The sequence below is a fragment of the Brachyistius frenatus genome, unplaced genomic scaffold, assembly GCF_029030835.1.
Source record: "Brachyistius frenatus isolate BFR_SWC_R1_liver_20210118 unplaced genomic scaffold, ASM2903083v1 Contig_176, whole genome shotgun sequence".
Taxonomy (NCBI): Eukaryota; Metazoa; Chordata; class Actinopteri; family Embiotocidae; genus Brachyistius; species Brachyistius frenatus.
Window position 1 is genome coordinate 214769 of NW_027210775.1, and position 112732 is coordinate 327500.

Sequence of the window (112732 nt, forward strand, 5' to 3'; positions counted from 1 at the left end):
ATTAATTTGGCCGGACTGATTCTGGATTTTTGAGACCGATAGTGACACAATGGTAAATAAATCGTTGTGCGAATTTGTTCACGTGAACACATTATTATTGAAAAATGAAGTTTGAAAAGTTGAGAAATTGAAAATGTTTTTTTTTTTAAAGTGAAAATTTAGATGTTCTAATGTACGATTAGCTAAAGTTGAAACCGAGTGACTTTTATGTACGTTAGCGGACCGCCCAAGTACAGGCTACGTATCGCAAATGCTGTTAAATTTCGTCGTTAACCACAAAAGTATTAAAGTTCAGTCCCCATCCTAGAAACCTGAAGACGACGACAGTTTTTTTGAGTTGAAGTAATGACAGTTTTGAGAAAGACTGTTTTTAACACGTTAAATGTAAGAAATAGACGAGGGAGTCGTCTGCGTAGAAACTGATGTGGAGCTTTTGAAGGATTTATCCGGGACATGGGAGAAAAAACGGAGAAAAATAATCAGCTGAGACATAACATAGTTAGTATGTGCCTCAAAAATCCAGTATCAGTCTGCCTCCGAATCGAGATCTCAAACAGAATATCATGAATCTGGATAAAGCTTGTTGATGTTGGGTTTAGTTGTAAAAACGTGCTTCCGGCTTCAACACATTTCTCGTCGCGGTTGTTCGGCGTCTCTGCGTTCAGCTCGTTACCTCAGTTTGCTCCTGAGCGAAGCCACCTCTCTGTTCAGGGCATCGTTGGCCTCCGTGGCCTCGTCCAGCTCCCTCTGCACCTTCCTGCGGCCCGCCACCACGCGTTGCGCCTCCTCCTCCGCCTCCTCCAGCTGATGCTTCAGCTGCTTCACCCGCACGTTGCCCTTCTCCGCCTGCAGGGAGCGGCCAATCACACAAGCGTTTTTTTTTTTTTCATTTCCGGGTTATGTGGCTGAAAGCGTGATGATAAATGATAAACGATGGTTACCTGGTCTTTGTACTGCTGCGCCTGCTTCCTCTCGTCCTCCATCTGGATGCTTAAATCCTTCAGTTTCTTCTCTTTCTGACGCAGATTCTTGCCGTTGGCCTGGCGCTCCCTGCACAACGGAAACCGCACAAAATGTCATGTCTTTCAGCGTCTGGATTTCTTTCTGGATTTTGACTCCATTTCCCACCATGCACCAGTACCTGCTCTCGATCTCCAGCTGCTCCTCGACCTCTCTCAGTTTGGCCTCCAGGGCGGCGATGGAGGACTTGAGCTTGGAGCGGCCCTGGCCCTCCATCTCCTGCAGCTTGGCCTTCAGCTCTCGGTTCTGCTTCTCCAGCTGCTGCTTGGATCCCTCTTTGCTCTGGGACGAAGATCTCTCCGCCGCCAGCTCTGATCCCAGCTGATCCACCTACACAACCGGAGACAGGACGACGAAGATGAAAACTCATATCATAATTTTGTCAAATAACTTTTTTTCTATCTGTAGAGGACCACAAACAATATAAAGTTACCTACGGCGCACCACAGGGATCTATTCTAGGACCTTTACTTTCTTATTTGTGCATGAAATCTGTGTCTGAGCTTTTGTTGTTTCATTCTGTGTTATGTTTTTTTCAGTTTTTTAGGTTGTACTAAATCAAAAACTGTAAATAAGACGCTTGAAATAGGCCCCGCCCCTTCTCTCGTCCACACCAAACCTACCAGCTGCTGGCTCTTCCTCAGCCGGTCGTTGAGGCTCTCCACGTTGGTCTGCTCCTCCTCCAGCTCCTCCTCCAGCTGGCAGATCTTCGCGTCCAGACGGCGCTTTTCGTCGGACGTAATGGACCTGAGCAGGAGGACGAGGAAGTTACGGCGCCACACTCGGTCCAGTTGTACAGACGATTTGCACCGTAAATCTTTACACTTTAATTTGCACATCAATGTATATTTTTGAAACTGCTGTTTTTGTCATCGCGTGATGTTGAGTCCATTTTTCTGAAGCTGACGCCGATCTATTCCAACCTTTTTATGAACAACTGTCGGAAATTCACATCGCTGCTGGTTGGAAGATTAAATATGCAAAAAAATGCAAAATATTCTGCGTGTCGTTATTCGTCCTGCACACGCTGTCTAAAGGCCGTAAGATTAAACATTTAGATAATGCACTTCTTTATCTATAAATCCCCAAATTCCAGTTCGCTTGCTGGACTTGCTGATTCCTGCCAGCACCACAAAACCTTTACGATCATTAACCTTCGGCAGATATTCACGGTCTCCAGAGGATATTTCTTACAAAGTTATTGACCCACCTGACTTTTACTCCATCAGGCTAAATCTTCCTTTAAACCCTCTGTAATGTATGACGATGTATCTCGATGTAATGATGAGCCAGGAAATGTTTGGTGAATATTCATTGTCCCCAGTAGAATAAAGGCCCGTATCATCACAGTGAAGGTGACGCGCAGCGAGACGTGCTCGTTACCTTCAAATGTATATTAATAAGACAAAGAAACCTACTTTCCAGAGTTGCTGGCCAGTTCCTCAGACAGCTCGTCTCTCTCCGTCTCCGCCTGCTTACGAGCTCGCTCAGCTGCTGCCAACATCTGGACAGAAAGAGGAAGAAGAGAAGTGATAAATTCATTCAAAAAAATAAATTGATGATTTACTGACTAAATCTGCACATGCAGTTAAAATATTAAGATCTGATGTCACAAAATGATCCCAAACGATGGCTCGCCTCATGCAGCTGGACGATGTCGGCCTCCATGGCCTTGGATCTGCGCTCGGACTCCCTGGCCGTGGTGATGACCTCCTTCTGGGCTGCACGAGAGTCCTCCAGCTCCCTCTGGAGATCCTTCACCTGGCCCTGTGAGGGGAGCGAAGAGCGGCACGTACCAAAGCGTTAACCGGTTCAAATCGGATCCTATAGCGAGGTCATGCCGAGGAACTGTCTGAACAGGAGTTAAAGAATACAGGAAGCTCTTGGTCATGATTATAAGAAACATTTATGTTTATTCATTCAGCAGATTATTTTAATAAATGCTGATTCCTTCCAAAAGAGGATGTTTATCATTTGTTTAAAAAAAAAAAAAACTTTAGTTGTTATGGAGCTTTGAATTCTTATTAAATGAAAAACATATAAATAATAATAATAATAATAATGATAATAGAAATTATTCACTGAAAAGTAAAAGTGTGTGTGCTGACTGATCGAGTTCGGATTTTGGCCGTCGCCATCTTGATATTTTGGAGCCAGAAGTGACCATATTTGGACGAGCTGGGGAGGAGCGAGGGGGGAATCTGACTTAGAGAACACTAAGCCCCGCCCACCTCTACCAGAAACCTGACTGCACCCCAGGCCTGTCAATCAAACAGACACACCCCTAAACATACTGATTTTTAAGGACTAATATCAAACTAATGATGGAATTATTTTCCGATAAAACACCAGAAAACTAGGCAGCCTTTTTGGAGGCAGCCCCTACTGGCCCTCGGTGGTATTACACTTGTACACATTTTTCCGCCCCACGAAGCTACGTCCACTTTCATTTACAGCCGGTGGTGCTGACCTGGAGTTTGCGGAGCTGCTTGATGGACTCGTCGCGCCCCCTGCTGGTGGCCTCCAGCTGGTCCTCCATGTCCTTCAGCTCCCCCTCCAGCTTCTTCTTCCCGGCGGACGCCTGACCTCGCTGCTTCCTCTCCTCCTCCAGCTCCGACTCCAGCTCACGCACCTGACGGAGACGTGGAGAGACGTGACGACGTGATGAAGCGCTCAGTAAATTCTCTATTCTCAGGTATTTCAGGAAGTTGCTGCACCTGTTTGACGAGCTGCTTCCTCTTCTCCTCGCCCATCTCCTCGCGGGCCTGCAGCTCCCTCTCGTGCTGAGCTTTCATCGCCTGACTGTTGACCTCCAGACGCAGCTTGGCGTCCTCGGCCACCTGCAGCTCGTCCTCCAGCTCCTCCATCTGCATCCTCATCTCCTCCACGATGGCCTCCAGGCCTCGCTTCGCCTTCTCCAGGTCATGCACCTGACAAATAATCACAAACGTTGTCCATCTTTTTTTCTGATGAACCCACCTGAGTGAAGCTTTTGTCTCTTTTTTTTTTTTTTTCCAGCCTCTTACGCTCTTCCCCACGTCGTCCTTGGAGCTGATGAGATCCTCCATCTCAGCTCGGAGCGTCTTCATGGTCTTCTCCGCCTCCTCCAGGGAGTCCTGGTTCTCCTCCAGCGCTCGGCCCAGAGCCAGCACCTTCGTCTCCTTCTCCCTCGCCTCCGCCTCCGCTCGATCGCGCTCCTCGGCGAACTTGCAGGACACGGCTCGCTCCTCGGCCAGCATCTGACCAACCCGAGGAGAAAGGAGGTAAACGGGAAGCACAAGCATTTAAACACCTGTTTCTAAAGGTTTCGCAGCATTTTTACCTGCAAAATGTGACCTTTTTAAAAACCCAAACAGATGAAGTTTAGCTTTTTAAAGAGCATGACATTGTTTCTGACAGCTGTTCATCCACATCTGGCTCTTAAGCCATCAAAAATACCGTTTTTGCGCTGGCACGGTTAAGTTGTAGCTCGTTTCTCAGGTCGTGTAACTGCTCTTCCTACGGTGGCAAGTTTACGTACAATAATATCCTGGAAATGTTTCACAATAAAAGCCTTGTTAAGAAAATGAAATATTTCTGTCTCCTGAAAACCTAGAGGGCTTTTAATTTGATATGGAAACAGGAAGTGTGGAGTTTGTATTTAAGGCGTAATGCAGGAACTTTAATGGCAAACGGGGGCGGATAAAAAAACAAAACAGCGAACATTTTATTTTCTAACTCGGAGAAAGAACGTTTCGGAGCGAAACCATGAATGATGTCGTCATTGAACAGTAGCAACTTGGTATTTAAAAAACATACTGGGGCCCTCAAATGAAATATCAAGTCTTCTCTCCTCCTGTTTTGCTTCACTTCAGGTGGTAATTTTCTCCTAATTGTCGCCCGTATGTCTGCAAAAGCCTCCAGAACATTATTTCCTCGCCAACCGGACCTGATCGAACTTCTTCTGCTTCTTCTCCAGGTTGGAGACGAGCTGCCGCTGGCCGTCCAGGTCCATGAGGACGTCCTCCAGCTCCTGTTGCATCCGGCCGCGGCTCTTGTCCAGCTTGTCGTAGGCCGAGGCCTTCTCCTCGTACTCGTTGTTGGCCGCCTCCAGGTCACGCTGCAGTCGCTTCTTCCCCTCCTCCAGCAGCTCCACTGTCCCCGACATCTCGTCCAGCTTCTTCTTGTAGTCCGACACCTGACGAAAGGTAGAGAGCAGATACGTGAAGACGTATTTTGTCCGTCGGAACCCCTCTTTCTTTTCCTGGCTCTCTTTCAGGTGTCCTCACCTGCACATTGAGGCCGGAGACCTGCCTCTCCACGGCCCGTTTGGCCTCCGTCTCCTCCTCCAGCTGCTCCATCAGGCTGTTCCTGTCCTCCTCCATCTGACGGAGACGCCCGGACACGTTCAGCTTCTGACGCGTCTCCTCCGACAGCAGCTCCTGGAGGAGAAGAACGTGGACAAAGCTCTCACTTTGGGTGTAACTGGTACATCAGGGAACGTGAACAGGTGTGTTTGTCCTCACCTGTGCGTCCTGGAGCTGAGAGGACAGACCGGACACGTCTTTGCTCAGCTTGATGTTCTTTCCCTCGGCATCGTTCAGCAGAGCCGTCGTGCTGTCCAGCTCCATCTGGAACACAAAGACAGTTCCAGTTGGTCCTGAGCTGCTTTCGTCTCTTAAACGCTGAACGTCACCAACTCTCCTGAAATTTACCTCCAAACTTCTTTCTTTGACTCTAAACTGCTGAGTAATTTAGTTCAAGTGATTCACGTTTTATTGCGTTTCCTAATTGTATTGTTTTTATTTATTCACTTGTTTTTAAGGTCTGTCAAATATTTAGCAAGATTTGCAGAAATGCAGAAATATTTCAAGTTGCTACCAGAGTTTAGTGGCGCACTATTACAATAACTCATACTTATTCTTCTCCTGGTTTTTTTTACTGCGTAACTCGTCCTGCAGCTTTAAAAAAAAAAAAAAAAAAAAAAAAATTGCGACAAAAACATACATCAAAACATCGATCTGGAATAATGTAAAAAAAAATGGCCAAAAACTCTCCAGTGAAATGAACGTATCCGCAAGTGTACGTAAAAGCTTACCGACCCTTGGAGCGGCGGGAATCGTCATAGCAACCAGTGACTCATTGGATATAGTATTCTGGTGACTCACCGTCATCTTGGAGACCTTCTCGCCCAGCTCGGTCCTCTGCCGCTCGCTCTCGTTGAAGCGGGAGTGCAGTTCGTTCAGCTGACCCTCCACCTTCTTCTTCTTGTGCTCCACGTCCTGCTTGGCGCCGGCGAGGGATCGCAGGTCGGCGCTCAGATCTGCCGACTCCTTCTCCAGAGCCTGCTTGGATTTCTCCAGACCGGCCCGCACCTGGACGAAGAGAAGCGGCGCCGAATGAAATTTAATGTTTAGGACAATTCTCCACGAGACGTTGGTCACTTTTCTGATTTTTGGGTCGACCGACCCGTTTGGCCTGCTCCAGCTGCTCCGACAGCTCCTCCACCGCTTGGCCGTGTTTCTGCCTCAGGTCCTGGATTTGGGCCTCGTGGCCCCGCCCCTCCTCGTCCATGGTTTTCTTCAACATGGCCACCTCTTGCTCACGCTTCGCCCTGCCAACCGCAAACAACGTTCGCGTCACAACAACTCGTCCCACAGGAGGAGAAACCCGATTACAGCTGCTTGAAACCAGCTGAGCTCCGCTTTTATGCAGATGAACCTGCTGTTTCCTGCATCGGCTTTGTGCCGTTTATAATCTGTGTTTAGCACCAAGAAATGTACTCAGGATGGGTTCTGAAGGCTGAAAACTAAAGGAATGTTGTTTATGAATAAAACATTTAAAAAAAGAAAGATTATTAAGCTATAAATGTGGCTGATTTAGAGGATGGTGCAGACCGGAGCTCCTGCTGGGCGGCCGTCGTGTCCAGACTGTCCTCCAGCTCGGTGCGCAGAGCGTTGAGTTCGTCCCCGAGGTCCCGCCGAGACGCCTCGGCCTTCCCCCTCGCCGACCTCTCGGCCTCCAGGTCCTCCTGCAGCTCCGAGAGCATTGTCTCCAACTCCCGAACCCGCTTCACAGCCGCCCCCCGCTGGCCGCTCTCCTCCTCCAGGCTGTGGACACAAGAAAAGGATGATTTTGTGCGTGGAAAGGCTTACGTTTTGATAGATATTTTCTGTGAATATTCCTGGTCCCCAGAGTCTGAACCTTCAACCCATATTTTATAGGAGCGTTATCTTTGGTCCGGTCCGTCTCACCGGGCCTGTGTGGCCTGCAGCTCGTCCTCCTTGCCGGCCAGCTGGCCGCGGACGTCGTCCAGATGACCCTGTAGGTCGGCGTGCTGCTCCTGCAGGTCGGCAAGCTCCGCCTCCACCTTCCTCTTGGCCTTCTCCATGTCCAGACGGCCCTTCTCTTCCTTCTTCATACGCACTGGACACACCGGACAAAAGATTCAGATTGTGCAGAGGTGTGACGGGAAAACAAATCAATAATCATATTCAGAACTCGAACTTCTGGAAAGTTTGTTAATACTGATTTTGTCAATAATTATTTTCTAATGAATGAGGGATTATTTTCAGATGGACCTCCAGAAAACTAATAAGAAGGAGTGACTTTAGCTAACAACACCGAGATAACTGATGGACACATTTTATTCACTTTGGATTTGATGAGAGAAGTTGAATGGGAGTCTATGGAGTCAGCCCCTAGTGGCCATTGGTGATATTGCATTTTAAGGCACTTTTGTCAGACCTGGAAGCTACGTCCACTTTTATATACAGTTTATGGACTTGATGGTTTTCCATTATTGTAAAAGACTGAAAAAAGTTTGAATTTTTTTTCAGCTTTTTAAGTATTTCTATTAAAAACAATATATACTAAAGCTTTATGTTCTACAGACAGATTTTCGAGTAAATTATTTTCATTCTCCGACAGAAGTCATCAGAAGTGAGTAAAACCAGATAGATCGGATGCCAGTAGAAATACGACTGACACTCCAGGTCCGAGATCATGGACTCGTGTTTGCTCTTCAGTTTGGTCAGATTCTTGGACTTCTCCTCTTCCTCGGTCAGATTAGAGGTCACGTCGGCCATCCTCTCCTCCAGCAGCTTTCTCTCCTACAACAACGAGAGCGCATTACTGTAACAGGTATGAAACACTCTGCATACATCTGAAGCTGCACCGTGTTTTTTTTACCTTCTGCAGTTTGTTGTTCTGGTCCTCCATGATCAGAACGTCCTCCTCCAGCTTCTTCACTTTTCCCTCCACGGTCACTTTCTCCAGCTGCAGCTTCTGACGAGCGTCCTCCTCCTCGACGATGTGGGTCTCCATGAGCTGCAGCAAAAAAACACTGGACAAAATTAAAGCAGCTCAAAATATAACAATATATAGAGAACAAGCTTTTATCTGGAACCTGTTTTACTTCTGCTTCATCTTATTTGACTACAGTTTTTAAGATAGTGATGGTGAATGTGGTTTTAGTTATAATAAATGCAGATGATTCTGGGTTTTTAACGTTTTGTTATTTTGCTTTATATATTTGTCTTTTTAACAAATATCAATATTTGAATTGTTGTTTTACTTGTTGAATCTTTTATAAATCATTTTGAGCCACATTTTGTGTATGAAATCTCAAATTATTTTTTTTATCAAAATTATCATTTTAAGTTGATAATATCCAGTATATAAAATTTTCTGATTAAAACTTCTTAATTGTACATTAACATTTTTTGATTTTCTTAATATTTATATTATATATTCACTTTTTGGCTCAACTGGAGAGATAAAATAGTATAATAAAATAAAATAAAACCATTACGGATGAGACCATCAGTCAAATAATCATAATCAATAGAGATAATCGACATAAATTTAAATTGGCAAAAGTTTTGTCAGTCAGATAGTTGTTGAAAGCATTTTTTTTAAACAGAGGTGACAAAAATTTGCTGAAGATTTACTGAGTTCTCACATTTTATAAACAATTTTTTTTATTTATAATAATAATAATTAAAGGCCAAAAAACATGTAGGTCAGTGGAAAAAGAATATGAATAATACCCCTAACAACAATAATAGTGTGTCAGACCTGTAGTTGCTGCTCCATGTCCTTCCTCTCCTGCTGCAGGGAGTTGCTGCGCTCCTCCTCCTCCTCCAGCCGGGACTCCATGTCATGCAGCACCTCCTCCAGCTCCTGCTTCTTGGCCTCCAGTCGCACCCTCATCTCCTCGGCCTCGGCGTACATCTCCGTCTCCGCCTGCAGCTTCGTCTCCAGCTGCACTCGCTCCTCCATCAGCTGCCGACAGACTCACTTCCTGACTTCCTGCTCTTTTTAAGGTTAATAAAGTTCAAACACCTGCGCATCTCACCTGCGTGTGTTTCTGGGTGATGGTCTTCAGCTCGGTCTCGCTCTTCGCCGCCACCTCTATGGCTGCTTTTAGCTCCTCATCCTTCTGACCCATTTCCTCCTCTTGTCTGGTCACCTGCAGCAGCGGCTTCACCTGATGATAAACCAAAGAAAAAAAAGACCCTATTAGTTCTTAAATAAAAAAACTTTTTTTTAATCCACTTTAAGTGTCAGGTTCCGAAATAATCTGTGTAAAATTACACACACAGCTCTCCTGTCGAAAAACTGTTAATTGGAGCACTATCTTCTGCTTCCGGTAAAACTTTGTATTAAATTGTTGTGATAATTAGATGTCTCTGATTATAAACACAAAGATTTAGGTTTAACCTTCGTAAACAGCCTCCACCACTGCCAGTTCTTGAGTTTGAGGTAACAGGCGCAGTTCCTCTGGATGACCTTCATGGCGCTCAGCTGCTGCTGACGTTTGCTGAAAGCTCTGAAAGCACAAACAGAGAAGAAGAAGAATCAGCGGTTGGAGCCCCGACGGGCAGCGACAGGACGACACCGGCTATCACTACTTGCTTGCGGGCCAGGAAGCCTCTCGCTTGTGCCTGGAAGGCGATGATGACGACGGTCAGTTTTAAGTCTCTTTCTTCCTCCAGCTGGGCCAAAACGCCCGTCCTGAAGAACATCTTACTCTGACCGATACGGTACAGGTTGGTGTCCAGATCCAGGTGCTTCACCTGGCGACAAAGAGAAGGGTGTGTTTAAAAAAGAGGGAAGGTAGAAAGAAACCTCTGCTTCTCTGGTTTCAGAATCCAGTTAAATTCACATTCAAATGACGTCCAACTAAAGTAACTACCTAACCTAATGTTTCAAAACAAAACATCTTCAGTAATCTTGTGACTGTGTTTGTTTCCGTCCGGCTCACCATCAGACTGCACGCCTGCTTCCCGTCCATGAAGCCTTTCGGGATGGCGTTGGCAGCCAGGATCTCGTACCTGCCAACAACACAACAGCTGTCACCTTCCTGTGACGTCACAGGTACGAGGTTTATAATCAGCCTGTTTATGGGAAATAAATACATCCTGCAGAGTTTTGTTGTTTTGTTTAATAGTTAAGCTGCTTTTTAAAGGTGTCCACGGTTACGCAGTTCTCGAGCCATCCATGGACAACGGAAAAAAACACAAAAAAGAAACTAGTAAAGTCGAGCCGAGCCGCTAAATTCAGTGGAGAAGAGGCTTGAGCAACATTTTGGACCACTTGTTTGCAGACGAGGGAAACCTTGTAAAGGCAGGCGGAAAGGGAATTAAGCTAATGAGCTAATCGTCTCAATATATGCTGGTTTCAGGACCAAACCAAATCATTTACGTCAAAGCCGGGAAAATAGAGATGCCAATATCTCAGAGGATCGAGGATCCGTCGAACGATTTCTATAAAACGGAGGTAATTGTATAGTTGAATATCATCTGTGTAGAAAATCTCAATTTCCTTCCGAGAGGAAGCCTCAACAATGCAAACAGAGAACTTCAAAATGAAATCTACATTTCTAGTATAAACACCGTTAGAATTATTACTGACGCCTATAAAGAAATAATAATTAGCTCATCACCTCTGCCTGAACTCCTGGAACACGATGCGGTTCGGGAATCCCTGCCTGCAGATCCGAATGCCCTCCAGCACGCCGTTGCACCTCAGCTGCTCCAGCACCAGGTTGGCGTCCATCTTGCCGGCCTGCAGCCAAACCAACAAGCAAATGAATGTACAAATCAGAGTCGGGAGAGATGCACGCGGACCACGACGACCTCTCACCCTCTTCTCGTGGTTGGGGATGATGCACCGGATGAAGTTGGGCTGCGTCTTGTGCAGCGTCGTCATCAGTTTGCCCAGAGACTCCTTGTACAGCTGACCCACGGTGCGGAACATGCCCTTCTTGGATTTGGTGGAGGTGGGTGCCGAACTTTCGGACATCTTGGCCATCGTCTCGAGACCCACCACTCGATCCGCTGAACGCGAACGACAACACAGGAAGGATTTACACTACGTTTGATTACTGCGGCTACACAATGTGATGTTTGGCCTCTTGCGGAGGACCGACCGTCTTTCCACAGGTCTTGGATGAAGTTGCTGGACGAGTTCTGGAGCAGAGCCGTCACGTTGTCGTTCAGAGGGTCCATGTTCTTTGTCAACCAATTGGCTGCATTATAGTCGACCTGGAAATACGTAGATGCTTGGTTATTAAAAACACTTCACAATTTCCTAAAACAAAGCTGTTGGCAAACATGCTGTTTTGATTGTTTACTTAAATGTACAGTTATAAAGATCATTGTTCCCTCTCACCTTCCCAGCATAGTGCAGCACCGAGAACATCAATTTGTCTTTGTGCTGTTTGGGTTTGGAGAATTTAACGTGACCCGTGTGGGTGTTCAGCAGCTTGTCCACGAACGAAACGTCGGTGGCTTTGGGGAACCAGCACTCCTCGTCCAGCAGGGCCAGGATGCCCGGAGGGTTGTTCTGCACGACATCCAAGGACACACAGATAAGTCCTTTCTTAAAGCCTTCAGGAAGTCCACCTTTAGACGGATCTTTAGGTGGAACAATTTCTCTTAGATGTTCTTCTTACGCTTTGCTTATAAGTAAGAATGATTCAATACTTTAAGCGTAAATCCATGAAACTGTTGAGGTGGATCATGTGTGTTTGTGTGTGTGTGTTGTGCTGACCGGCCTCTCGATGAGCTCGATGCACGGCTGCAGGTCGAGACCGAAGTCGATGAAGCTCCACTGGATGCCCTCCCGCTTGTACTCCTCCTGCTCCAGGATGAACATGGTGTGATTGAAGAGCTGCTGCAGGCGCTCGTTGGTGTAGTTGATGCACAGCTGCTCGAAGGAGTTGTCCTGCAAGAGACGAGAGGTCTGAATGGACGTGCCTAGAAAACCTCCAACGTCCAAGGATCCATCCTTATAACTGGCTTCTTTTGACGTGAAGGAGCAGCAACTCTACTCCGAGCTTCCTCCGGATGTCTGAGCCCGTCTGAACCCTGAGGAGGAAATTCATTTCTTGTATCTGCGATCTCATTATTCTGGGCACTACCCAAAGATCGTGACCAAAGGTGAAGGTTGGAGCGTAGATCGACTGGGACATCGAAAGCTTTGCCTTGCGGCTCAGCTCCTCTTCCTCAAAACAGTCCAGTATAATGCCTGATTTACCTGCTGGACACCATTAATCTCCCGCTCCATCCTTCCCTCAATGTGAACAAGACCCAGAGATCCTTAAACTCCTTACATTGGAGCAGGAGCTCGACCTAAAGGGAGCAATTTGCCAGAGAAACACGACCTTCTGACGCTCGACTGAAAACCGCCTCAGTTCGTGCTAAAACATATTTAGATGCTTGTTTTCTATGAGAATTTACCTCAAAAATCTCAAAGCCAGCGATGTCCAGGATGCCGAGGAAGGAGGACGACTGTCTCTTACTCTTGTCCAGCGTCTTGTTGACTCTGGCCAGGATCCAGCGGAACAGACGCTCGTACATGGCCTTAGCCAGAGCCTCGATCGCAAAATCAGCCTGAAGGTGGAGGAAGATGGAGGTGAAGGGAAACTCTGTATAATAATTGTTTTCTGTGTTCAGTTCAATGTTTGCTTTTTGTGTTACCTGTTGCTTAGTCTGCGCCTTCTGCACCACCTCCCGGCCCACTTTAATCCTGGGTGTGAGGATGGCGCGGGTGAAGTCGGTCACGTTGATGCCCTGCAAGTGGCACACCTTCTGGGCAGCTGGGGTTGATGGGTAAAGTGAGGAAGAGGAGAAGGAGGTCAGAGTTGGACGATGAGAGGGTCAGTTACAGAACCGCTTGTGGTATTTTCTAAAGTGTTACCCGTGTTGTCGGGCAACGTCGCCTGCTCATTGTTCCTCTCCTTCTCAAACTTGATGTTGCCCAAGTGGAGCACAGTGGACACCACCTTCATCATCCCTGTAGGGAGGAGGAGGAAGAAGAAGACGAAGATTAGAAATGTCCTAAGAGTGGTTTTCATGAGCAACTGCTGCTGCAGTACCTAGTCTCTCGTCCTCAGTGAAGCCCATGATCTCCATGGCCTCCAGCGTCTCAATGAACATCTCGTCGTCCTCCTGACCGGAGATCTCCACGTGACCCGCGACCAGGAACCGATAGCTGCTGAAGTCCTCCAGCAGCAGCTCCTCTGTGCACAATACAAGTTGGAAGACATCAGTTTGATCTGTGCAGCCGGTTTAGAATCAGCCATCTTCAAAAAGGCACAAACAGTTTGTTTATTAGACTTATATATAACGGAGAAGAGGGAGAAAGAAGCAAATATTATGGCATTAAAGGAGGAATGGGAAGAAATCAATGAACAACCATGGAAAACATCCTGCTCTACAATGTGGAAAAACTGGATTAAATAGATATCACCAAAATGACCAGATTTCACAAGATAGAATTTGGAAAACTGGACAACGTCATGTTGTTCCTTTTAAAGAACAGGAAGTGCTGACATCGTTCGGATGTTTCAGTTGCTCACCCCTTATCTTGTCTTTGGCTCCTGCCACCATGTAGTAGAAGATGTGGAAGGCTCTCTCGGTCATGGACTGCCGAATACAGCGAGACTTCTCCAGCAGGTCTGATCAGATCAGGAAAACGTCTTTAATTTAAAACTTGTATAATTCAACAAAGAAAAAAAAGGGGAAACTCTGAGATCAGATAAAGGATACAGGTGTCGATATTTGCCCCGACGATATATCCGGTCACATCGAAGTTGAGTTTGATGAACTTTCCCTGAGGACAGAGAAGACGGACAACGTCTGAGACGTACAGCTCATTGTTGACATTTATTTTTGTGTCTGTTGATTAACAGGCTGATTACAACTCTTACAAATCGTGATGAGTTGTCGTTCTTGATGGTCTTGGCGTTGCCGAAGGCCTCCAGGATGGGATTCGCCTGCAGAAGCTGCTTCTCCAGCTCGCCCTGCGGCACCAAAACCACGTTACACATCTCTGTCTTCTGCACGGCATTTCACCGCTGACGTTTACCCAGACGATACTCACACGAAGACGTTGATACTTACGTAGGCCAGCTGCTGCTGTTGCTGCAAGAAGAGGTAGGAAAACAAAACCATCAGCGGAGATATGACAGAAGAGAAGATTTATTTTAAAAAGGTGCTCCATTTAGGTTTTCTCCATAATTGGCTGTGTACAGGAGAGCTTTAAATGCAGCAGGGGTCAGAGGTCAAGCGTCAATAAATCCAGACTAAAAAACACAGACAGAGCAGCTGTAATGTAGAAATGCAGCACGTCTCTATTAAAAGCATCCTGTTAACGTGGTTTTATTCAAGGTTCCCACTCAAAGTCAGAAGTTCCACGTCTGTCACTTACTAAAAATTAACTACATGACCTAAAATGAAGGAAAAACTGTCACCTTTGTGCCGATCAGACAAAATCCAGCCACATTATTTTGTTACCAGCAGTTTGTGAGCTTAATTTACTGGTTCACAGGCGTTTTCAAGCCTTGAGGTCGTGCAGTCGTTAAATGAAATCAGAGCGAGTCGGGCTCAAAGTCAGACAGAAATATAACCGTCATGCCCGGGATCGAACCTGCGCAGGCCTGGGTCATCTCAAACTGGCATATTAAAATGGATAAATCCCTGAAAGGTTGTTTCACATCCGCTGAGTCTGACTATTTAAACCTAAACCTTTCAAAATGTTGTGTTTTTATCTTGTTTGGCTGCTACAAACAAAAAGAATCCTCACAAACTTCTTCTGAACATCTCGCCTCGACTCACCGGGCTGGCGTCCTTCTTGCCTTTGTGCGAGGAGGCGACGACGGCCAGGTACTGGATCACCTTCTTGGTATTCTCCGTCTTGCCTGCTCCGGACTCACCTCTGGGAGGAGGGACAGATGAGTCCCGTTAGCTCATCTGGATGGCCCGAAGGTCCTTTTTTTTTTTTTTTAACTTAAGATCATATTCTGTGACAATATTTGCTGTTTTTTTTTTTTTTGTTTTTTTTGTAAAAGTTGAGTAGTCAAGAAAATAATCAGGAAATAAAAGATTGGTGGGATTCTTTGCTGATGCTCTCTGTGAGTGATGGAAAAAGGTCAAGTGTTGCATGTTTTGACTCACGTGCAGAGAATAGACTGATCCTCTCGGTCTGTGGAGGGGAGAGGGAAGAGAGGATAATGTGAGCTGAACCCAAGCTGAACAGACCAAACATGAACTCGGGCCGCTTCACCCGGACACGAAGCGGCTCTGAGATCCCGTTTGGAGGGGAGGGGGGGGGGGGATTAGCTTCCGTAGCGCACATCATCTAAAAATAGCAGGTGGATGCAGGGCTCCCCGCCACCGCTGTGATCTTGTCTCCTCTGCTCCATGTATGGCCATCCCCGGGCCCGAATGGAAACTACAGAGTTGATGTGAGGGTCGCCGGCGGACCGTCCGGAGACACGGCGGCTGCTGTGAGGCTTCGGTTCAGGGCTGCTCACCTCTCATCCGGTACATTTCCTTTGGTAATGTGTGTGTTTGCTGCTTTATAAAGTAGAAAAAAAACCTACGTGACTGCATCTCCCTCCCTCCCTGATTTGTAGTTGTACCAGGAGTACTGGCAAGTAACCTCAAAGGAAATACAAGGTAGAGGTTCAGAGGCTGGTCCTGTTGCACAGAAACACAGGAAGAATTCAGAGTTTTGTCTCTTGATCAACGTCAGCACCCGAGTTCACACGTTAACGTGACGACTGGTACGTGAACATTTGTGACGTCACCGTGGACCCTGAAACTGGAAGCAGAGAAACTCAAAGAAGTCCAGCTGCCTTCACAAAGATTTACGCTCATTTGTGCATCATTTGTAAAAGAAATAGTCAAAAAATTCTCAAAATATGGGAATTACCAGAAATCTCCAGATCTTAAAAAGCCCTGAAATTCCTAAATTGTAAATCCCTAGTGGCCGTCAGCGGTATTGCACGCGAAGACTACGAACATTTTCACGTAGTTATTAGAGCGAATCCGTTACCCTGCATCATGTTCCTGTAGGCGTTGTCTGTGATGGAGTAGATGTGCGGCGGCACCTCGTGGCGTTTCTTGCCCTTGTACATCTCGATGATCTTCTCGGAGTAGATGGGCAGCATCTTGTAGGGGTTCACCACCACGCAGAACAGACCCGAGTACGTCTGGGGGGGAACAAACCGGCAAACCATTTATCCTCTCTTATCTTCCTGCGAGCATCGGACTCTTTTTTTTACCAACATCGGTTTAAGTTAAATTCTGCATCATCCTCTGCAGGTTTCAGCTCAAACTCGAGTTCAGGCTCGGAGACTTTATTTATTTATTTATTTTTTGTGGCCGCCTGCTCTTATAAGGCCACGCAGTGATTCTTCACAGCAGTCCGAATCAGATGCAGAAGCTTGGATTTTTTAAAAATGTTTTTTTACATCCAGTTCCCTTTTAAGACTTTATGGAACTGACTGAAAAAATAAAAGTTTAAGCTGTTGATCCTCCCGGTACATCCTGAGTCTACGTCTGATCTTCAGGCCTGAATGTGGAGGCCGTGTGAAGTCTTATTTCTTTTTCTTTTTTATAAGGAGCCCTCTGACTTCGGCTTCACCGCCTAGTTTTCTTTATATTAAGTCGCGCGGCGCTCGCAGACCAGGAGAGTGAAGCCGGTCTTTGTTTTTCCTCGGTCGGTCGGTTTAAACTGATCCCAGTTAAGCACCTCGTTCTTTTTTGTGGTTTCTGTCAAAAGAAGTCTGGATTTATCCTCCGCTGTCAGTCCGATGTTCGTACCAACCTCGTTATGTTACTTCAGTCGAACATTAGCTTTCATATCGACGTGATTTGTCTGTATTTTCCTTTTTGCTGATGTTGAATTAATGCTTAATTTATTTGTTTTTAGCACAATAAGTCGTTCAATTTACTGATTTTATTTTGGTTTCTTGTTGCTTTTTGGTTTTATTATGACGTTTTCACACCTGGTTTTGTTTATTTCGGACCAAAATATCAGGTTTGAAATGGACCTCGAAAATTTGGTTGAACTAAAAAGAGGCGGTCTCACATAGATCAGGCTGGAGAAGTATCTCTCGCGCAGGTTGTTCAGGACGGACGCCTCGTTGAGGAAGGTGAGGGCGGCCATGTCCTCCACTTTGCTGAACTTGGGCGGGTTCATCTTCTGGATGTCGTCTTTGTTCACCGTCGTCTTCTGACCGTTGGCGAGCTCCACCAGCACCTGCGGCACAGAGTCGGAGATCAAGCGGCTTCCCTGCGCTGCGTTCAAAGACGATAACTCTTGTTGTCGTCGGTACCTGGTCGCCCTTCTCCTCCTTGATGCTGGCCTGCTCGAAGCCCTGCGTCTCCGACGGCACCCACACCATCTTCTTGGCCGCCCAGTCGGCCTGGGCCACGCCGCTGTTGCGGAAATCATTTTCCAGGAAGAGGTACGATTTGTCTTCGGCGGCCGGGTCAGCCATGTTGGAAGTGTCACCGTCGGCAACTGGCGGGAGGAAGTCGGCGGCGGCGATGTCAGCGGAGGAGGAGGAGGAGGAGTCTAACGCTGGGGGTTCAGAGGCGGTCGAGTTGACGTCGGGTTCGTTGTCGGGGTCGGCCTCTGGTGCGCTGACGGGAGCTGAGTTGACCTCTGACCTTGGATTGACCTCTGGCCTGTTGACATCACAAACAACAAAAGTACTGAAAATGTGAACGGCAAAACACAGCAAGTCCTTCAGCTCAAGTTCCTGCAGATTTATGAGCATATTTGATGTTCTTCTTTTCATCATTCAGTGTCGTCCCGTATTATATCAGGGTAGTATGGACAACTGGAAAATTCACTGGTTACTATGGTTGCACCTGCTGAGTCGGTGGTTGCTATGGCGATTCCCGCTCCTCCAGTGGACAGTGAGCCTTCGCGCGTGGACACAAGACAGTCGGAGAAATACAGAGCCTGACTCGGAAAAGAGGTTTCGAGAAATACCTCACAAAACGAAAACTACAAGTCCTACTGAAAGAATTCTTTCACCGTGTGCGACAGAAACTTGTTGTTAATAACCGTATTGATTTTCACGTACTTGCTGTGTGTTACACAGCCGTGGTCGCAGGTTACAGACACCCTACGTTTCTGTTTTCAAGCATCAGTTTCAGAGCTGAGATATAATGGGAGTCTATTGGAGAGTTGGTGGGAGCACTCAGCGCTCAGAGGCGATTTCAGCAAAAACCGTAACTCCTACCGTGATGAGAGTCGCACTGGGTGAAAGCCAACAACAATCCCTACAGTTTGATGTCTAAATTGTGGATGTAGAGTGAACACTGTGGGCAGAAAACAGGATTAACACCACATTTTTTTGAACGATTTCAGGGGGTCAAAAGAGTGCGTGACATCACGCGTGATGTCATCACTCTAGATTCCGTCCAACACACACCCATTGTAAACTAAGAAATAGTCTAAAAAAGTTCATAAAACTTAAACTGAGATTTCATAAAAACGGTAACAGATATCAAAGCATCACTTGAGTCAGTAAAAGTTCAAGGTCTCATGACTAGTACAAACTTTGAATGACGTTTCTAGTGTGAAGCATGCTAGAGATGTGGGGCTCTAAATTTGGCTGTGTTTGAGACTAATCTCGCGTTTCCAATTTCATCTTTATGGGAGCCAGAAGTGACCATATTTGGACGAGATAGGGAGGAGCAAATCAGAAAGACACGCCCCCAAACATACCACTTTTTGAGGCCTAGTATCTCATTTATAATGGGATTATTTCCAGAAGGACCAGAACACTTATCAGAAGGAGGGAATTTAGCTAATGACACCATAACGACTTGTGGAAAACATTTACTGACTTTGTATTTCAGGAGAGATCCTAGTGGCCCTCAGTGGTATTGCAGCTTAAGGCACTTCCGCACGAAAGCTACGTCAACTTTTAAATACAGTCTATGCGTTCAAGCTGTGCAGAGAGCAGCTGAACTCACACCCTTGGAATCAGGTTACAGTCAACACTTTGTCACGAAAAACTTTCAGGGTGACATCACTGTGACATCATCGTCAGGATCATTTCATCAGGCTTTAGAAAGCTTACAGGCAGAGCCAAAGAAGACAGACGAGTACTCGTCATGACAGGAGAAAGGAGCTTTCTATATTCAATCGGTTAAAGTCGCATATAAAGAGTCCAAAGGGAAAAAAGACAACGTTGTAAAAGCAGAAGTTTACATTTATAAAGTAACACAAACGTCTGGAATCAAAATACTAAATATCAGAAAGAAAAACTCATCAACAGAGCAAAATTTACCCACGAAGCACAGATACAGCAGGTCGAAATCAAGGTAGTTTGCTCCTCCTGTGAACTCTCTAAAGTGCGTCAGCCCGAGGACGAATATCTACCACCTGTCAGATCTGTGAAACCTTCTGAAGGAACTGCAGATATTCAAATGATCACACGGCTCTTTATTCACACAGCAGTGATGAGAGCCGACGAGCATCAATAAAACCCATCAGCTCACCTCCTTCTCGCTGCCTCTGCATCACACACATCCTCCACAGTTAGTTTCAGCAAACTTGCCCCACTCATTTCTGCTGGTGCCGGCCTTCGGCACATTTTCCCACCTGAAGTTTCCCCATTGAGCTACTTACTCACTTATCCTTGTTTGCGCCTCCTCGTGTGGGTCACGAGGCTGCTTTGACCTCCCATCAAACAGCAGGCAATAAAACAGGAAAAGCAGCACACAGATCACCCCTGGAATCAAACAAGTGAGCTGCCATGCTAGAATGCCCATGTTTGGCTAACCCTTTTGCTCCCTGGTAGCTTGGTAGCCCAAAGAGAGGGGATGCTCGAGTCTTAGCCGGCATACTACCTTATAAGGTGCAGCAGCACCGTGTGTCCAGCCAAGCTTACCGTTTACACCAAAATGGTGACTTGTCACAGGGTGCATCGGTGTGTGGCCGCCACAGTGTGGGCACAAATCAAAAACATGTAGCATCTCTGCAAAGACCATTAACGTGTCAGAGAGGCAGGTTTAATGCAGCAGGCTTTTACACTTTAAAAAAAAGGAACATTTCTCCTCAATTCAAAGGGAAACATGAACACAACATGTTTCTCTCGATGTGTTATAGTCAAAAATTTTACTTTTAGATGCCAAAACTTGCGTTTAGTTTCTCTTCCACCTGCAAAGTCATTCTTGGAGACTTTGTGATGAACTAAGCAGGTGAATCCTCTGCATGGAACCAGTAACATCCACCTGTCCTGTGTGTTAAAAGCTTGCAGCTTCATACTCACTGCTCAGAGCTCCGGTCCTCGGTGCAGGATGCAGGCTGAACTCCGGGGAAATGATGATATCATGGCAGGTAAATGAAGGGGATGGTTGGTGGTGACGATGATGATGGTGATGATGTCCTCCTTCCTCCGCCTCCTCATCCTCCTCCTCCTTCTCACTATTTAAACTGCCCTGACACCTGGGGGTCGAGCTGTACTGAGACCCACCTCCTCTCCAAAGTTTGCAGCACATCTGTATCCAGCCAATCACATGAGGTTTAGTCAGTCTGCCTTGAAATGAAGAGCCTGGAGTGTGATTATGTTTGGCTGCTGAACAGAGAAGTAAACAGTGTATTATAGTGAAACCTGTTTTAGGTTTATTTTTGCTACTTTGTACGCAATTTTAGAGGGACATTTTTTTTTTTTTTAGTTTTTATTCCATTATGTTAATTTGACAGCTATAATTACATTGCAGATTAACATTTTACTTAGTTTTGCTGAGGCGTAATTGCTTTACAGCTAAAAGTCATTATGAAATAGCCTATAACTTAATTACTAAAAAGATGACATTTTAGTTGGTGTAAAAAAGATAAAATGCATCTGATGAGACTGTTTTCATTTGGTAAATTTAAAAAAAAAAGTCTTTGTTGGCCTACCTAAAATCCCTCTCACTTATTTGGTTTATTGTTTTGGATTAGAATAAATATCTAAAAGACAAAGCCTGCCACCAAAAACTGGGGTAAGTACTCTAAAATATATACAGTTTTCTAAATTCACCCCAATTACCCCTCGTGTGTCATGTACTTCGCTGCTTTTATTCTGAAAGGTTTACGCGAATAGTCTGACTCTTGACTCTGCCTTGCCGTAGTCTCGTTTCCATGGTGACCATAGTAAACAGCAGCCCACCTGTAGGGGAACATAATTTGTACAATTCACAGCTTTGCGTCCTGAAGGTAGAAATGTCCGTCCAGCCGGAACCTCCGGAGCAGGACGACGTTGATAAGTTCTTCACCGTGTTTGAGGGCTCCTCTCCGGAGGACGTGTCCAACGCCAGGCAGCTGTGGAGCTCCGTGTCCCTGCAGCCCCCGCTGGAGTCCCGGCTGGTGTCGGCAGACATCCGTCAGAGGCTGCCGGTGTCCCGGCTGCCGGCGGTGTCCCGGTCGTCGGCGGTGTCCCGGCCGCCGCGCAGCAGCACCGCCGGTCCCGGTACCAAACCGTCTGACCCGGAGCCGCCGAACGTCCCCGCTCTGCGGCTGCAGCAGCAGGAGGAGAGACAGCGGTACGAGGCCATGGCCGAGCAGAGGAAGGAGATCCTGGCTCTGCAGAGGAGGCAGAGGGAGCAGAGGATCCAGAAGGAGCTGCTGCGTGCCGGCTTCAAACCGAAGCTGAAGGTCGGCAGACACGAAGTGTTGAAGCCAGAAGAAGCTCCGGAGACTGAGGCGGACAAGGAGCTGGTGAGAAGACTGCAGTAGGACAGGACTGGGAACTGGTAGAGGAACAAATATGAACAAATTAAACATCAGGTTATGACTCCTACATGCTATATTTATTCAATAAAGAAGAACTATTTCAAAAATACCAAACTGAACACGGATGTGACTGTGATGTGGCGTGAATGAATGAATGGAAGTATTATTTTTAAATGTTATTATTACTGATTAATTCCACAATGAAATAAACAGTTAGTCAATCAATCATCAAGAAATGGTGAAAAACCTCCAAGGTGACGTCTCCAAGTGTCTTATGTTGTCCAACCAGTGTCCAAACACCAACGCATGTAATACACCCTTCAGTCCACTAGAGACACAAGAGGTCCAGTTCAACGTGGCATGACTCCATCTGATTGGGGAACCCGAGGACACTAAGCCCCGCCCACGGACATTCATCACGAAGTCAACGAGACAGCAGTCGATTGTAAGTAAATCATGTACATAACATCACATATTTCACAAAATTATTAGTTTCCTAAACCGTCAACTTAGTTTTCACGCGTCTGCAAGTAAACAGGTGACATCGTCGTGACATCGTCGTGACATCGCGTGGATCATTTTTGGTCTCCAAAACCAGTCGTTGTCGATTCGTTTGGTGGTTCTAGATTGAAAACATCTGCTGGTTGATAAAAAATAAAATACAAATCTGGTCAGACCAAACATGACATCTTGTATGAGTCAGCAGTCCATCACAAGGACATGAAAAGACTCTGAATATAACATCATATTTAAATCACAATCACAGGTTTTGACTGGTGTCCAGTCGAGCAGCAGCAGTTAGCTTCAAACAGCGTTACATAAGGTGAAGTGAAGCCTGTGTGGATATTCAAATTCCAAATGTCCAGTGGAGAAGGCACCATAATAGGATAAGAAGAGGCCTGCTGACTGTTGACTTTAACTAATTTGGTTATAGTTTTCGGAGCGGACAGATCGTGCAGGAGCTCGTCAGTCTGTAAACGCCTTGTGAAACGATGACACCCGGACGAACGGCAGGAAAGCAGATTATCGCTCGTTAGGTCTTGAAAATATCCACTAAAAACATCACATGATGCGTCTTTAGTTTTCATTGTTTTAAAAAGGTAAGTTGGTATCTCTTTATAAGGAGGAATTTTGTAAAGGGTTATTAAACTGCAATTAATATCTTCATTAATGGTTGATAAATGATTTTTATGGATACGTTTACAGCCATTAGTACAACCAATGAAGCTCTTTTCATTTTAATGCATCTTTACGTTAAACTACATAAAACTGGGTCAGATAAGAGGCCGATGTAAAAAGCGCCTTCAGCTGCAGTACCACCGAGTGCCACTAGAGGGTTGGCTCCAAAAAAACCTCTCCAGAGACTCCCGTTCAACTTCTCACATGAAATAGCATATACATTTTTGTTTTTGTTTTTTAAGATTTTAAATCTTCAGTAGGAGCCTTGAAGTCTTGAAGCAGAGAGCTACAGACAAAGAAGGGAAGTCGTGAAACTTTGATTTGGTGTTTTAATGGAATATGTATTGAATAGCATCATCCTCGTCCTTTTACATGAATACTTTCTATACCTACCTACCTACCTACCTTCCACTGTCCAGATTACAGTCGGTCATGTAATGATGAAATTTGGCCATTAGATGTCAGTAAAAGCCAATTTATAGTGTCTTCATTACACACAGCAACCTGTTATAATGTGTACACTATGTCATGTGTGAGTAGCAGAAAGCAAACATGGTAGAAATCAGTTCGTTTCCTCTTTCACTCCAATCTGTCTGAGCGCTCCTGATTTTGAACCCTCGACCGTCCTCCCCTCAAAAATAATTCCCCGTCAGCGGCAGCAGCTCCGGTGTCTCATCTCCGCCCGGCAGTGTCGTCTCTCGGTATTTTCTTGAAATATATTTACAGACGATTAAAATTTAAACGTAAATATCGTCAGATGTTTTGGATGTTTTTCGAATGTTTGCGTTCAAATTTATGACCACTTCATTTAATATATATCCTCAATTATAGATATTTATCATTTAATATTATAATTAGTATACTAATTAGCTCCTCCTCCAACTCGTCCAAATATGGTCACTTCTGGCTCCGAAGTAGCAAGATGGCGACGGCCAATGTCCGGGCGGAGACGTCGACGTAGTGATGTGATGTACGAGCGGGAGTCTGCACAGGGTGTTTTATTTTGTTTCCTCCGTCTGACTTCCTGCTCTGAAAACTCGAAGAGTTCATGAGTTGTGACGTGTTTGCTGACATTTTCTGGAAGTGGCGGACGATGTGGACGTTCATTCATCGTCGGATGGATTTCATCAGGTTTTTTTAGTTGTTTTTTTTAATAACGCCCCGAGGAAAATGTTGACGTTCCCAGCAGCATCGTCTTCATTATACCGTCGGCATTTCCTGTGTACGTTACCCGCAACGTTAATATCAGCTCATGTTGTTCTCACAGCTCGAACCCCTTAAATACGCCACGAGCTCTCGAGGTCCAAAAAATGTCTCTGGTTAAATAATGGAAGACTAAAAGCATCAAAGGGGCCACTTCCTGATGCAACCTCTCAGTAAGAGTCCGGTCAAACAGCCGACCTGCCTCTCAGAGCTCTGCAGAGTCCGGCCTTCGAGGTGGTGGAGGTGGTGGTGGTGGTGGTGGTGGGGTCACAGGACTAATCTCTGTGCAGAATATCTAACCAGCAGATATGAACACTGAAGTGCTTTATGAGCTCAGGTGGAAGGAGGATATTTACGGCTCCGACAACCTGTTGTGTAACACAAGAACAAAGATGCTCATAAACCGCACAAGGGGACACAAATCACAGCGACACGTGAGCTTTTCCAACGGCACACACGTCCCTGAGTTGGAGTTTAAAGTGAGGTGATATATAACCGTGTCCCCGCCAATAAAAGTTATGCACCCAGAGGAGATGTTTTACGGTTGATAAGTACCGGCAGCAATCTTGTAAAAAAAAAAAAAAAAAAAAAGCTCTGACTTTCAGACGTCTTTTGGGATTCACCGGCATCGCCTCGGAACATTTCATCTTTAATGATGTTTCTCTTACTCTTGTTTCTCGGCTGGAGAGCTACTAAAACCCCAAAACAAAAGATCATCTGCTCAGCTGAATGTTGAACGTTTATATCTCAGCCCCACTTACATTTTTATCATCGTACTGGACTCTCAACTAACTGCCTCAACGTAAACTTACGGTGGCTGTAATTTATATTTAACACAAACAATTTGAAAACGGCCGCTCGCTGCAATGAACCTGTAAAGAATTATTAGCTGATGAACACGGCGCAGCGTTCAGCAGCTAAAGAGCTGTCGTTCCCTGGTGGAGACCAAAACCAGATAAAAGGCCACTAGAGGTCGGCTCCAAAAAGCCTCCGGCTCCATAGACTCCCATTCAACTTCTCATCAAATCCAAAGTGAATAAAATGTGTCCATCAGTTATCTCGGTGTTGTTAGCTAAAGTCACTCCTTCTTATTAGTTTTCTGGAGGTCCATCTGAAAATAAAGATGAATAATATGAAATAAACTAACCTAAACAACAGTGCAATGAATTAGAATAAAACAACATCCAAAACAGCAGTGGAAGGGAGTTATTGTTGTGTGATGGATTTTGCCAGAGGTGATTTATTGTACAGTTACCTCCAAAAGTATGTTAACAGCAAGTGAAATTTGATGTTTTTGACGCTTTACACCTTTTAAAATGAAGCTTTAGCTTTTATTTCACACTGTCTACATGCACATACATTTTGTCATTTTATCCAAAGAGCCATTTTAATGTCGAGTGCTGTTCTTCACATGTACACGTTAAAATATAAGTTATAAAGTCTAATATTTGGTTGCACAGTCCTTTAATGCAATGACGGCTTCAAGCCTGTGACCATCTGACCCGGTTAAATATTCAGTGTCTTCTTTGAAAAACTATTTTTTTCAGGCCTTTAACACCTGTCAGTCATTTGTTAGCTTACTTTTGCACATCTGGAAAAAAGAGGACTCAGTATTTATAATAGCTGTTTAAAATGACAAAATGTGTGCGACCTTGGTTTCTTACCTTTTACGTCACAGAGAGGGAGCAGAAATTGAGCTGAACTTTGACATCCAAGTAGACGCAGGCGAGATCATCACTTTTCTGTGAAAGTTGAGTCTTGAGCCAACAAAAAAGAAAACTCGCATCCATAGTCCTCACGTGTAAAATGTCACTGTTAATGAGAGCAGCTATGCATTGATCGGTTCCAGGAAAAAGGTCCAGGCCGAGGATGGGTGGTTCAGTTCATGGAAATAAAGGGCATTGATCGCTGGGGTATGTCTTATTGGAAGTGAATAGCATCAGGATTAATTTCCCCTCTTGTTTCTGATGGAAACAGATAACCTACTTCCCTCCCATCAAGACCTTGAGGCCAATTTATTTGTATTACAACCTGCAAACACCGAGCCACTGATGTATGTCCAGCTCAGTGCAGTGTATAAAAGCTCTTGTTTAATATGGCGTGGTCATTAAAAGAGAAGGTCATACAGGCAGCTTTGTTTACACTGACTGAAAAATGCAGGTCCACCTTGAAGATGAAGCACCGCTATCATGAAGCCCCATTAACGCGGAGCAGCACAGAAAATCTGCATCTGCTGTCTTCTCCAAGGACCCCGTTTAGTACCAAACAAGAGGTTTATATCGTCATCTGGAGGCTGAACGAGCGCGTCATGTTTCAGCTGTCGAGGTGACGGGAAGTGAAGTGTTTTTTACCCACATCTCCGCAAATATGCGTCTTTTTTTTAAATTTATTTATTTTTTTAACCGCACAGATTCAATATTTTATGCAGCATATTTAGCTGCTAAAACCTTTTTGCCAACAGCAACTTTTTAAAGTCATAATATTTGTTGTGTTTGCAGCTTTTTGCATTAGCTGCCCCCATGTGGCCATAAAAATATACTTTTTTTAAATTTTTTGTAACTTCATTTTTTAACAAAAACATTTTAAACTGGAAAATTTACAGTCAAACTGCCAGTCTGCTCTATAAATTAATTAATTAGCTTCGGAGACCAATTAAACTAGCTTTGTGTTTCGCTAATTTTTCAAATGCTAATATGCTAAAATAGGATGTTAAACTTGATGAATAAACCTGTTAAACATCAGCATGTGCGTGTAGTTGAATGTAGAATGGCTAAAATGTAAGTTCATTTTTTGACCTCAGAAACACCCGTTACAGAGAAAACAATCTTTCAATCCATTCATCACGCGTGTCCGTGCAGATATTATGGATCAAAGCGCGTGTCGTCGAGCTGTGTGGGAGGGAAAGGAATCCATAACTGCAGGTCAGCATGGAGCTGGATTCATCTTCAAAGGTCTCAGCAAATCAAAAAAATAAAAAGTTCAGGTGATGGCAGTAATGAGCTCGTTTCTATAATTCATGCCTTGAAATCATAATTTCATGCATACAAATGAGCAATTTTACGCCTCGTAATGCTTCATTTGTTCACTTGAATTAATCATTTTTGCACACAAATTACCAGATGAGGAAAAATGTGTTGTTTAATAAAAGCAAAATCCAGATTATGTGAATATGGCAGTCACGTCTGTGAGGCTGCGGGTCGATAATCTGTTGAGTATTTTATTATTATTTATTTATTTGGTCGATTAGAATATGGGTCGGATTTCATGAATTCATGTGATAACTATGCATCTTTTTAATGTAAAATTTGTTTCACGTGTGATTTTGCGCCGGAGTAAATGTGAACAAAAGACACAGGAAACAGGAAGTGTAATACATAGATAAATATAATGTAAGCAAATACATTCAGACAGAATCAGTGTCGTCACCAGCGCGTTTACATCAGCGTACAGAGGACTCGTGACCGTTCACAGCACGAGGTTTTAAAGTTGCGTTTGGATTAAATCGACCCCGAAAACCTTCCCGTTACCACCGTGACTCCCGGCCCGTTTAATCCCACCATGCGTTACGTAACGGAGCAGCAGCAGCAGCAGCTTTGACAAATTTAGATCAACAGACGTGTCTCCATCGGTGGATGGTCGCTGATTTGACTTTGTTTTGGTCGGTTTATTTCCCTTGACGAACTCACACGAAGCTGTTAGTTATGTTCACATGGTCTCGGTCACGATGCTTCAGTTCCTCTCAGTTCTACAGAACTCTTCATCGAGTCTCAGCTCGTTGTTTTGGTTTCACAATACCCAACTTTACTGCCGTTGTACTGGTACCGGTTCAACTTTGGTACCAGCTTCTTTTATTGATTTTGTTTTCCATTTCAGATAGTCCGGTACGACCTACAACTTGTGCCCAGTGGAAAAACCACAAAAAGCCAGTAGAGTAGAGCCAGTAGCCCAGATAGCACTGGTTTGGTGATTTTAAAGGACAATTTTAGTTCATTTCAGGATGCTGTTTTTACCCTCAACGTGTCTTTTGTGTCTCTATGGGTCGGGCTAACTTTGCCCTTCCAACCTCCATTGTACACGAATATAGAGCACATATCGGGGATAAAAATCAAGGTCCCTGCAGCTTTCCAAAAAAACCCAGCTTCATTTTAATAGTTTGTTTTCAGTCTGACTGAAGAGAAACACAAAGATTAGCCGCCTAGAACGGACATTTTACTGACCTCCATCCTGAAATACTCGCTGTCTGACCTGATTCCTGGTTTGTTTACATGTGTGAGGCTGATTTTACTGGAAGCTCGGCAGCTAAATGTGATGGCAGATCACCATGCGGGTTATTATGAGGACGGTTGCGGGTCATTTCAGTTGGATGGTATTTATTGGAACTGCTACAACCACAAACAAGGAGTTTAAATCAAATGGAGCACAGATTTGGAGGACGGAGGGTGAGAACTAGAAGCTGGACTGAACGCTCAGCTCTCCAGACGTTGGTTCAAAGCTCTTACAAAGTGTAAAAAGTAATTGTATGTGCTGGATTTTTTTTTTTTTTGCTTGCTATGACCTCTGCAGCACCAAAGCCTACTTAATATAAAGCTATCCAAAGCGTTACAAATGTAAACAAATCAGAATGCTCGGGTGAACATGAAGGTGATTAGGTCACCCAGAAAGTTGCCAAAGAAAGAGATTGGTAACGTGGTTTCAGTGAGACTGTGAAAAAAAAAATCAGGTTTTTTTGGGAAGCAGAACTGAACAAACTAGTTGGCGATTCAAAGGTTAATCTCTCCAGATTGAACTTCTTTAGTCAAGAATCAGATAAACAATCACAGAAGTCGGTTTCACATCAGGCCAGTGATTCGCTTCCCTCCGCGCCTTCCTTTTCTGTACGAACTCCATCATTTACCGTGAGGATTTACATCCTCCACACGTCCCCATGAGACACGCAATACGGTACATTTCTGCAGCTAATTTCCAGACGGGTCAAAGGTGAACGGTTCCCCTGCAGCAGCAGCTCGAGGCCCAGCGACTCTCCAAGGACACCAGTGACTCGGAGCACATTCTGTTTCTGAGAGGACTGACCTCTGACCTCTGACCTCTGGGTGATGGGGCTGTCCGTCATGTGGCTCCACACACTCAGTGGAAGATATATGACCTGCAGTCCTGTCACAACATTGAAACCTTCTGTTATTTGTTTGCTGCCTACAAAGTTTGGTTCAAGACAGAAAGCGAGCTGCACGAGGTCGATATGAATTCCTCCGCTTCTTACACAAATCTACAGAGCAAAAAAAAAAAAGAATGGCAACCAGCTGCAAAGCTTTTTTGAGTTTACTCAACTAACGAGTGGTGAAGTTGAAATAACAAAACATTTCAAGATAAAAGGAAAGGTTGTCTCAACAAAAAATATACAATGCTGTCAGGGCACAAAGTCTCTAATGTATAATATTTATTAGTTTAAAAGTTAATCGTAATCTTAAATTGGACAAATTTAAGAAAGCACTTTGGTTAAACTTCTCAACCCAACACATGAACTGTTAGTTGAGTAAACTCCAAAAAGGCTTTGCAGCAGGTTGCTCTATTATTAAAAAAAAAAGGTTTTCTCAACTTTTCTGTTTTACAGTGCATAAGATCAACTCGGATTCAACAAACACGGCAAAACTTGCAGTAAATAGCTCGTTTTTTTAAAAAGTTGTTGAATGGTTACGGGCCGTCAGTATTCACACCTGCACTGGAAACTGCAAACAGCAGCAATCTTTGTTTTGCTTTCAGGAAGCCAACAGGCTTTTTGCTCTTGTACCAAACTCTCTCTGAGGCTGAAGGTAAAACCATCAGAAAGCTGCTGAGGAAACACAGTTGGCATTATTCTCCACCAATTTCACCGATAGCGTCAACAGGAAAATAAACTCTTAACACTAGTTTGAACAATAACCGTCATAACAGGACATGACCCTGTTTAAAACTGTAGTATTTTATGTTCAAACAGACTCAAACCAAAAAACAATCTGTGTTGCTTCCTGTCCTGAGGCAAACCTGTCTCTGATATCAGACCGTGTGACGTCTCCGTCTAACATCTACGTTCTCTGAAAAAACACGTTTGTCAAAAAGAAGCCCGATCCGCAGCATGTCTGTTTGACTGGCAGTCGGGTCTCCTGGGAGGCTCTCCGGGGGCCGGGCTGACCTGCAAGTCGAGGGTCACCAGAGTTTTTATCAAGAAATAGAAGTTGTAATTGTTTGGAACTGAACTCGGATTTTGTTCTGCTTTATCAAAGAGAAATATAGATGAAAGATTTTAGAAAGCCTGATTAAAAGTCCTTCCCCTTTGCTGCAGAGAGTTGTACGAATGTTTTACTGCTGTTGTGCGATGCTAGCCTGGCTCAGCCCCGCTGCTGCTCACGGCCTCAACATTTGATGTGATTACAGTGTGGAAACCCTGTTAGCATTAAGGCTTGCCCAGCTGCTCTGCAGGGCGGACAGATCAGCGACCGGAGGTCAACGCTGACCGGATAAAGGCGGCTTCTCTGCCTGTTAGAATAACCGCTGGAAACAAGCGATTGGCCACCGACACCTTAAACGACCTTCAGCCTGCAGGTCCCGATCCAATCAGCCTTTTTAACAGAGATTGTAGCAGTATTTCCGTGAAGAAGAGCCGTCATTATGCCAGCTTATCCTCTTCGCACTGAGCCAAACGAAGCCGGTATGATGGGTGATGTTAGCTTCATCCTGTAGTTTCCACTTCTGGCCAGCAGTGGCCGCTGTTCAGCAAAAGTTACGCAGGCTCATGTTATAGTATATAAGTGTGATGTTAAATTACTACACATAACGCCTCAAAATACGCTGGAGCACAACTACTTTCCATCCACAAGGTCACAGATCTTAACAGAGTTAAAGATCTCAGTCCGCTTTTCACATTTTCTATTGATTTTCACGAGAACATATTGCCAGTTTTTATTTGTTTGTTTCCTCTGCGTCTCTTCAAATGGATTATGAGGGCTGCTGTACTTTCAGATTTGGTGGATAACCTAGTGGCCGGATCCAGACTTAAAGGTGCAGTCCGCCTTATCGTCTCATCCCGCCTCCTGTGGCCACACCTCCTTCCTAAATACACTTCCCATTTTCATCGTCGGGGGCTCAGCACTGCTCCTCCCCCAGCGAGTCTGTGTTCTTCCCCAGGTCTATGGAGGCTGAGGCGGCTCGCACATTCCCACGTCCTGGACCGGGACCCGGACCAGGTCCAGGACCGGGAGCCGGCCCTCCGACGACGAGCCCGGCTCTGGCGCCGCTGTGGCCGGGGTAGACCTCCACGGTGCTGGAGATGGACTGGAGGGAGCGGTCCCGGAAGTAGTGGAAAGCCTCCTGGTCCAGGTAGTTCTGCTCCTCGCGCAGGCCCTGCTCGAACAGCTTGCGCTTGTGTCTGAACTCGATCACCGTCTTGGTGTAGGAGTTGAGGGTGGTGACGGAGGCGGCCATGCAGCAGGTGAAGGAACCCCACGCCATGCTGGTTAGAGACAAAGACAAGGAGAACAACAACTTCAAACACGGTTGTCATCTGTGCAGTAAGTGTGATTGTTTTCTCGTGAAAAGGAGCGTGGTGATAAGAGCCTGTTCTGGATGACGAGCTGCCAGTCAACAAACGTCCACAAGTATGAAAATATCCAGTAAAAAATATTAATGATCTAGCACCCTTTTGAACATGGACATAATCCTACTAACTCTTCTGAGTTACAGTAAAAACAAGGTGACTTTTTTTCTGCTGGTTCAAAATTATTGGGACTGTCTTTGTACTTTTTGGAGCCCGTGTGTGGTGGTTTATTTCTGGAGTTGTCTTCACTCCCAACAGTCACTTCCAGACCTTCAAAGAAAACAAAAAACTGACGTGGTAATCGGTCCAGAATTTGTCAACCCGAAGTGTTGGACAAGTGGAGGAAAAACAGAAGAACATCATTGTCCTGGTAGAAACACCGGGAGGAACTGGGCTAGAGACTGAGGAGTGGTTGGTGAGACGGAGAGAGAGTTTCCTCTGGGAATGAAATCACTCCGAGAAACATCTGTGATGAATTCTCTGAGCTCTCCATCCTCAACCTGTGCTCCAGTTAATGTTCGCGGCCTCATTACTGATGGGCTGCTAATTGAGGGAGTGTGGAGGCCCTGGGGGGGAATAAGCCTTGATATTAGGTAGCTAATTGGGAAGCAAACAGCACGTGTGTGCAGAGCTTAAATACTGACGAAAATATCAAGCACCGGTCTTTAAAAGCTGCTGAGCTGGAAAACCACAAAACCATCAAAACTCAGAGGTCGATGCAATCCATCACTCTTTATCAGGAAAAACAGGGATTCAAACCGGGGTAGGCTTTAAGTTCATAATGAACCCTCCATATTTGCAATTATTGTCTCACTAAGGAAACCTAGAACGTTTTTAAAGTAAAACCCCCAAAATATTCTAAAATTACAATAATAAATCAAAAAGTAGAACGACAGTGAAAAACTAAACAAATCACCAGCGCTTGTATCACGGAAATAAAAAGCCAGACACTTGACCAAAAAACTATTCTTTCAAAAAGTATTTCTTCTCCGAGGTGGTGAATATGAGTGATGACTTGTTCATTAGAGACCTGATTACTGTCTGTGGTTGTTTCAGGCTATAAATCTGACTTATAGACTGTTGAGAACAAAACTCTGTTGAAGTGTAACTTTTATTTGTGTTGCATGAAACTGAATGTTTGTGATGAACTCTTCAGAGGCAGCGAGTTTAACGAGATCAAACACACGAGGACAGAGTTGGTCTGCAATGAAATAGCTCTTTTCTACCTTCATGGCTGTTATGACCCCCGTGGTGCTTATGTGTTATCGGCTGCAGGTGAGCTCATCTGATTGGCTGCAGGTGAGCTCATCTGATTGGCTGCAGGTGAGCTCATCTGTAGGCGATTTTATTGGCTAACTGTTTTAATTGGCTGCAGGTGAGATCTTCTGCAGGTGAACTCGTCTGATTGGCTGCTGGTGTGCTTGTGTGATTGGCTGCAGGGGAGCACATCTGATTGATTGGTTCTTAGTGAGCGTGCTCCAGGGAGCTGATTGGTTGCAGGTTAAAGGTCAGCTCTCTGCAGACATGTTACTGTTTGGAAAGTTGTAAATATATATTGGAGTTGGGGTTAGTACCTTGTGTTTACATTTAGTTTATGTTCTTTTTTTTTTGAGTAGGTCACTTATCACTTATTTTTCTTAAATATATATGAATCAATATTCATATTAAAGGGAGGCTGACTCCATTTAAGTCATGTGGACCCTCGTTGATGTGGATTTTAAGGAATTCCAACATTCATACGAGGAAGAGTATCCGTGGGTTTGGTTCCATCTTAGACTGAAGGTTTCATCAAATGTGTTCACTGACTGTTATAACGTCTGGAGGAAAGTTTAGGTTTCAGTGGAGCTTCAAACAGAATACGTGACCGCATCTCGGAGCTGAACACATTCACACTTCTCATCTGTCCTGAAGGAGCTTTTTTGGGCTCCTGCTCCAGCCAAGGTTAATCCTTCCTGCTGAATGTATTCCACTTTAACGATCCTGAACGAGTCTCTCGTGGCGTTAAATGAGAGGACTTCACTCGACTGACTGACAGAGAAAGTCTTGATATTACCAGCAGCAGGTGTTCTCGTTCCGGGTGTTTCTCTCCTTCTGTCAACGGTTTATTCTTATTTCCTGAAAATTACTTTTTTATCAGTTTACTTTTCATCAAGCTGTTGGTAATGCTGGTTTGGGTAAATACTGCATAAAAATAAATAAATAAAAAAAAAAAAAAAAAATATATATATATATATATATATATATAGAGGTCCAAAGTTCATTCTTGAGTTGAGACAACAATATCAGGAGCTTTCGATAATTGCACATAACTCACCTTTTAAGCCAATTTATTATTTATTTATTTATTGACTTTTGAGATTATCGGATCTCCAAGCATTTAAAAAAAGTAAATAACTGAGAACGTTTTGTTTCCACGAACAACATAAACTACGCTCTTCTTCTCTGAGATTCTCCGTCCACAAATGATCCGATCTGAGACAGCAGCTGCAGCTCGGCTCTACCTCCTGAGCCGAGAGCAGGAAGGTCGGATAATTATCTGACAGGTCTGAAAACCACCTGACGGGCTGACGGGCCGCCGCGCACCTCCGGAGACGGTCACTTTGAAGACACGTCAGATAAATGGAGCAGCGATGGATCTGTCTGCGTGTCCATAACGATCTCTGTCTGTCCTTCTGTCGTGCAAAATATTTGTTCTTCAGCAGCGATGCAGGAGAATTTAACATTACTGGATATTGGTGTGTTTGTGTGTTTGTATTGGTCACGTCGTGGGGACATTAATGTGTTTGCAGGCTCAGGTGAAGGTTGTGTAGAGTTTATTAGTGTTCGGACAAATCTTCAGGAATGTGTCCATCTGATGGAAACGTGTGTGTGTGTGTGTGTGTGTGTGTGTGTGTGTGTGTGTGTGTGTGTGTGTGTGTGTGTGTGTGTGTGTGTGTGTGTGTGTGTGTGTGTGTGTGTGTGTGTGTGTGTGGACTGACCAGAAGGACCAGCCATAGTCCCAGCTGTGAGGCCTCCAGTCTTCGGGACCCAGACTGACTGTGATCTGGAACACCTGAGTGTACATCATGTGGGCCACCATACCCAGAAGACCTGCAGCACCAACACACACAGGTACACACACACACACACACACACACACACACACACACACACACACACACACACACACACACACACACACACACACACACACACACACACACACACATTTATTTATTGCACAACATTAAAGACCTTCTAACGATCTGAATGTGACAGTGCTGAGAAAAACTTCCTCTGTTTTCTTACAATTATTAGAAATAAATATAAAACATATACATTATAAAATCCCCTCTTTTCCTGTAGCGGCAACACGAGCATCAAACTGGTCCAAGAAAAAAAAAAAATACACAAAATAACCATGGTTGGATTTCCATAAAATCACCTGTGGATATTCATGGTCCCCTGAGGTTTCACCAAATAACATTTTATACATTTTAAGACCTTTGAGAGCACTAAATTATTAATTATTTACACGTATTTCTTGGTCATATGGGTTGGATAATGATGGAAAACCAAGAGAATTAATTTACTTTAAGTTATTCTGCTTTTTCTGTATATCACAAAACTCCAAATATAGATGATTAATTAACTGACCTGGACCCAGATAGCAGCAAAAAAAAAGAAAAGAAAAGATAAACACGATTTAACTGCTTCATACTGCACAAATCACCGTAAAACAATCCCACTTTTACTATAAATATATACAATAACTCGGGTGTATATAGATAAATATAACAAGGCCAAAATCAGATACCAAATCATTTTATAACTTACTTTTAACACTAAATGCAGGCAAGAAAAACAAAATTTAAGGCCTTTATAAAAGTTATTTGAGACTTTGTAATTAATTGAGTAAGTTTTTTAACTGAACTCAAAGCTTTTTATGACTTAAAAGTAATTTCACACAAATTAAGATGTAAAAAATCAGCTGTTTACCAATAATTTAGTGATCACATTCCTGCTCCCCAGAGGGTGAACCCTTTCCTGTCATGCCAGGTGAACCGTTAACGTATGTTCTTGTTCTACCTATAGTAACTCTCAGCATTAGATCATCTGCCCTGATGATCACCGTGAAGAAAAACAGCAGTAAATCTCTTGTGGTGTGAGATGCAGCTCGCCGTATCATCCGTAATAAATCAGAACACGTGTAATTATCATAATTAGTCATTATGCAGAATCAATTGATTTAACGTGCTGGTTGGGAGGCGTCCAATCAATTAGAGATGGAGACGTAATCACTCATAAGTTTACAATAAATCAAAGAGCTGCGATGTGACGTTAATGCTCCAGCTGTGTGTGTGTGTGTGTGTGTGTGTGTGTGTGTGTGTGTGTGTGTGTGACGTTAATGCTCCAGGTTGTGTGTGTGTTTGTTTGTGTGCTTGTTTGTGTGTGTGTTTGTTTGTGTGTGTTTGTTTGTGTGTGTGTGTGTGTTTGTTTGTGTGTGTGTCTGTTTGTGTGTTTGTTTATGTGTGTGTGTGTTTGTTTGTGTGTGTTTGTTTATGTGTGTTTGTTTGTGTGTTTGTTTGTGTGTGTTTGTTTGTGTGTGTTTGTGTGTGTTTGTTTGTGTGTGTGTTTGTTTGTGTGTGTTTGTGTGTGTTTGTGTGTGTGTGTGTTTGTTTGTGTGTGTGTTTGTTTGTGTGTGTTTGTGTGTGTTTGTGTGTGTGTGTGTGTGTTTGTGTGTGTTTTGTGTGTGTGTGTGTGTGTGTGTGTTTGTGTGTGTGTTTGTGTGTGTGTGTGTGTGTGTTTGTGTGTGTGTGTGTGTGTGTGTGTTTGTGTGTGTGTGTGTGTGTGTGTGTGTGTGTGTGTGTGTGTGTGTGTGTGTGTGTGTGTGTGTGTGTGTGTGTGTGTGTGTGTGTGTGTGTGTGTGTGTGTGCACGAGGTCATTCATCGTCTCTACTGTATCATCAGCTGTATCGATGCCAAACTTTAATGTCACTGTCACTTCCTGCTCCAAACCGCTCCGAACTAGCAAAGATGGTGACGGACAGAATCTGAACTGGAGGATTCATAACGTTCACAAACCAACGATGACATCACTGATGGCTGATGACATCACTGATGGTTGCCTTTAGTTATCAATTCTTAGAAAATGATTTTTAAAAAGTCATTGTTGTCGTGACCTGCATGTACTTTCTTGTCTTTTTAAAATTCCAGCCTGGATCCTGTTTCTCTAGTCGAAGCCGGATTCCCTGAGCTGCCGTATATTGATTTTCAAAAAGCAGATTAACATTTTTCCCAGGCGAGGGAATATTCATCAGTTTTCCGTGTCGTTTCTGAATTTGATTGAGATCAGATCCATCGGTCGTGGTGTGACGGGAGAGGAGCAGGAGTTACAGCTCCAGAGGTTTAAAAAAACCAAACGTCCTCGGAGAGACCCGAGACGAGCGGCGTGCAGCTCGGCCGAGGAACAGCCAACTTCTTCTGTAAGAGGTTTAACGTGAGTTGGGAGAAAAACGCCTGGCAGCGACACAGCGAAGGCTTCTCGGGGATAACCTCCGACCCCGGACGGCCGCTCACAAATCTCCCGCCGCTCGCCTCGTAATTCTCAGAGCGCTTCTCCATGTGAGAGTTGGTCAGAGGAATGTGCTGCCTTTCAATCAGAGGTTGTCATAATCCACCAGTGTTGAACAGAAAACACGCGTGTTCACTTCGCCTACTTCCAAAGAAAAGGGGAGGGGGACGGAGAGGGGGGGGGCTTACCGGACAGCACGGTGAAGACGGCGGCGAAGGCATTAAGTTTGAGTCCGTCGATGACGTTGCTGGAGTGGAAAAGCTCCAGACACATGAGGCTGAATCCGACCACCAGCAGCAGGATGTAGAGCACCTCGGACACCACCGACAGCCACAGGACGCCTGCAGCGCCAAACACAACAGCTGTCAGCTGAGACTAACGTAGCACACATATACACACATATTCATACGAGGTGCGATCCAACGTGAACATTTGTGATTTCAGGTCAGAGTTTGAGTCAAACTCTGGAAACAGAACTTTTGAAAAGCTTCAGGAAGTCGATGAAGCGACGACCAACATCGAAAAGACTGAATTTTACGCCTAAAATTACAATATATTAATTTACGCAGCGGTTTTGTGAGATAAATGTATTTTTTTCTGCCCATAAAATTCGAGTTGACTTTCACAGAAACGCACAATAAATATTTGATTTATTTGGAGTGTTTTCCTCCCGGGGACGAAGCTTGGATGGATCTCTGCAGGATGACGGCCGGCTCCCCTCCGCCGGCGGGACGCTCGCAGCTCAAAGACAAGCTGAGATATTAGTTTGCGATCGGCCCCACGGGAGGAGGGGAGGGTGCGTTTGATTTCCCCACCTGCTTGTTTCACACATTGATTGGTGCTCTGGTCTTACAGACAGAATAAAAAATGAAAAGCCGTCAGAGCAGAGAGATATTATGCAGCGCGATGAAGAAGTGTTTCAACCCGACCGAACGTCTTCATGCCCCGACAACGTGCACATTTTACTTTTAAAGCCGAGGAGGGTCGTCGTCCCGCTCGCAACCAGAACTCAACACATTTTCCTTCGCATGCTTTATTTAAAGTTTTTCTAAAAGGCAAGAAGCTGCTCTTTGAATGGTTGACGGGTTGAACGGGATTATCTGCTCCGCTCCGTTCTGACGGGTTTCAGTCCGACGACGACCTCCCGGCTGAGTTTTTCAATTTAACTTCTGAGGAGCTTCACGATCCCCGAACTGCAAATACCGATTGCTAAATTCCTGTCACACCTCTCTCCGGGCAAGGTGAGGCACATGTCCACACTCAATGTGTTTTTACATTCAAGTTAATAGTTGAATATGATGTCAGTAAATCAAAAAGGCAGAAAAGCACCAGTACAGAGCAGATTTTAATGAGAGGAAAAGGAACTCGAGGCGAGTCTCAGATTCGTGGGAAGTTTTAGCTGCAGGTTTTTGATGCTTAAAAATAAAAACCCGTCTTCCAGCAGTTATGAACACACAACCATTGTTAACATCCAACTATTGTGTCCCACTAAAGACATCGTCCTTCCTCCAGCTCCAAACTTTGTCCTAGTTTTCAACCGTTGCTTCCCGCTGACAAAGTTTAATAACTTCTTTTGTGCTTCACATTCGTAGTTGTGTGTCGCACGTCAGCTAGAAACCATTTTACTCTACATGTATTATGTATTATTAACGGGATACAGCCTGTAAAGATGGCACCCAAGTAGGTTGCCATAAATGTGCCATGTTCCCTCCATCTGGTCAGTGTTTCCTTCTGAAAATAACTCCAGGGTTCATTAGATATTAGGGCTCAAACGAAGCTATGTTCGAAGGGTGTGTCTAGTTTGATTGACAGGCCTGTGGTGTAGTCAGGTTTCCGGTATAGGTGGGCGGGGCATAGAGTCTTTGGGTTCCCCAATCACTGGTATTACACTTTGGGCTCACTTTTCCGACCTAAAGACTACAAACATTTTCGATACTGTCTACGCTTCTAAACAGCCATCGAAATTTTGCTGTTACGAGTGATTCTGTATTAAATCATTTTCCCGCAAATGAAACAAATTTAAATTTAAAGTTGATAGAAAAGATGCGACGGCGGTTCGGTTCCAGATTTCATGTTTCATCTTCACTTTCTCGTTAGCTGCGACTTTAATTTACAGCCGGTCGATAGAAATAAACTCCAGGAGGTACAACAAGCCTGTAAGGGGAAATTCACAATGCAATATTATTGATCCAAAATAATTTTGTCCCGTTTCTGCCTTGTTGAATATGTATCAGCAGACTTCATTAAACCGCAGGCGGTAAATAAAAGATGTTGCGAAGGACTGAAGTGATAACAGGAAGGAGGCGGCTCATCAGACCGAGTCTCATCACGTCTTTAATTACTGTACTGTGTGTGTGTGTGTGTGTGTGTGTGTGTGTGTGTGTGTGTGTGTGTGTGTGTGTGTGTGTGTGTGTGTGTGTGTGTGTGTGTGTGTGTTTTCAAAAGTGTCAGTGGTGCAGGGAAGGTCTGAGTGTGACACGTTTTCAAACCCCATTTTTTCAGGGTTTCTCAAAACATGTCCACATCGAGAATTCAGATTTAATTAGATTTTGATCCACAGAGAAGCTCATTAAGCAGATCATTTATCAATTAATTTAGTGCTGGATTTTTAAGATAAAAAATGTAATTATTTTCATACGCTAGGGTAATAATTTCAAGTTAATAACTGGAGCTGCAACACAGGATTTATGTCAATACTTAATATTTCAATTGTTTCTGAGATGAGTCAAATAAGCCAATTTTATAAAAGAAAAGGAAAATGAACAATAAAAGTTACAGTTCAAACTCCTCAAATTGGTTGATTAAAAAAAAAAAAAAAACTTACTCAATTGTTAAAACTTTAAAAGATGAATTGTCTCTGTTAACAGATCAGCTAATCACGTTAGCCGTAAAGTTAGTTACAAACAATGGAGATTTTTATTTTGTCGGTGAGAACGACGCTATCAGCGCGAAGGATTAACGAGAGGACGATCTGGGTGGAGCTCAGCCATGTGAATAAATGTTGTTAAACATGAGGAGCTCTCAGAGGAGAAAAAAAAAAAAAAAAAGGTTGAAGATGTAATTAAACAACTTCTACAGCGAAAACACCTCGACAGTTGAACAGTTTTGGTTTTAAATGTAAAGAAAAGGATGGCGACCCATCATGCATTTCTTCTGGTCGATCTGGAACTTTGCATCCCTGTATTTTTATTTTTTTGTAAAACCCTGGCTGCCATCCGGTCTCCGAGTGTTTCCTTGTAATCAAATTAAGATGTTTTTTGTTTGAGTTTTCATTAAGAGCAGACTCGGATCTGACTGAGGAGCAGCTGTGCGTTTCAAAGCCGGAGGCGGCGGCGGGAACGTCGGCCCGAAGGAAACGCAGATTAACATATTGTATCCTTGTGTGCGAGGCAAGGTCGGCCCGCTCCATACATCACATCAGCCGCCGTGCAACGCTGCCGCTCTTCTTCCAGATGGCATTAACAGATGAAACCATCAGAGAACTTTCATTATTAACTACCTGCTCTGCATGAAACAGCGAATTAGCGGCTACGCCCACACGCACCAACGTATTCTCTTTCTTCTGGACGCTCAAATATTCCTTTCATGCCGCACGCAGGATATAAACACCATGTGCCGCTAGGAATAATCTGATCTTGTTTTGAAGTTAGGACAAGATTCCCTCGTCTCTCCGCATCCCTACACAGAAATATATGATGCTTAATGCATTCAGGCTCCAAAAAAGGGAAATATTATACAGGAGGATATGCTGATAAATTCAGTTTATACTGGACAGAAATATTCGTCGATTTTCTTTGTGACAACTTTGTAAAAACTATCTTAAAATCTGCTTAAAACCTGGATGAGAAGATGAAGCATCATTCTCATCTTCATCAGACTACAAGCTCCAATAGATTCCATAAATCAAAGCTGACAAGATGCCGGAGTAGACTGAGCTTGTTTCAGATCAATTAATACGTGTCACTTTCCATCGACTCCCTCCTTCATCAACATAACAACGGTGAAGTCCTCAGGATGCTTCGAATGAGGCGTCATCTCAAACATCTGACACCGGCTTTACGCTGATAGAATTCAGACCTTTCTTTTTTTTAGACACTTCACTCAGTTTTGTGGAGGTTAAAAATCGTCACTTCAACTATTTCTGTCACTTTTTTTTTTTTGTGATTTTAACTGAAGTGCATCTGGATTTAACTTGTCTCTGTGTGAGTCGTGAGCTTTGTAGGCCCACCATCCACCCCGACCACCTCCTGCCGACATTCATCAATAAAAAAAAATTTAAAAAAGTTGTGCCTAAACATAACTGGAAAAACAGTTTTGTACATGTTTTCTTGATCCTTTATCCTAGAAATTAGATTAGATTAATCATTGAACCCCCTAATGTTGCCTGACTTCGTACGAATAATCTCAAAGTGTTTTTATATCGCAGAATACTTCTAGAACTTCTGTTTTAGTTCATTTAGCGTAATTTTTACCTTTTTATTCCAGCGGTTATTTATTGTTGAGGTTTTTTTGTTTGCTATTTTTAGTCTTGAGTAATAAAGTCTTTGAGCACTTTCTGTCACGCCTTATTGTGCTTGAACATCGTCAGTGTTGTTTTTTAAGTGTTTGTCAAGATGGACGTCTTCTTTTTACTGCGAAACAAATCTACCTGCAGGTACAAATAAAGCAACTTCAACCTTTTTTCGACATCCTCATGTGACCTTTCGTTTTTGACCTGCCTCTTCACGGCGTGTTTTGGGAATGAGATCGGTTTGTTTGGTTCGTAGCGCACTAAAAAGCGACTCCAGCTGGAGCTCACGGTTCGATGTGATCCGTCCTCTCTGCGACAGACTGGCAGTTCACATGCAGAGATGTTGGAAAGCAGGTTTTTTGTGTGTGTTTCCTCTTGTGAACTCTGTAGAAGGAATCATGACCCTTCAGGTGAGCCGACTTTAAAATTCAGCTTCATGTGAACTCTCTGCGCTAAATTCAACTTCTACCAAACCCTGACAGTCTACATGTATTTTTGATTCCTTTTTTTTCCGTGTTTTTTTTGTTGTTGTTTCCTCAGCTTGGCGAACAGGTGGCGAGCAGCAGGGAGCGGCGGCGGCGCCTAACGACCGTCATTACTCACCTCTCTCCGAGGCCGGGGCTAGATCAATGAAGCTGCGACACTTCTCACCTGAGAGGAGAGAGCAGGGGAGATAGAGAGGGGAGAAAAAAGAGGACGTAAAGAGGGAAAAAGAGGTGAAGACGGCAAGGTGAGATGAGCTGGGAATGAAGCAGAGGAGGGGGAAGGTGACGAAGAGGTGCAGAGGAGGAGGCGATTAGTGGGAAGGAGAAAATGGATGAGAATTAATGCGCAGGGTGGAGAGAAAAGGAGAAAGTGAGCGTTAGTGTGTCAAACTGATACGAGCTAATAATGCATCGAGGCTGCAAACAAAGACACGGCGACTCCTGAATGTCACTTAGCTGCTACTTCATTATCTACTCATCCTCTGCAGCTGATAAAACCACCACTTTACTTTCACTGACACTAACAGTATCAGCAACATTTATTTGCTTTCAGACACTTCGATAAAAAGATGGATATCAGTTTTATGTTTGCGAGATAAGTTTGGAGCACAAAGCAAACGCACTTATTGGGTTTTTTTTAACGACTGTAGTCGTTGCCATCTTTTTTTTTTTTTCTTTTTTTTTAACCAGAAATGAGCATATTTGGACGAGCTGAGGGAGTGGAGCTTACTGAGGACTCTAAGCCCCGCCCACCGGTACTGGAAACCCAACACGCTCAAATACCCAAGGCATTAAATACTGACGTTTAATGAAAGCCGTTGGCATCTCATATTGGCGCACAAGCTGCTTTGCGTTTAGGCACCAAAAAAAAGTCGTGGTTATTGTTCGGAAAAAATACAGTTTGGGTTGAATATGACACAGTTGCGGTTTAGTTAAGGTTAGGCGTAAAAACTTCTTGGCTTGGGCCACTTGAAAGAAATTCACGTTGACTTTTGCTTTGTCCTGGACTTGAATATCACTCTCCCAGGTGAAAGTAAATGGTTTGTTCCATCCCACTTCCTCCCTACGTGGACACCTCACCCCTTTGTACTTCGTCACGTGACCTTTTCCGACCCGCATAAGACGTAAGGTAGCGTGTGCGAATGTTACTGACACCAACGGCTGTGACAAAATGGAAGTATTTGACGCCTTAGGAATGAGAACGGGCTGGGAAACCTGACTGCATCACAGGCCTGTCGATCAAACAAGACACGCCCCCAATAGTCCTAATATGTAATGAATGATGAATTTTCCAGAAGGACCACCAGAACACTAATCAGTGGGAGGGAATTTATCTAATGACATCATGATGAACTTGATGCTTTCTGAATGGGAGTCTATTGGAGATTGTTTTGGAGCCAGCCCCTAGTGGCCCACTCTGGTATTACACTTTAAAGCACTTCTGAATTGGCTTCAACTTTCAGACTCAGAAGCTCCGTCAACTTTTATATGCAGTCTATGAGACAGAGCTGGAGTCTGGATGTGATTAGCCTAGCTTAGCATAAAGACTGCAAATGGAGGGAAACTGCTAGCCTGGCTCTGTACACCTGGTTTTAAAGGAAGGAACTAGCTGGAACTTTATGGAGCTCCCTGAAGTCTTCTTCACAGTAATGTGACGTGTTGGTAGCTGCACAAAAAACAAACCCCAAAAACGTGTGTTTTCCAAAACAAGCTGCTCGGCAGAAAAATTTGAATTGAAGGTTGAAGCATCTTTGAAATTCTAAATTCTAAAAGTGTTGAGGAGATCCTGTAAATATGGTGGAAATACAGTCCTTACTTGCCAAACAAATAGTTCACAGAAACTCAAAGAAGTCCAGCTGCCTGTGACCGGCATGACTGAGATCCTTCACAGACATTTACGCTCCGATTAAAACTCATTCGGCATCATTTGTAAAAGAAAAACTCCATAAATGATCAAAATATGGGAATTAGTAGAAATCTCCAGATCTTAAAACCTCGGAAATTCCTAAATTCTTGTAAATGATCATATGAGTTATAGTTGCATAGTTATAATATGATTCTATCCTGTAATTAGAGCTCTCATCCGGTTGAACTTAATAGAGATTTAATGATATATTGTGGATGTTGTATCAGCAGTCGCTCGTGCAGGAAACGTTCTGCAGACTCTGGTGTCCTCTCGACTGCGTCGTATTTCTGTTTTCGCTTCACTCGGGCTGCAGCAGAGTTCATCAGAGCTCAGTGGGACCCTGCAGGTCACAGATCAGCGGCCACAACACGAGCCATAACTCAGCCTCCGCGGTGTCACCGGCAGCGGGCAGAACCATCCATAACCCGGCCCGAACACCGACGCCCCCCCACGCCGCCATATACTCACTGAACCCCCCCGACGCAGCGGGCCGGACGACAGATGAAGACGCTCTCTTTGTTTGTCTCCCGGATGCTCGCCAATAATTCAGGTTCCACACGAATAGAAAGAAGAGAACCTTCGGGTCTGTCGACCTCGACTTCATATCATCAGAGTTTAACACGCAACAACAAACAGCTCTCAGTCCTGTAGGTTTAGAGTTCATAGTGATGAGGAGGTTTCCAGGTATTGAGCAGCTAAAAGCGAAACGTATAAACATTTTATTCTCTCTTGTAACTTGAAATTCCCAACTTACTTTACTTAAAAAAAAAGCCGATCATCAGTCTACCACAGCGATGCACCGAGCAGACGCTGCTTCCACAGACCCGATACTCAACCGCCAGACGAAGTGAGTTTGATGTTGGATGTGCAGCGCAAACAACATCTCTCATCTCCAAAATAAAACTAAAGTCGTGCTTCTTATCGGCTCTGTACAAGGCGGCGGTTTTAGAAGTTGGATGGTATTTGTTGAGCCCCAGTTTACGGTGCAAGCGAGTGTCTTTCTCTTTTATGTGTGTGTGCAGAAGTGCAGGCTGGAGGTGTCGACGGTTAGATGATAGTTGAGCGCTTTTGAGCTTGAAGCATCCACCCGTCAACAGCTTCGTCTCCCGTTGCTCTCAAAGTGAAAACAAAACTGCAACTAAAAGTTATGACTTTCCTTTCATTTATACTGAATGGCTACTTGGGGGAGGGTGGGGTGACGGGGGGGGGGGGTGTAACTCCTGTGAGGTCGTTGCATTTCCAAGGTCAACAGAGAGCGAGCGTTATGTGCTCCTGACTCGGTGTTCTGCAGTGTGAAAATGTGGCGCAGCCGAAAGGTGAGCGGCACGCTGTCTGATTAGGACGGGAATCTGAAATGTAATTAAAGAGTGAGCGGTCGCGTCTGTAACCTGACGACAGGACTAACAGTGCAATCAGTATTCCTGCAGCTTCCTGCAGCTCACAGAAGACGGCGCTGCTCTCAAATGTCAATTATCCCCCCCAAAAAAGACAAAAAAATCATCAGGTTGTAATGAAACGGGTTCATTTCAAAGAGGCTTCAGGTGCTTTCAGATGTCTTTTCTTGTATTTTTAGTTCACAGACTCTCAGTTTGAGCCCATTATTCTGTCTCCCTGCAGCCAGCAGCACCGCAGTCTGTTTAATCAGCGATCCGATGTCATTCGGGGGTTAATTGCAGCTCTAATGAGTATGAATGGCTTCGTGAAACAACAGCTAACGTACCATTACTTCTACGCTCGCGTCTCCATCTGAATCATTCAGCTGAGAGAGCCAACTAAAAAAAGGTATCTTTTTCTGAAAATACACTTTTTTGTTGTGATTGAAAACATTTCAGCAAACCTTACTTACTCCTGGATGCTACATTTAAGTTCAAAATTATTTTATATACTTGCTAATAAGTAAGTTCTCCTAATTCGGAGAGTGTTTTTGTGACAAAGACAGTTTTAGTAAATTAGCAACTTCCCGCTGCGAGGAGGTAACACACTTAATTTGACTACTTTTATTTTGAAAAACTTTGTGGAGGAAACAAAAAAATGTTTTTAAACCTTTACAAACTGCCAAGAAAATGAGACAAACAGCTCAAAGATACAGACAGTTTACAGAAAGGCCCTTTCAATGTAAAAGTGAACTTTGTACAAATTAAAGCCAGCAGCCGCTGTTCTCATTACTGCTGTTTAAACGCTGTCGGCCTGAGCTCCTTACGACTCTCTTTGCCAGATTACAGTGATGTAATGAAGTGAGTAAGCTTCACTGGAGCGTTCGCGGCGGCATGTCTGTGTTTTTTTAATTTAACCTTTCGCTGCCCAGGTGGCCTGGTGTGTCTCCATGGATACAGATGTGACAGCAGCGGGACGAACGACGGCACGAAACATCTGCAGATGTCAAACCCCGAGAGGTCAGGAAGTTCAGTGAAGTCAGGACAGAGAGATCTGAAATGAGTTCTATTCTCTGAGAGACTCGAATATAAAAGTATTTTCAGAGCAGAGCAGCAGTGAAACCGAAGAAGCAGTAAAGTTGTCCGACATCGATTAGAGAGTTACAATGATTACTGGGGTTTTTTTTATGCTAAAATTAAAGACTACATGGAAATGGACGTAGCTTCCGTGTCCCAAAAAAATATGAATGCAATGCAGAAAAGCCTTAAAGTGCAATACCACCGAGAGCCACTAGGGGCTACCTAAAAAGAAAACTCTCCAATACACTCCCATTGAAAAAGCATCAAATTTTCTCCTGAAATACAAATAAACAGGAGAATTTAGAGCCGTCCATGGATGCTTCAACAAAATACCCAGAAATGAATGAGGTGATTGTCTCTTCGTTCTTTCCAAACCTGCCACTTCGATTAGCTGACAGTCCGTGAGTGACGTGACCAGCTGACTTTGCTATGAGCTGATTGGCTGTTGAAACTGCCCAATGGAGCTGAGTAGCAGGAAACATCCTAAACTTGTTCCTGCGACGCTCTAAAACAGTTTCATCTCGCCTTGAATCTTTGGTCTGACTTTAGATGTCTCTTCAGTTCAGACTTCTGCGGCGACCCGTTCTTTAGATTTGAGGTGAGAAACGTCTCAAACCTGCGGGTCAGCGGCTCCACAGGTCCAGCGTTTAAAGGACGCAGCTCCAGGCTATTTTTTAAATAACTTCCACCAGGAAAAAAAAAACGTTTTAAAGTTCAGCCGCATGGAACATAATTTTAAAACACAGTACGTCAACAGGTCGGAGAGAGATCTGAGACACGTGTCAAAGTTCGGGTTTTCCTGTCACCTGACTGGCCCCGCCTCTCCACTCACCGGATTTTCACTTCTCTAATTATTATTCCTTTACAGTTAGCACTTCCTGGAAAAAGTATTTTTTGGGGTTGGTGTGCATCGCGTGATGCTGCAGTTTCTACGGTAACCACTGAGGTTACGTACAGCGTTGCCTCAGCGCAGCGCTGCTCCTTCATTTAATCTCTAAAATATATTATGACAGCTTCGAACATCACAGAAACTGTGATGCACTTCCTACTTTGATCTCTCTTTACAGACTAGAAGCAGCTGATGTTTGTTTGTTTGTTTGTTTGCTTGTTTGTTTACCTCACATTAGTAAATGAATGCTCAAATGCATCCTCTGAGATGGACAAAATAATAGAACCAATTAAGAGCACAGTAGAAGGAATCTCCACAGATAAATTCGCTGCTTAAAATAGTTAAAACAGTTTCCTCTTGTTTGTTTGATTAAAACTGACTTCTTATCGTTTTAGTAAATTCCTGGTCTTATTGAAAAATAAAATTCCTCAGCAGGTGTTAATGAACTCTGAGCCAAGAGCCAAAGAACAGTCAAAGTCCTGAAACATTGTAGGTTTGGATCTTTTGGGGGGATTTTCTGATTGTAAACAAAAGTATAAAATATATTAAAGTGAGAAGAAGGGCTTTAAATAACAATTTAAAAAAAATATTGTAATTATTATTATTAATTTTTTTATGAATTGTTTATTTTAAATTAGAAAGTAGTAGAACACTACTTATCATCAGTCAACCTGCAGGAAAATCCACTCCAAAGGACAGTTTCAGCCTTGAACGCATCATATTTGTACCTCATTATAATCTAAATTTTCCGACCAGACACACCTTAAACTAAACAAAATATAAATATAAACTAAACGAAATATAAACAACACTTTGGCCGGAACACAAACTGAGATTCTGTCGGTTTTACGCACGGAGGTTTTTTCTTTTGGCTCGTGCGTAAAAACTGACCTGTTGGCTTCTTTTTTCAGCAGGAAATATTCCCTGAACTGTGACTGCTCTCAAACAAATGATCCAAACACAGCTAAACTTTTGTGGACAGGAATAACTGACGCTGATGGGCAGGATGTTCAAGTAGCCTTTAGCCGAAACTGCTTCCAAACGCGCTCCTAAGGTTTGATGTTTTGGAGCAACTTGGCTGTTTTAATCGGCAGCTTCAGCTCCGATCCTCTCCGGATGCTTCACTCACTGACGTACCCACCTGCCTCGTGGATGTTCTCCTCGCAGGAGTACCAGATGCCGGTGTGGAAGCGGCGGAAGAGGAAGCGGTCGTCTCCGGTCTCCCAGCTGTAGTGCACCTTGTTCTGGTCCGTCTCGTTCACGCCGTAGTCGATGCAGTTGTGGTGCCGCTGCTTGCTGCAGTTGGGCTTGGGCACGCGCTGGGTGCCCTCGCACCAGTACGTGGTGATGAAGGCGGTGGTGGAGAAGAACAGAGCCACGAGGTTCAGACCCACCGACAGCATCGCGCGACATTTCCGCGTCGTCTTCATGTTCTCGGAGCGAGCTACCGCGTCCCAGCAGGCGGCCAGAAAGTTCCTCCAAGGCGGTCAGAGGAAGAGGAGGAGGAGGAGGAGGAGGAGAAGAGGCATGGCTCGGCGAGGACGCACGGAGGAATTACGCGCGTCCCCTCTGCACCTGTTGTCCTCTCTGTGCTGGTCTGTCCTCACTGCGGAAGGAGGTGACGGAAAGTCCGGACACCGAGAGGCGGCAGAAACGTCTCCTCCCATCTACTTCAGCATCACCGCGGACTCCTTCCAGACTCCCGGAGAGAATACAGAGCTGCTGCCCGTCAGAGAGCAGGACTCTCAGTGAGAGGCGGGATGATGAGAGCCGAGCAGCTCCCTCCCTCTCTCTACCGGTGGCTTGTGCGTCATCACCATGAACGGACTGTTCTCATAAAAATAACAACAACTGGCATCCTGTGAGCTCACACCTCCTTTCTTCCTTTCTGATAATCAGTTAATAAAGATCTTTTGACCGATCCAGATTTCCAGTTTACTGTGACGTAAAAGGAAAGCAGCAACAGAGCCATGATAATGTTATCAACAGGAGTGCGGTTCTAACGACCTCCAGATACCTGCTGTCAAAAAAAGTTTGTTTAACTGAGTCTTTACAAAGCCGGTCAGATAAAATTGAACATCTGAAGACAATTGGATGAAATGACATCAGATGTTCTGCAGTCAATCATGTTCTCCCGAGGATGAACCCCAACCTCCTCCCTACAGCCCCATGCATTACTCCCTCCAAAATGTTGATCTCACAATAAAAATATGATGATTGTTGTATGATTGTTGGCCCCGCCCCGATTAGTTTCATCTGTCCCTCATTGTCCTTCCCTCCCTGCTGTATTTAGTCCGCACGCTCTTCTTCCCTCTTTTGTCACTTTGTTTCAGTTGCCCGTCTGTTGCTGCGTCTTTTGAAACCCAGAGAACACAAACCACCTGAACTGTGGCGCCATGGCAACAAGGTTCACCAACATGACAACACGCCTGCTCACAGCGTATTGAAGATTTTCTGTTTCCCAAAAAGTTGACCCAAACTCTGATGTAAGGGACAAGGCCAGAAACTAATATTGGATGGCTGTGATCTTTGGGCCCCCAAAGCCACTATTCTGTCGTGGAAATCGCTGCATGGGCTCAGGAACACTTGGCTGTTAGCGGTTTCTTTTGAAGATTTTCTGTTCCCCAAAACTTCGACCCAAAAATCTAACGTTTCTCTGCTCCAGTTTCAGGTCCGCAGTGAAATCACAAATATGAACGTACCAGCGGTCCCGTTAACGTGAGGAACTCAGGTCGCTGATATTGATCGAGAGACGACACTGAATACTTCCTCATGTAGGTTACTGCTTCCTGCTTCTCCATGTGCATCGGTGTGCTGCGCTTCGTCCTCTAAATACGTTGTTTTATTAGTTAATAAATAATAAATATAATAATATAAGTTAATAATAATAAAAGAGAGGAGGGATAAAGATGGCAGCTTCTCCTGGACTCTATCAGGGCTTCACTTTAAAATCCAAATCAATAAATCAAGCTGAAAGAGACCAGATGTTTCAGGTGTAAAGCTCTGCGATAACCAAACACACCTCTCTGTTATTTGTTGTTGCCGATGTGACATTTTTCGATGAATATGTGGAGACCGACCGGCCCGCTGTATCGATCGGCCGGCAGAGAACTCACATCTCCAGGCGTGAAAATCACCGGCGACAAGGCCGAGCCGCCCACCGCACCGATCCATCACCGCTCATTTTATGGCTCCCACCTACAGATCAATACGCGTCACTGTGTGTGTGTGTGTGTGTGTGTGTGTGTGTGTGTGTGTGTGTGTGTGTGTGTGTGTGTGTGTGTGTGTGTGTGTGTGTGTGTGTGTGTGTGTGTGTGTGTGTGTGTGTGTGTGTGTGTGTGTGTGTGTGTGTGTGTGTGTGATGTATGGACGCCCGGCCTGATTCAGACTGACGAAGCACCTCAGCAGAGTCAATAAACCGAGCAGAAAATGGTACGTTGATAAATGTGTGATAATGCTGTCGGATTTATCTGCAGTCAAACTCCAAACACTTCAAATATTCACACCGTCGACTGAAGCTGTTTTTTTTCTTTAGAACTGTAACACCGGCTCAGAAAGAAAAAACCTCCAGAGGGATGATGGAACACATTTAACCTTCTGGATCACATTTTTTTAAAAGTTTGTAAAGGAAGGAAACTTTTGGTAAAAACAACGTATTTCAATTATGAGCTTCTGAAAACTTTTTATATAAAATTTGTATTCACTTGTAAAACCAAAAGTAAATCTGAAATTGTAAAAATTACAATTACAATTCCACACTTTTAAATAAAAAATAATATGTTTAAGTTAATTAACCAAATGTTCAGGTATCAAAACATAAGCGCTACGTGATGTAAAATGTTAGCTAACCTACAAAAAAATGAAAGAAGTTATTGTATTTACGTATTTAAATTATTTGGAAAATCATGGGTAGGATGTATAAAACTTTAAAAAAAAAAAAAAAAAACATAAGTATATCTCATCTTTTCCTCACCTCATTTCTAGACTGTTCCTTCGGATGCTTTAAATAATTTCCGAAACTTGACTGACTGAGGTTGAACTGGACGCAGTTTGAGCCCGTTGACATTACCTGCACGTAAAATCCAACTTTGCATTAGTAAATGGTTTATTAAACTGTTCATAAATCATACGGTGGGAATAAAAAAATATGATTTTGGCTTTTACTTCAGCATTTATTTTGGGTTCTTTTTAGCTCTTAAAATAGAGCTGTGAATCATTTTATCTGTTTCGACTGAGTCCTTTTCCTGTCTTGAAAATGCACACTTACACACACACACACACACACACACCCTCTTACATATATATTTTGTTGTTGGAGAGGTGCCCTTGACAAGATTTCTCTTTGGATATATGGGACCATCTGTGGGTTCGCCCCAGCTTTGTTTGCCGTCTGAATTAAATCCCGTTAGCAGCCCGTAGATCACGATGTCCGAGTCAGGACAGCTCGCTGCAGCAGCGGCGGGAAACACGATACACCCCAACAGCATCAACACACCCCCGTTCTGCACACACACACAACTCCAAACTCACTGCTCAGGATTTTATGTCAGGAACTCCTAACTTCAGGTCTTTTACAGATGGAAGCTTTTTACTGTTTCTAAGCCTCCAGTCTGGTATTTTGGCCATCGCCATCTTAATTTTTTTGGAACCAGAAATGACCATATTTGGACGAGCTCTCAATTGAGAACCCGAGGTAACTATGCCCCGCCCACCATTGCTGGAGAGGCGTATTTTAACTGTAGCCCAATTTTAATTGAAGCCCAAAGACATTGAGGCAAACCTGTAGTCTTGCTTGTTAGCATCTTTAAACTCTTTGGCTGGACATAAACGTGCATATAAACTTTCATCATCTACGAATTGCAACAGAAAAGTAGCAGTTGAATACAACAACTGTGCTCCTCGCGGGACAAAAATCTCCATCCTCTCACAGCGTTTCAGATTTAAAACACATTTACAACTCCGTTATCATCCGTTCCTCCAAATTCCCTGCAGAAACCAGATAAACAGACTATCAGCTGTAATTCGTGCCGCTGCTCGGCGTGTATTTACTCAGGTTTTTATTGCAGCCGTCCACATCGTCCGGAACAAGAAAATGAACCATATTCTTGATAAATTTGTATGCCACAAATTCAATAAAGGAGCAGCGGAGCTTTCTCTTTATCACAGACCACTGTCTCCAAACTCTCAGGCCTGAAACTGGCTCAGGTTGATAAATGAAGACGGTTATTAAGCTTGGTAAATGTTTGAAGTTTGAATGTTGATCACAGGGGAAGCAGCGCGGCAGTGGAGAAAGCTGCTGCTGCTGCTGCTCACACCTGTATTTAATTCAGTCAATCAACCTCGCTGGGTTTTTTTTGTATTTTGTGTCAGTGTCCAACAGTTTGCAGTGAAAATAACCTGCGAATCAATTCCACGCTCAGCTGATTTCACCTGGTTGTGTTTTTCCAATTATGTGTCTGGATGGGAGCGGGGAAGGGGGGAGGATGGGGGGGAGCTGTTTATTTTGGCCAGTAAATGACATTTATGCTAATTCCCTGAGGATGGGCTGCTGACAGCGGCGTGTGTGGCGTGATAACACAGATGTCAGATGGCGAAGCAGCCGTATGGATTCTGAACCACCGATGACCTTTAACCTTGAGCTTCTTCCTCCGGAGAACTCGCAGGGTGAAGGTGTTCGCTTCTGACTTTCCACTGGGCTTTACAAACTGTGAGGGACTGGACAGAGACCTTAAAAGATCTGTAAAATTCTAACTAACGGTGGTTAATGATGTGTTGTTGTGTTTGTTTACACGACCAATCACAAGCAAACTATTTTTTTTTTCCATATTTCAGATTCCTCAAAGTTTCTTCTGTTCATCTTGATGGCAGCTTCACACTCTCGTTGGCCGTATGTTCGGCAGCTTCATGAGGTCGTCACCTGGTTTCCGATTAACAGGTGAGTTTAAAGTGACCTGTTGGAATTTCTTCCTTCTTAATGAGTTCCGTTGACAATTTCCAGGCAGCACTGCTTAAAAAAAAGATGCCATGATTCTGTTGTGGAAATCACTGCATGGGCTCAGGAACCACGTTGCATGAAAATACACAAACAGTATCTTAAAGGGTTCGTGCAGCGAGATCAGCCAATGTTGTGAGAACCTTGTTGCCATGGCGCCACAGTTCAGGAGGTTTGTGTTCTCTGGGTTTCAAAAGATGCAGCAACAGACGGGTAACTGAAACAAACTGACAAAGAGGGAAGAAGAGCACACAGACTAAATACAGCAGGGAGGGAAGGACAACGAGGGACAGGTGAAACTAATCAGGGCAGGAAGTGAAACAAGACAGACGCAAGAGGTTAGTAATTTCAAAAATCCAACAGGAAGCACAAAACCCAGAGATGCTGGAGATTAAAACTTTAAAGTGTGTGAGATGTTTACATGTAAAATCAGAATTGCCGGAAGGAGGAGATCAAATCAATTTAGAGCGATAACTGCAGGAGATGACGGCTCTGAAGGTCTTCTAATAAAAAGTTCTGTCATCACAGAGGAGGTTTCCGGTTGGTGCAAGTTTCCTGAGTCAGAAACTGCAGTGAAAACAGCCTGATGATTTTTGTTGGACTCCTCCTCTGTTAGCTTGTCGTGGGATTTTTCTGTCCCCTTAGTGGCCGAAAAACATCTTTAACGCAGCTTTGAGGTTCAGAAAGGTCGCGAGGAATCCTCTTGCTCTGTGACCAAACGCTGACTCTTTCTTTTTTTTTAAGATGCAGAGCAGCTGCGTGAGCATCTGTCCATCCGTCTGTCCGTCGGCCGCTCGACACACTGCGGCTGCGTTGGCTTCTCCGAGTGCGTGTTTGCACCACAGCTCATCCACACTTTTTCCTGATTTCCCGCCGGTAAAGAGCTTTGGCTGCGTGCTGACCTGCAGCTCATTATACCCTCGGCTGAACTTCCTCTTCATGCTTCCTTCCCTCCTAATCTAAAGGGACTCTCTGTCTGTCTATCTGTCTCTGGCAGCCATCCGTATCGTGGTTCCACCAAAATGACTTTCTGGAGGCCGCTGCCAGTATTTCTATTATCTTAAGTCATTATCTTTCACTGATTTTATGCCAAAACTTCCCCCCAAATTACAAAAATGTTTCTCTGACAACTTTTATTCTTGTTCAAGGGGGAAAACCAGACGATATGAATGCATGTATCAGTGTAACTAGTTATGAGTCCACTAGACGACACAAACACATAAAAATTACATGTTGCGCACCGATATAAAACTGCCCCAGAAGCAGATGGTGTGGGTGCTTTTAATTGTTTCCACATAGCTTTAAAAAGGGTGATTATGGGAATTATACATTCAGATTATAAACATTTAATAATGTGTCATGAATCAACAATTATTATTGAATTAAAAGTTCCCATATTTAATGTGAAATTTCTTTGTAATATATTCTCAATTCATTTGTCTTTTAAAGGTATTTGATAACTAAACATGATATCATATGTGTATAGGCATGAAGACAAAACCTAAAGATTTTCCAGTCCGGCCAAAAGGATCAGCAGAAGGTAAGGCGATGTTTTTTTGGGTTGTTTGTTTTGTATTTATGGACAGTTAATTTGTCGGCCTCAGCAGGATAAATGTGTTACAACATGTTCGGTATTCTGCTTTTTTTTTCAGGTTGTCTGTCTGTCCTTCCTGAGATATTCTCATGATTTCTCCAAAATTGGCACAAACATTATCTTGGTCCCAAAGACGACTGGATTAGATTTTGCTGGTCAAAGGTCACAGTGACCTCACATCCCTCCCAGGTGTCCATCCCATCGTAAACGAGAACACTTCAAAAGAATTTCTCCAAACTTGGTACAAACGCTCTGTTGGCCCTAAAGATGAACTGATTAAATTTTGGTGGTCTATGGTCAAACACACCTCACAGTCTTTCCATTTGTCTAACCCATTCTCATGAACACAATATCTCAGGAACGCTACGAGGACATTTCTCCAAACTTGGCACAAGCGTTATCTTGGTCCCAAAAATGAACGGACTAGATTTCGGTGATCAAAGGTCACGGTGACCTCACATCTTGTCCATGCATGCAACACCTTGAGGGAATTTCTTCAAATTTAGCAGAAAAAAAAAGAAAAATGAAGGATGAACTGATTATATTCTGGTGGTTAAAGGTCAAAGGTCACTGTAATCTCCCAAAAACATGTTTATTGCTGTAACTCAAGAATTTATATGCTAATTATCATAAAATTTCACTCAAATATCTGACAGGATAAAATGATTAGGAGATTTTTTTACACAAAGGGTCAAAGGTTAGATCCGGATTGGAGGCATCGTCTGCTGTCAATCAGCTTCGTTGGCTGAGCATGTGAAGATGTGTAAGGATTCCTTTAAAGTCTTCACTGCATATATTACATTAGCCTGAGTTTAAACTGCAGCATCACTGGTTGGTGGAGGGAAACAGCCGAGAGGCCGTAATTCCAGTTATTTAATGACATTTAAATGATTCGTACAAGCTTCAAAAGAATATTTGCTCAAATTAGTTGCGTGTTAAATAAACAAGACCTTTTCTTCCAGAGTGACTCCTGGTACAAACCAGCTGAAACTACTGTATGCAGAGTTCAACGTAAAGACTTCTGGACTGTTCAGTTGTTGTTGAGCTCAGAAGTCTCTTCAGATGCAGCGGAACAAACGGCACCACTGCACTCAGAAAGCCATTATTTCCAATTGCTTGGACAAACAGCTATAATCCAGAACAGAACTTTGAACAGACGCCAGTGAGGTTTTTTTTTTTTGGTCCATTGTCACAGCGAGGCCGTAACATTCCCACAATGCACCGGTCCTCCATCGGATCAATGGAGGTTTTAAGAGGCTTTTCCTTTTTCCTTTTTTTGCCTTTGCTTTATTTCATCACGCGTGAGTGTGAGATAAAGAGGGAAGCTCGGACGGTGAGGCTGAAGCTGTAAATCTGCAGTGTGCTCTCAGAGAAAGTTGGCCATTACAGTATAGAGGCAGAGGTGATGGACGGTCACAGCTCTGGAGAGGGAAGACGACAGGGAGGGAAAGTGACGGACGAGGGACGGACGGCAGGAAGTAGACGGCAGATAGATCGTCCTTCTGTTCAGTCTCTGCAGAGTCTCCTCACAGCAGTCGGACCATCGGGTGTTTATGAAGATGGACGACATGAGAAGGAAGCCAAAATATCTTGGTTGCCCCCTGGTGGCTGGTTGCAGTATAGATTATAAACCCCGCCCCCTCCCTGTTAGCTATATCTATATATAGATATATACTGTACTGTATAAACTGTATATACTGTGCATTTTATATTTTATATTTTTTTTACTGCTATTTACTGCTATTTTATTGCTTTTCTATTATTCTATTATTATCTTATTGCTTCTGTATGCTGCTGTAGCGAAAAAAATTCCCCTCGGGGATTAATAAAGTAACTACCTAACCTAACCTAACCTAACCTAACCTAACCTAACCTAACCTAACCTAACCTAACCTAACCTAAACAAATCAAAGTACATGTCAAATAACTTTTTCTCAAATCTGGCTTCTGTCATATTCAGTATTTATTTTTCTGAAAATTTTAGTTTTAATTCGTTATTTGATGTTATAAAAAGGGAGTGAGACATCGTGATTGACAGCTGAAATCTAGTCAGCCACGTGTATGGGCGGGACCTTGATAATGACGACAATCAATACTCCAAATGATATCATTCAACATTAAACCTTCAACATTAAAGATACATTTCTTGGAATAAACAAAACTAAAGACATTAATAAAAGACTCCTGAAATCTGTTTGAATGTTACTAATGTAAATACTAAAACAGAAGCTCAGTGAGCGTGTGTGTACTTTTAAACATAAAAAAGTTTTGTCTCAAGTTAATGTAAAATAAAGCCAATGCAGAAGTGCCTTACAGTGTAATACTCCCGAGGGCCACTGAGGTCGTTCTGGTAGTCCTTTTGAAAATATTTCCATATTTATTACATATTAGGCCTCAAACAGAGCTATGTTTGGGGGCTTGTCTGGTTTGATTGACAGGCCTGGGGTGCAAGCAGGTTTCTGGTATAGGTGGGCGGGGCATAGTGTCAGATCCACCCGACGCTCCTCTCCAGCTCGTCCAAATATGGTCACTTTATGGCTCTGAAAAAACCAAGATGGCGACGGTCTTAATGTTTCTATGTATTGTTGGTGAACAGTTGCATGTCTTTCTAACCGGAAATTGCTGGCAGGATTGTGTTTCTCGTCACCAACAAAACTCCATAGGGGACCTTTGTAAAAAACTAAAAACTCTTCTCCCTGGAGGATTCACTGCAGATTATAAATGTCGGTATTTGTATAAAATCAGACGGCGGTGTTGGTGTTGCAGCCATGTGCTGGTCAAACTCCGGAAGTCGCTGTGAGTCTCTGCAGCTCCAGAAAGTCTCGGCTCCTTCCTGATCCTTTGAGCCCTGATTGAAATTCACAGGGACCGCCACCGCCCGGGGGTCTCGTCCAATTCATAACCCGCCCCTTCCACCAGGGACCCCAGCGTGAGTCGAGGCCATCCTTCCTTTTTGAGGGCCCGTCTGTCATGTGTCAGGATTAGTCAGGCGTACAGGTGGACCTTGTTATTGAAAAGCCGGCCCTGTCTCGCTCACCTCACTCTCTCCCACTTCCTGATCTCCAGGAGGGGAAATGTCCAATTTCTCTGATATTTTACTTTGTAATGAAAGTGTCAGGGGGATGTGAAAAGGAGGCGATGCACCATAAATCCTCACCTTTAGAGAGCCGGGTGGAGTGTATTCATGTCGGTGCCGGTCGGGCTACTCGCTGAGTGCATGTTTTATTCACGCCGTCTGTTCTCTCTTCTCTGGAGTTTGACATCGATGAGAACGGGCCTTCAGCTGGCAGGTAAACGAAGACAGACAGTTCGTGTTGGGTTTTTTTGGGTTGGGTTTTTTTCAGCCTTCATCTACGACGTCCGTTCATTCATCTTCGAAAAGAGTTCCAGAAAAGAAAATGTTCTTTTGTTTTATTGCGGATTAAAAACAGAAAATCAGTGTCTTCGTATTGAAATCAGAATCAGCTTTATTGGCCAGTTATGTTTACACACACAAGGAATTTAACTGTACATACACAGAAACAGACATAAATAGACATGAATACTGTTAAATGACATATATACATGAATATATATATATATATCTTGTTTGGTGTTAATTGTTCAACTGAGTGACGGCCTGAGGGTAAAAAACAAATCCTTGTGTCTGGTTGTTTTATCGATCGATCGATCGATCGATCGATCGATCGATCGATCTATCTATCTATCTATCTATCTATCTATCTATCTATACCTACCTACCTACCTACCTACCTACCTATCTACCTACCTACCTATCTATCTATCTATCTATCTCTGTCTACCTACCTACCTACCTACCTACCTACCTACCTACCTACCTACCTACCTACCTACCTACCTATCTATCTATCTATCTATCTATCTATCTATCTATCTATCTATCTATCTATCTATCTATCTATCTATCTATCTATCTATCTATCTCTGCTCTGCTCTGCTCTGCTCTGCTCCATAACGACGCCGTCTGAGCCGTCAACGAGCATTCGAACTGAGCAGATGGCCGATTGGTCAATTTCAATTACGGCCTTCCCTCCTTATCAGCCGCCAGAGAGCCATTTCTCCGCTGCTGATTGGACAGCTTCATTAGCTGATGGCGAACGCATCAGCTCTCCCTTACCACCTGTCTTTATCTCCGCTTTTTTTCCCTTTCGTTTTCTGACGTGTCGCCATGAAACCAGGCCGGCGGCAGTGAAATACGAGCTGCAATAAAGTGAGAAAGTGTGACAAAAGTTTGTTTGCGCGGAGGATCAATAGCTAATCCTGGGTCTTAATCTGGTGTCTCCGGTTTACAGCGTATCTGTCCTCCCTCTCTGCTGCCAGCTGCTTGCTTATGAGAAGAACAAGATCGTTTGTGTCTGACAAAAAGCTCCAGTGATTTAGGAGCTAATGCCTCCACCCGAGCGGTGTCTGCACGCCGAGAGGAAGACAGAGGGACGGCTTATCTCGGCTTGACGAGATGTACAGAGACAGAGGAGGAAGGAGAGAGAGTTTTAAAGTTTGTGACGCTTTCAGCGTTCAACATCTGAGACCAGCAATCCATCCATCTGACCAGAAAACGCTTCTGTGTGATGAAGTGTTGCGTTCTGGAGTCCAAAGACAAACGTGAGTTTCGACAAAAGCTTTGAGGACGTTGAGTTGTGAAACTTTACTCTGTCCAGATGTTGAAGGGGCCGGCTCGAGAAACTTTTCTAATCTTTATCGTCTCTTTTCGTATTCCTCCAAAACCAGTTCAGAACCAAGTCGCTGGATGGACTTTATTTCAGACTGGTGTCGGGTTTGGTTGTAGACAAGTTCTAAACTGGTTTTGGACTTAGTTTCAGACTAAGTTTTGGATTTGGTTTTCCATCATTTCCTAACTGCTTTTGGACTTGGTTTTATAATGGTTTTAAACTAGTTCTAAATCAGTTGTGTACTTTGCTTTGAATTGGTTTTGGACCTTGTTCTGAACTGGTTTTGGACTCTGTTTTTGCCTTCTCTCTTACTGCTCTAAATCTAGTCCAAAACTAGTTCAGAACTAAGTTGTTGGATGGACTTCATTTTAGACTTAGCTTTAGACTAGTATTGGGTTTGGCTTGAAACAAGTTCTGAGCTGGTTAGTTTTGTACTAGTTTTAGAGGAGTGAAGGAAGAGAGTATAAATATTTGAAAAGTTCTAAAAGTGAGCCGAACCTTTCAACACCTGCCTGCTTTCAACACATCTGGAGAGAGTAAACAGTTTCACAACTCAAGGTCGTCGAAGCTTTCATTGGAGCTCATGTTGTTTATGTTTGGACTCCAGAACACAACACTTCAGCACGCAGAACTAGTTTCTGATCAGATGGATCATTGGTCATCAATAAAGAATTGATGATTTAGGATTTCTCTACCATGTTGGATTAAAAGTTAAACCATTTATTTATTCATAAACCACCTTTCCAATGTCACCAATCAATTTTCATGCTTCTTCACAAGTGAAGCAGTTTTAATTTATCATGTTCATAGTCAGATATTCTATTGATTTGAAAGTGAGACTTTGTGGTATTTTAAAGAAAAAGTAGGTCAGATCTTATGAAACCAGAGAACATTAATATTTCATGATTCTGGAAGCAGAAGTCTGAATTACATTCAATAGAAAAAATAATATTTTTAACTCTTTAGCTTGGGCATGCTAACAACTAGCACATGAATGCTAGTTGCTAAGGTTAAGGCTGTTTCAGTTTCTTCTGTCTCTTCATGTGACCCACTGAGTCTAGGACATTGAGATTGGGCTCTAGGCTTTGACTGGTTTAAATTTGGTGTTGGAATTGGTTCTGAACTGGTTTTGGACTTGGTTTTAGAACAGTTCTGTGCTGGTTTTGGACTTGTTTAAGACATTTTCTGAACTGCTTTTGAACTTCGTTGTGAACTGGTTTTGGATTTGGTTTTACACAAGTTCTGAACTCGTTTTGGACATTGTTCTAGACAAGTTTTAGACTTGGTTGAAGATACGTTCTGAGATGGTTTTAGACTTAGAGAACTTCTTCCTCCTTTTTCTGGATCCAGTCCTTGTCTTTCTCCTTATAATCCCAGTCTCACTCCATGGTGTGTAAATGAGGACTCTGGGTTTGGATTTGGACCTGACTCAGATAGTTTTTCGGATCGGTTCTTGTCTGGTTTTGGATTGGGCTTTGGGCTTTACGTGCATTGCCACACAGACTCCCTCTCATATTCTCCAACACATGAATCTCCCTCTTAATATCTTGGAGTTTGTGTCTCGTCACATCCAATCCAGAGCCAACGCTCCAGTGCTCAGACTCGTCCTGCGACGCCCTCCCTCCTCCATCAGCCCGCTGCTGAGCTCGGAGGAATAACTCACCACCGGCCCACGGTAATATCAGGCTGCCTATCGATTACGGAGCCGGCCGGGGAGAGATTGACTTCTTCAAACACACACAGAGATGGAGTACGAGGATGTGTTCGAGGAGACACTCGGAGAGCTGCTCTGGTGTTGAGGGAGCGAACCAGAGAAATTATCATATAAACGAGAGAAAAACACCGGCTGAAAAAGCGCCGTGTTCGTCAGGTTCAGGACACGCGAGGCTTCGTTAAGTTTGTCGGGAGGAAGAACGAAAACAAACCCGTGGAGGTCGTCATCCTTCACCGTCCCTCACCGTCAGAATCAGAACGACAGACGAGTGATTGTGTTTTCGGGGCTGAGACTTCATACGTCCTTCAGGAGCTTGTGTCCTCAAACCAAACCTCCCACTTCGACCTTGTTTACATTCGACCTCATGGTGGCACTGCCAGCAAAATTAATTAAATTAGGGCCGAGATGTCCGATGGACCGGTGACCTCCACGTCGTCTTCACACACAAATATATGCACTGCTTACACACACACACACACACACACACACACACACACACACACACACACACACACACACACACACACACACACACACACACACACACACACACACACACACACACACACACCTCCCCCATGTATCTCTCCAGATGAAATCAAACTCCACTCTGATCATCAGCCTACTGAAGTCGGAGTGAACCATCCCGAGCCCAAAGTACCCGACGCAAACTGAACAGCCCAACTCTCCATGCTACGACTTGTTTGTGTCGTACTTTTAACCGAAGGGAACAAAGGATCACAAATCACACAGATTTGACCTCATAAATTGGTTTTGCGTTCATTTTAAGGTGCTGCTGCTGGTCAAACACTCCCGTACGTCCTTGTATGTCCAATCAGGCTCAGAGGTTTGCAGATCAGAAGTTACTGGCCTTTAAAACCAGAAGTTTTTCAAACTGTCGCGCCTACTTTATGGACCGCTCTCCTGCTTTGTCATTGTGATCGTTTGACTCTTGCCACATTTTTTAAAAGACAGTTGAAAACATCCGAAGGGAGTCGTCCCTGATAAAAAGGAGTTTTTCCTTCCAACTGCTGGAGGTTTTTCTTCCTGTTAAAGGGGAGATTTCTCCTCCCAGCTGCTCGTGGTAATTGTTGAATTGTTGGCTTCCTTTCTATAATGTTGTAAAGTTCTGTTGTAAAGGACTTTCTTTGTTAAGTTCCCTGAAATAATTGTGATTTGGTCTCTATAATCAAAATTGAATTGAATTGAATTGTTGTAATTTTTTATGTCTGTGAAAGGTGCTACTCAGAAGCAGTTCAAAAAGGCTGCGATGCTTACCTGAATTAAAAACTGGCAGTATTTTGGAGTATGTGTTGCTTCCTGTCTCCACATCGAGCCGTTAAGGAGACACTTCGTTCTGACTCGTGTTTGTGTCCACCTGATGAATGAAGGTCTAATTTTCCTGTTTTTTCAGACTTGTTTTTTCGGCCTCTACGAGCTCCTGAGGGAAATATCCGACTCTTTAGTTGTTAAATGCTCCGCTGTGTTCACCAGTGTGTCTCTCTGCTGTTTGCTGTTTGGTTCCGAGCAGGACGAGGACAGGAGTTTATCTTGAAAACAGATTCCTGCTGTGAGACTACGTCGATATTAACCCCTTAAGCCCCGGGCTATTTTTCAAAGATTTCCACCTGGGGAGGAGCGAGGGTTTTTTAAATCGGACTTTTAGGCTCTTTACATTGCCTTGTTGTTAAATAGGCTACAGAAATAAACTTGCTTTGCTTCATTAAAGCCAAGATAAATGGAAACTTTTTTTAATCTGAATTCAGACATCAGGAAGTTGTAAACTGCTCAAACGAAGACTCACAAAGAGGAGAGACAGACGGGGTTTATGGAGAGTAATTACAAGGAATGGAAAGTGGAGAAGGAAAATCGTTCAGGATGGAATGATCTGAGGTAATGATTGTGTGTGTGTGTGTGTGTGTGTGTGTGTGTGTGTGTGTGTGTGTGTGTGTGTGTGTGTGTGTGTGTGTGTGTGTGTGTGTGTGTGTGTGTGTGTGTGTGTGTGTGTGTGTGTGTGTGTGTGTGTGTGTGTGTCCTGTTGAGCTGTGAGCTTTACAGAGTTTAACACACATTATCAGAGAATCTAAAAAAGAAAAGAAAAAGCAGATACACGATTAAAGCTGACGACAGCAGGAGTTTCCCCGAGAGGCAGCGAGGTTTTTTACACCCGACAACACAATTAAATGTTGCACCACATAAACAGATTTAACAATGTTTAAAAGTAATGGGGGTAAAAAAATGCCTCGTCGTCGTCCCTGGTGCAGTGACACAACGCCAGAGTCGGTATGAGCGGCGCCCTCTTGTGGTGTTCACGACGTCAGAACTCAACATTTTCTATCAGCCTCGAGTTCACGAGTTGTGATGTGTTTGCTGACCTTCACAGAAAGGTCAGAGGTCATGGAAGTTATATAGTTATAGAGCTAATATTTGGTCGTTTTAGTCATGTAGAGTTTGTCTTCACAACTTTCATAATAGCCTCATCTCTTCCCTCTGTGCCTTTGTATTTCCTGTGTAACGTTATCCCATTTGCTTCTAGACGGCGTCCATGTTGCAGTTGCCTAGCAACTGTGTTTTTGCACTTGAACGCCAAGCGTGCGTTGCACACGACTTCCTATGTTGTAACCACGAGTTCACGAGTCCCATTTGAACGCAGCAACTGACGTGGACTTTAACGAAATTTGCGGACAACATTTTTAGCAAAATAAAGTTGTGGGAAAAAAAAGTCGTTTACTTGAACTCGTGAAAACAAAAGTGTTGAGTTTAGATTTACGTTGAGTGGAGTTTCAGTTCTGTTGCGTGACATCTGGTAAAGTGACGTGGCTGCTTTTGCTCTCCAGTTTACAATATTGTTTGACTGGAAATTCATATTTATATATGTTGTTGTTGTTTTTAATCTCATTCTGATGGTGACACACAAACTTATTGCATTTCAAAATCCTCCCGAGCGTCTCTCATCCACCGAGCAGGAGGTCGTTTGTCTCTTCCCGTTCTTGTCTGAATGTGGATGTTATTTTTTTCCAGGCGTAAATGTCTAAAGGGCTCATGACACATTCACATCCTATTTTTTTTCGGCCGATAATTATGTGCATCCACGATGGGGAAAAGCTATTTTTGTCTGTCAGCCTTTTGGTTGTAATTCTGCGTCTGAGGTGACAGAAAAATACGATTTCTCCCACCGAGCTCATTTAAAAAGAGTTTCACATGTTTCACAAAAGTGCAACGCGAGGTCAGATATCTCCATGAAAGCATATTTTTGGCAGCTTATTCTCCTCGGGCGTCGCAGCAGCAGCGTGCGGACGGAAACCTTTTGGAAACCAGACGGCCAGCAGGAGGTTTCTGTGACGGCGGCGGAGTCGGGCTGCGGTGAGGGAATCCCTCGTGGACGTCAGGGAGGCCGCGAGTCGTGTCAGTCAGGCAGACATCGGTGGAGGTTCTCGACCTTTTCCCTGCTGTGGCACCACGCTGGGTCCCGCCCCTGCCCCCCCGCCGTCCTGCCCCGGTGAAGTCAAACATCCCACCTCCTGCAGTTTTATTTTTTACTGGAAGATTAAATATCACTCCATCACCTCAGTTCACTGCAAAATATCTACACAGCTACTGAACATTTGAAGTTGGGTATTCATGTTCTCCAGCGGGTGAATCTGAAGATTTTGGTGGGAGAGTGTGACTGTTGTACACGGAGCAGCAGGAAGCAACGACCTTCACGAGGAAGTATTCAAAGTGTCGTCTCTTGATCAACATCATCACTGACTTCCACACGTTAGCGTCACCGCTGGTACGTGAACATGTGTGATGTCACCATGGAAACCTGAAACCGGAAGCAGAGAAACATCAGATTTTGAGTCAAATATTTGGGAAACAGAAAATCTTCAACATGTCTGTTTATAGCCAAGTGTTTCTGAGCCCGTGCAGTGATTTCCAATCCTCTGGAAATGGTCAACATAGACCCTTGAAATGCTTCAGAAAGTCTACGACGATGAAGCGACGAGCCGGGCGAGGTGTTTCTGAGTGACGTTCACGTTTCAAGAGGGGGCGGAGCTTCACTGTCCAACACAGGCGCGTCAGGTCAGGAGACACCAGGAGGCTTTTCTTTGACGTTGGTGTGGTTGTGTCACCGTGAATTCGTCCCCCAGAGTCAGACTGTCAACACCGAGTTCCACTGGGACCTTCTGAGGCGTCGGAGGGTTGTTAGCATTGTTGGCTGTTTGTTCAATTAAGTTTATCTTTTTTTTTTTGTTGCAAAATTAGCTGTTTGTTAGCTTCGTTAGCTGGTTGTCAGACTGTTCCATCGCTCGGAGGCGTCTGAGGGAAAAACACTGGCAGCAACCACCAGTGATGTCACCCTCCTCCCGTCAGTGTGTCTGTAGCGTGATGGATGTGCAGGATGTCTTTAATGTCTCACGGCTCATGGGGCTGCTTTCACGTGTTGTTTTGTGCACTTAGGCGTACTTATTGTAGGACAGATTGGCAATCTTGGACCGGTCGGTCCGCGGCGCTCCCGCCAGCACATCCAATCCTGCAGCTGCTGTCGTGAGGGACGAGCTGAGTGTCCCCTCCGTCCATCAGCAGCCGGGACGTCGGCGCCCTTCATGCTCACACGCCTCTCCGAAGCACATTTCTGCTGGACGTCAGCCACAAAGATTTCAGAACCGCCTTCCATTGAAAGAAAGATGTCCACATTTCTCCTCTAAGCAGCTGGTTTAATTATTTTTGTATTTCTCTTTGAGTTTTTAGGTGTTATAATGCAGAAATAATAAAGCCTCTGTCTGTCCGTCTCTCTTAAGAAGCCGTCCAGGTATTTAACGTGAGACGTAACACCTCTAAAACACTTAGCAGAGCATTGAATTAGCTTTACTTGTTCTTTTAGGTGGCAGAAGGAACCCTGCAAGGCAAAGTGTGGTTCAAATCACAAGTTTTTCCATTGTAGAAAAATACCTACCAACGCAGATAACTCCGCTACTCCACAAAACTATTTTGTTCGAGGGCAACTTCCTGGGGACAAACTTTTGGTTGTTGTTTTTTACGAGACGACAGGGACGACCTGAACGCACCAAACGTCTCACATTTTCCACTCGGAGGTGATTCTCTGTTTACAGTCGGACGTAATGAAACACGTCCTTCTGTCTGGCCAGCACACACACACACACACACACACACACACACACACACACACACACACACACACACACACACACACACACACACACACACACACACACACACACACACACACACACACACACACACACACACACACACACACACACACACACACACACACACACACACACACACACACACACACACACACACACACACACACACACACACACACACACACACACACACACACACACACACACACACTTACAGACCTCGTGGGGACAGTAATAAAAGGAGATGATTTCTAGGTGAGCAGAGTTCCTGCTGTCTCACACACACACACACACACACACACACACACACACACACACACACACACACACACACACACTTACAGCGGGAAGCATCTGGTCTCTGGGATGACAGGTGGTGGAGTGTGGCACCGACCACCTGGCGCTCTTTAAGTATCCTTTTATAGATGAAATGAATGACATTATGTCCACAAGTGTGTGTGTGTGTGTGTGTGTGTGTGTGTGTGTGTGTGTGTGTGTGTGTGTGTGTGTGTGTGTGTGTGTGTGTGTGTGTGTGTGTGTGTGTGTGTGTGTGTGGTCTCATCAAAGCACTCACCCTGTGGAGGCTCTTTATTAAAACACCTGTTGGGTTTTTGTCTGGAAGCTCACACTTGTCCATCACGATGACCGAAGCTGCCGGGCGGTAGGTGTGTATTCCTTATTTTTTCTCCAGTGGCGGAGGCCGAGGAGTCACGGACTTCCTAAACTCTATCTGTAATACTGTTTGCGGTCTGTATTTATTTATTTATTTATTTTTATCTCTCCATCGTGACTTTTATCGTTCACCATTTCCACACTTAATAGCTATAGATAGACAGTTTTTTTTGGTGCCAGAAGCAACCATATTTGGTCGAGCATGGGAGGAGCAACTGAGAACCTGAGAACACTATGCCCCGCCTACCGATACCCAAAAACCTGACTGCACCATAACCCCTGTCAATCAAACCAGCCAGGCCCCAAAACATAGCTGTGTTTGAATCTTAATATCTAATGAATTCTGGACTTATTTTCACATTTATAGGAAATAATTCACTGACTTTGTATTTCAGGAGAGAACTTAATGATTTTTCAATGGGAGTCTATTGGAGGTTTTTTGGAGCCATCCATCCACCCCGAGCTCCATTCTCCACGAACTTTGTTGTTTCGTAACTATGTTGTCCAACTTCCACCTTTGCCCCTGTTGTAATATCTACAGCCAGTAGGTGGCGATGTTTATGAGAGGATGGTCTTGGCTCCAGAGGTAGCCATGTAGGCTAATTATCAAGTACAGTCTCACAGAACTGTTAGTGTTTCTGTAGCCTTGTTAATTGATGACTTAACACTTGTTTATCTATTTATTAGCAAACACCTGAAGCCACTTTACAATAAAAATTCTGCAAAATGTGTGTAAATCTACTTACATTACCAAATATAAAATCTACACACTTCCTTTTGACTCTTTTTCAGAAGTAGTTTTCACTTTCTGACTCTTCACAGATTTTTGATGAATCTCATAATTTCCTCGCTTTGTTAGCTTTAATAAAGCCTGCTGTTATTACATTGTTTCACTGTTTAATCAAGCAGCACAGATCTTTTCTTATGTAAAACATGTTAATATTTGCAAATTCTCCATCTTCGAACGGCCTCTTTCCTTCAGGATGCTTCCGCTCCACAGTTTTGTGGATAATGAATAAAAGCAGAGAGAAGCTGTTTGAATGAGGCTCCTGCTCAACATTTAATTATTTTCCAGTCTGATGGATGCATATTTTTTCCCGAGCCTGTGTTGTCTGCGGGGCACGAGGATGTGAGGTTTATCTTTCCTGAACTACCACCTCGGAGGAATTGCCACAGTTTCTCTGCAGATTCTCCAAGACTACAAACCAGAATAGAACCTCAGAAGGTCCCGGTGGAACTCAGTGTTGACAGTCTGATCCTGGGGGATGAATTCAATGTGACACAACCCCACCAACATCAAAGAAAACCCACCTGGCTGCTCCTGACCTGACGCGCCTTCTTCGGTCTTGGACGGTGAAGCTCCGCCCCCTCTTGAAACATGAACGTCACTCAGAAAAGACCTCAACCAGCTCCTCACTTCATCGTCGTAGACTTTCCGAAGCACTTCAAGGGTCTCGACGATTTCCAGAGTTTAACACGCAAAATACCCAAAATTCTGTGGTGGAAATCACTGCACGGGCTCAGCAACACTTGGCTATAAGCAGACATGTTGAAGATTTTATGTTCCCCAAAACATTTGACCCAAAATCTGATGTTCCTCTGCTCCAGCTTCAGGTCCACGGTGACATCACAAACGTGTGGAACTCAGTGAAGATGATGATGAAGAGATGACACTGAATACTTCCTCTCGAAGGTTGTTGCCTCCTGCTGCTCCGTGTGCATCATTGTGCTGCGTTCTGTTCATGTGCAACAGTGCAGTCTCCGAACTTTTTAATCACATCTTGTAATTACAAAAAAACCTTTCCACACAGAGGCCCCCCTCCTCTTCTTCTCTTTCTAATCTGCAGTCGCTTGATTCTGCAAACACTTCCCCGTCAGCAGTCGGGAGGTTTTGCTGAGAGTTGGTGTCGTTCCACTGACAGATCATCTGCACTATTGTCTGCTTTAGAAACACTTTCAATTGCTCTGTTTCTCAGCTTCACTCTGGTTTTTCTCCTTTGTTATTTTCCAATAACGGAGCAGCCGCACAGGCCGGCACACTCAGCCTCCCTCATTTCGTTTTGTTTTTTCTTCTTCTTCTTCTTTCATGCAAACAAACTGTGGCAGGGAAGCTGAAATGAGGCAGGCAGAGTAATCCCTCCTCCATCTCCCTGTCATGGCTTCTAATCCAAGTCCCAGATGCCCCTGGCTCCTCAGCCAGCTGTGTGTGTGTGTGTGTGTGTGTGTGTGTGTGTGTGTGTGTGTGTGTGTGTGTGTGTGTGTGTGTGTGTGTGTGTGTGTGTGTGTGTGTGTGTGTGTGTGTGTGTGTGTGTGTGTGTGTGTGTGTGTCGTTAGGTTGCTGCAGCTCGGCGCACACACTCGGGAGAGATTTTGTTTGGAAACAAAGCAGGAAACAGCTGGAATCGGGGAGCATCTTGTTAATTTGTTTGCCGACTCTGCAGACTCCTGGATGCGAGTCATCAGCGGTAGAAGGTGACTCGGCTAATGGCTCACTTTCGTGTTAAACCGGTGGACGAGTTGGCCCGCCGTCAGGCCCCAAATTAGATGAATTTAAAAAAAACACCAACAAACAAACAAACCAGAGTGTCATCGCTATTGTGGTGCAGCAGAGGCGGCTCGGATCATCTTGACAGCTGCTGGATTAAAGACTTCCTTTAAACTTTGGGCGACAAGTGGCTAAAATGGAGGGACCACCTCGTAGCACCGTGATCAAAACCGATGAAGCATCGGTTGAGTTGAAGTTGAGAATTTTAGAACAAGTTCAAGGACGAGTGTGACCGACTCTGTTATAACGCTTGTTTTTAATCTTCAAGCTAGAATTTCTAAATTTTCTTTTTTATTACCTGAAATATTCAAATATTACAGTATGAAATGCCTTATTTTCCTCCAGGGAATGAATAAATGGTTCAAAGGCAAGAATATCTCGGGACTTAAGAGCTTTGACATCCTTCAAATCCATTTGCACCTGATCGGGATCCTCCTGGACGCCTTCTGTTGGAAGTTTTGTTAGTACGACCAACTGGTCGGAGACCCGGCGTTTACCCAGAACACACTGGAGGGGACTGTACATCCCATCTGGTCTGGGAACACCTCGAGAACCTCCAGGAGGAAGTGGAACATGTCGCAGGAGAGAAGAACATCTGGGCTAACTTTTTCAACCGTCACAACCCGACTCTGGATAAGAGACAATAGATGGACCCTGACAAGAATAAATACTCCACGAAACCTTCAGCATGAAAAGAAATAAACTCCTTCATGCAGCTGGAACAAAAATAACTTGGAGTCATATTTCTTTCTCTTGATTTGGTTGCTCGCTCTGAATTCATTTTACATTGAACATAATCACACTGAATAATTAATCTGATTTGTGGCCCCCCCCAAAAAAACCAAAAGAACCTCCAAGCAGTGATTCACCCAAATCATTTCCTGCAAATGACAGGCCTGGTTTTTAACGGACTTTTAAGGGACACTGCAGAGAAACGTCAGACGATGGCGGTGAAAACAGAGGAGGCTCTTTTCATCGGCAGACACCTGAAAATGTTAAAGAAAAAACCAGAACAGAAAAAGCTGGTGTCATGTGTTTCCCGTCGGCATGTTTGCCCCTCGACGGCTCCGCTGACATTTATAGGGACCTCGGTGACGGCAGGTCGCACGCTGTCTCTCAGCAGGACGACGTGTCTGTCACAGGAAATCTGGAGGACAACAATAGGCAGGACGCGGACACTCTTCAGAAGCCAAATTGGCTGCGCAGACAGACTGGTTAGCGTGATTAGGAGGCTGAGACGATGGCAGCTCCATTTTCTCGCCGAGGCAGTTTGATTACGGACACTTTGATAAACAAGTAGGTGACACCTGAAGCGGAAAATTTCCCTTGTCAATTTGATTCTCTCATCTTTGTCCCCTCACACACACACACACACACACACACACTCTTGTCATCGCTGTCTAATAATGACTTAACTGTGGTCCTGATAGAAAGCAGTGTGCCGTGACTGCACCATAATAACCTCATCCACCTTTACCTGCCTGCTGGAGACCATCTGTGGTGGAGCTGAAGGTAAACTCAACGAAACTCATCAAACACCTTCTTAGTACACTTTTAGAACCTGATAGAAATCTTTTTATTTTATATTATTTGGTTAAAGAGTACAAAACTAACAAATACATGCCGTCATGCAAGTTGTTTTTTGTATGACAGAAGAAAAATAGTTGTTTATGGTAGTATCCGTCTGTCCAAGTAAACAATCGTGCCACAATTTAAAAGAAAATCCTCCTGAGATATTGTACACATGACAATGTGACAGTGAAGACAATGTGACAGTGAGGTCACTGTGACCTTTGACCTCAAAAATCTGATCAGTTCATCCATCGGTCCAAGAGAACGTTTGTGCCAATTTTGAAGGACTTCCATCAAGGCGTTGTTTCAATATCACAACGACTTAATGCCTCTGGTTATGACTATCATTGTTGCCGAGGCATATAAATATTGTTTTTCTATTTATACACATAAATACAACTGAAAAATGTTGTTTTTAAGTTACTTCTCTTAAAAAAAAATCAAGTGAATTCCCAGATTTAGAGACGGACTCTGGAGGGTTAAAAAGCTGCTCACATTAATACAACAGAAAGGGGAAACGATAATTGTTTAATTTCACTGCAGTTTTAATGTGATTTAACTTCTGAATGCAGAGTTAAAACAACATGAAACCCGCTGCAGGACATTCAAACGTATCTTTAAGGTGTTACTGAAGACGTAACATTTTTTTCAATCTTAATAAATAAGATAAGTCGCAGTGAGGCTGACATGTCAGCTGTCAGCACGGACTTTGTATTGTGATTCACTTTGTGTTTAAATTTGAACTTACAAGGTCAGACGGTAATTGACCTGCCAGGGATTCACTGTCTTTGATTTAAGGCCGTCCTGATATGCAGCACACATCCCTCCGCTTGAAACGGAGGAGAAAGTAAATAAGGCTGTTGCTGCTGCCGGAGGGATGAAAACCCAACAATGTAAACAAATGAAATATCTCAAAAGCTGAAATCCAGTCTGAATGTTGGGTTTTTTGAAGGCAAAAGGGAAAGCATGTTTTTCTTGAGGATGATGTCACGTTTTTTTAAACGATATACAAAAATAAGTATGTTAATAAATACTATACATTTTTTTGGGGGCCAATCTGATGCCTTTATTCGCAGTGCAAAAGCTAAAAAAAAATGTACCTTCCAAAATATCTAAAATTCACGTTTTCACCATGAAATGCTCAGTTCGAAAAAGTATATTGAAATACAAATTAATTCCATTAAGGCCTTAAATGTGCATAAATGAATTGCAAGTCATCAAACATTGTTGATGGAGAAAATGAATGAGACTCAAAATGTCCAAAATATCTTAACAACTCTATTAGAATAAAATACTAACATTAAATAAGGTAAACGAAGGGTTTGACTGGTTATTTATGATTCACAAATCTCTGATCGTGACAGACTGACTGACATCAGCCTCCATTAACCAAACATGCCGATTCCCGTGTCAGTAAAACTATAAAACTGGAAAGCGTTGGGTGACTTTGAAGTGCGTGGGACAGAAGACAGCCGTCCTCTGGGAGACGTGTTTGTCTGTGATCCTGTTGGCTTTTATTTTGGAGCCCCTCTGCAGGGCTGGATTTATCTGAGTCCAATCAGTCCGAACTAAAGCTGCCAAGTTCTTCCAGCAGCAAATTGGGTGTACTGGGAACGGCACAAATCCCGGCCCTGAGATCAATACAACTCGTCTCAGTCAGTCACGGACAGAAATTGTAATAAATACATACAGAGGTGGCCTTACTTCATGTAACATCCCCTAAAAAACAAAACAATTTTCTTCCTACATTAAAATAAAGGTCAAACTTTCATGGTTATCAGGAGTGTAGTGATATTTGTTTCCATTCTACTGATCCTCCGTTAGCACGTTTACACACAGTCATCTCTGATGTGTATTTACTGCCGATGTTTCACAGTAAAAACCTTCTGCTGAAAAATGCTGCACGGCTTTTAATTTGAAACAGGAACAGGAAGTGTAACGCAGTAACTTTGACAGGGCAAACGGGAGCGGATCAAAACGAGGCTTCGAGTTGATGTCGTGAATCGATGAATACACATTAAATATATAACATGACAACTTTGACCAATCCATTTGTTTTTATTGGCTCTTATTTTATGACACGCTTTAAAGATTATTTGATTTTCAAGCACTTAAAACAAATTTTTCATTAATTTCAAGTGGCTCAAGAGAACCGCGATCATTTTATTTCCTAACTTGGAACCTCAACCTCAGAAATCTGCGTGTTTGTTCGTGACACTTCAGAGGTGAACACTTCGCTCCCTGTGGGACGCCGAAGAGCCTCCACTGTCATCTGATGCCAACCACAACAGATGTAAACACACACACACACACACACACACCTCTACACTCCAGATCACCGGCTGCCTCCACACCAGAAAACAGCAGCACACCGACACAGTAGCACACACACACATCTTTCATTCATAAGCCTGTCACGGAGACGGAGCAGGCGGCGGAGGTTGGCAGCGGCGGGCGGTGTTGTGTGTTGGCCCCCGGTCTGAAGGCCATGTGGGGCCCATAGGCGGTGGGACGGCAGCCCGTCTTCATGTCTGGATGTCTGTCACACAAACATCGGAACAAAACAGATAACCAACGCACACACCAAACCTCAACTCAAGGAGAACCCCGTTGCCATGGCGCCACAGTTCAGGTGTTTTTTGTTCTCTGGGTTTCAAAAGATGCAGCGACAGACGGGCAACTGAAACACACTGACAAAAGAGGGAAGCACCAGAGCAGAGACTAAATACAGCAGGGAGGGAAGGACAATGAAGGACAGGTGAAACTAATCAGGGGGGCGGGGCCAACAATCATACAAAGGTGCTGATGTCGATTAAGCGACAATTAAGCTAAAGTTACAGCTTCCTGCTGCTCCGTGCAACATGTCACAGTGCTACTCGACTTGACGCGAAACAGGAGCAGTCTCTAAAAATTTCTCGTACTGTTAAGCCGTTTTTTTAAGAAAACGTTCTATAAATTAAATTCCTGTCCATATTCTGAAGTTGTTGGAGATGGGTTTGTTCATACAACATTTTACACATACTAACGTTTTGTGAATTTCGAGAGAAGCCGACACAACGGAGTGAAACGAAGACCTAAACGTGTATTTCGATGTGTCAAAATGCAGAAAGTCTGAAAGTCAACATGTTATGGATGGAAAACATTGACAAGTGCATGCACAAACAGTTTTTGCCTAAAATGTCTCACCTTAAAGGACGATACTGCTTTAAAACATGCTCAGGTTTCATATTCATAGTTCGAATGATTGCTAATAAATGAGTATTAAAAGGTTTAACGGACCTCAAAATGGCATCGCAATTGTTTTAGTTTTGGTTTCTTTCATTGGATTTTCTTCATGTTAGAAAATACTGAGTCGCTGTTTTCAATGCACAAGCTAATGTGGAGCTAATTAACCGAACAGACTCATCAATACTTCCTTATAATAAAGGAGTTAGTGACTGTCGTTGAGTCCCCTCCTGCTGCACCGATGAATATTCATCTTTTTAAAGCTGAATAGGACATTAGAGTGCGAGGCCGCTCACATCGGGCAGGTGTTCGTCTGTGGCCTCGTCTCTAATCAGAACCAGAACTCCGCGGCTCCATCTGGACCCTCCGGCTCTCCAACGCGACAATCCATTTATCCTGCCGGAGAGCAGCACCCCTGGGTGACACGCTGACACCGAGCCATGACGGCGCTGCGACATATGGTGAGGGGATGAGTCATAGAGAGTCACAGTTCTGCATCTACTCAACACGTTTTTTTGTTGTTGTTGTTGTTTTTATTAAGGCAGCAGCAGACTCAAATAAGTCTGATCCAACTTCTACTAAAATGTTAATCTGAAAACAAAGATACAACAGAGGTACATCAGGGTATCGGTATTTTTTACTTTGGGTTCAACATCATTAGTCTTGGAATTATCTTCTAATTATGAGAAAATCACCTCATAATCAGGACTCATGACTGATAATCTCATGATTATGATGGTTAATGGTGAATAACTAATTCATCCCGTACTCGTTTTTATAAAGTGTTCCTGCCGACTGCAGCCGTTCTGTTTTCCGGTTGTCTTTACGCCCATCTTTCCCATTCTTGTGACCACGATATCTCGGGAACGCTCGGAGGAAATATCCTAAGATTTGGCACAAACGTTTATTTGCACTCCAGAACGAACTGATTCGAATTTGGTGGTCAAAGGTCACTGTGAGCTCACCAAACATGTTCGGCCATAACTCAAGAATTCATACACTAATTATGTTTCACATAAATGTCAAACAGGATAAAATGATGACTTTTTATAGTCTAAGTTTAAGGTCAAAGGTCACTGTGTGTAAATTATTCAGCACCATAACTGAGGGACACAAGAAGGATTTGGTCAGACACTGAATTGGTGTCAGTAATCTTGGGTGTCCACCAATCAGCAACCAACCGTGACGTCACCCGTCGGTTTGTGAGCTGCCGTTATGAAGCCTCCATTTCAGGTCTTGTCTGTCGCCATCTTGTTATTTTGGAGCCACAAGTGACCATATTTGGCCGAGTTGGGAACGAGCGAGGGGGAGATCTGACGGCATCACAGGCCTGTCAATCAAACAGACACACACCCCCACCCCCAAACATGCCGCTTTTTATGATTATTTTCAGTTGGACTGCCAGAAAACTCATCAGAAGGAGTAAATTTAGCTATTGACCCCATAATAACTTAAAAAATTATAGACTTCGTATTTCATGAGTGAAGTTTTATGGGAGTCTATTGCAGTCAGAGCCTTTTTGGGGTGGCCCTCTAGTGGCCCTCGGTGGTATTGCATTTTGAAACACTTCCACTTTGGCCTCACTTTTGGCACCCGTGAGCTACGTCCACTTTTATATACAAAATGTAAGTGAGATGCACATCACACAAAACAGGTCATGTGACCAAGTACAAATGCTGTGAAGTTATTTTTTGTAAAAAGATTTGCGGCGGTCGGATGGACAAAACGCCGAACGGTCACCCAGGAGACCAATGTTCGTGTTCGTGAGAATCCGACATGGACTTCTTAAAGGAAATCGTTAGCAAACCTCAACCATGCGGCTTTGTTTTCCAAAACGTAACCACGTACTTCTTCACGGCAAAGCGAGGTGCAGGTGTTGCACTGACACCAGGCAGCAGACTCTCCGGTCAGTAAAACCAACACAGAGTTGGGTGGATTTTCTTAAACCACACAAAGTTTAATGAAGTAAATCCGCCTTTTGTTTTTCTTCTCCTGGTACGGAGGTTTGGTGTGCAGATGTTTTTGCTTCCTTTTGATGGGAACCCCTGTGAGAAACAAAGCTCATATACATCCTCCGTCTCAGAGAATCGAGACAATAAAGAGAAGAACCCGATGAATAATAGAAACCAGAGCGGGATTTTGATGTTCGTGAGGAGTCGGCGGATTCTGCCGAGCTTTTATTAACACAGGAGACCGGTTGAGGATGCGGTGCCGGTTTGTTTATGTGTCTAAACGTTTTACCATCCGAGCAACACCAAACTGTCACGAGTGAGTAGAAAAGGAAATGCAAGTCAAAGGGAAAGAAAAACCAAGAGAGTAAACGAAGCTGTAGCGTTGGACGGACCGTCGGTGGAGTCTTTCGTTCGATCTCTGAGTGAAAGCTGCCGCGGTGAGATTCACTCCGACGGTGGTGAATTCAAAATGAGGCGACTTCTCCTGCCTTTGATGGCGCTCCGCTGCTGCTTCTATCGCTGCACTAAGTGACGGCAGAGCGACTGAAGTTTTGGAGAAAGAAAAACAAAAAAGCCTCTTCACCGCTCAAAAGGAAGCAGCGTGATCAGAGAGGATCGGATGAAAACCAGCCGTTGACATGGAAACGATCACAGGGGTTATTAGTCGTGTTTAGCCGGGTCAGTGATGCGGCTGTGGGAAGAGCAGACGTTCGATTACGGCACAGAACATAAAAAATTATAGATTCGATTTTTTTTTAAAAAGAACAATTTTAATTTCAATTAACGGTTGATCAAAAGGTTCTGCGACAGCTCCTGTTGCACGTGATGAGTTGGCAGCTCAGCGGAGCAGCAGGAAACCTTCACGAGGACGTTTTCCAAGTTGGATCACCACCAGCAGAGTTACACGGTTTTGTGGCCGCTGTCGACTTGACTTCAGCTGTTTGTTTGCTGATTCTCAGCGTTAACCGTTCACTTGCGTTTAGTTATTTTTCTTAGCGCCTCGTTAGCTGGTTGTCAGACTGTCGACGCCGACTTCAACTGTGACGTTTTGAGGCGTCTGAGGGGAGAAAAACGTTCGAACTGCGGCGCCGTGGCAACACATCCGCTCACAGCACCTTGAAAACGGACGAGTTCTCAGCTCATTTGCCACAAATCTACTTTTTTTTTTTTTTTTTTTACATCTGTCACAGCTCTGCGTCGCGTCGTGTGAATAGTCCAGAGCAAGTGAGTTTTCTAACGTGGTAACTATTGGTGCAGGACGAGGTTACAACCTCCCGGTCGGTGCACAGAACACGGGAGGGCTTTTAATTTGACACATACAGGAAGTCACCGCATTTGGCTGACCGGTGGTGTAACTTGATCTCTCGGAAAGGGACGCTCACATTGTGACGGACGTGAGGTCAGAAACTTCTTCAGATGGAAAGCAGTCTGTGATGTGGTACCTGGTTTGTTGACCTGCCTTCTTCCTTTTGGGAGCAGATGAGACGCTTCCAGTCGACACAGAGACCCGCAGGGCAAACAATTTGTAAAGCATCTTCCAACTCACGCAGATTCAAATCTTACCCGTTGATTTCAATGTCATCTAAAGCCGACTGAAAGCGCCGGCAGCTGGCTCTCTCTCTGTGGGAATCAAACACGGCGAGGTATCGACAGGAGATGTGTCAGAGCAACCACAGAGGAGACAAATAAGGAATCTTAGTTTATTCATGCAGGACTCTGCTGGAATTGAACCTTTCTAGAAACCCAGACTACATTAGAAAATAAAAAAAAAACGAGATCAGTGTCGTACGGGACCACGCTGACGAATCGGCCGCCACTGCAATGTTCCCTCGCCGCAGTTTATGAACGATCGCTGTCATCTCTCAGCCGCTGGGTTTCCTGTTAAGTCGTACCACGAGAAAAGATTCTCCCCACCGAGCTCCGTCTAATGAAAGTCAAAATTAAAACCGCTTCTCGAGGTCGCCGAAGGAAAAGAAATGATGCAATCACTCAGTGTCCAAACACAAGAATCACCTGAGTCTGAACAGGTCAATTTTTTTTAGAAGATTTAAACACAAAAAAGACATCCCACTGAAAAATGCCTGATACTTATGATTCCTCTGAACCACAGAGTTTATTTCAATCACCAAATGTGGATTAATCCACGACAGAAAAAAGTCCACAATAAATGAACCTGTTTGAGTAACTTCTGTCAAAAAATACTTTATGAAATAGATTTTAAGCCTCAAACTGATCTGTGTCTTGGGGCGTGTTGGGTTTGATTGACAGGCCTGGGGTGGGCGGGGCTTGCCTGTCAGATCCGCCCAAATATGGTCACTTCTGGTCCAAAACACCGAACTGGAGGCTTTAAAACATCCGTTCACGAACCAACGGTAGTTGGGTTGGTTGCCACTTTGGCCAGAGCCATTAAACAACCTCAAGGGAATACAAATGGCTATAAATAGACTTATAAAGTAACTGAAGATCACGTAAAAGAACTACAAATAATGCATAATGACCATTAAGGGAAACAAAGAGACATTTTATGGCCCCATTTTCTAATAATCCATCCTTGCCTGAACTTAACGTACTGGATGCACAAAGATTAGAAAAAAGCCTCCAAACTTGTCATTTATTGTCCGAAAATTAGCGTCACGTTTCAGCAGATGACTGAAGACTCGTCGTGTTTTCAGACGGAAGTGGAAAGTGTACGTGTAAAAATCAATAACCACATCTGAACTGTGACACACAATGACACACGACAGCCTTTCAAATGAAGGGTCAGAGGTCAAAGTGTATTAACAACATCACGGAAGAGGAGAGGAGATGTTTCCCTGGTCGTGGAAGGAGCTGAATTCAGACCGTTCATTCAGATCTGCCGGCCGGATGATCGGCGACGCCACTCCTGAAAGCTTCAATAAGCAGCGCGGCTCTTCTCCAGCGCCGTCGTCGCCGTCACAGCGTGTCGCTCACACCACAAAGCATGAAATTTATTATTGATCTGAGTGCCCCTTCGACACTGAAGGGTAACTTCAGCGGGGCAGTTGAAGAGCTGCAGCCAGCGAATCCACTCAAAACCGCTCGACTGAGGCGAACCGATAATAACGCAGCGCGACCACCAAAATTACGGCATGAAAGTGAGTCCCGGGCTGCGGCCGTTCTCTCCAACAGACGCTCTCATGTTGTATTCATCAGACGATTCGCTCGGATCAGCCGGCCGAGTGGATCTGGAGTTCATGGGATGGTTTTGGAGCTATCGCACGCACGCACACGCACACACACACACACACACACACACACACACACACACACACACACACACACACACACACACACACACACACACACACGTCAAGAAATACACACCACAATGACCGGGCAGAGAGGAAATCCCAGATTTTGTTTTGGAACAATTACATTTCAACTTCAAACATTTGATTGGATGTAATTGTGTGAGATAAGATGCATGTTGAAATGTCCCGTCGAGATCTGATCAAGTACGAGCGGCAGTACGAGGACCTCCAACGACCGAAAACCTGATTTCAATCTGGACGTTACCTCCTTCAAAGTCGACTCTTTGTGCAGCTGCGGCCACGCTGGGAACCCTTCCTGGAATCCGTCGGTCCTGTCAGCTCGTCCTCCTCCGTTCTGTCTCCGCAGTGTTTCCTTCACCCGGTTTCACCTCCTCGCTGCGATCCGTCCCACTTCGTCTCCAGCCGCGAAGCAGAATTGAGAGCAACGACAGATTACACACAGTATGTTAGAGTATATGGGATTACTGAAGTTGGTCTCAGTGGCTCTGATGTAATACAAATTGGGTCGGAGCTCATAGACCCAGTTGCGGCAGAGTTTCTTTTTCTTGTTGCAAACTGTTTAGAATTGAAGCTTCTGATGGATTATATATTTTGTGCCCACAAATCTTGAACAATTTCAGCCCCACAATTTCCACGGATTTAAAGCGTTTACTTAATCTATCAGGAAATAAAAGTCCTAAAATTAGGTTTGACATCTTCACCGGACGCCGAGTTCTTCTGAGTTCTTCTTCCTCCACTGAAACACAGAGGATCCGGTAACTGTGAGAATATTTCAGCCGAAATTCAGACATCAAAGTAAACTTCTTTTTTTTTTTTTTTAAAGAAGCAAGAACTGACACTTGAAAGCAAATAAAAGAGTTTATTCAGAGCTCGTATAATAAAGCAGTAAAACCCAAAGCAGAGTAGAGACGTCAGAAGTCAGAGGAAAGTTAAGATTTACATCACGGGTCAATAATTAGGTTATAATCACACATCCAGGTCCACCTTGATATATTTTATTTAAGAGTTAAATTTCTCCACAACATCGTGCCCTCAGAAATTCAAACAATGGACCAAAGTAAAAAGTGAAGTATTGACTCTTCGCATTTTACAGAAGCTCATTTTAATCACCAATCAGGAGCCTAAAAAACACAAAGTTTACTCAACTTTATTTCTGTTTAATTGAAAATTTGTTTGAAATAAAGTATTTCATTTCACTATATGTCGTCTTTCCTTCATCATGGAGCCTCCGGCCTTAAACGGGACCAAAAGACCCTCAAATCTGGTTTTATTTCACATCCAGCTCCTTTTTTTAGAAAGTATACTTCAGTTTCTCAGTTTGTAAAGTAATTAAAACACATGAAACCTCCACTGAAGTCGTGTTATTCCATCACAGAAGAACTGAAAAGCTGCGACCGACAGACAGAAGTAAAAACAATGCTGTTGTTTGTTTGATGGGTTTTTTCAGTCCATTTTTCATTTAAATGAAACTTTCATATTAATGTTAAATATCTTGTATGATTGATTACTTTGATTTTATTTTATATTTTCAGTTAATTTTTTTTACTAACTGAATGTTTTTGTAGTGAATAAAATCGTAGAAATGACTGAAAAAGGCCCATCATTGATTTTTAGAAACCAAATTAACATATTTAAATCTTTTTTTTTCTTTCTGCGTGATCAACAGATTTTGAGTTAACTATCATGGAAAACTGGGAAACTGGCTCATACTTCCATTTTAGGAGCTGCGGTCAGAGAATTTTTGCCCTTTTTGCTTCAAAAAATACGTATTTTCTATAAAAACTGTTGCTACGTGAGTTCTCGAGGAGAAGTCGGTTTCTGTGGCGTGAATCCACGTCTGCACACTAATGTTGACAACTTGGCTAATTTTAGGAATAATTTTACATTTTAAGGATTATCCTGGTTACATTTTTATTAATTTCAGTGTTGAACAGCCCGATGAGGGCGCCGAATTTAGGATCTGTCTGAAAATAAAAAGCTAAACTTACAGTGCACGATGTCGTATAACCTCATAATAACGAAGATAAAGGAACGCTAGCCGTCAGTTAAGACAAACAGCGGAGTAGGAACGAAGCTCGTGGTTGAGGCCGGTTAGGAAGTGGCGGCGGGGACCTTCTTCTTCACCAGCCTCCTCCCGACCTGTCTGGGGGCCGTGGCCGGGGGCGGGCCGGGGGCGGGGCCGGCGTTGGCCTTGTTAGCGCGTCCGGCCTTGACCTCGTCGATGAAAGTCTCTATGTTGGAGAACTTCTCGGTCAGGTCTCCCAGGTGAGCTTTGAGGGCGTTGAACTCCTTGTAGAGGTCGTCCAAGGCCTCGGACAGCGGCTGGATCCTGAACGGGAGGCAGGTGGAACAGCTTATTACCCAGAATGCACTCAAACAGCCTGATACAGACGCACTACTTGATGTTTAATGGACTGAATAACATGCTGACTTTTATCACCAACAGCAGCTCTGTGCAACAATATAAAACTCTACTTTAAAATCTGATTAATAACTCGTTCCACAATTGAAATATTTCAGAGTAAAACTGTGAAGTAGAGACAGAAAAGGAGAATTAAAGCAAATAAGGGAGAAACTGTCTCATAAACAATGTCGACTGCTGCTTATTTAGATTCTGGACCGGAGTGATGTCTCGTCCTCTGACTTCCTTCGTGCTCTCTAAAGAGCGGTTTCTATTTTTGCAGCCTCGTATGACGACATCGGCCGCAGACTGAACCCCACAAACTCCCGCCTGTGTTTTAAACCACATTCCTGTGGCGGCTCTCAACACTCAGACTGTTTCATTTCACTCATGAGAGAGAACAGACGTGTGGACTTCATCTGCGACGGGACGATTCCCCCCCCCCCACCCCATTAAAGGATCATTCCGCTTTATTTCAGCCTCCTTGGTGTCACGTGACTCATCTTGAAGGTCCCGTTAGTCCCTCTACGATCGGAGGCTTCATAACGTTCACAAACCAACGGGTGCCTACCTGGCGTAGTCCGGCAGGAGGGACTGGTGGTCGTTCTGCAGGAGTCCTCTCATCTGGTTCAGGATGTCGAACCTCCAGTTGTCCAGCACCTGAGTCAGGTTGGCGACGTTGCGCATGTTCACCTTCTCAGCTGGAGCAGAAGGTCACAACACACGTTCACGTTCAGATTACCGTCTTTGTACACATCTGATCAGTGAGCAGTCGGTCACAATGAGGGTCGTAATCCTCAGTCTCAGAGGTCAGAACTCGTATTTACTGAAAATTCAGGTCACAAATTGAGCGGCTGTTTTTTTTGTTTTTTGTTTTTTTGTTTTTTTTCAAATAATTGCATTTGCTTTTTGACAAAGAATGTCCTTAATTATCATTTTTTGCAGAAAATACTTCATCTTTATTCGTCACTGCATGTGGAGCCTGTTCAGTCATAACTCATGAAGCGTAAAGTTATCTGAAGGCACAAAGAAAACGGAATAAAATCTGACAGGTGACAAAGTTAAACTAGCAAAATACCACCCAGTGTTAAACGGTGTAATACACCCATTAGTCCACTAGAGGTCACCGTGTCAGTGTCATGTTTTTCCCTGAAAAGTATACATGACCTGTTTGCAGTCTTTATGCTAAGCTAAGCTAACAGTTTCCTGGTTTCAGTTGCCTATTTCATGTGTGAGGGTCGTGTTAACATCACTGAGCAAGAAAACAAAAATAAAGCTGTTTCTTTAAAGAACTGCTTCGTTCAAGTTGATGATAGAAGGTCCTTTGGTCGACTCAACAAAACAAAATCTTTTTTTTTTTTTGCTGAATTTGAAGATAAAACTGGTATTCGTTGCATCCAGGCGGATAGTTTGAGTGTATTCTGACTCTGAGCATGTTTCACCTTCTTCTTATTCTCAGCTTCGTATTAAAACACTGACAGGTGGGTTTTTTTTAAGCTCGGAGCAACGTGATCTTTGACCTCCGGCATCGACGTCACCATAACGAGCCCTGAACTCGACCTTTGACCCCAGAGAGGAAACAGTTAATCTGGGTGCTCACATCCATCCCGGTAGTTCCACTCGTCGGTGGTTGTCGACGTCTGGCGTCGCCTCTGGGCCAGCACGGTTACCACGGCGACGGCCAGCAACAGCAGCAGCACGCTCAGTTTGGAGGCCATGATCAGACCAGGACCTGCAGCAAGAGAGTTTCATTAAATTCTACATCATTTTATGTTTAAATTTAATCTTTTTAAGTCTTCATCTCTTGTTTCTCTTCTGTCTTTAACATGCTGTTAGTCTTTATGAAGCATTTTGATTAATTTAACTAAATTAAACATTAATTTCCGGCAGGCATTGAGGATATTTTTGACGACATGATATGATTTCAAATTTCGAAGTCATAGAGTGTCCCACAAACATGGTCCAGATATTTATCGCCGTCTTCTTTTATCGGTCAAACATGCAGACACCATTTTATTTTATGTCAACTCGTTGAATTACAGCTTGCTGTGTGAAAACTGATTGCTCTACCGTCTGATTGATTGATTGCGGTGGTTTGATGAAGAGCAGTTTGGTCGTAATGTTTCTGCATGTTTTGCATCTTCCTCAGACTCCAGTGACTCAGAAGCACGACACGTCATTATGTTTAGTTAATTGCATGATATTGAAATAATTAAATCCCACATTCAGGCTCAGTCTTTGCAGATTTCCTCCTTCTGAAGAACATGATGTCCTCTGACTTCTTTATTTCACTCTAGAAACGTTGTTCTGTTCAGTAAGACATGCTGGAGGGATTTCCCTCATCCTCGGCTCTGTGTTTTTAAAACTTGTATGGATTTGCTGCCGCCGTGGCTATCAAACCTAATAAAGCAGAGAGAAAGGAAATCTAACTTCTGTGCGCACAAACTTCTTCAAGTCTTCCAGGCGTGTCAGAGGGTGGAAGAAGCCCCGAGGCTACAAACTCTCAGCTCCTGCAGTCGGCTCATTTTAAGGAGCGAGTCGAAGCTCCGGTTGCAGAGCTGACGCTCAAAACTGAACCGACAGAGCGACTTGGAAAACTGTTGGTGAGCTGCAGAGACACGCCGAGTGGAAACCGCATCGGCAGCTGCGTGTCTGTCCCACACAGGCCTACAATTATACACAGAGGTGGAGGTAGACTACACAGCTGATCTTCTTAAACACCACATGTTTAAAAGAGGAGCTGACACACATTCTTCTTTATTTCCATTACTGTGTCTGCTGTGGGTTGAGGCTGACCTCAAGTCTTTAACAGTCGGAAGGAAAAACTCCAACAGAACCATCTTCCTCGATCCCAAACCTAACAAACCAGGTTTGCAGTACGAATTGCTGATTAAGGAAAATATCATTATGAATATTTAGATGTTTGTTTTCTTTCTTTGAACAAATCCCATGAAAAGACTAAATCTAGTAAGTATTGTCTGCTCTACAAAGTCCAGTCCAGCATCCTTGGAAATACTGTGTTTGTATATCGCATGATGATTCTTACTTAGTTTGATAGCCATAATGCTAACAGCACCTATTTTTTTTTATTAACTATAACCCAAGTTTTTCTCCAACCATAACCACAACTTAATGTGACATGAACACAACCTTTCTTTGTGATTTGTTGGAAATAATAACTAAATATAGAATATAATTTCAACACAGCATGTTCCAAGATCTACGCGGGCGGGACAGCTGGAGGATTTTGGTGCCAAACTCATCTTTAAATTATGAATGAAACATTTCCTCCCCAAACCATTAAAACACACTTAAACACCTATAACGCAGGTGTACACACACAAAAACACACACCTAAAGTCGAGTTTCTGGCCTCCCTCTCCGCTGCAGGTTTTTCTCCTAATGAACATTTTGAGCGACCAAAAATCTCATCAGCTCTACCGCGGCTCGATCTGGCAAGCATGAAATAAGTTTTGGCCTCGCAGTGGAGGGGAAGGCACATGGAAGAATTACTGAATTCCCCTGAGTTTTTCAATATTTAAATGTGCAGATGCCCGATTTAGATTCATGCTCAACGTTAATAAAAGAGGCTCATTCAATTTGATGTCGAGCAGGAATTTACCCTCGTAGTGCTTCGACACAGCGTGAATAAATCATTTTCTCTTACAAAGCGGTGAACAATTCAAAGATTTGTTCTTTGACTTTATCAATCTCAAAATAAAGTAATTCTGACAACGAGTAGAGCCTGAAAAATAAAGACAAGAAGTAATGTGCTGTGATTTAACACAGCGCGCATGTGACTCACCAAACAAATCACTGATCGATATGTGATCACATACCTGCTGATGATGAGTTGTTCTGCAGCTCCTCTTCAGTAAAGCTTCAACAGACGTCTGACAGGCGTACAAGAGGTGCAGACAGAGAGAGAGAAAACACACACACCCCTGCTGCACACAAGCATGAATTCACATGCATACACACACATGCAAACTTACACTCTCACTTTTTAAACACACACAGCATCCGGCCTCTCCCCCGTCATTATGGCGGCCCAGTGGTCAGCGCAGTCGGGTTTGGGTTGGAGGCGACGCTCCAGCACCTTGGCTGGTTTCTTCTGTTTTGACCACTGTGTGTGTGCATTTGTGTGTGTGTGTGTGTGTGTGTGTGTGTGTGTGTGTGTGTGTGGGTCTTGAATCCTTCAAATATGAGATCATTGCTAGATATTACCAGTCTGTGCTTGTGCTCTGCTGTGCAAGAAAGAAAGAAAGAAAGAAAGAGGCCCAACAGAAGTCCCTGGTCCAAAGCTTCTATTTTACTGGCAGGTCAGTCAAACAGAAAACACTCAAAATATTCAGAAACAGAGGCAAACCAACCGCTAAGAGAAGAAATTGAGGATAAAGAGACAAATACACTCAAAATGCCAAAAAGAAAGAAAGATGGAAGGCAAAGAAAATACATGCAAAATGAACATAAATAGATGCAAAACTCATGCAACTGCGACAAGGTGAGACTCAAAATGACAAACAAAATGATCAGAAATGAACACGATGATGCACAATCAATGCACACAACCAAAAGGACTGCAAACATACACACACTAGGACCACAAAGTAACTCAGAACAACTACATATAGATAGAAACCAACCACAAAGAGAGACAAACAACTGTAGAGAGACAGAAAAGAAGCAAAAAGAGATGCAAACTAAAGAAAACGAGATGTAAAATGAAACGAAATACATGCAAAACAACAGCAGAGATGGACCTGACAACAAGACGGATTCAAAATGAGCACAAACAGAGACTAAACAACTGCACAGGGACACAAACAAACCTCAAAGATTCATTATTTATTCAAAGAAAGAAAGAGACGTGTTAGTTTTGGCCGGTATCCGTCGCTGTCGATCAATAAAATAAAGTTTTTAGAAAAGAAAAATCTAAGGTAGCTTGTTCTCTGAGCTGATTGGCTGTAACACACGTCCGTCAGAAGGCCCGCTTCCGGTCTACTGTGTTGCTAGGCAACAGCTCCTACGCGTTCCGTCCGTCCACTACACAGAAGCGAGCTAAATGTCTCATTTAAGAGTCTGGGAAGAATACGCGAAGGTCCCGGTAGTTTGTCTTTGAATAAATCTGCTGGGTTGAAGCCATGACAGCTATAAAAGACGGAGAGTACACGGCTACGATCTACAAACTGGTGAGAATACTGTTGTTTGGTGGCGGTTAGCTGCTAAACTAGCAGCGATAATAGCCTGAAGCCCGAAACTCCATTAAAAAAAAAGATCATTTTAGTATTTCTTACTTATTGAAAAAAACTCAGGCGACATAACGCGGTCGTGAAATTGCGGTGGGCTGCTCGTGAATTCGGCGAACACTTCGGCTTAACTTTCCGTTATTTTACTTGCAGAAGTTGTCTGTGCTAAATGATGAAATAGGTCGTGAATTAGCGGGTTAATAAACAACACGTGTTGTTAGTAAACAACACGTGTTGTTAGTAAACAACAGTTCATAAAGTGTGAAACCATCACAGCTGATTCTCCGGTGTTTCAGATTAAAGACGGACAGTATTTGGACGCGATTCACATCCTGAACGGACAACTTCAGAAACACACCAAGGTGAGCTCCACGAAACCTGCTGGCTCTGTTTACACAAACAAGGCTTGTTATTGTTGTTGTTATTGTTGGAGATGCAGTTATTACTTTAATCAAACAGTTTAACCAAACAGAAAATGAATTGTCAGATAATAACCACGATAATATGTCATTTACTTGTTCCAGTTTCTCAGAGGAATTTAATGTTTTCTGTTTATTGCAAAGATTTATGACTTTGGACATCAGGACATTATAATGGAGGATTAAAGCTAAATGAAGGGAAACAAATAAGAGGAGGAAGACTTTATGCCATGAAGTGAAATGATGTTCTGTTTTATTACATGTAGCTCTAAAGTAACATTTTACCAGATGGTCCACACAAGATGTTTTGTAGTTGTAGTCCTTTCTAAAGATACTCCAGTAGTTTGATTTATTCTCAAAAGTTCAATATCAATCTTTAAATGTCGACTTTCCTCTCAACATTTTAACTTTATTCTCAATATTTCAATTTTAATCTCGATATTTTGACTTCAATCTCGCCGGTTCGACTTTATTCTCGAAACAGCGGTTCAACTTTATTTATTTTTTATTGATGTTTTTTAAATGATTTTGAAGCATTTTATAGACCAAATATTTAAGCGATTATCTGAGAAACGGATGTAACGGCGGTTTAACGGGAATGAAGTGACTTACTCCTTGATGTTTGAGCCAAATAAGAAAAAAACAAAAAACACTTCATCCTTTTTCAATCATTTACATTTATACATTGATTTATGATTAGTTTCACATTTCATACTGTGACAATTGCAGACGTCCTGATTTACTTCGATTCATTCTTCCTTTGTCTCTGTCACAGAGGGTGTTAGAAGTGTGTTATAGGTGTTTCATCAGTGTGTCTCTCCTCTGTGTCTCAGTCCCGGGCGGCTCTGTCTCTGCTGGGTTACTGCTACTATCACATCCAGGACTTCGGCAACGCCGCCGAGTGCTACGAGCAGCTCAGCCAGCTGCACCCGGAGGTGGAGGAGTACAAGGTGTACTACGCCCAGTCCCTCTACAAATCTGGGGCTTATCCAGAGGCCACCAAGGCCTCGTTTGTACTGGACAACACCAGCAGCCGTGGCAAGGTACACACACACACACACACAGGTGCACACAGACACAGGTACACACACACACACACACACACACACACACACACACACACACACACACACACACACACACACACACACACACACACACACACACACACACACACACACAGGTACACACACACACACACACACAGGTGCACACAGACACAGGTACACACACACACACACACACACACACACACACACACACACACACACACACACACACACACACAGACACAGGTACACACACACATCACCGGGCTCAGACAAAATGTGAAACAGTTCAATTCTCTGTTTTTTTAATGAGACCTGAAAGTGTTTCGGTCTCAGGTGTTTCATCAATGCTTCAAATCTGCAATCTAAGAAGAACTCCATCTTTATTTAGACTTAAATTTTTACTCTCCGTCTCCACCATCTGTTCCAACACTTTTCCTTCACCGGGAGCGTTTGTTCAACAGAAAGTCTTCTCACAAATGCATATTGGGGCCCATAAACGAGATGAAGCTCGACAGCAGGGAACAAACTTTTATCAGCAGAGCGTCGAAGTAACGCTGCTTTTAAAATGGAATCTAACTTAATCCTGTCGGCGATGTAGAAGAATTATGACACTTCTGCAGAAACTTTATGAATGAAAAATTAGTTTTTGGTGACAGTTTGGATCAGAGATTGCAGCTGATTTTTGGTGTTTTGATGTTTTACCCTTTCTCTCTCTCCTGGGCACAGATGGTGAAGCTACAAGCTTGTATCAAATATTGTGAGGAAGACTACTCCGCCGCCAAGGTGAGTCATTATTATTAGCAGACAAACATCTGGTTCGTGTTCTGCTGAGACTGACTCCGCCTGTCGGTGTGTTTTCTGAAGTCCCTGTTGGAGCAGCTGCCCCAGGACGACCCGGACTACGTCTACAACATGGGATGTCTGCTGTACCAGGATGGCAAGTACGAGGAGGCCTGCAAGAGGTTCATGTCGGCCATGCAGGTGCTGGGATACGTTCCAGGTGATCAAGCGAGGACACGCGTGATTCTCAGTGAATCGCTGTCTGTGTACTGAAAGATGTTCAGTTATTAAAATCACCCAATCCTCCGAACAGGAAGTGACATGCAGCTTTTTTAAATGCAGTGGGGGGTCTGACACTGACCTGTGTTGTATGGAGGACACAGCCACACCCTCCAAGCCTGTCTCTCTATAGAAAAAAAACAGGAAGTGGCCTCGCTGCCATAGCTGTGCTTGGAGCCAGCCCCTAGTGGCCCTCAGTGGTATTGTACTTTAAAACAATGGCTTCAGTTTTCAGACCCAGAGACTACGAACATTCTTATACAGTTTTTGCTTTGGGTTAAAAAAAAAAAAAAAACTGTCTACTACACTTAAAGTTCTTCTTTATTTCTCTCTCTTTGCGTCAGCGTTGTCCTACAACATCGCTCTGACCTACTACAGCCTGAAGAACTACGCTCAGGCCCTCAAATACATCGGCGAGATCATCGAACGAGGAATCAGAGAACATCCAGGTATCGTCACGTCTCGTGGATCTGTTATCTCGACTGCAAATAATTGAACAGACTGACTCAGCTCTGGTTTCACCTTTATTTTGGTCGTCTTTTTGACCCGTGTGTGTGTTTTGTTTTTCTTCCTGCCAGAGCTGAGCGTCGGGATGACGACCGAAGGCATCGACGTCCACAGCGTGGGAAACACGCTGGTGCTTCATCAGACAGCCCTGATCGAAGCCTTCAACCTCAAAGCAGCCATCGAGTACCAGCTGAAGAACCGTAAGAACCTCAGTCAGTCGGGGGCCTCCGAGTTTATACGCCTTATACGCATGAATTAAAGTGAGACTCATGCATCAACAGAAAGTTAATCATTTTAAAAACGAGCATATAAATGTTAGAAATCAGTCAAATAGGAACAAAATAAACCCTTATTTTGCCAAGACCTTTGTTAAATTAGACTCCTGTTACTTTGACCCAGTGGGATGAGGAAGGTCTGACACTTTCAAAGTTCCTTTTGAATGTTTTAAAAGTTGAACAAACCCAGAAAACCCATTTAAAAACACCAACAGTAGAGATAATATCAGCAAAGAGTTTCCATAAAAACGTGTTCACTGCTCCTCCAGTCTGAGATCACCTGCAGCTACTCGACTAATCCAAGCATCACAACAGCATCAGTCAACTCTGAGTTCAGTCCAGAACCGGGTCAGTGCAGCAGAGACAAAAAAACAAAGACAGAAACGAATCGAAGGAGATGAAAATCACCTGGAAAAAAAAGATGTAAATCTTCCTTTTATCTTCAAACATCCTCCCTCCTGTGTCTCCTCTCTGACACATTATCAAACCAAAGCTGTCAAGAGTCGTGATCAGAGGACGACGAAGCAGGAAACAGGATGTGAGAATCCACATCAGACGGGTCGGCTCCATCAGGAGGACGAGGAGCTACATCACCTGCTGACGGAGGGAGGAGGCGCTTGAGGACAGAACTGAACTCAGGCTGCAGAGAGGAGCGGGAATATGGAGCTACAACAGCAGTTCATCAGGGCCTGATAATTAAGAGACTTAACTCAATAACCTTTTCACTTATTCTCCTCATAAATATCTCATTATTCTCTGTTTTTCAGCTTCCTGTTAAAGTAGCGCGGGAAGTTTTAGGAATTATGCAGATTTTACTCAAAATGTCTCCAAACCACTGCGTAGATGATAAAAAAATAAAACAGTAACTAGTCAAGTAAAATCCAAATAATATCCCATTTAAAATAAACTTCTAATACATTTTATTATCATATAAAAAAAAATGCAAATTTAGCTTTTGTCAGTTGTGTTTAATGTAATGTAGTTTTAGTACAAAGTCTGCAGAGGCTAAAATGTTTTTATACGAGGATGTAATTGATGCACGATTTAAAATGTTTTAAAAGAAAACTGCTTTATAATGTCTGAGGAGGGGAAATAACTCGACACCTTTCTACAGGATAACTTTTAAATGTTTTCTTTACAATCAAGCTGTGAAGACTCTGATCTGTTTGATTTGTGCTGGTTTTGTAAAATTCATCACACGAAGAGAAATCTGCTGCAAAAAATGCTCTGAAATGAACTTCGTCTCTCCTCTTGTGGTTTCATGTTGATTCCTGCAGTGAAAGGAGCTCAGGAGGCGTTGACGGACATGCCCCCGAGATCAGAGGAGGTAACCATCGCTGCTCAGCCACGCCCACTGCACTCAGTGTGTGTGTGTGTACACACTTATATTACATACATCTGTTTACACAAAAATACAACAGACCCCAGACACACTTCCTGACATAAATGAGTCATTTTAAGGGTGAAAATTGAAATGTCTTTGCATGAAAAAAAACAATATATAAGGAAATATGTGCGGCTGGTCCTCACAACTGTAAAGGGCAACCTGAAGGTTAAGACTAGGTTTCAGGGTTAAAGTTCAAGTTGGGTTCGGGTCAGGAGTAATTTAGGAACTTAGTTAGGACGGTGAAGGTCAATGTAAGGGGATAGCATGATGTCAGGGAATTTCCTCACAAAGACAGTTGTTCATATGTTGTCAGAGAGTCCAGAAAAATACCTGTAATCAAGGGACAAGAGCACAAAAATATTATTGGATGGCAAAAATGTGTGTGTGTGTGTGTGTGTGTGTGTGTGTGTGTGTGTGTGTGTGTGTGTGTGTGTGTGTGTGTGTGTGTGTGTGTGTGTGTGTGTGTGTGTGTGTGTGTGTGTGTGTGTGTGTGTGTGTGTGTGTGCGGTACGGTGTGATTTTAGGGTTAGGGTAGGGAACTAGGCACTGCATTATGTCAATGAATGTCCTCACAAAGATAGCTGTACAAGCGTGTGTGTGTGTGTGTGTGTGTGTTGTGTGTGTGTGTGTGTGTGTGTGTGTGTATTCTTTCCGCTGTGCGTAATCACCCTGTAATAATGTGCCTGGACTCGCCTCTCCAGCAGCCCGGAGATAACAGAGATGAATAGAATATGAGTCGTAGGTGTGAAGGCTCACACGGAGGTGATGGCGAGAGTTTCATCTTCCTCACTAAACTTAAAGTACAAGCTGCAGCTCCCTCCTCTTCGCTGCCTCTCCGTTGTTCTCTCTTACAAGAGGTGAGCAGCTAGTGCCCTCTAGTGGAAGCTAACACTTAGTGCATTCTGTCATCGGTGAGAAAAGTCAGTTTGAGAGTCAAATCTTTTTTTCTGTAATATTATTACTATAAAGAAACCCAGAAATTAATTGATTTCTAATTAAAAGGAAGGAAGAGCAAAGAAGCCCCTCCAGCAAAGAGCAGCTCAGGACAATCCAATCTATCACCCAAAATAAAGGTGGACAGACAAAATATTTCAAAATAAAAGTCTGAAATCCCTTTAAGGTGCATTGAAGTTGCACTTTGAATGTACTTTTTCTTGTTTTTCATCACACATCAGATCAAACAGCGTAAACTTCATCTGTGTTGTCTTATTTACAGTATTTTACAGAGGCGGGTGTCACATAATTTATAAACTGTGTGTGTGTGTGTGTGTGTGTGTGTGTGTGTTGTGTTGTTGCAGGAGCTGGACCCGGTGACGCTGCACAACCAGGCCCTGGTGAACATGGACACGAAGCCGTCGGAGGGCTTTGAGAAGCTGGCCTTCCTCCTGCAGCAGCCCTCCTTCCCCCCCGTCACCTTCGGGAACCTGCTGCTGCTCTACTGCAAACACGAGGTACGTAGGAGGACGAGTCGCAGCGACTCTGAGCTTTCACTGCAGGCTGGACATAAAATCCGGAGGTTTCTCTTTCTCTGTATGTCATACGTCTTTATTTTCATGGTGTAAGTACATTTCATGTGTTCCCAGATCCACTTTTACTAGTTTAATGTTGAATAATCTGGGTGCAAAGTGAGGCCCATACACAAACAATTCACATCCTCACATCGTACTGTACAGCAGTGAAGGTGCAGGCAGTGTTTGGAAAGGGATTTGGACTCGTGTGGTTTGAGTCCCGGTGGTGCCGGTCTTTCATTAAAATGGCATTAATGTCTCTGCTGGGTTCTCCGCAGTACTTCGACCTGGCAGCTGACGTCCTGGCAGAAAACGCACATCTTACCTACAAGTTCCTCTCGCCGGTCAGTTCCTCTGCAATCACACAGGAGCTGGAACAACACAGACATGATTTTTTTTTTATTTTAAAATCTGTAAGTATATTCATCATGAAAGTTCTTTTTTTTTTCTGGTTTCCAGTACATGTACGAGTTCCTTGACGCCTTGTTGACCTGCCAGACGGCTCCAGAGGAGGTCAGTGGAGTGTTCATCATTTAAACTAGAATTACCGACTGGTGGTTGTTTTCAAGTTGTAGTTTACATGCAGTTCATGTACATGAATACATTTATGCAGAGATTTCTTCAAGGCGTTCCTGAGATATCACGGTGCAATAGTGGGAGGCGGATGTGAACTCATAGTGACCTTTGACCTTTTCCCCGCAAATTCTAATCACTTCATCGTTGGTACCAAGTGAATGTTTTGGCCAAATTTGAAGAAATTCCCTCAAATTGTTCTTGAGATATCGTGCTTTATGAACATAAATAAAACGGTCTTTCCTGCGTGACCTTTTCACTTCAGTCTGATCTCGTCTGTATTCAACGTCGATCGTCTTCGTCCTTAAACGTTCACCGTCGTGCTTCGTTTTCTCTTTCAGGCGTTCAGGAAGTTCGAAGAGATGAACGGCAAATTGATGGAGCAGCTACGCAAGCTGGCGAAGCAGGTGGTTCACCTCACTGCTGCTGTTTTTAAATACATCTGCACCGTCTCACCAGACACACTAACATGATCGGCTGCAGCGTCACTCTGCCAGATGTGCAGTTAAGAAGAGTGTAAAAAAACCACGTTTTACGCCTGTATGTTTATAATTATCGTGTTATAATAAAGATGATGTCATCTCTCAGGTTCAGGAGGCTCGGCTCGCTCGAGACGATGAAGCTCAGAAGAGATCGCTGCACGACTACGACCTGATGCAGGAGAAGTGAGGACACACACACACACACACAGGTTTTCATCACTTCAGGGGACATTACATTTGACTTACAGTCTTTATCATATATTTAGACGTCTGAGGTGGAAAAACAGGATGTTTATTGACCCGACCAAAAAGAGACGTGAATGTGAAGGTTTCCGCTCGATTCAGTTCATATCGTCCTCCAGTTTTTTATATTTCCAGATAAGGAGAGGCAGCTGCTTCATCCTGGAGACTCCGTTGACCTTCACACGGCAGATCGTCTCCGTCTGTAGCCACAACAGATCTTCTCCTATAGGAACACACGAGTCCAGGAGGGACACAGTGACCTCATGAGACTCACATGTTAGAGAATCTTTAGTTTTTCTGTCTCCAGAAGGGAGTCAAGTCCAAAGATTTTAACCAAACGCATCAAATCAGACATTTTTATGCAAAGAAAAATTGCCCCTTTACAACAGCCCAAAATACACTTGAGCACTTAAATACTTAATAGAATATTTTTTTTCCTAATTATTAGCATATATTTTCACTCAAAGGCATCAATCCAGTTCAAGACATTTTTATATACTGCTAAATGGCCCAGGCCAGTATAAGAGGAAGTATTTTCACACTTAATAAAGAGCATATTTTTAACAAGTGATGATAAGAAACATGTTTTTGAAAGCTAGAAAACAAACCTCCGATCAGGCGACTCATTACTTACTATACATGTACTAATGCTTATTGTTAAATTATGATCCTGTAATAAGAGAACGTGAACTTTTTGAACCTAAAACTGTAGAAATTGGTGAAAATTAGAATTGAGCTGTTACAGATGAATCTGTCAGTGTGTGTGATGGTCCGGCCTCCAACCAGGTACATCGTGGTCCTCATGGCCCAGGCCAAGATCTACTGGAACCGGGAGAACTTCCAGATGGTGGAGAAGATCTTCCGCAAGTCGGTGGAGGTCTGCAACGAGGACGACACCTGGAAGCTGAATGTAGCTCACGTGCTCTTCATGCAGAACAAGTACAAGGAGGCCATCAGCTTCTACGAGCCCATCGTCAAGAAGCACTACGACAACGTGAGTGCAGAAAGGAGGGGGGCGGGGGGGGCGGGGCTTCTCAGCAAGGTGGGTCCAGACCTAGAGTGCTGTTCACCCGTCAGCACCAGTCTGAGGTCGGTTTGCCTTTCTGTCCAGGTGGAGCAGTGTAACATTCAGGAGTGTCCCTGCAAGTGCAAACCTTCGGTAAAAAACAAACAAACCCCAAACAGCTGATTTTATTCTTCTGCATTGTCTCCAAGTCTGCGCATGACCTCTGACCTCTGTTTCCGTGTGGGACTCTTTTTTTTTGTTTGTTTGTTTGTTTGCAGTGGTGTTTTTTGATATTTGTGGCAACTTTTGTCCAATTTCAGATCATTGATTCATGATTAACTCACCTGGGGTGTCACGATTTCTTTACTAAAAAAAAAGGCACAAAACATTAGAAGTAGCGCCGACACATGTTGTGGTCGTCATTAATCATGACTTATTTACAAGACTGACAACCAAAAAACTGATTCCAAAAAATAAAAAAAACTGTAAACTATTTTTAAAAAAAAAAAAAAAAAATTGGCTAAATTCTATAGTGGAAATCACTGCTTGGGCTCAGGAACACTTAAAAAAAACAACTGTTCTTTGCCGCATCCACAAATGCAGGTTAAAACTCTTATCTTCAGTCTGAATATTACCAGTTGTGTGAATTTACATTGCTTTTTGTTCTAAAACTCACCTGCAGGGATCCTGCAGGTAACCTGGGTTAGTTTCAAAGGTTTTAAAGGTGCTGACTAAGAATTTTGTTGGATAGCGTTGGACAAGCTACTGATGACTAAACGTTCCTGTTTTTCTGTAGATCCTGAACGTGAGCGCCGTGGTCCTGGCCAACCTGTGTGTGTCCTACATCATGACCAGCCAGAACGAGGAGGTGACCCACAAACGGCGCTGAGGAGCGGGGTGTTAGCATCGTGTTAGCAGCATGTTAGCATCAGTAGCAGCAATTTGTTCTCTATGCCAGGAGAAGGACTTTAAAATAGAAAGCTGTTACTGCAGACAGTAAAACACTGTTGATCATTACTCTGTGTAAAGAGTAGTTCTGTTAAACTTTTTCTGTTCGTGAATGTCGTGTCTGTCTCGACGTTAGTTGACGTTCCTCCGGCTCGCGTGACTTTGTTTCGTGTCGTCCCGCTTCGACAGGCTGAAGAGTTGATGAGGAAGATCGAGAAGGAAGAAGAGCAGATCTCCTACGACGACCCGGACAAGAAGGTGTTCCACCTCTGCATCGTCAACCTGGTCATCGGGTGAGTGACAGGGGGGCGGAGTCTTAACAGCTGAGGAACCTTATTATTTTACATTTATTATTGTTTGTTTGTCTTTTTTTTAAATTTTAGTCAGATTTGGGCTTATGTTGTGATTTTTGTCTCCTTTTGTGAAATTTTTTGGACTTGACATGTTTTGCGCGTTTACATGTGTTGTTGTCTTTGACCCCCTCCACCCCACCCCACCCCACCCCCCTCCTCCACACTCCCCTCCTTTGAATACAACATGGTACATCCCACTGGGTTATTTCTGATAAAGGATTTCCAGGAAGTTTAGAGTCACTGGACTGATGAAAAGTGAAGTTATTATGTTGATTAACGGTCCAGTGATCAGTCCTGTTGGAGGCAGCTGATGATTAAAATGAAATATCTGTGAAACTGACTGTTCTTTCAGGACGCTGTACTGCGCCAAGGGGAACTACGACTTCGGCATCTCTCGCGTCATCAAGAGTCTGGAGCCGTACAACAAGAAGGTCTGATTTTTATACGTCTAAGCAGCTCCAACACACAAACCTCCGATCTTCTTTCTTTGATTTGGACTCCATTGCAGAATTTCAACAAAAGATTTTATGCAAGAATCCAGATGATTCTGCTCCTCACTGTGTTTTTATGAAAAACTTTTCACATTTAAAAACAAAAACAAAAAACAAACACAGCCCGAGTTATCCATCAGTTTTCCACCAAAAAAATATCCACCTGAGCCCCCCAGGACTCCGCTTGTGAGGCCCGAGCTGCTTTGATCCGGTCCGGTCGGAACAGCTGAGTCCACTAAAGCTCCCAGCTGAGAACACAAGCCGTCATCCCGGAGTGTTTCCCCTCCCGTCCTCACAAACAATCTCACATCGCATTCACAGTGAAAGCAGAGAGCGACTCAGGAATGTGAAGCCTGGCGAGACTCTCGCCTTCTCACATCCCTGAACTGCCGGCTCCGGTTCCTTCGGACCAAACACACGATTTATCCTGCGTAGTTAAACCGGGTCTGTGAGCTGTGAGAGTCAGAACCACAAACAGACCGACTGGAGGTTCAGATTTATAGAGATTACTATTAAAGACTATTAAAAATGTCTCATCGCATGTGAGTGATAAGTGTATTTCTGTGTGTGTGTGTGTGTGTGTGTGTGTGTGTGTGTGTGTGTGTGTGTGTGTGTGTGTGTGTGTGTGTGTGTGTGTGTGTGTGTGTGTGTAGCTGGGGACGGACACGTGGTTCTACGCCAAGCGCTGCTTCTTGTCCCTGCTGGAGAACATGTCCAAACACATGGTCATGCTGAGGGACGCCGTGGTGCAGGAGTGTGTTCAGTTCCTGGAGCACTGCGAGGGTGAGCAGCCGTCACACACACACACACACACACACACACACACACACACACACACACACACACACACACACCACACACACTCACTTTTTATCGGAGCACAACAGGATTTTGCTCAGTTTTGTTGTGATTGTTTTGATCCAAAATGTTTGATTTTGCAGCAGCTTCTGTCAAAAGTCATTTGTGGAGTTTGAAATTAATTTTTTTTTGCGGTAAAATTGCAGGAATTAATAAAAAACAAACAAAGCTTATTTTTTATTATTTTTTTACCTGCAGGTGTCTAAAAATAACACAGCATGTCAACACTGAACATAAACAGGTTGCTGGGAAAACAGAGCCCACGTTTTCTGTTTTCTTTTTTCGGTCCCTTCGTTAACCTCGTCCTGTTTGCGATGTCTCTGCCCGTCTCCTCTCTGCAGTCTACGGCCGGGAGGTTCCGGCCATCATCGAGCAGCCGCTGGAGGAGACGCGCATCCACATCGGCATGAACACCGTCACCTACGAGGCCCGCCTGCTCAAGGCCCTGTTCTACGAGGTGATTGGCTGGAACAAGTGACATCACACAGGTGTTTTATCAGTTCCTTTGAACGTAAAGACAATCGGCTCTCACTGATCAGGACTGGAAATCTTCCAGACCTTCTTCCACTTCCTGTCGTCCTCTGGCAGCTTCTCCGTCTTTCTCTCTCTGAGTTGAGCTGCAGCAGATTTTTTTGGCGCTCAGACATAATCCTGATCTGCTCCAACAAATTTACATAATCACACTGTTGAAGGAGCCGCCGACCTCAGATCCCTTCTTCAACTCTCACAACATGCCAACAGAGATGATCAAAATTTATTTTCATAAATACTCGGCGGATTCCGTGTAAAAATGTTTGTAGAGAAACAGCAGACTTTATGTCGTTAGTCGTCTTTATTCTGATAAATTCACATGAAAACAACTCGTCAACGTACATTCATAGTTCATGCAGAGCCTCTTTGGTCGGTGGGGACAGTCGCCTTAATCTTCCTGCTCTTTGTAAATGTTTGTGGAAAACAAAAAATAAAAGACAGTTATTTTTGGAAACAAATCTGAAGCTTCCTGCGTCTTCAGAAAAACAGCTGATCGTGTTATTTTTCTTAAAACGTTTTTTCTGGGATTGTTACGATCAAAAATGTTTCATTTGGAGAAAGATAAAAAAAATATATATATATTTGATGAAATTTGTGGAGTTTTTTTTACCGCTGTCGCTATGGATACCTGGATAAGATAAGATAGCCTGTGTTTGGAGACAACAGAGCCATCTGGAGACGAAGTGGAGCCGAACAGGAAGATCAGATTTACCTTCAGTTGTGAATATCTGGTCGTTTCCCTTCAGAGTGGAGCATCCAATTCCTAAAGGCTCACAATATACATACATACATACATAATGATGATTAACAATGTTGCCCTGAGGGGGCGTATATGATGAAAACAGAAGAGGACCTACAATACTTCCTTGAGGAACTCCGTAATCAACATCAACGTCCTAAAAAAAATCGTAAGTAGAAAAAAAACAATTCTTTCATTTCCATTTTTGTGCCAAACGGCCACATCCTAGCACGTAATTATAGATGTACACCATCTCACGACTACGTTCATAAAGCTGCGTGTTGTTTCAGTCTGAGAGAAACGTCTCTACCTGACGGACCTGCGATGTTTCGCTCGTGTCGGACGCCCCGCTCGGTGAGCGAGGAGGCGCTTCAGGAGAGCGGCCTCTTCGTGATGTCCTGCTCCGCCAGGTAGTAGTTCAGGTATCCTCCCAGAGCGCCAACCGCCACCGCCGTCATGTGACTGGAACAGCCATCTGTCGGACAAGAGACGACGGAAACACAGGAAGTAAGAAAAGTTGTGTGGAGGGAAACTGAGGAAAAAGTTTAGAAGAACTGAAAAACAAATGATCAAATACATCAACTTGTATTTTCTGTCATTTTTAACATGCCATCCTGTTGACAAATTTTTAAAAAGGAGCAATTAAACTCCAAAAGCTAAAAAAAAACCTTAGATCCTACATTTCCCATAATGCAACTCTGCAACCTTTTGATGTCACCTGTTGGTTTATGAACTGCACTCCTTAAACCTCCAGTTTGGTATTTCAGCCGTCGCCATCTTGCTAGTATTTGGACGAGCTGGGGCAGAGCTGGCAGTGGATCTGACTGATGTGATTGGCTGACAATGCTACGACCCGTCTACCTGTGGCAGAAACTTGACTGCACCACAGGCCTGTCAATCAAAAAGATGCGCCCCTCAAGAATAAAATATTTTCAGGACGTAATGATGCTGGAATTATTTAAGATAAATAAAAGTCTGTTGGGGACAGATGTTTTTTAGAGCCAGCCCCTGGTGTCCCTCGGTGGTATCGCACTTTAAGGCACTTCCGCATTTTTCTTATTTTTTTTTTAGACCCGGAAGCTTCGTGCACTTTCATATAAACAGTCTATGGTTCTGAAAGTCTTCCTGGTCGTCGTCACGGTTACGTACGGCTGCAGTATTTTTACAGGTGAATAAAACTGAGCAAGCTGAACTTCACGTGTAAAATCTGTGGGAGCGTCGCGGTCACAGTTTCAGTAAAACCTACAATATGAAGCTGGAAACAAAAAAAGGGCCGATTCTGATTCTCAGCAGAGAAAAGCACAAAGTGACCTGGAAGAATCTTCTCCCTCCTCTTCACTCTCCTGTGAGGCTGCAGCTGCTCCAGCAGCTCGTCTCCGATGATCTGAGACATGATGCTTCCTGAGGACACAAGCAGCAGAGGATAAACTCCCCGTTAAAATCTGGATGGTTTTAAATAATTTAACGCGACTGATACTCACTGTCTCTCCCGAAGCAGCCCACTTCCTCGTCCTGCAGCCGGAGGATGTGCTGCAGCCAATCAGCTTTGTGGAAGTCAGAGAAACCAGCCAATCCACAAATGAGGACTGCGGACAGAGAGGAGAGGAGGTCGAGTCGGTCAGGAACAAAATCATTTCTCCGAACAGTTACAGTACAGCTTCTGAATTTAACCTTTGAAGTCGGCTTTTTTTATTCTCTCTGCAGGTTTTTTTTTATTCCATGAATCTTCTAAGAAATGAACTTCAGTGTCTCATAAAAAGAAAGTTTAAGGCAGAAATCTGAATTGAAATCAAGTAAATCGTCAACGACAACCGTGCTAATAAGTACATTTCTGTAGAACCCACAAGGTTTTACCAGGTTTTCATCATTTTTTAGAAACATTAATAATCAACATAAAAAATAAATAAATAACCAAGCAGAAGGAAACTGTTTTTTGTTTTTTTTTAAATATAGAAATTAAAACGATTAATATAGGTGGAGACAAGGCATCATTTTTGTTGCTGTTTTTGGGTGAAAACTTTTTTTGTTTTTGTTTTGTTGTTTTAACGACGACAACAAATATTTGAGTTTTTTAATATTCAGTTCGAGGATTTTTTTTTTTGCTTATTTATGATACAGAAATACATTCCCTTCTCGCTCACTGTTCTCAATGAAGATGTCGACCGTCTGCTCGGTCAGTCCGTCTCTGATGATGTCCTGGTTGGTCTTCATCATGTTGGAGCAGAAGATCTTCTGGTAGTTGTCCTCCGTCATGTTGGCTCGGGACGCTCGCGTGTCGCCTTTCAGCAGGTTGGTGCAACCTCTCTGAAACACAAACCGGTCGGATGAGGATCTCTGATGAAGTTTAGGTCACTCTCTTCACGCTAAAGAACAGAAATCTTTTGATGAACCGACGGCGTTCCTCAGGGATCCGTCCTCGGTCCTCTGCCGTTTCTCTATTTATGACGACGTCTATTCGTTGGCGTGCAGGTGACACTCGGACGTACGTCGGCCGTTCAGCTCACCATTTTTCCGATCATGAAGTAGAGCAGCTGGTGGGACAGGGAGTAGTGCGGACAACCGAAGCGGGTCATGGTGTCCCGGCAGGGCTTGGTGACGATGCAGGGCGTCCCGTTCATCTTCCTGTCCACACAGACAGACACACATGACTCCCGCAGGCGAGTTTCTAAATCTGATTATTTCACTTAACAGCTAAAAATCAACCTGAAAAAGAACATGGTGTAATTATTATTATTATTATTTTTTTTTTTAGCCCTGAGTATCATCCGAGGATCCTGACGGCTGCATGCTTCATCCACGTGAAGGCGGAGCCTGACAGGTAAAACCGAGGGTAAAAAAACAAGAGAAGCGATGGTGCGTGTTCGTACCAGGTTCCCAGCAGTAAGGTCAGACATTTGTCGCTGAGCTGCTCGTCGTAGCACTCGGTGGTCATGGTGGAGGGATACACCAGGCTCGCGTCGGTGGAGCACCAGTTCTGAGGAATCAGCCAGAAACTCCACGACAGCAGCGGCTCGAACTCTGAAGGTTCAGATTGGCAGGAAGTCAGAACTGGACATTGATTTTTAGTGGTAAGAGGTCAAAGGTCACCGTGACCCCACATCTGTCTGGTCTATTTGTCCTGCTCTCGTGAACGTGTTATGTCAGGGACCGTCTTGTGGGACATTTTTAAAACGTTCACTTGGACTCAAGATTGAACTGATGAGAATTTGGTGGTCAGAGGTCAAAGGTCACGGTCACTGTGACCTCAAATCTCTCCCATTCTTGGGAATGAGACACCTCAAGAATGTTAAAATGGAATTTCTTCAAATTTGGCACAAACGTTCACTTTGACTCAACAATAAATGTATTAGATTTTGGTGGCCAAAGGTCAAAGGTCAAGCTCACTGCGACTTCACATCTGTCCCATTCTTGTGAGCGTCGGTCTCAAAAGTTTCTACGGTATCGGCAAAATGTTCAAGAAGGGACGTTGACTCTGAACCCAGTACTTTTTATTCTGGTCTTGCGAAGTTCAAAGATTACTTTCTGGGAAATGAAGTCTGTAAAAAGTCTCACCTCTGTAGTATTTGGGGTCGTTCTGTTTCAGGGCGGCGACGGCCTTGTCGAGGTTTTGGTCGAGACGTTTGACGAGAGCGACGGCGGAGGTTCTCTGAGCCCAGCTGACTGGGTCGGTGTGAGGCCACGTCCGAACCGCTTCCTTCAGTTCAGCTGAGACGCAAAAACAAAACGACACAAAACACAACCAGTCAGTCCGTCGGTAAAATCAGGGTTCAGTCCTTTGTGCCGATCAGACAAAATCCAGCCGCATGATTTTACTCCCAGCAGTTTGTGAGCTTTTATTTACAAGTTCACAGGTTTTCAAGACAAAACTTCAAGTTTTTTTTAACTGTTTAAACAACAAACTGATGAAAATACTGGGGGCAGCATGCTTCTTCCTGTTGGCATGGTAACGAAGAGCTCCCTCTCCCACATACGTCGTCGTTTTGTGAGCCGAAGCGCTTTTGCTGCATGTTTGCTTTCGTTAGCAGCTACAAGAAAAATAAAAAAGAACATGTTGACTGAAGTGATTGTTGACGAGTGGGAAGGAGATAAACCCACTCAGGAAACAAGCCAGCCCCTAGTGGTCCTAAGTGGTATCGCAGTTTAAGGCATTTCCACATCTGCTTCACTTCTCAGACCCAGAAGCTACGTCCACTTTTATATACAGTCTGTGGTTATTAAGACTATTTGATGGAAAGGAAAGATTTGTTTCTTCCTCTCGTTTGCATTGTGGCTCCGGAAAGTCTCAGGCCCCGAAAAGTTTCCTTTGTTTTCTGTCTTCTTTGCAAGTGATTCTTTCCGAATCTAATTGACGATGATCTTGTGACCTACAACCAACTCTGTGTTATCATACAAAAGCAGGTACAAAGGGAACGGGGGTGACGGTCTACTGTTTGTCCCACTGTATAAAAGCTGACCTATGGAGGAGGGAAGGCCCTTCTTTCCTGGACACGTCTCTTTGAGGGTGCATGTAGTTGCTCCTTCTTGTAAGAATAAATGTCCGATGTGTTTGATTTTGAACCAAACCTCTTAAGTAATTTTTCCAACACTATTACATCTTAAAACTCTCTCTAGAATACGCCTTTAACTTAGTTGGAAACACGTTTAGTGCAAATTATAACAAGCTACCTAATAAAAGTTTACCTGCCTTGTTTAAAACTCTCAACACTTGGTGTATTAACAGCTGACATTTCTGTTATAAGTCACTGATTTATTGTTTGTTGGAACCAAATAACTTCTTGAAAGAAAGTTCACGGGACAAGTGTAGTTTGCAAACTAAAAAAAGTTTGTTTCCCTTTTTGTTTTTAGGCTTAAAACCAGGTTTTAATAAATTAAAACTTCAGTATACATCTTTTCTGTCAACAATATTTTGTTTTACTATTAATTAGTTAAGCCTTATTGTTATTTATTTGTTTCTATTTGTATATTATGTTTTATATTTGTATGTAAAACCTTCATTTAAATAAAATTTCACAAAGTAATTTGTCGCCCAGAAACGAGTAAATAAATCCACTTCATTACTTTCAGATCTGCTTTTCCTTCAGTAAATTCTGAAGCAACAAAAACAAACAGAACCCCCCCCCCCCCCAAAAAAAAAAAAAAAAACCACAAAAAAACATGCAGATATTTTCCAGATGTTTTTCCCTGCAGCTGTTTCCAGAGAGGAGCTGCTGACCTACCCTGCAGCATGACGAACCCCACCACCCCGTCCAGGTTGATGTGCTCGTGCTGCTGCTCCAGGAAGGACGCCCCGCGGGAGAGGCTGCTCAGGACGTCATCGATCACCTCCGCCTGCGACCCGCACACTGCGGCAAACAGAGCCAGCGCCGCGGCCAGCTGGAGCCTCGCTGCCCGCATGATCCCGCTCGGACTATCCCGGTCTGCGGGCTCCGGGGCAGACAGATGTAAGAGGAGCCGAGAGGACGGCCTGCCTCTCCTTGAACAGGGGGAGGAAAGTGAGGAGGACGGGGGGAGGGAACGGCCGTGACGTCAGCGGGACTAACACTACGAAATATAGTCAAATATATTTTATTTAGATTTTTTTTTTGAGAAGGATAATTTGCACATTTGTACACAGCAGCATCCCCTCAAACCTCACATCAAGACATGAACTTTTCCTCAAAGTTTTTAAAGATTTAAAATGATGCACTTTGAGCCCAATTTATTTATTGTCTTGCTGCTTTTAAAATAGAATTGAACACAATTAAAAAAAAATACTTACTAATAAATCCGTTTGTGGCAGAGCAGTTGCAAAGTACGGAAGACCAAAGATGTTGAGAAAATAGTTCATATTAAGTGACTTAATTGGACAATAAAAGTGGATTAATAAAATATTTTCACAAATGAATTCATGAATCAAAGTAGATAACCTAGTCAATAAAGAAATACACAGAAAATTACATCGTTGACAGAAAAATGATATTTAAATGGGAAATTGAACAATTGCATCAATAAGTGAAACAGCTTAAAAATATTTCAATATAAGATTAGCGATTTGAAAATGAAGCTTTAGAAAAGAGAAATTCTCTTTATCCACTTCATTTTTCCGCTGTTGTCTATTTTTAAGGGATGAAATCATTAATTTAAATTATTTCAATGACCCCTGTTTTAAATATACAAATTTAAATGAAAGAAATGTACTGAATGTTATTTCCTGCAACGTATAGTGTACTGCATATAGTGTAAAGTTTAATCTGACCAAAACTGTCTATTCATATAAATTAGTTGTCAATTATCAGATCAGATGTGTGGACTTCTTCATGTTTTCCACTGACTCGTTGATTATTTATAATTTGTTTCGTCTTTAACTACAGTGTTGTAACTTTTAAAAAGTCTGAAGTCATACGAAAAAATAAATAAGTTTACAGGGATAAAAAGGCTGTTCTTAATTTTTAAGGTTTTTAATTAACATGGCTGTGAAAGCGTGTGTCAACAAAATGTTTATAAATAGAGGAAAAAACTGAATTAAATGGTCCCGCAAATAGTTACTAGATGGATATAATCCATGAAATAATTGAAAGGAAATCTCTTTTATTTGATTGTGTATTTTGAGGATTTCTCGCTTTGCCCATAAACGAGGCGTTAAAGTCTGGGGCCCTTTAAATCCGAAGCCCCGCCCCTTTCACGGAGCCGCGTCATCACAAATCTCAAACAAACATGGCGACGCTGTGCACCTGCACGGCTTTCCTGTCCGTTTTGGGGCCCGTTTCAGCGCTTTTAGCGGCGGATTACTGGACCGACTCGGACCTAACGTGTCCGGTTGCGTCTCTGGCTGCCGTCGCCGGGCTGCTGCTGCTCTGCTGGCGGCGGCTGCGGCGACGGGACGGCGGGACCGACCGGCGGGTGTGCGTGCTGGTGTTGGGGGACATCGGTCGCAGTCCCCGGATGCAGTATCACGCCTTGTCCCTCAGCAGACACGGATACCGGGTCACGGTCGTCGGGTTTTTAGGTGAGACGTCATTTAGTAACGTGTTTGCGTCACATCGGTCAGCCCCTGAACGCATCACCTGCTGCCGTCAGTGGATCTCAACGTGATCAATTCAACTTCATATAAAGTTCAATTAAAGTGTATAAAGTGGAAGGAAGAGAAGTTACTGAGATTATGGATCAAAATATACAAATAATGGACTTTGAGACGTTTGTTGGAACATTGAAACTGTTTGAACTGAATAAACTGTTATTGTTGAAAAGTTGATGAAATAAGCATTAAGATGCTCAAACCAACACAAAGATGATGCAAACTGACAAAAAAAATACTTAAAATGCCCACAAAGAAATGCAGAAACACAAATATATAAAATATGATCTCAGTTACGCTCAAAATGATGAGAAAAAGATGCCAAATAACTACAAAGAAATAAAGAATTACTAGTAAACTAAATTAGACTTAAAACAGAAGCTCCACCGAGATGCTGAAAGATGCTAAATAACTACAACCAAACAATAAAATAAATTCATTTGATCATAACACACACAAAAAAATGAAGAGGCCTTCAAAATAAAAGTCCATAAAATGTTTCCTCTGGATGTGTTTCAGACTCTAAACCTCATCAAGACGTGCTGAGTGAGGAGAACATCCACATCCTGCCCGTTACGGAGGTGAAAGGTGTTCGAGGTAACTGAATCTGCGATTTAACAAAAATAAAAACAAACTCCTCGGACGTACCGATGATGACGTCCTCGTTCACGCATGCTCTTGTCCTCCAGCGGGACCCCGAGTCGTGACGTACGTGACGAAGGTGGCGGTCCAGTCGCTGCAGCTCCTCCGTGTGCTGCTGACCACGGAGCTCCAGTCTCACATCCTCATGCAGGTTTTGTTACGTCGTCATTATTTGGGATTCAGAGGTTGTTGTTGTTGTTTTTTCCATCACAACATTAGAGTAAGTTATTATTTTTCTCAATGAAGCTTTTATTTGTTTTAAATTCAGAAGGAAACAGGTGAGAAGGCGTCACAAAATTTCAACCAATGAAAGACTGATAATAGTTTGTATTTTTTTTTTCAAATTAAAAGACAGAAATGTTTCTTCTGCTGAACCCCAAAACGACCCGAACGAATCACCAGCGTTTTCCACATTTTGCCATTTCTGCTGACTTGTTTTCCGAAGTATCGTAACGTGCCCTTCAAAATAAAAGCACATCCTCCAACTACTTTTGTCCTCACGCCTTCCCTTAAATTAAATTACCACCTCTGTATGAAGCTGCTTTCATAGTTTGTCGCTCTCAGCTGGTCCCTCAGTTAACGTCTGTTTTTTTCCCAGAATCCTCCTGGGCTGCCCGGGATCGCCGTGGCCTGGCTGGTGTGCGTCCTGCGCGGCAGCAGATTCGTCATCGACTGGCACAACTACGGCTACACCGTCATGGCGCTGAGCCTCGGCGCGACGCACCCCGTCGTCCGGCTGGCCAAGTGGTCGGTTCAGATCCGTTAACGATGGCTTGATCGCTCGGGACCGATGGAACTGATCAACTCGGCTGTTTTTATTCCCGTCTCCCAGGTACGAACACTTCTTCGGACCTCTGGCCGCCCACAACCTGTGCGTTACCGAGGCGATGAGGAATGACCTGCAGAACAACTGGGGCATCAAGTAGGATTTTCTTTTCACTTTCACTGCGTTGTTTGTCTTTATATTTTTTTGCCGGCCAAAGACGTCCCGCGGAGAAATTCAGACACTTTAGCACCCAAAATCTTACAGTTAAGAACCACGACTTAGAAACCGGCCAATCAGAATACAGCAGGAAGTGACTCGTGACGTGTTTGAATAAAGTTCAGGAAGAAAAGACACAAAACAAAACAAAGCAGATAAAAAAAAAGTTAAAGCGGTATATCGCGTTAATATGGAACAGTGAAAGCCCGACTGCTCTTTAGCGCCCTCTGATGGCAGTTTTTTAAAATGCCAATGAGGTCTTCGGGGTCAGTCGGTCAGTTAGGTTGCCGTGGCAACACCTGTGTTTCCCTATGTAGTTTTTCTTCTCCGCTCTTTGGCTGTAAAAAGAGAGTTGAATCCTGCGGAGACGGTTTAACGGCCGATTGAAGCAGCGTGAAAACAACCGAATGAACGCCGACGCCGCTTTGACCTCCGCAGGGCGACGACTCTGTACGACCGTCCCGCCGCCGTCTTCGGAGAAACGCCGCTGACGCTGCGGCACGAACTCTTCGTGAGGCTGGGAGAGACTCATCCTCAGTTCCAACATGGAGGGTGAGTCTGAAACATGAAACCATTCGATCTGTGAAAGTCACCGACCGTCCTGTAAAAAGAAATAACGTCCGTTTCAACATTTTTATTTCTGTAGTCACAATATTCAACTATTTCATTCGGTTTCGTGAGCATTTTGTATTTATTTATTTTTCCCAGGTCGTGTTCATGTTTTGAGTCTTTTTTTTGTTTTTGAATATAAAAGTGCTCACGTTGATTTTTTGGGGGGATTTTTTTTTATGGCTGAATTAAACCAAATCGGACCCCTGAAGTGCTCGTGCTGCCTTCACTGACCTGTCTCGTGTCTTCAGTTCTGGGGATCCGGAGGCGGAGACGAGCGTCTTCTCCGCTCGCGACCCGGCCGACGGCTCGGTGGCGCTGAGGGCGGAGCGACCGGCGCTGCTGCTCAGCAGCACCAGCTGGACCGGTGAGAGGAAGTGACGTCGCTCCCATAAACTCAGCAAAATATAGAAAGTTAGGATACAACTTCCAGCGTGTTTGTTGCTGCTCCGACGCACAAAATAATACAAGTTTATTTACTGGCAGGATTTATAGAATATTTACTGCTGAGCAGGACAAGTTCATTTTTATATTTTACATGAAACATTAAAGACAGAATAGAGAAGCAACACGTTGAAATTAAAAAGCTGTTCATGCCGCAGTGTAAGAAATGAAGGAAGTAGCTGTTTTTAATCCAGCTGTTTTTAATCCAGCTGTTTTCATCTTCTCTCCTTAGAGGACGAAGACTTCTCCATCCTGCTGACGGCTCTACAAGGTGCGACATGTTTCCCCTCTGAAAATACATTTAAAGTAAATAAATAGATGAATAAAAATGAAAGTTGTTCTCCTGTTTGTTCTCCAGAGTACGAAGGCTTCGTTGAAGCCGGAGCTTCGTTACCGTCTCTGCTCTGCGTCATCACAGGTGATCGATCGTCCACATGCTTGCATTCAAACTGCACGTTACTTCATCCAGATTCACTAAAAACAACAAAAAAAACAAATCAGAGGAAACAAATCGTTGTGATTTAAAGTTTGTGAAACATTAAGTTTCTGTATTTGTGCACAAATGTGACGTAAAACATCATCAGATATGTTTAAAAAAAAAAGAATGATTATTACTGTATTTTATTACTAATAGTTTGAGGTTTACTTCTCTCTGTGTGTGTGTGTGTGTGTGTGTGTGTGTGTGTGTGTGTGTGTGTGTGTGTGTGTGTGTGTGTGTGTGTGTGCAGGTAAAGGTCCTCAGAAGGAACACTACAGGAAGCTGATCGACTCTCTGCGTCTGCAGCACGTGAAGATCTGCACCCCCTGGCTGGAGGCGGAGGACTACCCCGTCTTATTAGGTATTTATTCAACTTTATTTAACTCACTGAAGGAGGACGGAGGCGACAACAAGTGGAGACAAAGTATGTGTCGGTGAAACACGGCGACTCAGGTTTCCTCCTTCTTTATTTACACTCCGTCGGCTTCCAATAAAACAACAAACCAGGTGATGAAGGACGAAAGACTCAAAGATCGGAAGGTTTCAAAGCGTTAATTATCAGCTAATGTTTGAGGAACGTTTACAGGAAATCATCTGGAAAAATAAAATGTAAAATAAAGAATTAGTGAGTAAACTTTGATACCTTTGCAACAAGACAAACAATAATAATACAACTTTACAAAACAACTAAATACCATCATGACAAAACAAAATGCATCTTTCAGTGTTAAATGTAACTTTAATACATTCAAATGTGCAAAATATCGAGACGCAACAAGTTAAACATTCTCACAGCTTGTTTGTTTGTTTGTTTGTTTCCTTCAGGCTCTGCAGACCTCGGCGTTTGTCTCCACATGTCGTCCAGCGGTCTCGATCTGCCCATGAAGGTGGTGGACATGTTCGGCTGCTGCCTGCCCGTCTGTGCCGTCCACTTCAGCTGGTGAGACACAAACAAACAAACAAAAAACCAAACAAATAACAAACAGCTGACGTCTCTACACGGCTGATGGAGACTCAATCTGCGGTGTTTCATTAAAGGAAAAGTCCACAGTTTTTCAAGTCGATTATATCTGACAGTCAAATGTGTAATTCTTTGAATTTAAGAACTTTTAACGAAGAAAAAAAAAAATCTGTTTAAAACAAAAAACTGATGAAAATATTTCTTAAATGGAACAAAATGAAGGGAAATGATTTAAAAAGGGAATTTTGAGAAAATTGTGCTGAAACTCTAGAGTCCAAATACTCTCAATCGGGACTTTCAACTATCACGCTGCCGTTAACGGTTTCTTTCTGTTTCTATAATAAAGTCGAATAAACTTGTGTTGTTTTTTTTCTCCTCAGTTTACACGAGCTGGTGAAACACGAGGAGAACGGTTTGATCTTCAGAGACTCGGCCGAGCTCGCCGAGCAGCTGAAGGTGAGACGGACGCCTGGAAACGTTGTTCTGAAAACCAAAAATACATCTTTCATGATATGAAACATCATTTCTGCCAACAGTCTGATCTGAAATGAGTTAACTTTTAGTCCAACATGTTGATAACGTCTTCTACTAACGGCTAAAATAAAACATGTTGAATAATGGATTCATAATTAAATGATCTGAGTGTAAATGTCGTCCATTGTTTTTGTTATGTTTTATTGTATTTTATTTATTGTTTTGTTTTAATGAATATGGCTGAATTAGCTTGATTATTATCACATATTTTGGAAGGGAAGTTGAGTACTTATTAAAGCTTTTATTTAAAGTTATCAGGTAAATCTACATGTCGGCAGATGAGAGGTTTTTTTTTATTGTTTTTTTTTTTTAAATACTTAAAAACTAAATTATTAAAGTGTGTTTTGCAAAGTATTTTGACCAGTTACCACACCCACCGTGAGGTCCCGCCTACTGCCCCGCCCAAATGTGAGGCCACACCCCTTAAATTTAACGTAGACCAGTTGCCAACATCTGGACTGGCGTGAAAGCTGATTGATTTAAAAACGGCTAGCTGTCGAAACTGTTTGCGATCTATGCTGCAACCAGCCACTAGGGGGTGATGGAGATATCACGTCATCCGTTTTTATTTGCTGTCTGTGTTTTAAGACCTTTTATGAACCTTCTCTGTTTGAACTTCTTTTTGAAACACTAACGTCGATGTCCTGTTTTGTTTCCAGTCTCTCCTGTCAGAGTTTCCCCGGTCGGACGGCAGACTGGCTGCGTTCAGGAGGAACCTCCGCACCAGCAGGGGGCAGCGCTGGAACGACAACTGGGACCA

The 112732-nt window shown here is 43.6% G+C and overlaps 7 protein-coding genes and 1 long non-coding RNA gene across 9 annotated transcripts in view; 3 read left to right on the top strand and 5 right to left on the bottom strand.

Annotated features, from left to right (window-relative positions):
* Positions 1–669: 669 nt before the first annotated feature.
* On the bottom strand, positions 670–17797 carry LOC138632149 (myosin-11-like). 2 transcript variants are annotated; one of them, XM_069717487.1, is made up of 41 exons: positions 17633–17797; positions 17386–17556; positions 16348–16504; positions 15465–15492; positions 15126–15225; positions 14412–14432; positions 14219–14311; positions 14058–14121; positions 13868–13966; positions 13385–13528; positions 13207–13302; positions 12987–13105; positions 12747–12899; positions 12058–12231; positions 11677–11850; positions 11435–11549; positions 11149–11342; positions 10949–11070; positions 10268–10337; positions 9919–10079; positions 9724–9832; positions 9359–9490; positions 9079–9285; positions 8191–8328; positions 7988–8111; positions 7254–7425; positions 6897–7109; positions 6469–6613; positions 6168–6374; positions 5526–5630; positions 5289–5441; positions 4949–5197; positions 4047–4259; positions 3738–3950; positions 3491–3652; positions 2659–2787; positions 2439–2524; positions 1644–1767; positions 1142–1350; positions 942–1050; positions 670–846 (listed from the first exon to the last, which is right to left on the bottom strand). In XM_069717487.1, exons 1-41 carry the CDS (start codon positions 17795–17797, stop codon positions 670–672), a joined length of 5796 nt encoding a protein of 1931 aa, XP_069573588.1. The 2 variants fall into 2 exon arrangements, with proteins under 2 accessions (XP_069573588.1, XP_069573589.1); XM_069717488.1 differs by lacking the exon at positions 14412–14432 and having other exon boundaries at positions 14219–14338; positions 15135–15225; positions 17633–17716.
* Positions 17798–21493: 3696 nt separating this feature from the next.
* hoatz (HOATZ cilia and flagella associated protein) lies at positions 21494–22130 on the top strand. Its single transcript, XM_069717489.1, has one exon. It carries the CDS (start codon positions 21526–21528, stop codon positions 22036–22038), a length of 513 nt encoding a protein of 170 aa, XP_069573590.1. The 5' UTR covers positions 21494–21525; the 3' UTR covers positions 22039–22130.
* A 5653-nt stretch (positions 22131–27783) lies between these two features.
* gsg1l (gsg1-like) lies at positions 27784–49494 on the bottom strand. The gene is made up of 5 exons (XM_069717521.1): positions 48923–49494; positions 42652–42699; positions 37727–37879; positions 34963–35074; positions 27784–31900 (listed from the first exon to the last, which is right to left on the bottom strand). Exons 1-5 carry the CDS (start codon positions 49209–49211, stop codon positions 31534–31536), a joined length of 969 nt encoding a protein of 322 aa, XP_069573622.1. The 5' UTR covers positions 49212–49494; the 3' UTR covers positions 27784–31533.
* A 31538-nt stretch (positions 49495–81032) lies between these two features.
* LOC138632157 (uncharacterized) lies at positions 81033–86469 on the bottom strand. Its single transcript, XM_069717496.1, has 4 exons — positions 86428–86469; positions 84189–84320; positions 83160–83289; positions 81033–82516 (listed from the first exon to the last, which is right to left on the bottom strand). The coding sequence occupies exons 2-4, from the start codon at positions 84304–84306 to the stop codon at positions 82279–82281; spliced, it is 486 nt and encodes a 161-aa protein (XP_069573597.1). The 5' UTR covers positions 84307–84320; positions 86428–86469; the 3' UTR covers positions 81033–82278.
* Positions 86470–87612: 1143 nt separating this feature from the next.
* Positions 87613–99710, top strand: ift70 (intraflagellar transport 70). The gene is made up of 19 exons (XM_069717498.1): positions 87613–87780; positions 88134–88199; positions 89090–89299; positions 90035–90091; positions 90173–90308; positions 90712–90816; positions 90946–91074; positions 92427–92476; positions 93835–93987; positions 94323–94388; positions 94504–94557; positions 94959–95024; positions 95206–95282; positions 96129–96336; positions 97145–97216; positions 97486–97589; positions 98002–98080; positions 98794–98923; positions 99340–99710. Exons 1-19 carry the CDS (start codon positions 87733–87735, stop codon positions 99474–99476), a joined length of 1947 nt encoding a protein of 648 aa, XP_069573599.1. The 5' UTR covers positions 87613–87732; the 3' UTR covers positions 99477–99710.
* Positions 99711–99815: 105 nt separating this feature from the next.
* cunh16orf89 (chromosome unknown C16orf89 homolog) lies at positions 99816–105745 on the bottom strand. The gene is made up of 8 exons (XM_069717499.1): positions 105485–105745; positions 103821–103973; positions 103136–103286; positions 102773–102890; positions 102410–102572; positions 101750–101854; positions 101580–101669; positions 99816–100743 (listed from the first exon to the last, which is right to left on the bottom strand). The coding sequence occupies exons 1-8, from the start codon at positions 105660–105662 to the stop codon at positions 100640–100642; spliced, it is 1062 nt and encodes a 353-aa protein (XP_069573600.1). The 5' UTR covers positions 105663–105745; the 3' UTR covers positions 99816–100639.
* Positions 105746–106928: 1183 nt separating this feature from the next.
* The window catches only part of alg1 (ALG1 chitobiosyldiphosphodolichol beta-mannosyltransferase), a 6293-nt gene continuing 489 nt past the window's right edge, over positions 106929–112732 (top strand). Inside the window, exons 1-13 of the mRNA XM_069717522.1 lie at positions 106929–107253; positions 107842–107919; positions 108012–108115; positions 108563–108711; positions 108797–108886; positions 109385–109498; positions 109807–109922; positions 110232–110270; positions 110358–110417; positions 110728–110838; positions 111303–111417; positions 111819–111894; positions 112632–112732. The exon at positions 112632–112732 is cut by the window's right edge and continues 489 nt beyond it. Coding sequence (XP_069573623.1) covers positions 106962–107253; positions 107842–107919; positions 108012–108115; positions 108563–108711; positions 108797–108886; positions 109385–109498; positions 109807–109922; positions 110232–110270; positions 110358–110417; positions 110728–110838; positions 111303–111417; positions 111819–111894; positions 112632–112732 — 1445 coding nt within the window. The 5' untranslated portion in view covers positions 106929–106961. The remainder of the gene's footprint in view (positions 107254–107841; positions 107920–108011; positions 108116–108562; positions 108712–108796; positions 108887–109384; positions 109499–109806; positions 109923–110231; positions 110271–110357; positions 110418–110727; positions 110839–111302; positions 111418–111818; positions 111895–112631) is intronic.
* LOC138632176 (uncharacterized) lies at positions 109470–111223 on the bottom strand. Its single transcript, XR_011311795.1, has 3 exons — positions 110866–111223; positions 109790–110473; positions 109470–109547 (listed from the first exon to the last, which is right to left on the bottom strand). It is a non-coding gene; the product is annotated as an uncharacterized lncRNA (long non-coding RNA).

What these genes read in the sequence shown, in the direction of transcription:
- LOC138632149 (XM_069717487.1), bottom strand. Translation starts at nt 17,797, where the DNA reads ATGGCTGACCCGGCCGCCGAAGACAAATCGTACCTCTTCCTGGAAAAT. An exon ending in AGCAGGCGTGCAGTCTGATG is followed by an intron (nt 10,080 to 10,267) that starts GTGAGCCGGACG and finishes CTTTGTCGCCAG; the next exon opens with GTGAAGCACCTGGATCTGGA. An exon ending in CATGATCTCGGACCTGGAGT is followed by an intron (nt 7,426 to 7,987) that starts GTCAGTCGTATT and finishes CGGTGTGTCCAG; the next exon opens with TGCGTATGAAGAAGGAAGAG.
- hoatz (XM_069717489.1), top strand. Translation starts at nt 21,526, where the DNA reads ATGTCCGTCCAGCCGGAACCTCCGGAGCAGGACGACGTTGATAAGTTC.
- gsg1l (XM_069717521.1), bottom strand. Translation starts at nt 49,211, where the DNA reads ATGAAGACGACGCGGAAATGTCGCGCGATGCTGTCGGTGGGTCTGAAC. An exon ending in GGAGAACATCCACGAGGCAG is followed by an intron (nt 42,700 to 48,922) that starts GTGGGTACGTCA and finishes CTCTCCTCTCAG; the next exon opens with GTGAGAAGTGTCGCAGCTTC. An exon ending in AGCCCCGGCCTCGGAGAGAG is followed by an intron (nt 37,880 to 42,651) that starts GTGAGTAATGAC and finishes TTGGCGCTGCAG; the next exon opens with GCGTCCTGTGGCTGTCGGTG.
- LOC138632157 (XM_069717496.1), bottom strand. Translation starts at nt 84,306, where the DNA reads ATGGCCTCCAAACTGAGCGTGCTGCTGCTGTTGCTGGCCGTCGCCGTG. An exon ending in GTGGAACTACCGGGATGGAT is followed by an intron (nt 83,290 to 84,188) that starts GTGAGCACCCAG and finishes CTTCTGCTCCAG; the next exon opens with CTGAGAAGGTGAACATGCGC. An exon ending in CTCCTGCCGGACTACGCCAG is followed by an intron (nt 82,517 to 83,159) that starts GTAGGCACCCGT and finishes CCTCCCGTTCAG; the next exon opens with GATCCAGCCGCTGTCCGAGG.
- ift70 (XM_069717498.1), top strand. Translation starts at nt 87,733, where the DNA reads ATGACAGCTATAAAAGACGGAGAGTACACGGCTACGATCTACAAACTG. An exon ending in AGGAATCAGAGAACATCCAG is followed by an intron (nt 90,817 to 90,945) that starts GTATCGTCACGT and finishes TCTTCCTGCCAG; the next exon opens with AGCTGAGCGTCGGGATGACG. An exon ending in TCAAGAAGCACTACGACAAC is followed by an intron (nt 96,337 to 97,144) that starts GTGAGTGCAGAA and finishes GTTTTTCTGTAG; the next exon opens with ATCCTGAACGTGAGCGCCGT.
- cunh16orf89 (XM_069717499.1), bottom strand. Translation starts at nt 105,662, where the DNA reads ATGCGGGCAGCGAGGCTCCAGCTGGCCGCGGCGCTGGCTCTGTTTGCC. An exon ending in ACCTTACTGCTGGGAACCTG is followed by an intron (nt 102,891 to 103,135) that starts GTACGAACACGC and finishes CTGTGTGGACAG; the next exon opens with GAAGATGAACGGGACGCCCT. An exon ending in ACTTCATGATCGGAAAAATG is followed by an intron (nt 102,573 to 102,772) that starts GTGAGCTGAACG and finishes TTTGTGTTTCAG; the next exon opens with AGAGGTTGCACCAACCTGCT.